Source organism: Telopea speciosissima, chromosome 3 (genome assembly GCF_018873765.1).
Source record: "Telopea speciosissima isolate NSW1024214 ecotype Mountain lineage chromosome 3, Tspe_v1, whole genome shotgun sequence".
Classification (NCBI taxonomy): domain Eukaryota; kingdom Viridiplantae; phylum Streptophyta; class Magnoliopsida; order Proteales; family Proteaceae; genus Telopea; species Telopea speciosissima.
Window position 1 is genome coordinate 5,249,711 of NC_057918.1, and position 121,896 is coordinate 5,371,606.

At 39.6% G+C, this 121,896-nt stretch overlaps 7 protein-coding genes and 1 pseudogene across 9 annotated transcripts; 5 read left to right on the plus strand and 3 right to left on the minus strand.

Annotated features, from left to right (window-relative positions):
* The first annotated feature begins 10,342 nt into the window (after nucleotides 1-10,342).
* Nucleotides 10,343-19,273, plus strand: LOC122656659 (protein-L-isoaspartate O-methyltransferase 1-like). The gene is made up of 4 exons (XM_043851270.1): nucleotides 10,343-10,568; nucleotides 14,397-14,667; nucleotides 18,104-18,268; nucleotides 18,845-19,273. Exons 1-4 carry the CDS (start codon nucleotides 10,380-10,382, stop codon nucleotides 19,093-19,095), a joined length of 876 nt encoding a protein of 291 aa, XP_043707205.1. The 5' UTR covers nucleotides 10,343-10,379; the 3' UTR covers nucleotides 19,096-19,273.
* A 2,693-nt stretch (nucleotides 19,274-21,966) lies between these two features.
* LOC122653459 lies at nucleotides 21,967-36,239 on the plus strand. 2 transcript variants are annotated; one of them, XM_043847283.1, is made up of 7 exons: nucleotides 21,967-22,158; nucleotides 31,551-31,896; nucleotides 32,652-32,837; nucleotides 33,712-33,801; nucleotides 33,977-34,035; nucleotides 35,816-35,966; nucleotides 36,064-36,239. In XM_043847283.1, exons 2-7 carry the CDS (start codon nucleotides 31,564-31,566, stop codon nucleotides 36,133-36,135), a joined length of 891 nt encoding a protein of 296 aa, XP_043703218.1. In that variant the 5' UTR covers nucleotides 21,967-22,158; nucleotides 31,551-31,563; the 3' UTR covers nucleotides 36,136-36,239. The 2 variants fall into 2 exon arrangements, with proteins under 2 accessions (XP_043703218.1, XP_043703216.1); XM_043847281.1 differs by lacking the exon at nucleotides 32,652-32,837 and having other exon boundaries at nucleotides 22,088-22,158.
* A 1,597-nt stretch (nucleotides 36,240-37,836) lies between these two features.
* Nucleotides 37,837-43,713, minus strand: LOC122654670 (28 kDa ribonucleoprotein, chloroplastic-like). Its single transcript, XM_043848875.1, has 4 exons — nucleotides 43,121-43,713; nucleotides 42,934-43,035; nucleotides 38,923-39,204; nucleotides 37,837-38,114 (listed from the first exon to the last, which is right to left on the minus strand). The coding sequence occupies exons 1-4, from the start codon at nucleotides 43,643-43,645 to the stop codon at nucleotides 38,049-38,051; spliced, it is 975 nt and encodes a 324-aa protein (XP_043704810.1). The 5' UTR covers nucleotides 43,646-43,713; the 3' UTR covers nucleotides 37,837-38,048.
* An 898-nt stretch (nucleotides 43,714-44,611) lies between these two features.
* On the minus strand, nucleotides 44,612-48,681 carry LOC122654669 (probable galactinol--sucrose galactosyltransferase 2). 2 transcript variants are annotated; one of them, XM_043848873.1, is made up of 14 exons: nucleotides 48,479-48,681; nucleotides 48,023-48,285; nucleotides 47,822-47,912; nucleotides 47,662-47,710; nucleotides 47,448-47,539; nucleotides 47,254-47,361; nucleotides 47,046-47,165; nucleotides 46,551-46,961; nucleotides 46,322-46,463; nucleotides 45,932-45,999; nucleotides 45,672-45,806; nucleotides 45,355-45,575; nucleotides 45,180-45,274; nucleotides 44,612-45,101 (listed from the first exon to the last, which is right to left on the minus strand). In XM_043848873.1, the coding sequence occupies exons 1-14, from the start codon at nucleotides 48,655-48,657 to the stop codon at nucleotides 44,808-44,810; spliced, it is 2,268 nt and encodes a 755-aa protein (XP_043704808.1). In that variant the 5' UTR covers nucleotides 48,658-48,681; the 3' UTR covers nucleotides 44,612-44,807. The 2 variants fall into 2 exon arrangements, with proteins under 2 accessions (XP_043704808.1, XP_043704809.1); XM_043848874.1 differs by lacking the exon at nucleotides 47,046-47,165.
* Nucleotides 48,682-60,012: 11,331 nt separating this feature from the next.
* LOC122654025 (cytochrome P450 724B1-like) lies at nucleotides 60,013-74,580 on the plus strand. Its single transcript, XM_043847997.1, has 9 exons — nucleotides 60,013-60,251; nucleotides 60,422-60,746; nucleotides 60,848-61,000; nucleotides 61,085-61,327; nucleotides 61,425-61,511; nucleotides 61,651-61,729; nucleotides 61,840-61,946; nucleotides 62,728-62,846; nucleotides 74,492-74,580. Exons 1-9 carry the CDS (start codon nucleotides 60,013-60,015, stop codon nucleotides 74,577-74,579), a joined length of 1,440 nt encoding a protein of 479 aa, XP_043703932.1. The 3' UTR covers nucleotide 74,580.
* An 18,110-nt stretch (nucleotides 74,581-92,690) lies between these two features.
* LOC122654026 lies at nucleotides 92,691-97,077 on the plus strand (annotated as a pseudogene).
* Nucleotides 97,078-98,441: 1,364 nt separating this feature from the next.
* On the minus strand, nucleotides 98,442-99,540 carry LOC122654027 (WAT1-related protein At1g68170-like). The gene is made up of 4 exons (XM_043847999.1): nucleotides 99,361-99,540; nucleotides 99,080-99,241; nucleotides 98,767-98,918; nucleotides 98,442-98,679 (listed from the first exon to the last, which is right to left on the minus strand). Exons 1-4 carry the CDS (start codon nucleotides 99,538-99,540, stop codon nucleotides 98,442-98,444), a joined length of 732 nt encoding a protein of 243 aa, XP_043703934.1.
* A 16,561-nt stretch (nucleotides 99,541-116,101) lies between these two features.
* Nucleotides 116,102-119,383, plus strand: LOC122654029 (glycosyl hydrolase 5 family protein-like). The gene is made up of 5 exons (XM_043848001.1): nucleotides 116,102-116,527; nucleotides 117,585-117,832; nucleotides 118,141-118,661; nucleotides 118,881-119,252; nucleotides 119,292-119,383. Exons 1-5 carry the CDS (start codon nucleotides 116,102-116,104, stop codon nucleotides 119,381-119,383), a joined length of 1,659 nt encoding a protein of 552 aa, XP_043703936.1.
* Nucleotides 119,384-121,896: the final 2,513 nt, after the last annotated feature.

The following is a 121,896-nucleotide window of genomic DNA, read 5'->3' on the forward strand; positions in this document are numbered from 1 at the left end:
AGCCATAACCCGACCGGTGCGAGGGCTTCGGTCCCATAAGCGAGGCGAAATGGACTCTCCCGGTTGGAGTTCTTACAGTTGTCCGATATGCCCATAGGACGCGGGGAGTTCTTCCACCCATCTCCCCTTAGCCTCATCCAACCTCCTTTTAATGCCGGCAAGTAATGTTCGGTTGGACACTTCTACTTGTCCGTTTGATTGTGGGTGAGCTACCGAGATGGGTCGGAAGTCAATGTGGAAGTGCTCGCAGAATTCTCGGAAGGCCGGGTTGTTGAATTGCGCGCCATTATCGATGATGAGAACTTTCGGTAGCCCGAACCGGTAGATGACCTTATCTCGGAAAAATTTTTCCATGTTCTTCTCAGTGATGGTGGCAAGGGGCTCGGCCTCGACCCACTTGGTGAAGTAATCGATCGCCACTACTACGTATTTTCCGTTTCCCGATCTTGGGGTGAAATCTCCGAGAATGTCCATTCCCCACATAGCGAATGGGATTGGGCTAAGCATTGAGGTTAATTTTGTTGCTGGTCGGCTTGGGATTGGCGCGAGCAGTTGGCACTTCTCACACGTCTTCACGTATTTCATGGCCTCTTCCCGCATTCTTGGCCAATAGAATCCTTGCCAAGTATCTTGTATGCAAGAGCTCGGCCGCCCATGTGACTCCCGCATATTCCCTCATGCACCTAGGCTAATGCATACTCGGCCCCCTTCGGTCCCAGACATCGGAGAAGAGGGGCCGAGATTGCCCTTTGTAGAGTACTCGTCGATCATCGAGTACTTGGAAGATCGGATCTTGACCTTCCTTGCTTCGTCTCGATTCCCGGGAGCGGTCATTTTCCAAGTAGTTGACAATGGGGTCCAACCAGTCGGCCCATCCTCTTCAATGTGCTTTATGCTTTCGTCTTGTAAGGATGGCTTCTCCAATATTTCTATGTATCTTGTGGCTCGGATATTGGAGGTCGGCCTCGCCAACCTAGATAAGGAGTCCGCCGCGGCATTCTCTTCTCTCGATATTCGAGTCATCTCGAAGTGTTCGAGCTCGGAGATCGAGATCTCGGGCTCGACCCAAGTATGCTATCATCCTTTCGTCTTTTGCCTCGTAGTCTCCGTTGACCTGGTTGACCACGAGTTGGGAGTCTCCTCGCACCTTCAACCGCTTTATGCCCATAGCTTTGCCGACTCGAAGTCCCGCTAGAAGGGCTTCATATTCAGCCTCATTGTTTGAGGCGGGAAACTTGAACCTTAGGGCATATTGGACCAGAAAGCCTTGGGGCTCACAAGAATTAGGCCGGCCCCGCTTCTTCCGGAATTGCTTGAGCCGTCAACATTCATTGTCCAAATCGGGTCGGCGCGCCCGACCTCTTGGATCGATTTTTCTTCTCCCACCTCATGTTCGGGCCCGTGCATTCGCAATGAAGTCGGCCAGGGCTTGTCCTTTTATCGCCGTCCTCGGTCGATAGCTTATATCATATTCACTTAGCTCAACCGCCAGAAATCACCGTCCCAAACGCGTCGGGTTTGTGTAATATCTTTTGAGTGGTGGTCGGTCAGTACCACGATCGGATGAGCTTGAAAGTACGGCCTTAGCTTCCTTGCGCCGTGATTAGGCGAATGCTACTTTCTCGAACCCGGAATACCTTGTCTCGGCATCAACAAGAACGTGGCGACATAGTATATCGGCCTTTGAGTTTGACTCTCTTCCTCGATCAACACCGCACCGACCGCTACGGGAGTGACGGCTAAGTAGACTTGAAGTTCCTCTTTTGGTTCGTCGGTGAGAAGAGGTGGGTTCTCCAAATATTTCTTGACTCTTCAAAAGCTTCTTGGCATTCGGATGACCGAGATAAAATCTTTTGGGTTCGGATATTCTTTAGGGCCTTAAAAAATGGTAGGCACTTGTCGCCCGATCTCGACATGAATCGGGCCAACGCCGCCACACGTCCGTTTAGCCTTTGTACTTCTCGGATCGTCCTTGGAGGACTCATCTCTTGGATTGCTCGATTTTTGCGGATTGGCTTGATGCCTCCGACGAGACCATGAAGCCGAGGAACTTTCCCGAGGTTACTCCGAATGCACACTTGGCGGGATTCACTTCATCCTGGTTCTTCCTCAATACGCCGAAGGCTTCTTCCGAGTCGGCCAAGTGGTACTGGCCTTCAAACTTTTCACCAACATGTCGTCAACGTAGACTTCCATGTTCTTTCCGATCTGCTCGCGGAATATATAGTTCACGAGGCGCGGTATGTCGCTCGGCGTTCTTCAATCCGAACGGCATGACCTTGTAGCAGAAATTCTCTTGGTCGATTCGGAAGGCCGTGTACGACTCGCCCTCCTCATGCATCATGATTTGGTTGTAGCCGAGTACGCATCCATGAAACTCGGCAACTCGTGACTGCCGTGGCGTCGATCAAGAGGTCGATCCGAGGTAGTGGGTACTCATCTTTTGGGCAGGCCTTGTTGAGGTCGGTGTAGTCGACACACATTCTCCACTTCCCGTTCGGTTTAGGGACCATGACGACGTTAGCCAACCAGGTCGGGAATTTCTCTTCTTGGATGAATCCCGATCGGCGAAGCTTCTCCACCTCTTCTTTGATTGCCGTTTGCCGATCAAGTGCGTAGTTCCTTCTCTTCGCTTGATTGGTTTCCGACCGGGTCCACATGGAGTCGGTGCTCGCCTATATGTCCGGTATGCCCGACATGTCAACGGCCGACAGGCGAAGACATCGGGCGTTCGCTTTTAAGAAAACTCCAGCTGCCTCCTTTGATCTTTATTTAGTAGTGATCCGGATGGACCACCTTGGCTGGGTCATCTTCGCTGAGATGAAGTGGGGTCGGTCTTCTACGGTCGCCCTCTCCTCTCGATAAGCTCATCCCGCTGATCTTCGGGGAGATGTTCGACGACATGGCCATTCCTTGAACATTACCCTTGTTTTGCTTGCGAAGGTAGCGTAGCACTCTCGTGCCTTCTTTTGGTCGCCTCGGACCTCGCCGACACCATTCTCGGTGGGGAACTTCATCTTCAAGTGAGTCGGGAGATGATGGCTTGGAGGGCGGTCAATGACGGACGGCCGAGTATGGCGTTGAAAGCCACTACGACCGTACCACCATGAATTTGGGATCGTTGCCGGCGGGGAGCTTGCCCAATTGTGACAAGTAGATCGATCGAGCCCTTGATAGTCGCGGCCGCTCCCGAGAACCCGTGAAGCGAGGTTCCTTCAGGCTTAAGCGCTTCGTCGCCGAAGCCAAATTGTCATGACGCTTCCAATGACATAAGGTCCACGGATGCGCCGGTATCGACCAATACACGTGTACGGGTCTGTTCGCAATTTCTACCGCACCACTAAAGCATCGTCATGAGGTAAACTTATACCTTCGAGGTTGGCTTCCGTGAAGGAGATCGTCACCGCCGGCTTGAGTTTCTTGGCGGGCATCTCGGCTACTCCGACGAAGCGGCGTTTGCCTTAGCCTTTCGAGTACTCTCTTGCCGGGCCCCGAGGATAGTGTATATGGGGGCTCCCTTATCATTGCTCGGCCCGGATCCGTCCTCCTTCTTCTCGGCTCGGACCTTGTCATCGTCTCTTTCAACTCGCCTGGTTTCGGCCTTAGGCTCGGCTCTTCTACGATCTCGGTCATCCGACCGCCGACCTCCACGATCTTCTCGGCCTCCTTTGACATATCTCTTCAAGTGGCCCGCTTTTATCGACTCTTTGATTTCTCTTTTCATGATAACAATCTTGTGTCGTGACCGATGTCCTTATGGAATTGGCAATATTTGTTGGGATTCCGAGATGACCCCGCTTGCATCGGTCGGGGTCGGCGGATGTACCCCCATCTTGTATTTGCATCAGGATCTCCTTGCGGGATGCATTCAATGGCGTGTAGTCGGGGCTCGAGCTCGATCCGACCCGTCGCTCGGCGATCCGTCCTTGGCCTTTTGTCTTCTCTTCGTCGTCGTCTTTGTCGGCCTTTTCTTATCAGACGACCTTCGTTGCCCTTTCGGGCTTGGAGGACCTCGGCCATATTCTGGTCGTTGCACCTCTCCAAGAGCTCGGCCAGGTTCCTTGTCGGCTTGGGCCAAGTCCTTGATAAGGTCCATGTCGGCCAATCCGTTGCTCATAGCCGTATGGGCCGTGGCCTCATCCAAATCCTTGATATCTAAGGATTCCTTGTTGAAGCGGAGACGAATGCTCGGATCGACTCGTCGGGCCTTTGCTTCACGCTAAGGAGGTTGACCGTGGTCTTCTTATGTTTCATACTACTCTAGAAGCGCGTGACAAAGGCTCGACGAGTTGAGCGAAGCTTTATGGAATTCGGCGGCAACCGGGAAAACCATGAGGTCGCCGCGCCCTTGAGGGATGCGAGGGAAGGCTCGGCAAGAAAGCGATCTCGGTTCCCCGTACATGGTCATCATCGCATTAAAGTAGTTGATGTGATACGTCGGGTCGATCGTCCCGTCATACCTGTCGAACGGGAGGGGTTTGAAATCGTGTGGTAGCGGCGCGGTCATGATCTCGGGAGGATAAGGGTGACGCCCGACCAAAGAGTAGGCGTCCGGGGTCGCTGTTTCTTCAACCCCTCCACCGCTCGGCCAAGTCTCGTAGCCGCTTCTCCAGCTCGGTTTGGCAGCGCTTGGCCAACCGGCTCCTCGGCCCGGGGTTGATAGGATCGGTCATCCCGCGTAGTCGGCCACTCGGTCGGCTCGGTCCTCACCGTCCTTCCTTGTTCTTTTTCTTCTTGGAAGTTGGACCCTGGGGACTCCCCTGTTGTTCTTCTCGGGAAGGTGAGCTCGGACGCGGGAGTATGACGCGATCCTTCTCCGTGTCTCGGTGCGCGCCTTTCAACCGGGTCTTTCCTTTGTTCTCGGAATATCCTCGGCGGTTCGTCCTCTCCGATCCGTCGAGAAAATACCGACCTCCTTGCTCTGAGCGGTGGTTCAATTTCATGCCTTGTTCGCGGGCTTTGGCGATGTTCTTGTTCACCCCGTCGAGCGCCTCTCTTGGGCGCGGAGGTGGAGTCTTCGACGAGACGGATGCGAGGACGCAGCCCGACTCGGCTCGGCCCTACACCGGCCACCATTTTGCTTGCAAGTTTCCTTCGGCGCGTCTTCGAGCCGGAGGGAGCACTACGGCGTTGTCCCATCGCCCGCCTCGGCCATCTGGTTCATGAAGGCGCGACATCTCGTTGGTGTGGAGCATCTCTGCACTGCAAATCCATAACTGTCGATTATTTGCGGGCTTCGGGTCCAAACTCTCCGGCAATGGTGGCGGTGCGGTAGGACATTCCCGTCCAAACTTGGCTCGGCCTGTACCACGCTAGCCGCGGCCGTGGTTAGTGCACCTCCCCATTCCCGCTTTACGGAGGTGGAATGGTGCCCATGATGGGCTGCGCACCACCGCCCTAGGGGGTCTTCTTTATCCCCTGCCGAGAGGCTTCGGGGCGGTGACCGTCTCGTCGGCACAACGGGTTGCGGCTCCTCCGTGCGGGAAGTAGAGCCATCTTGCCCGACCTCGTATGCACCATTATTATTGTTCTAGGAATTGGCGAAAGCAGCGAGGCTTGGCGATGTCGTTCCCACGACGCGCCAAATGCATTGCGTGTGAAAACCTCCGGTAGTGGTTCGCCGTGGATGAAACTGCAAAAACCAAGCGATGAGCGCAAGAGGGCGTGTGGCTCGGCCTAGGACTCTCCGATGCTTAAGTCGGGTCTTCAAGCGCGACAAGATAAGCTGCGTATTAAAAAGCAAGATGTGGAATAGAGCTCCATACCAGGTATTTATAGAGTAAGGAGGAGATGAGACGGTTGGGAGAGTCCTAGTATGGTAGGAGTCCTTCTTTCGGAAGGTTCTCTCGCGTAGAGCGGAGTGGAGAGTTATTTTCGGGTCGGACTCTTATTAAGGTAAGAGTCCATGTAGAGTGTGATTACGTGTTGTCTTTGGGATCGTGGCTCGGTCCTTATCCCGTGATTCTCGGGATGTGCTGACGTGGCCCGGAGATCCCCGGTGGGGTGCTATGGGAGCCTCAATGGAGGAGGGCTCGGCCTACGAGGTCGGCCCGAGAGGAGGTTGGTCTCGGCCATGAGGTCGGCTAGGAGTCCCTGGCTGACCCGTATAATCTCGACCGCAGTCACCGGCCAGCTCGCTCAAACCAGGCTTTGTCAGGTGACTTATCGGATATGGGGTCGGCCCAATTTCCTGCTCGGCCCAACTCGGTTCTCGGATTGAGGTCGGGTCGGCCACGTGGCAGCCTCTGATAGGTGGGGTGTTTTATGCCTCATCAATGACGAGGCCTAAGGAAGCTGAAGGTCCTAAGTTCGACTCTGCCTCCCCCCTTGAGGCCACCCGCTTGAGAGGAAACTCCTTGGTGAATATGGGGACCCCAATATCTCCTGATTCGTGTGTATTGCAGGGTCGTGCATGAGATCTCCAAAAAAAAAAATCTCTCCTTTATGGTTTGGGTTTTGATTTCGGTTTGATTGAGTATATGCAAAAAATCATTCAAAATGACTGAAACTAGATCGAATCAACCATTTGCCACTGTTATACTGTCATCTAATTTACAGCAGGTTAGGGGCATGGAGTACAGTTAAGTGTCCATCCAAAATGACAAAGATCCCTCACCCCTTATAAAGACAGGCTCAATTGTAGAATCTCCCATGCAAGTGTTATTCTTTTGGGAAAAGTATGCGTACGTCTGCTGTACTTTGTCTAAAGTAATAGTAAACCCAAAGCTGTAAAAAAACGCACTTGTACACTCTTCTCTATTTTTCAAAAAATAAAAAATTAACAGTCCATTAGGAACTGGCTCTTAAGTAATGACGTGGGATATAACTTAGATTTAAAATGACTCTTATACCCTCATCTTCTTCAAACCTATTCTCTGTTAACCCAAACCCAGATGTGCTACGATACAAACCTTCACGCCTCATCTGTATAACACAGGCGAGTTGTAGTTAGGGATCTCCATTTCTTGCACACAAGGCGAGCAGTCATGACTCATGAGGGTGCTCAATGAAAGCCTCACCAAGCACATTTCTAGAAGTTCATCTGGAAGCATAACATTAATTCCACCATTTAATGGTGACTCTTCATCTGCTATTGACTTCCTTCTACAAATCCCATCCCCAAATTCCTCACATGTATGGCACCCACTTTGCAACCACCACCCCTTCCATAATAAGCCAATGCATCTTGAAGAAATTCTCTTTTGATAACTTTCTTCCTCATCATTTCCTCTATGATTCTTTTTCCCCAATTTCTGGTTAACACTTCATACAAGGCTTTTTGACACAGTGAGAGCCTCGAAATTAATCCTCTTGGACAGATGCTTCCCCAACGGACCGAACCAGAATCATTGCAGAGGATAGCATTCTTACCATGAGTACATGATCCCTTGCAATGATCAGTGCCCGCCACCTCCATAGTGAGATCTGCTTAGTTGCTCGACTAATTCCGATATTTATCAAATTAACCTTATCTTGATTCAATCCATTTAGTATTATTCGTATTCAAATTAACCTTACAGTGGTTTTCTCCACCATAATGTTCTTCCATTAGTGTTTAAGGGCATCTCACTCTTCGTCTTTGAATTTTTCCAAATAGTAGAGGCTTTAGAAGGCCAAGGTCTATTGTACCAGGCGAAGGACACTGTAGATAATGACGAAACAGAAACTCTGAGGGCATTCGATGGCGAGAATCAAAAGGGCAAGTAGAAAAATAATGGTCGAGAATAGTGGGCTTGCCAGAATAAAGAATAACAGAAACTGATTTGAGATTGGTCTGGGTGAGATCATTAATGAAGTTTCTGATGATTGAAATAGCGGTTTGAAGATCAGGATTCAAAGGAGAGACAGAGATTGTATCAGAGGTTGAGGTTTCGGGGAGAAGAGTTTGAGGGGGTTGAGGAAGAGCTTAAGAGAAATCTGGGTTTGGGTTAGAAATAGGGTTAGGGTAGATCAAATTAAGAATACGGAAGTGCACCAATTAGGTGAAACAAAATGACACTGTACATAGGAGGGCAGCAAAATTATTTCATATAAGGTGGAGAGACCAACACAAAGGGTGATGATGGCATCCCTTACTCCAACGGCTTAAAGAACTTTTTCTCATATTTTTAACTGACCGAAGAGAAACCATGCGCAATCAACGTTAAAACATTCCCGTGAGTTTCCAATACTATTAGCAAAAACGAGTTTAACATTCCGTTTTCATTTTCTGACATTTTAAATGTGTTTTGTCGTTTGTTTGCTAACAATATGAAGAAAAAACAGCAAAGAGATAACAATGGCGTTTTAATCACACATATGGTTTTTATAAGGGTTAAAAAAAAGAGTTTTTTATAATTACCACTCCAAAATGTTTCATATTTACTATTATCCCTCCCAAAATCTTTGAAACAATTGTTACCCTCTTTTGTTGCATACTAATAACTAACTGGCCTCCAGTAGTGAAAGTGTGCCGTTGTCACAAATTTTCTAAGACCAAAATGCCCTTTTGGGATGATAATTGTAAAAAACTCCCACCCCATCACCGTCCCTTCTCCTTCTCCTTCTTCTTCTCCTTCTTCTTCATCCTCTCTTTCCATCTTTAGTTCTCTTCTCCAAAGTACCCCAAAGTTTTCAAGATCAGAGTACTGCTGAGTCCTGAATACTTTTCATTGGAAATACCTCTCTTTCCATCTTTAGTTCTCTTCTCCAAAAGGGAAAAACCAGGAAAAAAGAGAAAGAATTCTCATTTCTGTAGGACTTAGAAGAAAAAGGGATCACCCACACAGAGATGGCAAGAGTTTCTCAGGCGTGGATGGAAGAAGTTGCACCAGCCCTCTACACCTCTCCCTGTCAGAGATCATCTAATTCTCTGGGGGCTAGAGACGATCACCGAAGAGGACATACCAAATGGGTTCAAAGCTCCTCCAAGAAGATTAACGATCGCCTTTTCATCTTTTCTGTTTATTTCTCTCCTCCTCTGTTTTCATATACAGAGAACCAGTTTTGGAGCCTAAAATTTCCGTTGAGATTTGAGGGCTGCTAGACTCAGATGACAAAGCATCCTGTAAGAGATCCAAAGTGGATTTTGTAAATTAAAGTTTTAACAGTAATGGGAAACGCCAGATTCTTTCCTCCCTAAATCTCTTTTTCTTTTCTATTGGCATCATTTACAGAATTAGAACAACTAATAATAAGCTTTAGGAAGTATCTCTTACTTCCAAAGGGCACCACTGGAGTGTATTAGTTTGCATTCCACCATTAATGTGCAATTCCTTTGTTTTGGTGGCCATTTCGATTAGTTAATTAAAAAATTTTTTTACAAGCAGAGAGACGCTGCAAGAGATTCGGATTTCTGTGAAACCCATCGAATGAGATAGTTTCCAATTTCTCGAATTTGGCTGCCATTACCAGGCTCTGCTTCTTTGCAGAGGATGAATAAGAAGAAGGAGAAGGAGAGGAGAAGGGAAGGTGATGGGGTGGGAGTTTTTTACAATTATCATCCTAAAAGGGCATTTTGGTCCCAAAAAATCCATGACAACGGCACATTTTCACAACTAATCCCCTCCTTTACATGTCTGTAACGGAAGGGGCCAGTTAGTTATTAGTATGCAATAGGGGAGGGTAACAGTTGTTTCAAAGTTTTTGGAAGGGTAATAGTAAATACGAAAGATTTTGGGATGGTAATTGTAAAAAACCCTAAAAAAAAAGATTATTCCCCATCCTCAATATCGTGAATCCCGTTATGTTTTCACTTGACAAAGTCTTAGGTTTTAAATTTAAAGGAGACAATGTTCTCTATTTGGGAACACATGGGGGTGTAGGCGGTGCACGGGGGCATAGGCTCCACCCAGACACTTGGGGCGGCCATTTTGGTCATTCAAGGGGTGGGGTGGTCATTTCGCTCACCCTATGTATTTGACCGCATCTTACGCTGTAGTGCAGAGAACAGTTTCCCAATTTGATAGTTTTTTTTTTCTTTCAAAATCATATTGTTCAGGATTTTATACTATTTAAAACCCGAAAAATTATTCTCTCCAATTCCTTAAAGCTAGGTAGGGTGACAGTGTTAGGTAGAGATGCCAACACGTGGCAGTTCATACATCCAATGGTCCGAACTCATTTACTATGTTGAGCTCGGAATATCTTAACTGTCACGTATTGGTATCTCCACCTAGCACTGCCGCAGTGCCATGTGTTGAGCATTCGGAGTTTTGCACTTTAAAACCCATGATATCCGTTTCCCTCTCAGGAATCAGGACTCGGGCCTCTTTCGAGTGAGAAACGCGAATATGCGATTTGCGCTGCGACACGTGTGGATTGTTAGTGTGGCTACCTCGTGTTAGTGCCGCATGAAGTGAATCGTGAGAAATGAAAGGGAGAATCTAGGAGAATTAAGAATGCCGTCCTTAGTAGCGTATGGTTGCCGCAATTTTACGCCTCTAAAACAGCTGGTGAGCTTCAGCCTCCCTCATCGTCGCCCTCCTACTTCGCTCTTTGGCACCCTCTCCGCTCGTCTGAGTCTCTCGCCGTCTTCGACTCCGAACCCTAGATTCTGCACGGGGAACTTTCTCTTATTGCCGATGGAGGTATCTCTCTCCTCTCTTTCTTCCGTACTTATTTTTTTATTGTCTGAAGAATAGCAAATAAACTTTCTATTGACCGGTGGAGGCGTAATTCTTCATGAACTTTAATCACCTAATTAGTATTAGGGATCTGTGATGGAAGATCAGTGATTGGGGATAAAGAAGAGTGTTAATGTATCAGGATTTTCAATTCTTGTGAGATGAAAGTCATATTCTTTAGTGATTTTTCATTTCTTTCATGGGTTTTATTGATAATGTTTTTCACTCAGGCGAATCAGTACTTTAAATTAGTTGGCATGAGTTTATCTTTCTCCCTTTAATTAGCTTGTTCTTTTGGAGAAACAATTTGGCACTTTTGTTCATCTTAAAAAAAAAAGTGTATCTATAAGCTATATTTTTTGGATTTCTTCAGTGAGCCTTCTTTGTTTTGCTTCAACCTTAATTCTGTTTACCAGGGTATAAAGGAGTACAAGTCCCTATTACAAGATTTACATCAACAACGACCCAGCCTCATCCCAACTAAACGGGGCATGGCTACATGGATCCATGCTCTCCAATCAGCTCTATTTGAGGTCATACTTGATACAAGGCCTAGGCTATGCATGTCTTTCCTCACCATTTTTTTTAAAGTCATTTTAGGTCTACCCCTGGTTCTTTTAGTTCCTTCAATTTGAATCAAACCACTCTATATGGGAGCATCCAAAGGCCTCTGTTGAACATGGCCATGCCACTTCAAACAACTTTCTTATAGCTTATCATGTATTGGAGCTACTCCCAAACTAGCTCTAATATGGCCATTCTTTACTTTATCCTTCCTAATTTTGCCACTCATCCATCTCACCATCCTCATCTCCGCTACATTGGATGAAGATACATAATATTGAATAATTATTTAAGAAATATTTAAAGACTTAAAGCTTATACTACAAACTACAATAAACAATAATACATAAGTCATAGACACCCTAGTCTTCCACGTCCCAAGTTTCCCAAGTCCCAACTCCCAACTCCCATCAAGTGACTGCCTACTGATATGAACTATGACGTGCTGGATCGAGTCCACTCATGGTCCGATGGAGACAAAGTGCGTTGTCCTTTGTCTGCATGACATATGAATGCCACATCATAGTGTTCGAGAAGAAATGAGAGTAGTCCTCCAAAACCGCACTGTAAATGGTCTCATCTTCATAGTGATGTGGCAACCCCTAGTAGTGTATCCCAGTAGTATTGGCTGATGATATGGCCAAAAAATCAAAAAACAAGGTTTCCCCCTTCTCTAGCCAAAAAACACCTTTTCTGTTGAGTTGTTTCGAAATTCGAATTCTAGTTGAGACTTGGCCTTTTTATTAGAGGGTTTGTAGCATTTCGGCAAGATGGTACAAACAATACCGAAATCTCGTCAAAATCTCGGTCGAGTTATTTAAGACCCTGCATGTTTGACATTTTGGATATGGTTTCATCTCGACAAGCTCAAGATCCTTGAGATTTTCAAAATCTCGGTGAGATCTCGCTGAGATTTTGAACTATGTTTACATGACACCCTTCTCTCTTCTCTAGAATATTCCAGATTAGCTCGCTAGGGACTCTGTCGTAGGCTTTTTCTGGATCTATAAAGACCATATGAAGATCTTTTTTGCCCTCTCTATATCTTTCCATTAGTCTCCTTAGTATGAAATTGCCTCCGTGTAGGATCTTCTTGGCATAAATCCGAATTGGTATTCCGAAATAGTAGTCTCCTTTCTTAGGTGAGTTTCAATAACCCTCTATTAGTGCTTTATCATCTTCATTTTTAATACATGTAACACGGTCGAGATCCCTATCCTATAGTTCGAGAACTCACGAGATCTCACCAAGTTTCTCAGTTTTTGGAAAAGTCGAGACGAGATTGCCTACGAGTCTCAAAAGTGCAATATCTTGGCGAGATCTCGGATCTCGGTTGGATCTCGGTTTCGACCCATTATTTTAACCCACCTACCACTTAAATACCTTACCTAATTGGACAAAACTCGACATATCTCGGCGAGATATCGGTGAGATCTCAGATCTCGGGTTGACCCAAAGTTGGGGCTTCGACTTGAAAAAAAATAAAATGCACCAACTCGGCGAGATCTCGACTCGTCTCGGTTTTTCCAAGAGTCGAGTTGGTACCGACACCCGAGTTTTAGTACATTGCCCTATCCTTGCTTTCCTTCATTTAGGCTATCTTATAGATAGCTTTTTCCCCTTTCTTTGACCTCAGATTGTTATAAAGATCTTCATATTTCTTTGCCCTTGCTTTTCCCACAATTTTCTTAGCTTCATTTCTAATAAATTTATACCTTTATAGATCCTCTGCATCCTTAGTCCTTTGTCATATCTTAAAACTAGCTTTCTTAGTCTTAATGGCTGCTTGAACCTCATCATATCACCACCAAGTCTCCCTAGAGGAATGATGTTTTCCTTTCGATTCGGCTGGAACATCTTTAGCAACCTTCTTAATACAAGTTGTCATCTCATTCTATATTTTATTAGTGTCTCCGTCAAAGTCCCACTTTCATTGTTTTATCACTTTATCAGTAAATGCTTTCAAAGTAACTCATTTTAAGCTCCACCACCTTATCTTAGGGCAAATAAACTCACCTTTCTTACGATTCTGTGTAGTAAGGCATATATCCATGACCACTAATCTATGTTCTGTGGTTTGGCTCTCCCCAGGTATTTTGTTTTCAAAAATGAAAAGTGGCTAAAGAGCCTCGTTCCACCTCTTCCCCCTCCCTCTCAAGGGGAGAGAGGGGGGGGGGGGGGAACATTTTTTCCCCTAAGATCAGCCCCTTGCTAATCTAAGATTACAGGAGATTTGTTTGAGATCACGATAGTCAAGATAGACTTGACTTATCTAGAAATAAACATCTAATAAATGAACTGCCTTAATATGTCACTGTGCAGTCTGTAACTTTTAAGATAGACTTGACCATGTGGTAAAGTTGATTTCCCTGTAAAAATTAAAGCTGTTTTACAATATGGTAGCATCTTTGAAGGTTTGACCTTGGCATGTTCTGCCAAGCATCTGTGAAGATCAACTAGTAAACATGAGAGTAACACACTCAAATTGTTGCATGTCCCCCTCGGGTTGTAATGCAAAATTGAGTTACAGAATTTGATGGAAACTATTTTTCTCCTAGACTAAGTTCTAGCTACTGCTTAGACCGGGTTTAAAATGGGAACAATACAATGATGGAGCAAGATTATCGTATCTTTATCCTAATAAAGTTGTTGGATCTATAAGCTCATTGCATGAAGTTGAACAGAGTTATAGTTTATGGTCCACATAGCCCATATTTGATTTTCTGATCAGGACTCTACTGAAGTTTTGGTTTGATTGACACCAATAAATAATAAGAAAAGACAAATATTCTTGCACTTGGATAAACATATGCATCACTGTTTGCTGGATTGAGAAAGTAGTTGTACAGGTTCGTGTGGCATCAATTAAATTTTAAGATCAACTCGTTTCTCTCTAGTCTCACTTATTTACATCAGAGAGTGTATCCTTTTCAATGAATCTTGATGTGGAGAGATGTGCTTCTTCTGTGAAAGGTGTATCCTTTTTCTTTTCACTCCCCCCCCCCCCCCTCTTATATTTTTGCCCCTAAAGCAGAGTTCTTCAACTTTGCAGCTTTCTAGATACAAATTCTGTTTAATATGATATTTTCCTTTGTGAACTTCTACATGATTGTATATTCTTCTAACCAGTTCAAAAAACAAGAGCTGGATAGTAACATTTTGTTTCAGAAATTTAGGTCCAACAATAAGTCGGAGATTGTTCTGAAGTTTCTGATGATAATTTTGCAGCAATTATGGACTAGAGGCGGTACTGATAAGAATAAAGGTCTAGTTGAGCATTTGCAGCAGAATGGGGTGATCAGGTCCAATAAGGTGGCAGAAGTGATTGAGACTATTGATAGGGGATTGTTCGTTCCTGATGGGATCCCAGCTTATGTTGACACCCCTATGCAGATTGGGTATAATGCCACTATATCGGCACCTCATATGCATGCCATGTGCCTTGAATTGTTGGAGAATAATTTGCAGCCAGGCATGCATGCATTAGATGTTGGTTCAGGTATTATTGCTTTCATTTGTTTTTTTCTACCATATTTCTCATACTCAGGCATACTATGTTCGTATATTCAATAAAAGACAATAGGATTGGATTTAACCTTATGCTTTACTGATCATTAACAGATATTCCCCAACACCACCACCCCCCCCTAAAAAAAGAGAGTGGAAAATGCATGCTTGTCATTGGTTTTGTTATGTAATTCTCAGACATGCTTAATTATTTGGTTACTAGTGCAGCTGAAGTGAATTCATAAATCATAAGCCCTATGTTCTCAAATCTTGGACCAGAGCCCCTTTTGGGCTTGTACTTTAAGAGCCTAATGCATGCACAATAAAAAAAGTATTAAGAATATCTCATCTTAGTTGGCACCTGGAAATAGGTATAAATGTAGCCTCTGTTTTCCTCCACTAATATGGAAAACTTCAGTCCAAAGATGAATAGCCATTGTGCCATGACTCAAGAAACGTCTGTGTGTGTGCTTGCATGCACGTGCAGGTGCAGTGTGTGTGTGTGTGTGTGTGTATGCACGTGCAGTTGCAATGGTTTTGTATTTGACCTAGAAGGCCAATTCATTGATAGCTGCGAATACAAAGAGAAAAAGGTTGATACATAGGCACAAAAGTGATAACGTGTTGCAAATCCAGAGAGTCCTCTTTCAATCCATTTGGCTGGAATGGCCACATCAACCTTCTATTTGGCTTGAATAGGTGGACCATATCATCGAAAAGCTAATCAGGTTGCTTAGAAAATCTTTTGTTATTAACATTTTCGTGGCCCATGGATTATGTAACCTTCAACTGCCATGTCACAAACATGGGTGTAAACATGATGGAAGACCTGTACTCATCTCACCAGTTAAGCTGGAGAGATAGATGTTCATACTATAGATAGAATGGCTGATGCAGATAAGTCACCTAGAGGGCTTATTTTAGTGGAAATAAGCCTTGGGTTGGGTTATGTATGCATTGGGCCTTTGATTCCATGTGTTTTCTTTGTAATGTGCCACTTTAATGGGCTTAAAATGTGGGTTCAAGGTAGGCATACGGGATTAGGCTTAGTAGTAGCTTATTTTCATTCCTAGTTCAAGTAGGAATAGTTTTTAGTAATTTTTTTTAAATTTTTTTATTTTAGCGAAGTTGTAATAGCTCTGTAGTACTCCTATTCATAGTAGGAGTTTGCTTTTAGTTTTCCTAGTTAGAACGAGTTTTGATTTCAGTCTATTTAAACAATGTAAAGCTGCTGATCCATTCATGATTGAATTAATTCAAGTTATTGAGTGCTGTTTAGCTTTCAGAATCTGAGAGACAGAGTGGGTGAGATACCCTAGATGTTAAATAAGTTTTCTTCTTCTTCTTTCTCTGTTCTACCGTCAACTACCTGCTGTTTCGGGTTGCTGTTCGACATCAAGTATTTATCGGGAAGATCTGGTACCTGATTTCAGCAAGGAACATTGTCCTTCAACTACCCAAACAATCCCCGATAACAGGTAATTAGTATTCTGAGTTTAATATCAGTTTTATACCTCCATTGTATGCTCTGTTTTTGGTTCAATTTCAGTCACCATTGTGTGTCCCATAAATCCCCAACCTAGGTCAGTTTCAACCAAAACTATAGGGCATTAAAGGCCACCCCAATACCTCCCTCCACTCAACCCTTGTTTCGTAGGGTTCAGGCTGATGATTTGTGTGCTACATAATTTTCACTCCAAACCTTTTTCAAAATTACTTTTAATCCAGCCTTTGTTTTGCATTGGAACCTTGGGGCTTTTGTTTAAATTATTGAACTTGAGGTCTGTCCTGAATTTCAGACAAATCAGTTGGGTGGATTGAATATAACTTGAGTTTTACTGTTTCTGAGATCTCTGTCCGTGAGATCATTGTTTCTCAAATTATTCCCAAACCGCTCATCGGATCACCAGATTGAAAGTACAAATGTGGCATGGCATATTTTGTAATATTTGTGGTTTTGGATCTATCTAGGCCAAAACTTGACCAGTGGGTTGAGTATGGATTCCTCTGTTACCTGGTCCTGCTTATGTCTGCCACTTCCATTTGGTATTTGGAGAAGTTTATGAAATTTACTAGCGTTGGTAAGGAGTTCTATTTCCATATATATATATATATATATATATCTTGTGTTCAGTGTACCACGTGTCCTTCGTCATTTCATGACCCAAGTTCCTTCTGGGCTTCCTCCTGTCCTTTAAGAGTCTATAAAACATGCACAATAGCAAAATAATCCCTCAGTCATGCAATGACTTTCCCAATTGGAAAAATCCCAAAGTTTAAGAGGGGGGGTAGTTCTGGATTCATAACAGTCTTTCCTATTTTTCCATCCCCCCTCAACTTAGTGTTGTGGTAATCAATGCAAGGGTGAAATGGTAAAACCAATTAAAAAAAACCATTGCCCAAAATTACAAAGATGGACAAAGAATCTGGGACAGCCAAAAATGGGGAGGACTGACGTTGCGGGTTGGAGGGAGTATTAAGAAGATATTCTCAGCTTGGTTGGCACCTGGAAATAAGTATAAATGTAGCCTATGTCACCGTGTCTGTGCTCAGGCGGAGAACTTCAGCCAAAGCTGTACAAAGGCATTATGTCATGGCTCAAGAAAAGTGTGTGTGTGTGTTGCACAAAAAAGGTCAATACATTGAGAGCTGAAAATACAAAGAGAAAAAGTTGATACATTGCCACAACAATTTTAACAGGAAAATCCGGGGCTCCCTATCTGTCTTTTTGGCTGGTTGGTTTTAATAGGTGGGAGAAATTGTCAGAAAAGCTAATCAGGCTGCATAGAAATTCTTTCTTGTTATCATTTATCCAGGCTAGTGGATTTGGTAACCTTCAATTGCCATGTGTGTCAATGTGATGGTTGGCAGTGCTAGACAAGAATGCTCTACTGGCTTAAGATCAAAGTCCAATGTTATAATAATGCTACTAGATCCAAAATACAAAAGTGGCATCTCAGGTAATTTTTGTGGCTTTGGATCCATATCAGATGCTTGTCAGGGCTTAAACTTGACCGGGAGGGGATGTGTGGAGTCCTCTGTTTCATGGTCCTACCCATGCTTGCCACTGCCTGCTGTTGTGGGGGAAGGTTTCCAGATTTACTAGCCTTGTTGAAGGTCAACTCTCATAGATACATGCATTTGTGTTCTTTGCACTGTGTGTAAAACCAGACCAGGAAGGCACAATTCCTATTTTTATGTTATAGCATGTCCATAGTGGCTGAAGCAGCCCATATATCTAAGATGGTGCTTAGCTGAAATGGTAATCTCTGCCTTTTGCAATCCGTCAGATGGAATTTTGATATGCTATTGATTTGCGTAATATTGGGCCACTAATTTGTCACAGTGGTCTTACATAATCATAGGATGTATCATCCAGTTGATATCTTTCAAAATATTTGTTACCTTATTCTTTCAATTTTATGTAGGGACTGGGTACTTAACTGCATGCTTTGCAATGATGATCGGACCACAAGGTCGTGCAGTGGGTGTAGAACATATTCCTGAGCTTGTTGCCACGTCCATAAAAAATATCCAAAAGAGCCAAGCGGCATCATTACTGAAAGGAGGTTCCCTTTCCATACATGTTGGTGGTATGTTCTACTTGTCTGTCCAATCTAATAGAGGGGAAATACAATATAACTCTAGACCACAAATATGGCATGCTAGCTGCATTTAAAAAATTTGGTACACATACTGAGTGAAGGACCTTGGACTTGGAGATCTCATATGGCAATATCTGACTCTGTCAATTTCTTTCTTTTCGAGGATGAGAAGACAATGTGGGCAATTTGAATAAAAAGTATCTCCCTGACCTAGTCCTTCATCTTGAATTTGTACCATGGATGCAGTCTCTTAATCCTCTAGTCACTGGTTTTTTATATCGAAACTTGGTTGGAAACCTTTACACCATCAAACTGTCGATGCCCCAACATCACACTTGCCTTCCGAAAAACAAGTAAATAGTTAGTGGAAAGAAGACCATTGGTTTTTAGGTGTTTGTGATGTAAGGCAAGTTGTATGTATACCAACATTTGATGGGCACACATTAGTTAACTGTAGGAAAATATTCTGTGATCAATTTGTGAACCCAAATGATGCTGTATACTGCAACCATATTTTTCTTTCATGGTAATAACATTTTGTGCTTAACACTTCCATGGTCACAGATGGCAGGCTAGGTTGGCCAGAGTTTGCACCTTATGATGCTATTCATGTGGGAGCAGCCGCTGCAGACATCCCACAACCACTTATCGATCAGTTAAAGCCTGGTGGCAGAATGGTGATTCCAGTTGGGAACATTTTCCAGGATTTGAAGGTAGTAGACAAGAAGCTTGATGGCTCAGTCAGTGTCCGAACTGAAACTTCTGTCCGATATGTTCCGCTGACAAGTCGAGAAGCTCAACTGCGTGGTTATTGAGATGGACTTTGGGAAAGTTTATTGACCCCACAGTATCTGGCTGTGTGTTATCAAATGTTTGTCTTCCTTAGTATCCAATTAAAGCCTGTAAGTTCTGTAAGTTTGTACATATATATTAGGATGGTATATCTACTTCCCACCAACTTCTCAGTTGTGGGTAGTTAAGATCTGGTCCCTTCGTAAGCGCATGTTTGCTTGCTACTATTAACTTTCAGTGCAATAGAATGCTCTTAAGCCATCTGCATCTGGTGGACTGAAGTTCAGATTTTTTTTTTTTGGGGGGGGGGGGGGGGGGTTGGTTTTGGTTGGTTACAGCTTCTGAAATAGGCTGGGTGGGAGTCCAGGGGATGGTGTTTGATATGTTTGCCTAACTAATCCCTCTGCAAGGAAGGAAATGACGATGGTGTTGGATGCCATCAAATGTTGATAGGTTTTTGGCAAACACTTTTTTGCTGCTCGATGATGGAAATTCATTGTTTGTAGTAGTTGCCTCAATTTCTGATACAAGTCGTTAATGTTGAAGGCACCGCCCTTGTTGGGAACCCAAATCCTTTGCAAAAGAAGCTATCTTGTGGGATAAATGCAAACTGTGTAAATAAATAGAAGGGAAGAGGAACGTCACCCGGTTGTTGATCGTTTAATTAAACAGTTTAATTGAAATTAGACAAACCCTTAGAGTACATTACAGCCTCTCATAGTAATTATAGATCACCCTGATTTCAATGGAAATCAGATCACACACCTTGGTTTTGAAAATCTCAAATGTCCTCCTCTACGTAATGGTGTTAGTCCGTTGTTGTTTTGAAATGACTATTTTACCTTGTACTAAAACATTAATTAAATTTACAATACTACCCTTCTTTCATCTTCAACATTGGTCAAAGGTAGTTTGGATTTAAATTTATTTAATGTGACATTATCCTTAAATAAAACTAACGTTAGGACTAATTTATCATTTGGAATCTAAATTAAGGGTGATTTGAGTTTTTCAAAACCAGGGTGATCGAGTATAAAACCAGGATCTATAATTTACACTTTTTTGAAATCATTACAACACCCTTTAGAGTACGAAACATTAATAAGTTAGGCATTTCCACCTTCAAGGGACTCGCCTTCTCTCAAGGCATAGTCCCCTCTACCCGAAACCATTTCTCCCAAAAATTAGCCCTCTCCCGAGACGGAAAACTACTTCCCTAAGACAAAAATCATTAAGTATCTCCTCAAATTCTTTTTTTTTTTTGAATTTCTTCTCTTCTTGAAGTCCAAACATAACCTTAATTCATAATTAGAAGATGCGATGACATCAAAGTGGACTTGAAATTCACACGGTGGATTCTCATTCGTCCAGGACCGAACTGAATCAGCTGCTGTTGCTGGAGATAAACAGTCTTACCTTTGTGGAGGATTTGGACCCTGAAGCATGGTTCGTAATCTCGGATTGGATCAGATGATATCGGCCGAATTGGATGGTGTCGATCATGACCGATCCTATCCAAGTTTCATGGAATGGTGGTTGGATTAGGTAACTTGCTGGGATCATGCAATCTGATCCGATACACATGACTAATACTGTTAGTTCTTCGTCCAGAGTCTTTCAAACCACAATTCACAGGTTTGGGAGCTTTAAATCCACGGGAAATAAGGATGATCTTTCTGGGAAACATTGATTTGATCCCAAATTTGGATATTTCATTGAATAAGGTAGTTAGGATTTTTAAACCCGAATTTGCGATTTGGAGATTCCACGAGATAAAGGGGGGACATTATTGTTTTTTATTGGGGAATCGATTAAATGAGGATTTAATTCCATAAAAATTTAAATTAAATAGGGATAAGGTGGCGAAAATGGTGGTAGTGGATGAGGTTGATGAAGCATGTAAAGATTAGCTAAACACATAATATAAATAGGGATTAGCGAATAAGTTGGCAATAATGATGCTAATGGGTAAGATTAATCCTCGTCAATCCTGTGATTACTGTTTTTTAAAATTTTTAATATTCTATTGATCGATACTAATCGATTTCAAAACCTATCCAACAAAACTGACATTTTTTCCCTTTTAAAACCGATCCAGAACAATTTTGATCAATTCAAATCAACATCAGATCAGTTTCGGAGTTGACCGATCCTGAAACCGATCCCGGAATTAAGAACCTTGCCCTGAATACTCTCGTTGCTTCTATCGCATGCGTGGTTGCGCAGCCCAAGATTTATATAGAGGGTAGCGCGTCGGCATCACGAGCTGTCGTAGTTGATTTTATTCTTTCGCTCTTCTCGAGATATATTTTCGATCTCATCTTCCACGTGTCATCTCCTGGATTTCCGCAAGATTTCGACGGTGATGAGATATTTTAGGGTTATACACTTATACAGTTATACCCCCATCACCAAGGATTAGCGGGAGGATAGCGCATCGACAGCTGTCGTGGTTGATTTTTTCTTCAGTACCTTTTGAACTTTATTTTCAGTCTTATCTCCCACGTATCATCTCTGGATTGTCACGAGATTTTAGATGAAGAAGAATTATTTTACAATTATAACCCCACCAAGAAGCACCCCTTTCAGGGTAAAAGCATTCACTATCTTCTTCCGTCCACCGTTTCTCCCGCTTCTGGAATTCGGATGGCGGCGATAGGAATTGCTCTCCAACTTCCACAGGGGTTTCTCCGATTTCGAACGCTGCATCAATGGATCTTCCAAAATCGCATCAGAATCCAATCCCTATTCTTCCCTTTTCTCCCGTTTCATTTTTTCTTAACATGCGCTATGTTTCTATTACTTTTCTTTTTGACTTAAAATAATATAAAATATATTAGGGCATTTATGCCATTTCATCTTATATTCTATCTATAAATATGCTCTTTTATCACAAACCCTAGATCAAATGGAGAGGGAAGGGCAAGGGGAGAGGGAAGAAGGAAAAGGAGGGAAGGGAAAGAAGGGGATGGTGATTGTGTAGCTATCCTTGTCATTTGCAAAAGGGAAGAAGAGGACAATGGATGTAAATGGCTGCTAGTCAAGATTAATCCAGAATTTGTGATTCTTAGTATCAAGAAACAAAGGTAAGCAACCATGATAATAAGGTTCCTGTATATCCTTGAAAGAAAGAATAGCTCTTAACTTTTGACTTGTTTTTAGGAAGTTGTAATGGGGTTTAGTTTATTAGAGTTGATTTGTTTTTTGTTTTTTTTTGTTTTTGTTTTTGTGTTGTTTTAGGTTAAATAACCATAGGATAAGTGATGAGGAAAGACATGTATGACTTTGAGTAGAGCTGATTGGAGAGTAAGGATCCATGTTGTTGACCCCATTTAGTTGTGATAAGGCTATGTTGTTCTCTTATATGTCTTCGAGTAAAGCTTTTTATTTTGCTAACTCATACATGTTAGAGATACTTTTAATCAATGGATATAATCAAGTTTAGATGAAATCATTTCAAAGCTTTGTATGGGTTTTTCATTGTATCGCGCTACTTTAATGGACCTAAAATATGGATATGAAAAGAGGTAGGCATACAATATTTAATTTATTAGTTTATTTTATTAAGTAATTGTTATTTCTTTAGTTGTTAAAAATTGGACAGTCTTGTGTGAATAAAATTCCTATTCCTACATTTGATAGAGTTTTTATTATGTGGTACTCTTATTATATCGAATTTGTTAAGGAGAAAAGGAAGTGCACGACATCTGTGTGCAGATTCTTACGCATGCAGTCTCACATCTCACTCATCGACCCCACACTCTCTCATTAAACGCTCGCCTCTATTGGACGATTCACAACCTCCCCCTACATTGGTGCAGTATTGCACCCTAGTGTCGTAGCAATCCCTTCCCCTTAGTTAAGATAGAGTTTTGTTATTATGGGACACTAAATGTTTAAAGGCTACTTTTCTTTCTTATTGTAAGTACACTTTTTAGTTTCCATTTAAAGGTTGCAAGGCCATAGAGTCCCAATGCTTTTATTAATTGAGGAAAGCTTTGTTTCCTCAAGTTTTGTGGTGAATTAGAATTCTATTGTGGTGATTCCACAAGCTTTGCTGCAAAGTTGTCAAGGCGTCTAGGTGGCTTTGTCTGGATTGGTGTCTTGCTGGTGTCACTTTAATTTTTGCCCCCTTCGTACGCCTTGGTTGCCTAGGCACTATGACAACTATGCCTCCTCTTTCTTTAACATCTTTTTTCTTTATATGTTGTTTACATACAAGTTAGTGTTCCCACCATTAGTTCTATTTTTTCTAATTTTGAACCCCCTTTAGTTTCTACTATTGTTCATTCCTATCTTTACTAGAATTCTTCATTAATTGATGATCCAACCATTGGATAGGCTTGATATTTTGATACAATGTTTTCTTAAATATTATAAGCCTTCAATTTTAGTTTTGATCTTTTGTTGTTGAGTTGTTTAAATACTCATTCTGGTTCTATAATTCTGTTATGAGATTCCTAGTTTGAGTGGAATTTTGTCAGATTTCAGAATCAGACCATCTGATCTTGTTGAAACTTTGGTATGTTCTCCCATTCTGGAGTAGTATTTTACCAAAATTTCAATCACATGTGATGCTTTGGTTTTGTGTTATTTTCTTTGAATTAAGGTTATGTCTTTTCCTAATAGACAACTAAATGACCCAATTGATGCCCTTAACAAAATCGTACTTGGGATTTGGTTGATCTACCCTCTGACAAAATTGCAGTTGGATGTAAGTAGGGGTTTAAGATCAAGACTTGATTTGATAACAATTGATCGGTACAAGGCCTGTCTAGTTGCAAAAAGGATACAATTAGGAATATGGCATTGACTATGAAGAAACTTTTGCCTCTGATTGTCCTGTGTACGAACTCTTATTTTTGTGTTAGCTGCCCATTACTGGCCTCTTTTTTAGATGGATGTGAAAAATGCTTTCTTGAATGGTGATATTCAAAAAGAGGTGTACATGAAACCACCTCTGGGATATCCTCATCGCGCTCATCAAGTTTGTCGTTTGTGATGTGCCTTATATGGCCTTAAACGAGCTCCTCGTGTTTGGCTTGCCAAGTTCAATTCCTCAATCTCGAAGTGTAAATTCTCATCAGGCCCGCATGATATTGCTCTATTTATTCAGTGTACTACTTCCGGGATTGTACCTTTTGTACTTTATGTGGATGACATGCTTTTTATAAGGGATGACACTTGGGCATACAATCCTTAAAACTCTTTCTCCATCGACAGTTTGAGATAAAGGATTTGCAACCATTACGATATTTTTCTTTTCTTGGAATATCCTTTCCTACTGATCGATATTTCTTGTCTCAGACCAAGTATGCGTCTGGTTTATTGTCTTGTGGAAGAATTATAGATAACAAAACTATTTACATTCCCCGAATCCAATACTAAGCTCTGAGTAATTGATGGAGAACCTCTAGTTGTTGCTACTCTCTATCGTCAGCTTATTTGTAATCTAGTGCACTTGTCAATCACTCATTCTGACATTGCTTATGTTGTCCATCTTGTCACCAGTTAATGACTGCCTTCGATCCACTAATTTTGTTGCTGTTCTTTAGATTCTTTGTTACATCAAGAGGCACTCTTCTCCAAGGTTCGCTATACTTCTTTAACTCCACTCTTGAGTTGAGGGCTTATTTGTTTGTCGGAACCAAAATTGAAAATTTTGGTGGATAGGGATCCCGCAAAAACTTCTTTCGAGGAATGGGCTAGACCGAATCTTGTATAATTTTCTTCAAGCTCTTTTTGTTGCTTTGGTAGAATTGATTCAAAATCTCCTAGTCCCAATGGTTCTTTTTTTATTTTTCCTAGAGATTTTTTATTAGATAATATAAAAAATCTCTTTTTTTTTTTTTTTTTTTTTAATGTTGATTGGGCAGGTGATGCTATTTATTGGTGTTCCACAATGGGCTATTGTTTTTTTGTTGATGATTCTTGTCTTTTGGCTTAGTTTGAAACAAAGTATTGTTGCTCGTTCTCGTACCGAAGCCGAGTATTGCACTTTTACATATGCAACTTCTGGACTTATTTGTCTTTGTTGGATTCAACAAGATATGGGTGTCACTTTCTTATCTTCGACTCCTATATATTGTAACAACAATAGTGCTTCTCAAATTGTTCACAATGATGTGTTTCATGAAGGTACCAAGTATATTGAGATTGATAATTATTTTCTTCGTCATCGTTTGCTTCGGGGAACTGATGCAGATTCATCACCCAAATGAGCTTATTTTATTAGGAATAAGTCTAAGGTTGGGTTATATACATGTTGGGCCTTTGATTTCATGGGTTTTCTATGTAATAGGCCACCTTAATGGGCCTAAAATATGGGCACATAGGTTGCATACGGAATTAGCCCTATACTTAGTTTTATATTCATGTTTTTAATGTTTTAAGTTGAACCGATAGTTGGTTTGAACCAGTGGTTCAATTTAAGTGATTGTATTAGTTTTTCTTTTAGTTGTTTAGTTGGGCTAGCTTAGGACTCTATTTTGAGTCTATTTCAATTTCCTAGTAAGTTTAAATTAGCTAATAGGTTAAGGATTGGGTTAGGCCCTTCCTTTTTTGTATAGGAGTCTAATTTTGAGTCTTTTATATAAGGTTGTAAGGGGGCCAAGTATGAAATACGAATTTGATTAATGAAAAAGTTTTTGCTTGCTGCTATAGCTACTGCTCTGCTTTGTTGAGTGAACCTTGTGAGTAATATCAAGGCTACCTTGTGAGTTATCAAGGTCAAGGGTTGGTGGATTCCAGTTACTCCTTGCATCTGTTCATGATCGGGAGGTTCTTTTTCAAGCTTCTTCAAGTTGTTGTGCTGCTGCAGATCTTCAAGTCTAGTAAGTGATGCAGATCCTAGCCTCCTCGAATTGAAGCCACCCTAAACCTAGGGTTTTAGTAGGACCCTTAGCTTAGTTTAGTTTATTTCCATAGTTTTTATTTTGTGTTTTTAATGGAACCGGGTTAAATTGGTTGCATCCAATTGGTTCAATTGGTCTAATTTAAGTGAAGTGATCCTATTGGCTAAGAGGTTCTTATATCCTATTGGCTAGTAGGGAATAATCTTAGGTAGGAGAAGTCCCACTAGGAACCAAGGTAATAGGATCACCTAACAAGGCTGGCCGATTGGGACAGATTAGGCTAATTAGGGCAGAAATTAGGGTTAGGGTTGAATAATGGTAATGGGGCTTATAGGGTTTTAATATGTAGGTTTAGGGGATCCTAATGATGTAAAGAAGTTAGGGTTTGGATAGGTTTTCAAATTCTGCTGTAGGGGGCAGAATTGAGTTGCAGGTTTAGGGTTTAATGGAGTGGGGGGAATGGAGGGGTTAGAGTGAATACTAAAGGCTAGGGTTAAGGTCGAGTGTGGGAAGTGATGTAGGAAATGAGGGCTGGAAGTAGGGTTTGAGGGTGAAGGTTAAATCTGGAACTATAAGGGAGTCCTAGTTGAGGACGGAGTTGCAGGTTTAACGGAGATAAGGGTTTGATGGAAGGAGGGGGGTGTGGATTAGGTTAGAGGAAGAAGGGAATAACTAAATTAACAAATAACTCACCGGATCTGCAAATCTGTAGTAGCAACAAGTTGAGGAAACTTGATTGAAGAAGAAGAAGGACCTCTCGATCTACAAGATGCAAGGAGTCGATTGAAGATCCACCAATTCCTTCACCTTGATATTACTCACAAGGCAACCTTGATATTACTCACAAGGCACACTCACGATGGAGCAAAGGCAGCAACAAAGGTAGCAAGCATAAAGCTGAGTTTTTATTAATTAAAATTCGTGTCCAATACTTGGCCCCCCTAGAACCGTATATAAAAGACTCAAAATTAGACTTAGACACTAAAAAAGAATGGCCTAACCCAATCCTTAACCTATTAGCTAACTTAAACTGACTAGGAAACTGAAATAGATTCAAAATAGAGTCCTAATGACTTGAAAACAACTTAAATTACTTAAAATAAAAGAAGATTCCCTATTAGCCAATAGGATATAAGAACCTCTTAGCCAATAGGATCACTTCACTTAAATTAGACCAATTGAACTAATTGGATGCAACCAATTTAACCCGGTTCAATTAAAAACACAAAATAAAAACAAAGTATGGAAATAAACTAAACTAAGCTAAGGCTCATACTAAAACCCTAGGTTTAGGGTGGCTTCTTCAATTCGAGGAGGCTAGGATCTACATCAGTAAGTTTATTTAAATTCCTGCAATTCCCTTCTTCCTCTAATCCTCCAACCTAGCCCTAACCCATCTCATCGATTCCCCCTAACCCTAACTTCACTTAAACACTGTTTAGCCTATTCCCTCCATCAATCATCATTAAACTTCATCCACAGCCTTCATACTTTACTCTACAACAACCTTAATTTCAATTCTCCATTGCAGCCTTATAATCCCTTAAACCCTAATTAAGCCCTACAACCCTAACTTCAACCTAGACCTAACCACCAATCAAAATCTGATCTTTTTATTTTCATCTCACACCCCATACTGCCATTAACACTCGACCAGTTCACTTTCCCTAGGTTCTATCTCTAAACCCTAGATTTTAAAAGGGAAAATTACACTGCCACCCCCTGAGGTTTGTATTAAATATAGAGTGACCCCCTGTGTTTCTAAATTATACAGTCACACCCCCTGAGTGGACGGTGTTAAATAATACATTTTAAATACCAACTTTGCCATCTTCTAATATCCTGTTAATACTCAATGGGAAATTCTAACTTCACCCTTTTACCCTTATGTAGAAAACCCTAATGAGGTGTGACTGTGTGAGCTTACCATTTTGCCCTTAGGGAAGCCCAAACTTCACATCCCTTCCCTTCCCTTCCCTTCCCTTCCCCTGCTACTCTAACTTACCCGCATTGCTACAAGGCTTCTTCTAAAACCCTTCTTCTAGGGTTTTTGAAGAAATAATTGCTGTCTTGAGAAGAGCTATCAATCTCATGAACATATTCAATAATCGCCTCTTAGGCAACGGCATTTCTGAAATCTCTCCTCAAAAAAAAAATAAAAAAAAATAAAGAGAAAAATAAAAACTTCGTAGAGAGAAAATCTCTCAATCTCGCACAGCTCCTAACTCTCACAGTTACTGTATCAAGTTAAAACCCCTTTGAAGAGATATATAAAACGCTTTATATGAAAAGCCCCAAACATTTGATTCCAGAATGATTCTTGCAAAACATAGGATCTCTGGATTTTTACTTGGATTATCACGGAGGTTAAGGTTTCTACTTCCCCCTCCCCCCTGTATTCTCTTTTTGTGCTTTTGTGTCTGGGATCTCTGGATTTTTACTTGGGTTTCTCGCATTTTCGTCTCCTCTTGATTCTTCTTCTTCTTTTTTGCTTTTGTTAATTGAAAGTACGGTTTTGTCTTTTCTATGCATTTTGCCCCTTTTTACAGTTTCAGCTTTTCCTGCTTTTTTCTTCCTTCTGTTTCGTATCACTACATCTTTTTGCAGGGCTTCTTTAGTTTTCTGGTTTCTGTGTTAGCTTAGCATTTAATAAGATATTTTTACCTCACTAAACCAGAAGAGACAACAAACTTTTTCAATTTTCCCTTTCCTTTTTAGGGCAAATCTTCTTGACCAAATAAAATTTGTGATATCATAGAGTACATCAAACCAGCAGACCCTCTACGTCTCCGCTGAATTTCTTATATATCTGAATTATTTATAATAACCATTTGATTGAATTTTGAAATCTGTGTTTATCTTGTCTACAAAGTTAGTGGAGTTAGGTGGCAAGTGCTGCCCATCGTAGATGAGGAAAGAATACTTGTTAGGTTTGAGATTCTTTCTTCTTGGCCTTAGGTGATGCAGATAACTCAGGACAGTGGGCTTATTTAGTGGAAATAAGCTTTGAGTTGGGTTACATATGTGTAGGTCCTTGTTTGGCTTTTTCTCGAAGGGTTTTTTGTTATAATAGGCCGCTTCAATGGGCCTTAAACATGGGTAGGAGGTAGCAATGCAGGATTTATTAGCTATGGGGTCTCTAGGTGTTTCTTTTCCTTTCTTTATTGTAAAATTTATTTTGAAAAACCAATTTGGTTTTATGCCAGGAAGATCCACGATGGAAGCTATTTTCCTACTTAGGAGACTCATGGAAGGATATAGAGAGGGCAGGAAGGATCTCCATATGGTCTTTATTAACTTAGTAAAAGCGTATGACAGAGTTCCTAGAGAGTTAATCTGGTAAATACAAATGAAGAGAAGGGTGTCATGTAAATATATGGACATTATTAAAGATATGTATGATGGTGTAGTGATTAGCGTGAGAACTGTGGGGGGGGGGTGTCAAGGTAGTGAATTCCCAATTACAATTGGGTTACACCAAGGCAAAGGGTCAGCCTTAAGCCCTTATCTGTTCGCGTTTATCATGAACGAATTAACTAGAGACATACAAGATGAAGTCCTATGGTGTATACTTTTTGCTAAAAATATTGTTTTGGTGGATGAGACAAAAGTAGGGGATTAATGCCAAGTTGGAGTTGTGGATATTTACCTTGGAATAAAAAAGCCTTAAGATAAGTAGAACAAAGACAAAGTATATGGTGTATAACTTTAAGCCACATTGAGACGGTTATGGTGTATAACTTTAGCCACACTGAGACGGTTAATGAGGTGGTGAATATTGTTGAAAAGAAGATCCCACAAAGTGACTATTTTAGATATTTGGGCTCAATCGTAAATAAAGAAGGCGATATAGAGGATGATGTTGCCCAGAGGATTAAAATAGGATGGATGAAGGGAGAGATGCGTTGGAGTATTGTGTGATCAACTTATTTCTTTAAAGCTTACAGAAAATTTTTATAAAACTGTCATACGACAAGCTATGATGTATGTGCAGAATGTTGGGCAGTTTAGAAGAGCCTTATGGATAAACTTCAATGTTGCTGAGATTAGGATTGAGTATTGTGTGATCAACTTATTCCTTTAAAGCTTAAAGAAAAATTTTATAAGACTGTTATACGACAAACTATGATGTATGTGCAGAATGTTGGGCAGTTTAGAAGAGCCTTATGGATAAACTTCAGTGTTGCTGAGATTAGGATGTTGAGATGGATGTGTGGCAAAACTAAGAAGGATAGAGTAAGGAATGATCGTTATTAGGACTGAGTTGCGAGTGGCAATGATTAATGATAAGCTTCAAGAGAGTCGTTTGAGGTGGCATGGCCATGTCCAACGGAGGCCTTGGGATGTACCAGTTTGGAAGAGTAATTTGATTTAGATTGAAAGGAATAAAAGAGCCAGAGATGGGCCTCAAATGACTAGAGGAGAAGTGGAGAGGAAAAACATGCATAGTTTAGGACTTGTCTCAAGTATGACCTCAAATAGAGTTGATTGGAGAGCAAGGATCTATGTAGCCGACCCCATATAGGTGGGATATTGCTGACTTGTCAAAAGTGCTGTGTTCCTCTCTTGTTTATTTTTTTTATTTTTTATTATCCATACTTTGTCTTTCCATGGATCCATGTAGCCAACCCCATTTAGTTGGGATAAGGCTTAGTTGTTGTTGTTGTTGATCTTGGATTAAGAGTATTTTGTTCTAGTTCGAGTTGGCTATATTTTCTTATTGGTTGTGAAGTCTGTAGGTTGTTTAGAGCTTTTCTATTGGCAGGATGATGTAATAGGTCAGATTGGAGCTTTCCTATTGGCTGAATGATGGAGGGTCTTATTTTCTATTGGTTGGATGATGGAGGGTCTTATTTCCTATTGGTTGGATGATGTAACATTTTATTCTCTTTTGGTTGGATGATTTTTGTTAATTCTCTCTTAAGCCAATCACAGGCTTTTGGAGTAGCTATAAATAAATGTATTGGATGCAGGCCCTCACAACAATTTGAAGAATAAAACTTTTCAGTTTCTGAAATCTGGTTGTGGATTCAAGGAAAAGGGGTGAGCCCTGAAAGCATTTTATTGAATCAACACAAGTTCAGGGATATGTGCTTTACCCTGATCACCCGATGGCTCCCCTGTGAAAATAAAAAAGTCGAATTGTTTTTCTTAAATCAAATAAAAAAATTTCAAATTAGTTTTGTGTAGCAGTCCTTAACTTTGGGGGGAATCTTCAGAATTAGGTCTGAGAGTAGTATTCTGGTAAGTGTGGGGACCCAGAAAAGCATTTCATGTTTTGGCTCCTTAGAGGTACAATCTGTGGGTGAAAATGAGATCCTACTGACTCAACCTCCCCATCCCAATGCCCAAAAAAGAGGGGGAGGGGGGGAAGCCAAGCTGTAACCTTGTTCTTTCTTTACATTTGTCATTGGGTTCATGGTATGATTTGTTTGAGTCAACTGTTTCTGTGCACACTATTCATTAGTCTCTCTTGGAAGCTGTTTTTGACTAACCCATGTGATGAACTTCCAAAATTTCCCCCACTTAGTTTCTTGTGTTTCTTTGAACTCTACTCTTCCCCCAACCCCCCATCCCCCAAAAGGAAAATGTAAACTGATAAAAAAACAATTTGTTTTATGCAGTTTTAGCAGTCTTATGATGTCAGATGCTTCAGTTCCTCATAGTGAACACAAGGATCTAGGACCTAATTACTTTGGTTACCATATACGGGAAATGGTTGAATTGTTATCTCAAGATGAGGAATTCCTTTCGCCTTTCTCCTCTCAAACTCATGAATCATCTGCAACATGTGCAAAGGTCCAAGCTAAGATCATTCATGATGAATGTGGTAGAGAATCTAAAACTTTTGCTGCTTCCAGTTCTTTATTTTGTGATGGCATAGGAGATGGACTACCGGACTTTAAGAGAGAAAGATTAAAGGCATCTCTCAAGGAAAGTGTGCTGTCCCTGAATCAAGAAGTTGATGAGGTATATTTGAATGCCTTATTCCTTTCTTGCATATGTGTATGCAAAGTCTAATTCAATTGTTGAAAAGAAGGTATTAGAAACAGGCTATTCGTTTAAAAGAAATGATGTTAGAAATGGGACAGACCTCTGTGGAAAGTTTCGTGTCATAGATTTGACATGGTTTATGATACCTGCCGGCATATTCTCGGTGATGAAGGGTAACCTCTTGCGTGGGGCATATTGCAGAAATGCAAGACTGAAACAAGTGAACTTTAAGAGGTAGAAGAAGCCAGTATGTTAATTTTGGTGACGGTTTATGACGTTACCCTACAGATGCTGGGGTTTGGGGGATGTAGCTCCTGTCAAGGTGGATCCAGGGGGGCAATATGTATGATATATTGAGTACAATAATATGTTTTATGGAATTCTACTATTATTTGTATATACATATGTGTGTCTATCTATGCTAAGTGGGTACCAAGAATATTTCTTGGATTTGCTTGTGGCCTTCAAGGACTCAGCATTTAAATGAGTGCTGGTTTTTGATTCATCACTGTTCACAATTGTAATGATTCAACCTGAAATGACATGTCGGTTTTCATATTCATTGATTTAATTTTCCTAAAAATGTTGTTTTTATAGCAGAATATTGTATAGTGTGGATGTTATCTTGATCTCATGTGTCATTTACTTCTAGCAAACATGCCATGCCAGCTCATGAATTTTCTCTCAATGTTCAAGAGTTCTATGCCATTGATATAACACCATGAATGCAGATGGTAGGTCCTGTTATGGCTATGTGCAAAATAAAAGCATATCTAAGGGAAAAAGAGGGTTTACCAAGCAGTTCGAGTGCATCAAGCACAGATTTGAGCCAACCTTCATGTAAGAAGCAGAAGAAATCCTCTTCCCCTCCATTGATTGGTAGCAAGATGCCTGCGGAAACGGGAGGTTTTGGAGGGGTATGTATTATATGCAGCTGCTCCTTGTATTAATTTCAACAACTTCTTCCCTTCAGTTATTTTTAATTACTGGTATTAATTTTATTTCAAGCGTATAACTGAAAAGTGCAACAGTTGGCACACATTATTGATATAGTGAGGAAAGTAAAATTTTATTTGAAAAAACATTATGATGATATGCTAGAACACCATTATGAGAGGTGAAAAGGCCTCCTGCCACTTGCCTGAGTAAGTTGACGTGCACTGCTTATCGAATAAAATTATATAATTTATATTGGAGCATTTGGCTCCTACGCATTCTTTCTTTAAAAAAAAGGAATACAAGCATGGATTTTGTCTCTTCAAAACAGGTTGTTAATAGCCTTTGGGATGGCCAGAGAGAGAGAGAGAGGGAGAGAGGACCCCTCAATGTAGAGTTGGAGTTGGTCCAGATGGGCAGAAGGTTGAGAGAACCAAACTTTTTCCCTTCTCCATCTCTTCTGATTTCATCAACCAAATTTATCTCTCTCACACAGTTTTGTTGCACAGATTTTTTAAGAGAAGTGGAGGAAGTTGGGAGAGGAAGGACATCTCTCTCTCTCTTTCTCTCTCACACACACACACACACACACACACATGCATGCATGCATGCAGAGTAAGACACTCGGTGTGCTTAGCTAACCTGGAATCATAAAATTCTTATTTCTTAGAGCGGAGGTCCGGCTCAACTCATTCAGTTCGAAATCAATTTGCCTGTGGATTGGTTTCAAAAGCATGAATTTTTTTTATTGGTGTTCAACACCTTAGAGGGTCTTCTACTTTTTCCCAAAAAAATAAAATAAACTAATGAAGGGGGCTTGACTCTCCTCCCTCCCCCTTTTTCCTTATCTTGCAGGTGGATGATGATCTGCGGATTATTTTAGAAAATGGTGGATTGGAGGTTGAGGAAACTGTGAAGAAATATTCTGATGAATTATTTGCAAAGGTAATCTTGTAAGTTCTTTTGAAGTTGAAAATTCAAATGTACAAGCAGAAATCTGTATTATCATTGAGGATTATTAAGGGCTATTTTGAGGCATTCGCGTGATGGGCATGTGCTATATCAGGAATCTTCAAGGTGACTATGTTTGCGACACTAAAGTCAAGTCTTCTATTTTCAGCTAGGGCATATGGAGCAGCAGCTTGAAGAACTTCTAGATATCGTGATGTCAAAGAGCAGGTATAATGCTTTTTTCATTCTGCTGTGAGAGATCGAATACCCAAAAGCAGGGAAAAGAAAAATGAATACACAGTGATTCTTTTCAATTTCCAATTGCACATTTCCTAGTCCACATGTGAATCCAGAATCTCTAATCCTTTGGCAATTACCTTTTAGAGTTGTTTTATAGAGGGAGACCGCTCTCTTTAACTCGTTGCAGAGGGGAGCAAGGGAGATGCAGTTAATTGTTTAGGTTTCTGGGTGAGTAGGAAATGAAAAGAGGTGTAAATTAGGAGTTAAGGTATGCGTGGAAAAAGCGGATATTTTAAAACAGATGGGCATGGATAACAAAATTATTTGTGTGGGTGACACATGAAAATTATAAATTAGTATTACTCTAATATTATATATGGAACATATTTAAAGTACCAGTAAATATTTCATTTTGGTTTTACTCCAAAATCCTCTATGTACCACATTTACTATTTATTACTCCCTTTTTTAATGTCCCTTTTTTGTAAACCCTAATGAAGATGAACCATTTATTTACTTGATTTTAGTTAATGTCTTCATTTTAACTTTGATCTTTATTTTCGTTGTTTGCATTACTTGAGAAGTATTTCTTGTTTTATTGAAATGTATGGTTTATATACTTTATAAAATTAATGATTTATTGTTGTTGTCAATGAAGTAGTTCTTTGTTGACAGGAAAACGGGAGAGGTCAATAATGACTTCGTTGTTAGTGACAAAATATGTGTCTTATGATTGTATAGCAGATATGGTCCCAGAAGCCAGGTAGAGTAGAATGGGGTGGGGGGGGGGGGGATAGGATTCGTGTGGTTGATGTACTGCTTAGTTGAGTGAGTTCAGTTATGGGGCTAAGATGTACAATAATCCTTACCCCAAGAAAAACACATTCTTGTTTGGTATTGTATAATTTTTAGCTTGTTTCGTGAAAGCTAACCTGATGCTGCTAGGAAAAATCTAGGCACTTCTTCAAACAGCAGGTGTAATGTTTAGATGAAATATTACTAAATTTGTAATAGATGGGCACAAATGAGAGTCGTTACCATGGATAATACGTGAGGGTAAATGAAATAGAATTTGTTTCTGGGAAGATATCATGGAAATGGGGTGGGAAATATAAACAAGACAACTGAATTGCATAGCTTGGTTTTGATTTACAAGGTATGCTAGTTTGTGGTTTAAACATGTTTTATTGAGGATTTACCTGTGATACATTGAGCTTGCAAAGCTAACTTCTAGTTTCTAGCCTGGGGGGCTAAATGGACTGTGCTTCTGAACTGAAGTTTGCTTGCTTGCTTTATCTGCATTCTTCTTTCTTTTTTTGTTTTAATTTATGTTATGTGATAAAGAGTTTGGAAGTGAATGATGATTTTGAGGATGGGATGATTTTATGTGATTTTGGCCGTATGTGTGCACATGGTATTATCTATGGGTGGCCCACCTAGTGCCATGGGGAAGGGTGATATGGCAATTTTGACCATAGGATTTCTAGGATAATCCAAGCATTGGTATGCTCTCTTTTTTTTTTTAGACGGATGGAATGCATCCTCTTGGTAGTCTAGCACATGGAACAACTAAGTGAGCTATGCATGGATATCCTATGGATGTGTCTGTCCATAAAACCTCTTCCCTTTTTTTTTTTTCTCGACAACTTGATCACCATGAGAACTAATTTTGCATTTTTTAGAGTCGGTTAGTTCATCATTTATTGAAGTTCTTTAAATCTTTTCATGACCTTTACTTTGAATTTTAAAGGTTCCCCCCTGATTCCAGGTCAATGACCATTACTGAGAAGCAAAAGCTTCGCAAGCTTATTCAGGAGCTTCCGCCAAAAAATCTAGACCGTATTGTAGAAATTGTCCTAGGTAAGAGGCCACAAGATTGTCGACCTTGCGATGAGGTCTATATTGATTTGGAGAATGAGGTAATTGTATAGGGCGCTATGTCATTAACTGAGTCGTATTTATTTTTCACTTGACAATTGTATCCTAATTTTGCAGTCTGTATATGGTTTATTGTAGGATAACGTGACACTTTGGAGGTTGTATTACTATGTTGAGGCGGTTGCAAGTGCGAAAAAGCTAGCATCGTAGGTGGAGATTAGCTTTCTTTATGAGGATTCACCAATGGCCGCCAGTGTCTTAAGAGTTTTTGGCATACTCTGGCAATCTGTGCTTCTTGAATTTTAGGTGGTTTTGTGAGATGCAAGGGATCACTGTGCCAATTCTGAAGGTTCCCTAACTCTTAACCACAACAGATAAAGTTTTGATGTAGATCCTGTTTGTTAATGTTTGAGTATCATAAGATCCATGTAAATGCCGCCCTTTACACAAAAGGATAGATAGAATATGGGAATGTTGTATATTGAGCTGAGGAGGTTATTCTGTTCTTGAATTTGGCCCCAAGAAACAATGAATGGAGCATGTCTGTTTTCCGTTCTCCGTTTTCTTCTTCTCCCCTTTCTCCTTGGTGGGTTCTAAAAGAAACTGTGCTTCATGTCGAATGAAGACCTTGGAAACGTTCTTTTGGATGATGTTTATGGTGGTGCCATTTCATAATGTGAAATTGCCACCACATTGGACAAACTTGTTAGATGTCATGGAATGTGTGTAATTTTGGATAATGACCTACCCTCTATTAGGTATTCTTATAAGGCTGTGTCTCTCATTGGCGAGTGTTATGTGACTTGACTTTTTTATTTTTGGTAAGCGCGACTTCCTCAATGAATTTGTACTCCCGTGTTAATCAATGAAGTTTGAATTACCAAAAAAAAAAAAAAAAAAAACGTTTCCAAGGCTTAATGAATTATATGGATCCATTTGCTCTCATTGAAATCCGTTACATGGCCAAGGCTTAATGAATTGACAAAATCGCATTAACCTTCATTAAAGTACACTCGTCTTTAAGACAAAGGTCAAATTTAGGAGTCCATCTCCATTTCCAATGCCTGTACAATTTTTTTGGGGCAAGAGATTCTATCTAGGCGTGTCGAGTCTGTATCAGAAGCGAATCAATTGGGATGAGATTTTTTAGTTCATTGAGTTCTACCAAAAACAAATAGTTCACTGGGGCTGAAGCTGAATGGTAAAAACAGTCTTTTGTCTGGGTGCGAAAACCAGAGACCGGTTAGCATTTTTTTTTTCACGCATCCAACTAACTGGTGGGGTGATCATTTTACCCTCCTTGGGTTTATAGGCAGAACAAGCAACATGACACCCTTAGCGATGCCTGCGCCTACGCTCTACTGGCAGGATACCAACAAACTGTGCTAATGGTTATCTAATTAGAAATTCATGTAACATGTCCACTAAGCATGAGAGCATATTAAGCGGCTATTCATCTTTGGATTGATTCAACTTTTACTTGAACCCTTAGACCTCTACGAATCAAGAATGAAATATTTTTTGAGTCTTCGTGAGGAAATTATGTCATCAAATTGTGATGCAGTTTTTAATGAGCACTGATTATTGGGGCTAATATATTAAATTATTAACCACTACCTCCCCTTTGCTTAATTTAGCCTTCATTAGGTCTCTCTCTCTCTCATTCAACAGCATCCATATTTGGATTAGCATAGAGCCGTATCGAGATCAGAAGAGAGGAGGTGTAAGCATGCAGTAAATAGGGTTGTTGATGTAGTAAGATCCATTGACCCACTCCAACTGAGTAGTTGGAACCAAAGAAGGGCCAACTTGCAGCTTCCAATACAAATCCATCAAACAAGAAGAGCTGTAATTGCTTTGAATGGATGAAAGATGATTATAGTTATAAATATCATTCCAACTCAACAAATTGGAGAAACCAAAAGAAACACAGATAATGAAAGCAAGTGAAAGAGCTTGTTAAGAAAGGATTCCAAATTCCTAAAAACAAAAAATATTTCCCTACTACTATCTATCTATATAATGACGCAAAACAAATAGGTCACCAAAACAGCCCCCCCTTGAAAAACTTACCACATTTCATGAGATACTCAAAAAGGCCCTTGGGAATACATCTCTCTACATCAGAAGTCGCCACGCCTTGGCCTTTCCTCTGCAACATTCACTCTGATGGCCCTCCCATCCAAACTCTGCACCAAAACCATCACAAAATCAAATTGCTTGTTTCAGTAAGGGTATAAGAACTTAACTTGCACTCTGGTATAACCGACTAACAAATGTTCATAACTGATGGATGAAATCTAAAGTTTAATTCAATGCGAGAAAAATTTAAGCTTAAAATTGAAACTACATCGGGCCCGACCTAGCTCCACCTAACCTAATTGGAGAGAAACTACTACATATAGAAAGTGTCTATGGGAAGCAGAAAAGATTGGCGCTGAATGGATTCACTCAGTAAATTTTTTTAATAGGACTTGACTTCATAGGTTTCAAGTAATATACAAGCCCTTTATAGACATATTAACCATTCAACATAACAAAAGACTGACGAACATAAGGTTAATTTGAATATCTAATCAATCAAACTTTGACTCTTAAGAGGTCAGATTGAATGCCAAGCCCCTGATGTATGCAATTTTAAAAGGAGTAATGAAATAGCATCATGCTCAAAGGGGAAACAGAAATTAAGGGTCTTAACAAATATGCATTCATACCATTTCCCATTACAGAACCCCCAAAAACCACATATCTCTGGATTCGATTCATTATTCTGGACTGAAATAAATAATCAGGTTGGGTTCAGATGACTAGTATGCAAAATCCATGTTAACCAGGCATGCTAAACAGACGACATTCTGAAGCGTCCAATATTAAATGTAGAAAAAAGCGGATGCATCCGACAAAACAAAGCATCCAATTTGAAGTATCACAGTAAGACAGCCTCTAAAAGAAGTACTAGTATATTCTATCGATGTGAATTGAAGGCATGGATCTTACCTGTCCATCAAGAGCAGCAATGGCATCATCGAGCTCGGATTGTGAGGACATTGTTACAAAGCCAAATCCACGTGAGCGTCCAGTTTCCCGGTCATATACAACCCTGGCATCCACAACCTTGCCATGTTCACTAAAAACCTGCTCTAGACGAGCATTATCCACTTGCCACGGCAGGTTTCCTACATACATCCTGAATGAAGTTTCAAACACTCGAGGGGGACGCTCTGGCTGGGACCCCCTTGGAGCAGCCTTGTTCACGGTCAAAAGCCTGCCACTTGCATCCTGTTTAAAAGCAAGGAGGAATTTTTTTTGCAATCATTCTAACAAAGCCATAAAAATCGAACAAGCTCCACCGATGGTATAGGAAAACTTGGATACACCCCCAAATATATAAGTCAGAAATTAATACATTCAGACACAAACACAATGGAGAAAGCTAGAAATTTTCCTGTGACCTGTCCCTACTACCGTCGAATATAATTCTTTATGATGCCATAGAATCATGGATTGAAATAAGAAATAAACCAATTATGCAGAGGAAGCTTTGCAGTGTATTATCAACTATCATTCGCATGTTGATCATGAGCATTCAACAAGGCACACTGAGATGGTTGAGGTTTATGGGCATTAGTGGTGAAAGTTGTATAATGGTGCCACATGGAGACACTTACGGGGATTAATTGTCTAGACACAGACTACCAACAGAACCTTGGTGTAGGCTATTGTGCATCTTATTAAACCACATTGCGGTCCTATTATCTCAGTAAACCACAATGTGGCCCTATTATCTCCGTAAACCACAGTGATTATCCCCCAGCCAAAAAGATTGCAATCACAGAATGCAAGTATTCAATTTTTGGTGGTTCATCTTCCAACAGCCAAAGCCCTTTTTAACAGAGTAAAGAGGGAGATCAATGTTTTGTAAAAAAAATCTTTAACATATATTATAACCCTCCTCAGACCCCGCAATGGTGGGATCCTCGTGCACTGGGTACGCCCCTTTTTTTAATCTTTTCATGAACACTTGTAATCAATCCAGGACCAATCCAAAAACTTTGGCCCTTGGAAAAAGGTAAGAGGAAGTTTAAGGAAGCAGAAAGAGAAAGAAGGCAACAAGTAATTTGATATTGAAGCTCTCTACCAAACATATAAGTTGGGTGGTTTGCCAATCATAATGATCATAACACTAAAATTGGTTGTACCTGATAAGGACATTGGTCATGGGAATGAAAAGTGTGGTCCTTCGAGTTGGCAATGACTAGTGGTTTCCAAAAAAAACCTTGGTTCTGAAGTTGATTATTGCCCTTCAGATTTGGCATCTTTGACAAAAATACAGAAATGGAACTGTAAAAATAATGAAAAAAGATCCCTGTCATACAAGAAATCAGCTTGATCCGGAATTAATTTCGTTTTTGGCACAGAAACCATACAAACAAGAATAAAATTCTAGTGATATCATGCATTTTCGAAAGAGTTGCCTCTAACAAAACCACATGTTCACTGATCAGTCTTGTTGTCTTCTAGGGCAAAAATATCAGAGAATTATCATTGAGCCCTTATAGTGCAAATTCTAGTGATATCATGCATTTCCAAGGAGGCACAATCGTTGTCCCTGTCTCATTCTGCCTTGTAGCATCCCCTAGAAAGAAACTTTATGAGGTGGCAACATAATTTTTACCGAGCAAGCTTCTTAACATATCTTTTCATTGCTATTTTAAAGGCTTATGATGCACAACATTTTTGCACCAGAAAACCAGACACCCCATCAAACATTTGTATTTAAAACATCTATGCCGTAAATGTACGACAATAACAACAACAACAAATGGGAGGCCTGAGCTAAGCATGTCTTTTCTTACCACTTCTCCTATGGTTAATTTAGGCCTGCCCCCGGCTCTTTTGGTTGCCTCAATCTGTATCAAATCACTCCTCCGTACTGGGGCATTCCAAGGCCTCCGTTAAACATGGCCATGCCACCTCAAACGACTCTCTCTAAGCTTATCATGAATCTGAGCTACTCCCAACATAGTTCTAATATGGCCATTCCTAACTTTATCCTTCATAGTTTTCCCACACATCCATCTCCACATCCTCATCTCTACTACACACAATTTATTTATATAACACTTCTTTACTTCCCAACATTCCGCACCATACATCATAGCCGGTTGAATGACCATCTTGTAAAATTTTCCTTTAAGCTTTAAAGGAATACATTGATCACACAACACTCTAGACGCACCTCTCTAGAGAGTAATCTAAAAAAATCACTTTATGTAATGTTCTTCTCCTAATATTCACCATCTATGCCATAAATGTAAACCATGGAACCAAAAAATGAATAGGGGTGTCAAAAAAACCCGGCCAGCCCACCCTAAGCCCAGACAAGGCCAGGCCTGGGTTGAGGCCTTGACTCTGGCAGGGCCAGCCCAAACCTGTATTATAGGGGTGTCAACGGGACGGGCTTGCATTAAACCCTAGTCCAACTCTAAGAGCCTTAACCTAAACCCAAGCCCGACCCGACCCTGGCAGGGTTTTCCCAAGCCCGGCCCGTCCCTGAATATCTTGGCCCATTGAGTTGTGGAAGTAACAAAGCCTAGGCTATAAAAAAAAGGTGTTTTTTTGCAGAGAGGCTGTTTCCAAACTTGAACCCATGACCACTTAGTCACAATGGAGCAACCTTGACCGTTGCACCAAGGCCCACTCTCTCTATATATTGTATAAATAAATAATATATAATACAGGGTCAGGCTGGCCCTGCCAGAGCTAGGAAAGCACCAAACCCAGCCCGACCCTTTATTAAACACAAGCCCGGCCTGGCCCTGTTCGGGTTCAGGCTGGACGGTTTTTTTTGACACCTCTAGTATTTATATATATTCATACAATAAATATATGATGGGCCTTTGGTGCAATGGTAAAGGTTCCTCCATTATGACCATGTGGTAACAGGTTCGAGTCTAGAAATAGCTTTTTTGTAAAAAAACACCATTTTTTTTTATATTTATACAATATATGTTGCTTAACTAAGTTGGCTGTCATTAGGCTTTGTTAATTCCACAGCTCAATGGGCCAAAATATTCAGGGTCAATCAGGGCCGAGCAGGGCTTGGGAAACCCTGCTAGGGTCAGGTAGGGTTGAGGGTATGCTTGGCACTGGCAGGGCTAGGCTGGGCTTGGGTTTGGTTAAGGCTCCTAGGTTGGGCTAGGGTTTAGGGCAAGTCCAGCCCAACCCAGCCCGTTGACACCCCTAAAAATGAACACCCAACCAAAAAGACAGTCCTGGGTCCTCGCATGCTGGCAATAGAGAATGTAACAGCTACACCCTAACTGCAAGAGGGGAGCATGGCAGGGAATTGACACAAAGCAAGAGGAACGAATGCCAAAATAGAGTTTTCGTGTTGAATCCATAGTTGTAGCAGGTGGGTGAGGGTGATTCTATGCTTCATCCTCAAAACGAAATAAGTGAGGGCTAAGTTGAGTTTTTGTTTTCTCCAAGGCTTTCTTTGAGTTGGAATTGAACCAAAAGGACGAGGAAATAGATATTCACTAATTTAAGACCAGCCATTTATCAAAATAAATCTACAGAATTGCCTATGCCCAAATCAACAGACATGCTTCTAGTAAGAACTTAAATAAAATACAATAAATCCTTAGAAGTTGGAAAATTTTCGAAGGCACATACTAATTATTGGTTCAACAAAGCAAATAAAAAGAGCAGCACATAAGCCCAAGAGCCTTGAAAGCATAATTTTAAGCAAGCAGTCACAAGTCATGAATAGACAAATGAATCATATACAATCTGTAAAAGCATGAGAAATATCATCATTAAATATTGAACTTGAAAACACTACAATGTTAATGATGTGGTTATCTACCAGAAACTGACAACTCCATCAATACAGTACAAGATTATGCAAATGAACATCTACATTTCTCACAGAAGTCAAATAATTTTCCTTTATCCTTTTTTTGGGGGTGGGGGGAGGGGGTGGAGGGGTAAGGAGATGCTTACGTAGCGGTGGAACATTTCCACGGCTTTCTCCGCTTCTTCCACGGTACTCATTGTGACGAATCCAAAGCCACGACTTTGATCTGTTTGCCGGTTGTAAATTACCTAGAAAACAAAATAAATAGCACCCCACAACTTCAGAACTGTATAGAGAAACAGGAACTCAAGCATCAGTAGCACAGGCTATTACCTCGGCAACCTCGACAATTCCAGCCTGGTCAAAGAGCTGAGCTAACTTCTCGCTATCCATATCATAAGGTAAATTTCCCACAAAGAGCTTGGCCTCTTCAGGTGGCTCTTGAAAAGCCTCTTCCCCCTTTTCGAAAAACCCATCTCCAGCGCTGACTTCACTATCTTCGACCTCGCCCCCTTCTGAGACCTCTTCCGCGCCCTCAACCTCCCAATTCGAGACACGGGCTTCAGTCCCCTCTTCGAAAAACCCCTCCTCAACTTTGCCTTTTTCCTCCTGTTGAGCCCAGTCAGAGGTCTGGGCCACAAGAGCGATCAAAGTAGATGGAGATATTCTCTTCTTCAGAGATACCAAAGAAGGAAATGGCGAAGCAGATGGGCAAGTGAGGTGAAGGTGTTTTATGGGTTTTGCAGGGAGAGAGATACAGGGGTATGCGGTTTTAGTGGCGAAGACGGTTGAAGGAGAGGATAGACAGCCGTCCGCCATTGATAGCGGCTTGAATAGATGGGTGGAAGCAGAAGCCATGGCAGGGCGATAGAGAGAGATAAGGTGTGAGGGAGGTTTAGACTTTAGAGAGCAGTGAGAGATGGGTCTTGCGCAGCAGCACCGCTCGCAACGGCCAGGGCCAGAGGAATATAAAGATTATCGAAATCTCTGATATTTTTATCTTTGGGATAACCTTTTGAAGGGTTCTACGAAGCCCTAGGTGCTGGGCCCCATTGGATTTGGTTCGTCAATCAGGTGGACATCCTTCGAAACTAATCGCCTTTGATTGATTGTTTTATGACCTTCAGATCAATTGCAACTGTACCATCAAAACATTTCTTCGGACCAGAGAAGAGGTCGATAAAGAAGAAAATTTTCTACGGCCAAGATTGCATGTGAAATCACGAACGGTAAGATTCCATTTCATTGCTATCGACTACTGAGTCTCAGAACGATTAATCCTAATCTCCCGCTCTCGGTTTCAGTTCCAAACGAACAGAACGACTGATAGCGAGCGAGAATGGCTGAAGAAATTGCAGAACTCCTACTCTGTAAGTGGTCAAAGCTCGCACTAGAAATTCTCTTTGTTTTGATAGCTTACGCCTTCTCATTAATTATTGTATGTCCTTTTTCTTAAACAATACTGTGATCAGTAGGGTTCCGTTCCGTTACCATTAGAAGAATTTCCATACACTCCAAAGTCCAATCAGTTACTTGGATCATAGGCCACTGCTCGCAGAGGTAAGAAATGCCTTCCCCTATTGATCCAGATGGTGAGATAATAATTGATTTACAAGTATTAACTCCATCATATTTCTTCATCATTCTTTTGATCCTTTTCTTTCTTGAAGGGGAAAGAGAGGTTTGGGGTAATGGAGAGCTAAAAAATCATTCAAATCGATGTTTAGTATTGTAGTAGGAGGAGGGGGAGGAGAGGAAAACGGCTAGATAGAATTTCTTTTAGGGGATTGCCTTACTATTAAAATTTGTCAACTCTTATGCTCATAATGTTTGAATGGTGTTGTAAGATCTATTGCATTTAATGTGATGTTTATAAAATGTCTGAACATATTTAGATGTTACAAGCCATGCATTTAGCATAATTTAGATCATGATTTAGTTAATACACATTTCCCCTGAGTACAAAACCAGCCAAGATCAGATTTGCACTTATAGTTACCATAAACAATCCTCAATACTTTCAATAGACAAATTCAATTTCTCTGAAATTGCTAGCATCTTGACTGCACAGTGGAAGTTTCAATGTCAAGAGCTGATCGTCAGCATTATAGTCAAATTCCTCCTTGTTTGCGTCCACCAAACAATATTTGGGTTTTGTGCTTGAATACGCTCCAAAACGACCGCAACCTTTCCCTTTAATTTTTATTGTGCATCCTGAAGGGTCATTCACACAGTTCAGAGCTTCAACTGCTCCTCCAGAGTTATACATGTTAATCAAGCCAATTGGAGCAAAGTGGACATTTTGATTGTATTCCTGGTGTAATAACCATGTCAGTATTAGGTGCACTTGAAAGATAAAAAAGATGGGAATCAGAGATTCTAGAAGACTGACCCTTATTGGAGATATTGTGTAGATTTCGCATTGTAGAACTCCCAAACTAACTTCAGCGATTCCTTTCCTCGGTAATTGAGAAAGCGATCCTGAATATGACATTGAGATTGTTGGTTGAGGATATATAGTTTGAGAAACAACAATTTTTATGAAGCGATTAGTAAATTACCTATATTGAAGGCATATACTGCACAATCTCCTGTCCAGTTTTCACCTGCAACATCTTCAAGAAATTCAACATTGTCGGGACTAACATGACCTGAAAGGTATGAAGGCTTAGATGATAATGTAGGATAATCATGAGCTGACTCTTTCAATGGCCAGTGTCCTACTCCTTGGCAGTTAAAAACACCTATAACTCCAGATAACTTGTTCAAATTCCAAATCTTCAGCAAGCTGCATAGTTATTCAGGTAAGAATTAACGTGATAAGACTTGAAAAAATCATTGAACTCTTGACAGTTGAAAAAAAGGATCTTGAAGTACAACTGACCTTTTGCCATCCATGACCGGATCCTCAAATAAACAATCTCGGGTAGGCCGACCAGCATGTCTAGCTCTTAGAATAGATCCATCAGGTAGTACTAGTTTTTTGAGTACTTTAAAATCATGGTTGCCTGGCTTGTCACTGTAAAAAAGAAAAGTGAACTAGTGAAGGACATTCTTCCTCACAACTTGGGGGGGGGGGGGGGGGGAGGCCGAAAGAAAGGATTTTCCACAATTATTTAGAGGAATTTTGTTGTCATGACTTACCTTACATACACCCCACATCCGCCCAATGCTCTTGCAGCACCATGGAACTCAGCTGTGACATGTTTGCTCTGGGAGAAACAAAAGGAGAGTAATTAATAGCTGCAGATCTCATGATTAAAGACTTGGTCTCAGAGTATCCACATCAGAATTCAGTTATCTCATATGACCCACTGCCTTTTGACCCAAAATTAATATATCCTATGACTACTTTACAGTTATAACCCTAGAAATAGCACATACATTCAAGTAATATATGTTGTATATCTATTAGTTTGGTATTAGGAGAAGTTACCACTTGAATCACTCAAATGGAAGAGGTTTTAAACCTCACAGCTTTGAGTTTTGGGATGAATGAGAATGAACAAATCGGATTAATGGAACACATCTTACATGGAACATATCCCAGTCTGGTACCACAATCTCCCCTAGAAGGAGACTGTTGAAAGCGACAGAAGCAATATGTAAGGTCTGTAAGTTCGGCTCCCTTGGCATGAAATCCTCTGATGCTCTGGCAACTGCACTCTTCCTCGAACTGAAAGTAACCAACCCAATCATTCAGAACCTAGCCAATAAGATGTAAATATTTTCTTGAGACATTACTAAAAGCAAGGTTATCTACCTGTAAATGTAGTCAGAATTGTGATTCATGCAGCAAATTAAGTTATTGTCCTCGAAGTTCCTTGCTACTGATGCTTCCAGAGCCTGCTGGCACTGCCTGGTCAATGAGACCCGCCCTCCATAGCCAGAACCTAGTGTTTCTATCACGTTCTGTACATCCACCTTTACTCCATCGACACCACTACTGGCAAGGTAACTGTGGAGATCGTCATAGAATTCAAGAATTTTTGTGGGGTCAATCATTCCAACTCCATATTTCTCCAAGCTATCCATGGCAACATCTCTGATATTCCCTATGTTACCGGGAGACTGAACTGGATATACAATCCTGGGATTGTATTTCTTCATTGCTTTGGATGTTGGAAGGAGCCCTCCCCAATATCCAAGCAAAGCATGCCACACGTAGACATACCTGTGACAAAACAAACATCCAATATCTGTAAATACTGTAAGTTCTTACAAGAAGTGACCAAATTGAGTGGAATCAAGTGCTTACTTCAGCCCATATTTATCTTTAATGGTTTTGATGAACTGATGGAGATTTTCGCAAGAACTATTAGAGCCTATGCCCGTGAACTTATTGTTCTCCTTGATATCAACTAGTCTGGTTGCAAACCTACTGATTCCGACATGGAAAGAGTGAGTAAATTGATGCAAAAAAAAAAAAAAAGATTATCATAAACCAAGAGGGATGGGAAACTTACTGTGTCCCTTCAAGGAATGGTTCACCTTCTTTACTGAACTCATTTATGGTGTCTTGCCAGCCATCATCAATGATCAGGAACCTTGGAGGACAGCCTCCTTCTGCCAAACTACAGAAAGAAAATAGAGAACCCATCACAGTTAAAGATTAGGGTACCTGTGCTTTCAGATTACTGGATGCAGACTTCAGCCATACCTCTCAAGACCTTCCTTGATTCCTTGTGGATCAACTTCAGTATAGAAAGCATCCCAAGTGCACCATCCAAACCAATCTAAGTTGTGCGGGATCTATTGGTTAAATCATGGAAAAATAAAATGTAGATCAGAACATTATCTTGGTTGATCATCCTTCCAAGGTCCAAAGGAAAACAATTACACAAATGCAAACAATAATATGGGTTTTTGCTTACCTTCTTGTTCTTAATTAAACTGAACGTGTCCTTGTGCTTCTCCAATATCCTACACCAATTCACAAGTTATATATAAGATGTCCATTCTGGAAGTTTAGAAAAAGGTAAAAACAGCACAAGACAAGCTATTAGGTATTCTTGATCTTCAAGCAAAACCCACATGAAAGACTCATTCATGAGCTTGTAAGGGTTGTCCCCTGAATTGATGAAAACAGCTTCCAGAGATTGGGAACATTGAACATCCGGATCCCCTGAAACAAATAATCATTGAACAAATACGATTCAAACCATATCAGAACCCAACAAAGACAAAATCACATTCCTTGACATGAAAGATACTAAAACTAACAGAGCAACTGACCACTTTCAACACAGAACTGAAGCTCATTGGTTGGAGTCCCTTGCAAACTCGTTCGGAATTGGCCATCCAACACAGGCAGCATCAGTATGTAGAAGGTGTTTTCTGTGGTTGGCTGCTCAACATCCTCATCATGGAGTGCAGAATCTTCCCGTGCCTCCAGCAGAAGCATCTGTGTTTCGATCGGTATATCACCACCTGCTTTCCCCATGCGAGGTATCATCCACCATATTTTGAATCGGAAGAGACACAAAAGCCTGTATCCCCTGCTATGCCCACACATATTGAAGTCAAATGATAACCTTAAACAGAGCATTAAAGGAGAAATCTTATTTGGTGGCATCAAATTGTTATAATTCCCATTTAATGGATAAATGAATGTCTCCGACACATGCCCAGGATCCGCCATTGTATGCAGAGAGAAACAAATGATTTGGAAAGAACAGAACAGAAACTTACTCAAGCACTCCAAGGGTGAATACATGGAGGCTGGTTTCTGTAGTCGAAGTTGCTCCAATGAAAGCTGACCCAGAACTCGCCGGAGAAACAACGACGTTGTCTGGAACTCCATCAAGAACCACCTTACCACGCACAGTCAGTCGTCCGTCAGTTATGGTCGGTATGGCTGTGATAGTCATCTCTCTCTCTTTCTCTCTCTCTCTCTCTCATCAGTACCAAACCCCAAAAATAGATTTCGAAGATCTATAACGAACCAGATAAAAGACGAGACAACCTCTGCCTCGATGAAGCTAGTTATTTATATGGTCAAACTGCCAAGTGCCAAACCGACAGTGTTAAATTATTTTCTAATCTCTACACTAGAAGAAGCTTTACATAGCTACATAAAGAACAAGTGAAATGACAATACTACCCCAAGTTTAGGAGTAAAGTCATGTACAACTTTGAGGGTAAAGGCGGGAATTAGCTGGGATCAGAGACACTTTCCCGTTTGGTATTGGATAGGATATTAGGATGACGGGGCAGCAGGGTTGGATGCTCCGCCGCTTTGTTAAATATAAATAAAGGGCCCCGCTTCTACTTTTCTAGTGATTGAAAAGAAAAGACAAGTAAAATTAGGCAATCTGGAAAGCTCGGAAGAGGAGGTGGTGATTTAGCCTTCTCTTGACTAGATGCTGACTATGCTATGTCGGTCATACTTTGACTTTAAAATGTTGCTATTTTGGTTTTTGTTTTATTTTTTTCTTAATGATGGAAACCATGTTTGATGTATGTATAACCTCATGGAGTTGATGAAGTGATAAAATAGTGAATAAAAAATGGAGTATCTGAATGACACTTCTATAGGTGTATTTAAAATTTGATACTTTCTTTTAATTAGGTTGTCTTATTTTTAAAAAACCTTAAGATAGAGGTATAAAAAGATTTTCAAAACATAAGTTGATAGTGATCTATCATTATGTCATTATCAAAAGGTATAATTGTTGTTCTCATTTTTCAAGTACATATATGTAGGGGTGTCAATTTTGGATCGGAACCGGTAGTCGAACCAAAACCGTCCCACTAGAAACCGGAACCTACTCACCCAATAGCTTATTGGTCCGGAACTAGTCTTAGTGATAGGTTATTGGTCCGGATCTGGTCTGGTCCTCGGAACCGTTGGAATCGAAAGAAATGCATACACTTGAACTTATCTTGCATCATTTTTTATGTTTTAAAATGTTAAAGATGATCTTTGCTATTTTAACATACAGTTAAAGTGACTTTTATTATATAGTTATTGTCCAGTTGCTATTAGAACATGACCCAAGACTAAGCAAGACACTTACCCCTCTCATATCTGTTGCACATAGAGGGCACACACCAGTAGTTAATGAATTGCTTTTGAAATATTCTAGCTTGCTTGAGATTTCTAGTTTCAATGGAAAGAATGCTTTACATTTGGCTACTCAACAAGGGCATGTTTGGACCCGATTAGGAACCGGAACTGGACCACCCATTAGTTAATGGTCCTGGATCTCAGATTTGGAACCGGTGAGCTTATTGGTCCGGATTTGTTCTTGACACCCTATAGTCGGAACTGCTAGAGAACCGGACTGATAGCCCAGAACCGGACCAATTGACACCCCTACATATATGAAATAAAACTATTAATTTCATTAGAAAATATTATTTACATTATATTGAAAGGAAAAAAAAACCATATTATTTGATACCTTGAAAGATATCAATAAGAAAACCCTATTAAAAAAAATTAATAATTGAAAAAGAAATAGAGATAGAGGCAGAGGAGTAGGTTGTCGGTTCCATTGGAGAAGTGTGGCTGTCCTCTTAATATTCTTCTGGACCTATCCAATGATTGGAGAGGAGGAATGCCCCATGATTGAAGGATATAGCTAGGAAAGCTGGGGTAATGTTAATACATTGAGGTCGAATTTTTTTCGATCGGCACATCCAAACATCTTTTGGACAGGCAAGATTAGGTGCCGGCCTAGAGCACTGATGGGTGTGATAAACTAGGTCTAAGTACGAAGGATTAGTGCGTAGCCCTCTCTCATTTTGCCATGTAGAAAGATGATGTGATTATTTCAACCATTGGATAATGAGAATATAATTTAGATTAGTAGGGAGAAAGTATTCCTCCACCCATAAAGGACAGTTCACTCACCATCTTAGGATTCATAAACCCCTATAGGGTTTTATTATTGTTTCCAAATGCCTTCTCGATGCTCTTTCCTATCCTTTCTTGGTGAATAAGACCCAATCACCGTAGGTGGAGGAAAACTCGATCTTTTTAATAGTTATAATAAATGTTTGGTTAAGTATTTGTCGCTTTTGCTTCTTGAAGCCTAGTGCATTGATGGGTATGCCCCTATAAACTAGGTCTAAGTAAGAAGGATTAGTTCATAGCCCTCTTTCATTTTGCCACATAGAAAAATGATGTGACTACTTCAACCATTGGATAATGAGAATATAATTTAGACTTTTTTTTTCAGTAATAGAATATAATTTAGATTAGTAGGGAAAAAGTTTGTCTCCACCCATAAAAGATGGTTCACTCACCATCCTAGGATTCACAAACCCCTATAGGGTTTTAGTATTGTTCCCAAAATACCCTCTTGATGCTCTTTCCTGTCCTCCCTCGCCCCACGGGACCCAATCACCATAGGTGGAGGAAAACTCGATCTTTTTAATAGTTATAGTAAAAATGTTTGGGTAAGTTTTTGTGGCTTTTGCTTCCAGAAGCCTAGAGCTAGTTTCTTAGCTTTAAAAAAATATGGATCCATTGAAATTAAAACGTCTTGATATTTTTTCCGCAAGAAGCCCAAAAGTAGAGGACCGCTTCGGGATCTAAGCATGGTTTTAGTTATTGGAATCGTATCAACTGATATTAATCAGTATTGGCCATGGTACTAATACTAGATCGATATGAAATGAACTTTAGATTTTAGGTAACAAAATGAACTTTTGGGTTATGTTTGGAAGCCAGAAAAGAAAAGAAGTTTTTTTTTAAAAAGAAATTGAATTGAAGGAGAGAAATAGATCTACATAAATCAATCATTGTGTCATCACATTTTTTTTATTATGTTTTTTTTCCTTGACTTCTTAACATATCCTTGGTCGCTTGTCAAATCGATAGCGATGATACTTGTGGTAATGGTATTGGCAGTAACTAATAACCGAATCAGGTTCCACATCTTACCGAGAAGCAGTAGCGATGAGGGCAACAATTCCACTTCTGCTCGTCCTTTTCTTATTTGTGAATACCCCTTTTGCAAATATTTAAGGTTTAGGCTTGGTTGCGTAAGATATGTCCGCTCTCCAACCATGTGTTGTAGCATGTTTTGCTTAATAAAGTTCTTCATACCCAAAAACAAAAAAGACTTGGGTGCCGGATTGGCCAATATTGATATTGGCATGATCCTGTGTTAAACATGGTTTGAGGAATTAGCTTCAAATCAGTCAGATTAGTCGATTCTTATCCGTTGACCGATCTTGATCGATCCATATCGATAGATTGGTATGGAACAAGTGTAAAAAATATAAAAAAGAAAAACTAATTTTAATACGGGTAAGTCTGTGGAAAATTATTGCCCCCAGTACTGGGGGCGGTCAAGTGCGCATCATGTTGTTGGGGCACCGCCCATGTGTGCACAGTGGGCCCCACCGTGCACACATGGGTGGTGCCCAGCCGCACGATGGCACTTGACCGCCCCCAGTACTGGGGGCGATAAAGATCCCGATCAAGATAGATACGGACCGACACCAACTACTAAAACCCTGGTGTTAACTAATCTTAGATTCCTTCCTTTATCGCAATCACAACTTTTCATGTGCCTTAAAGGCTTAAATGCTTAAATATGGGGTATCCACTGGTATTGGGCCTGTAATGAATTTGGGCTGGCCCAATTTTCTTCATTATAACATCCATGGGCTGACATTAGCTAGACATGAAGGTCAGGTCCATACCCGTGATATACACGGGAGTTTGTGTGTCTGCTGAGAGAGAGAGAGTGGGGTTTTCTTAACGGGAGAGTTTTGGAAAATAAAATTTCTATGAAGAGAGTTTTGGAAATATAATACCTTAATGGACTGAAAAGCCAACTTGTTATAGGGGGGGGGGGGTATTACTAGGACGGGTTACGGTTACGAAGCGTTAAATAGGGAGATTTGATTATTTCAACGGTTCAATCCATTATTATCTTATCCTACGGTGGGTGTTTGGCCATGCATGATGCACGTTTATGCACATAACCTTTTATTAAAAATAAAAAAAGAGGAAGAGAAAGTATATTACTTCCACCCTCTGATTCCTCCTTTCCATCCCTACCTTGCAATGACTTTATAAATGCCGGGAGGATGTGTATTACTAGCTAATTTTTTTTTTTTTTGGTAAAAGTATTACTAGCTAATAGAGTCATAACATGTAAGGTAACCTATGATTAAAATATTAGAACTAAAATTACCTAATAGTAAGTAATATAGCTTTTAAGACATTTTTGTATTTTAAAAATCAAGAGAGACAAGAAAAATTGAGGGGATAGCAATTTGTAGACACTGGATTAATAAATGATGCAAGTAAGAGGCAGCGTTTTAAAATTCGGAATCGGCCAGAAATGGTACTGCAGCTGTTGGAATTGGCCGAGAATGTAACAATAATAAATCGATAAAAAGGCCGTTAAAAGAAACTGAACAGATCGATAGCTATTTAATTTCAATTTGCAAACATCTTATTAGTCCAATTTCAATATGCAATTTCGATTTCCTTATCTTCTACAGTTCTACTAGTAACTTGGATCTTACATCAGATGGAATCATAGTGAGAGCGACCATTAAAAAGAGGAACGACAATATTATTGAGGGAGAAGAGTATTTTAAGTCTCTTAACCCTCGTGTGTGGTGTGTGTGTGTGGTGTGGCACTCGTGGTGTCTCGAGAGAAGTGAGGCTTTTTTAGGTGCCCCATTCACTTACTCCACCACACATCCCCCCCCCCCCCACCTCACATGATTTTTTTTGGTAGAACACCTCACATGATTCATGAACGACTCAAAGTGTCCTCTTCCGATTGTTTCAGATAAGCCGACCCCATTTATCGGCTTTTACTTTTTTTTTTTCTTTTAAATTTTTAAGCCAACACCAATTCTCTCTCTCTCTTTCTCAAGTTGTTGTTCGATTTTGGAACTCAACTTTGATGAAGAAACCAAAGAGCACAAACTAGCAATCAGGGACAGGGACTATTTACATAGTAAAAGACATTTTTATTTTTCCATATATAGAATCTAAAAGGAAGTTTCCAGTAATTCCTCTTTCCACCTCTTCCACTTTTTCATCCCCCAACCCCACCCTCTCTTTCCTCATCTGGAAGGCATTAGAGGGATTACAGTGAAAACATCATGGTTTCCAGCCAATCCCCAGTTCTACTCATTCATCAGTTTCCCTCCAATTTAAGTCTTTCTTCATCTTACTCTCAACTCAGCTAAAAGAAGAAAAAAAATAGAAAGCTTAAGTTTTTTTTTATTACCCAATCATCTACAGTGATTTGAAGTCTCATCATTAACTCCTATTTCCTTACTAGCAAAGGTCCGAAATATCCTTCATGAGTTGGGATAACTACTTAAACTGCATCAGGCCAACTCTAAAATTTCTAGGGCTTGGCCTAGCCCAGCCCGGCTCACTCAAACTTTTCTTATCAAAGAGTGATTTATATACCATTCCCAATAACAACAACAAATTCAGCCTTATCCCAATTTAATGAGATCAATTATTTATATATTTCATTTTCAAATAACAAATAATATCTTTTTTTTTCTTTTGATAATCAAGCAACGAGTAATATCACTGACAAAAAATAAATGAAAACCTCAGGTAAGTTGCGGAAGAAATAAGGCTAAATAGAATTAAGAAACCAGTCTCTATCATTATTATTGTAACCTAAACTAAAGTTGTGATAGGCTTTAATCTACAGGCCACCCTTGGATTGAATCACCGGGGTCCATCTTGCCTACTTGGAAGAGACAAAGTAAAAACATGTACCAAAGCCTCACTCTATCAAAGGTGAAATTAAGATGTTTGTTGGAAGTTACTATAGAAGTCATGGCAGCATAATTGGCTGCACAAAAATGAATATTAGTAGTGTTCTCATTTTGTTTAGTCTCTTATATAGGATTATATTGAGTAATGTCGATACATGGAGAATGCCAATAAAAAAACTTTCCTTAGCTGTGATCACAGCCAAGCAGTGGGATCCTTGCCAATATGGAAACACTATTTAGAATCTTCCCCTATATGACAGTCATAGAGAGGAGACTCACAGGTATATGAGGGGATGGATGGTCTCAGGCTGTTTAGAATCTTGGCCTATATGACAGTGACACAGTCGTAATATCTACTCACTTGAACTCCCTTTCATCAAGTTCAAGTGACATGATCAGGGGATGGAAGGTCCCAGGGATAACCGATGTGAGACTATTCTATACCATATTAAATAAAGTGGGAATGTCCATAAAATAGTATTCGGCTGTCCTCCAGCCGTGGGCCTGTGGCTGGAGCTGGAGGATCCAACCCAGCAAAAACAAAGGTGTTTGGGTCATTTCACAGGCGAGCCTCCCTATGAAATGACCAAAACCCCCCTGTTTTTGCTGGGCTGGAGGACAGCCAGGTCCCCATAAAACACCACTTGAGGATCCATAAAACAACACTTGCCCAAAGGATATGTTAAAATACATCCAAAATCTCCGATAACTGATGTGGGATTATACCTCTATAACTCCCAACATCTCAATAATTTCCTTTCAACCAAAATGTGAACAGAACACACTATTGTACGTGGGAATTAGATCCATAAACCTGTGTTCGGTAACATTACCCTTACTCTTTCGAACCATCTACAAAGAAAGCAAAAGAAGGAAAAAAAAAAAAAATCTCAACTCTCAAAACAAGAGGAGATCTGATTGTGATGATGGGCTTCTTGTAGTATGGTCCATGCAAACATTGTTAGTACCTATCTACAAACTGTTTGGAGAAAATCCATTTTGCGCACTTACCCTTAAAAAGGGTCCGTACAGAACAGTAGGATCTAATACCCCACCCGTGCAACCATTCTTAGAACCAACTGGTCATCAAGATTCATGTAAAGGCCCATAAAAAATTTGAAAGAGAAAGAATGTCTGGTGCTGGTAATGCAAAACTAGAAAAGCAATAAGATAAAGAGGCAATAATAATCAAAGCTTATGATGGTTTGAAGGAAGCAAAGAAACATATTCCATCAGCTAACCATTTGAAACCCATCTACATCAAACCTACGTAAAGAGAACTCCATGATTCTCCTTTTTTTTCTTTTCTTTTCTTGTTCCGAGTGGAAAATCTTGATGGGCATGTGTCGCTCCCATAGCTCCCCTTTAGGGAACAGACCAGCAAAGTTTTAGGAAAGGTTATTAAGCCTTTACTGCTTAAATTGTATATGAAGGGCATGTAAGATGGATAGAGACAATTGGAATTAGGAACAAAGAAAGGCCAAGTCAAAAAAGACTCAGCTTTATATATATATAGGATATGTGGGTAGGTGGATAGGTGCTTGCCTCTGAAATAAGCTTTAGCTGTTCTCCCATTTTTAGTCTTTTGACTTCAATGTTAGGGGAGAAGCTTTGCTTACAACTTATAAGGAATGTATCAGACGGCACGGTTGGGGGATCTTTATCCCCGTCCATTTTCTCAAATTCCTCCCGTAAGGTATGGAAATGATCATCCTACTCCCTGCTCAAACACACCGTTCGGGTGGCGTTCACCACCTATTAGAGGGACTTGAGGAAATGGACCGGACAGAGAATTGCAGGAGATAATTTTTCGCGAGTTGGGGTTAAGAATTGATATGATTCATTGCCTATTGAATTACTTGAGTACATCTTATGCGTGGAGAGAGAGAGATGTGAATCATTGGAATACTTATTATGTTTGTTGAGATGTTGGAAGTTATAGAGTTATAATTTTACATTAATTTGTCCAGTTCTTTAGTGCCTTCATATACTTGAGGAGTTCTCTTCACCTGATGTTTTAATGTTTAGGGTTGGACACTCCACCATAGCATTAAAGCCTAAATCTTTTTGTTGTCATTCTTAAGTTGTTTGTACCCAAATGTAAAGTCAGGTACGTTTGGAGTTAGTTATAGCCCCACATCAATTTGTTTGGGTCCTTAGTGCCTTTATATATATTTTTGGAGTTGTCTCCACAAAATGCCTTTAAGGTTTTGGGTTGACCACCTACCAACATTAATTCTGGTAGTTGATATGGGGAATCTCCTTAGGGATTCTATTGTTTTTAAATTTTTTTTTTTTTTTTTTTAAGGGTAAGAGAATACTAACTAGTCATGTAGCCCTTGCACCAGTGCAATAGCCAATGAAAGAGCGCACACAGACATTGGTTTTAATTAGATTACCCTATAAAGACCTACCAAACAATCCTCATGTTTATATTGTAGACTGTGTTTTAAAAATCAGAATCGGGACATAATCCGTCAGAGCCAATTCCATCCCGATAGGAATCGGCTCAGGAATCAATCCGATCCAAGTTAAAATATGAAGAAAATAACTAAGAATTGACCGATCGGGATTGGATTAACTGATCCGATTTCTGATTAAAACACTAACGATTAGGATTGGCAGAAATCGGGATCAGTGTCAGCCTATATATCCAAATCCATCGATTTCACGATCTTATTCCTGATTCTTGAAACCATGATTATAGAGGTTTTTTTTTTTTTTTTTTTTTTTTTTTTTTTTTTTGGGGTAAAAGGATTTATTAAAACAAAAATACAACTAGCTACATAGAGAGTTTTTTGTCTGATCATACCATCGAAAACGCACACTGGTAAAGTTATCAATGGCTTCGGGTAGGTCAATATACTAGCTTAAAAGGTTCCAAGGTATACTAAGTAAGTTAGACGGGCTAAGAAAAGCAGAAAGTTCTCTATTGCAACACCACATTTCCTTGAGAGGAATATTCTTGAAACCATGATTGTAGAATTACAGTATAAAGAAAAAATGAGTCCAGAGTTCCTGAACTGCCTGATGAGAAACAAAGATCTAATTAATAAACTAATTAAGAAGAAAATCAATCACAAACAGTATCCGATATGTATAGTTAGCCTAAATAGCTTTTCAGTTCACCTTACCAATTAATTAAGGCTTTGTTTTAGCATTTAGCACATGATAACTGCAAGCAATACATCAAATCTCACTATTTAGGTAATTTTGCTGGTCACACTCCCAATAAATCAGCTAATCAGATTCCTTAAAGAAATCACTCTAGTGAGGCCTAGCTGTACTCTGCAATTGTCCTGGCTTCCAGTTTTGGAAGAAAATCTCCTTAGATTATTCAAATCTAATCAAATAAAGGTCAAAGAATCTCACTTAGCTACCACACTCCATTGGATATCATATCATACTATTTATATAAGTCCATGGACTCATGTTTCTTGGTTACTTTTTCATTTGACTATTTTATCCCTTCTTACTTATTTAAATACCATATTTTATTAACTAATATATTTTTCTTTTATTTTACACTTTTATAAATTATTGGTACCTTTTTATTTCTTTTAATTTTTATATTCAAATATTTTCTCTCAACTTCTCATACCCTCGAGTCTTCGAAAAGCCCTAACCCCTTTCTCTTCCTCGCGGCCTTTCTCTCTTCCCATTCCTTTCAGGCCCCCTCCTCTTCCATGCTCAAGAACGTTCAACCCTTCGTCGTTGGTTATCGTTTCGGCTCTGTTGGAGTTGCCCACAATGGAAATTTGGTGATTTATCGCTCTGTTAGAGCGGGCCTTGAAAAAAATGGCTCCATGCATCTTCAATACTACCTCTGATACAGAGGTTGTTTTCCACTTGATTGCAACATCAAAAACTCGTGTATATATATATTGGACTTTCTCCGATGGAGTTTCCTATTGAAACTCAATCTCCTCTATACAAGGCAACTCAATCACATACAAGGCAAACGCACCAACCATTCTCTTGACAGGTGTTTCTACTGCCATTTACCTCCAAACCCATACCCCTCCCAACCATACTCCCATTCCTTCACTTCCACTTACTATCGTCCCTCCACTCCATATTATGGCTCTCCATCACCTTCTCCTAATCCCCCCTCTTTCTTAACCCGCCCTATCCTCCATCCACTACCCTAACCTGGTACCCAAACACGGGTGCTATTTACCATGTTGCCCCCAATATCCAAGCTTTCTCTTCCTTTGATGGTCACACTGATTCGGACTAACTCCATGTTGGCAACGGTAAGGGTCTTCCCATTTTACATATTGGTCAATCCTCATTACCCTCTCATTCCCCATCTAGTTCTTTATCTCTTCAAAATATTTTGCATGTTCCTTCCATTACTAAATCATTACCGTCTGTTCAAAAATTTTGCATTGATAATCATGTTTATTTTGAATTTCACTACTCTCATTTTTTTGTCAAGGATCAGGTGTCCAAGAAAATTCTTCTCTCTAGACCGAGTAAAGATGGGCTATATATTTTGCAATCCCATCCGTCCTCTCCTTCACCTGCTGTTTCTGCTACTGAACGCACTTTCATTGATGGTTGACATCACTACCTTGGTCACCCTCAAGAAAGTCTTCCTTGATTTATGCTTAAAGAAAATAATATATGCCGTCAGTTATATTGGACTTTCTCCGATTGAGTTTCCTATTGAGGCAACTCATTCACATAATATATTGAATCCCACTCGATCAATCTCTACTTGTATAGCAATGTAATTGCCTAAGGATCTCATGGTTCCCTTGTAACCTCTTGTATATATAATGTCTCATTGAGACTATATTTTATGAAAGAATAAAAGCACCCCCTGGTTTTTGAAAAAACTCAAATGTCCCCCTCTACAGTAACGGTGTTAGTCTACTGTTAGTTATTGGTGTGAAAGGACTATTTTACCCTTGTACTTAAATATTAGAATTAAATTTACAATACTACCCCTTCATCTTCAACATTGGTCAAGGGTAGTTTAGGGATTTAAATTTATTAGCTGACATCATCACTTAACAGCATAAAACTAACATTAGGGACTAATTTATCATTTTGGGGCCTAAACTAGGGGGTGATTTGAGTTTTTTCAAAAACCAGGGGATGATCTGTAATTTACTCTAATATATATAGTTCCTATATCAGAACCCATTAGATTAGATTAGATTAGATTAGATTAAGGGCTCACAGTATCCAGAGTCCAATCAGATTTCCCATCTCCTAAGATCATTTTCTGTTTAGAAAACATGGGGGAAATCCTTGGATGATGGGTTATAAGGAAACCAACCATATGACTTGGAATGTTTCAAAACTGTCATAGGGAGGGGGGTAGCATACATAAAAAAAGCAGCCTAAGCCAATGGAGAGAGACTGAGACATCCTCCATAAAGCAGTGTCAGGTGGCTTATCTTATCTTCTCATTAAGGGTCGAGTAGTGTTTTATATGTTAGCAAGGCCAGAGAAGGTAGCAGCAGCAAGTGATTCTTCAAAAAGCGAATATGGTTGGACTAGTACTTCTCTCCTCACTTTGTTGTTTAGGCCTGTGGTTACGACTAGCTTTGGGTCTTGTCTTCCTATATTTCTTGTTTGTAAAACGTCAGCAGCCTAATACCAAGGACGACAACAGCTTATTACCTCATGGGAACATGGGTTGGCCTTTCTTGGGAGAAACTCTTGCCTTCCTCAAGCCACACAAGTCCAACACTGTGGGCAAATTCTTACAGGAAAGATGCTCTAGGTAGCTGATTCTAGCTCTCTATTGATTTTTTTCGTCTTAACTCACAAAAATCATACCAATTTTGCAAAATTCTTGATTGTATTGAAATGGGCTATCTTCAATTGCTTTCCTTTTTTTGATTTACTGATGAAATGGGTTTTCGATCTCCTATTTTATTATTCTCTGGCCAGGTATGGGAGAGTATTCAAGTCCCATCTATTTGGGTGTCCAACCATTGTCTCCTGTGATCAGGAGCTAAATATGTTCATCCTCCAGAATGAAGAGAAGTTATTCCAGTGCAGCTACCCAAAGGCCATCCATGGAATACTTGGAGACAAGTCTTTGCTTGTTGTGGTTGGTGATGTTCATAAGAAGCTAAGGAGCTTCATGCTTAGCTTTACCAATATCTGTAAGTCAAGATTAGAGTATCTCGATGACATAGATAACCTGGTTACCTCAATTATGGATTCATGGAAGGAGATAAACCAAGTCATGTTTATGAAAGAAGCCAACAAGGCAAGAACCCAGTATCATATCTATCTTTTGAAACATTTAATATATATTTATCATCTTTGATTCCATCTCTTAACTATGCTTCTATGGTATTTATATGACAGTTCACTTTCAATCTTATGGTGAAGCAAATACTTAGCTTGGAACCAGAAGACCCACGAACCTCAATGATACTAGAAGAATTCCTTACCTTCATGAAGGGTTTGGTGTCTCTCCCATTATATGTTCCAGGAACCTCATATGCCAAAGCTGTAAAGGTAACAACTATTGATTTTATATGTAATTAAAGCCTCTTCTTCTTCTTCTTCTTAATGGAATGGGTAATGAATGGGGTTGTGCAGGCAAGAGCAAGGATTTCGTCCACTGTAAGAGCCATTATGGAAGAGCGCAGAAAGGAGGGGGGTGTGGGGCTTGGAAAAGGAGACTTTTTGGATTTGCTTTTGACAAGTACAAACTTAATTGATAAAGAGAAAGTGAGTATTGTAGCAGACCTTCTTCTTGCAGGTTATGAAACCACCTCCACTCTCCTGGCCATGACCGTCTACTTTCTTGGACACTCACCAAATGCTCTTAATCAATTAAAGGTACCAATTCAATCTCTCTCTCTCTCTGGAAATTTTACAAGAATAAAAGATACTAAAAGGGTCTATTGACTTGACTATTATTGATATAAAAATACAGGAGGAACACAATGGAATAAGGAAAGAGAAGCAGAAGAGGGAACCCTTGAACTGGGAAGATTACAAGAAAATGGAGTTCACACAAAATGTAGTAAAGTGGAAGCACTAACAAAAACGCTTCAATATCGATCACTTGCTTCTTGGCTTTGTAGAAATAGGGTCTTTCACTCAAGATGTTACTAACAAAGAATGAGTTTAATTGGTTCTTGGAAACCCATTTCTTGCAGGTTATAAACGAAGCTCTAAGGTGTGGAAACATAGTCAAGTTTGTCCATAGGAAGGCAATCAAAGATGTCAACTTCAAAGGTTAATTTCCACTTGAAATCTCATAAATTAATTTTCTTTTATTTGTTAAAAATGATTTTAAAAAACAAAAGATTGATGAGCAATAATAGAGTTAGTTTGTTTGCATGCAGGGTATTTCATTCCTTCTGGATGGAAGGTTCTTCCCATCTTCACCGCGGTACATCTCAATCCATCCCTCCATGAAAATGCCTCTGAATTCAATCCTTGGAGATGGGCAGTATGTACTTGTCTCTATGTTTTTTCAATACCGTATTTTTTTCTTCCATAAAATAAAAAAGAAAAAATAGGATTTATTCACAGTGAAGAAAGAACCTCAATCCTTGGGGATATTTCAAAAGTTAATTATAATGACTACATTCACTATTTCAGGAGTCCAATCATACAATAAAATAGCCTTCGACCTCGAGGAGATTCTTTCTTCATATAGATAATGGATCTTATGTATCAAAGGCAATGTTTTAAAACCTGATGGACCAAACTGGTTGGACCATTGCGGATCACAATTTAGTTGGTTCAATACTTGAAACTTGAAGGAACCACATCGAACTGTTTTGAACGATTTTGAACCATTCAAACCAGACATTTTGAACCATTTGGTCTAGTTCAATGGCTTGATTTGGAATCTCATCTTACACTTAAAAAGGAAATCTATCAGTATGTTTGGATCTCTTGGCCCAATCTGATCTCACACAAAGGCTCACATATAGCAACCAAGCCCAGCACAATAGTACACCACATTCCAGAGTTGATGCCCAAGGGTTTATGTTGGTTGCGGGGTCTTATATAGTTATATGGATCTGGGTTTTACCTGATTTACCCATAAAAATATGGGTGGGCCGAGTTCCTCATTACCAAAAGAAAAAAAAAACCTTCTATCATGGGATAATTTTGGGCTCAACTCTTCTCTCTCTCTCTACTCTCAAAAGAAAACTAGCTTATAGACATGCATGTGGATGTTGAGATATTTTGATGGCTCTATCTGCTTTGATGCTCAACAGGGTCAAGGGACGAGCAAAAATGTGCAGGCTTTTGGCGGAGGAGTGCGTCTATGTCCAGGTGCCGAGATCGGTAAATTAGAAACTGCATTCTTTCTTCACCATCTTGTGCTTAATTACAGGTAAAAGTTTTACTTGACATATTTTTCTTTAAAGTAAAAAAAAAAATTAGCATAATTGAGTCTAATTCCACCATGATTCATGATACTTTATGTAATTAAGCCTCATAATACAAGCCTAATATTTGCCACATGGCATATTATGAGGGCCCTAACAATTGGGTGGACAAGTAGGTCCTAAGGTATCGACTTGTGGTACACAATTTTGAAATCTATCAGAAAAAAGCCATCTAAAAAAAGTTTGAAAAATGCATTAAATTTACTTTTTGTGTAGAAATATAAAAAAAAATTATAAATGTCAATTTTATGAGAAATGATTGTGAGTAGACGAATGGTGAAAAATATAAAGAAAAACATGAATAAATGGATGGGAGAGTTACTAAAATTAAAAAAAAAAAGAAAAAAAGAAAAAAAAGAAGGTGTACCCAATGCACGAGGCTCCTACCACTGCAGGGTCTAGGAAGGGTCATAATGTACGCAGTCTTACCTTTGCTTTCGCAAAAAAATTGTGAGTAAAAATGCGTACCTAGTAACTAGATTATGTTTGATTAACATGTGGCCTGTCTCTATATATGGTCACAATGGCCAAACAATTACTTCACATGAACACAACTGAGTAGGTGGTCTTTTTTTTTTTTTTTTTTTTTGGGTAGAAACTGATTGGGTGGCCTAGGATCTTTGATGAAAAGTTCAAATATTTATGGTATGCAGATGTGTCACCTTCCATACTCGAAGTGTTGATGGCGTGTTATTTAGAACTCAAATAAAAGACTAGTCAACTTTGAAAACAATTTAATGTGGAAGAGTGCTGTGTCTAACACTTGTGTGTGGTTCTTTTATGGTGTTGCTTTCAGATGGAGAATCGAAGGTGAAGACTATCCTGTTGCCTACCCTTATGTGGAATTCAAAAGGGGTCTGCCTTTGGAGATAGAACCAATTTAAACAAAACTAGTTCAATTAGCTAATATATGTTTACCATAATAAAGGGGAAAAAAAAAAAGAGGATAAGCAATGTTGTTCAATTACTTCTCCGATATTTATCTGTTTCGCCTGATTGTAGTCTGTGTATCATTTTCCTTTATTTTCATGCATCCAAATTTCAAGGATACTATCTAACAAAGGATGGGTTATGAGAAGAGGAAAGCGGAAACAACCATTGTTCTAGGTGTAGAATAACGATGAATTTACAACTAGAAAAAAAGAATGCTACCAGGCTGTGTTTCCCTGGGCCGCCATGTAGCCTGGGAGCCATCTCCTCCCAAATTACTAACATTTGACAACACTTGGGCTAGCAGCCAACTTTGGATCATGTTCATCTTCACCAATGGTGAATAGAGTATCTCTTTATCCATTATTTTGGGGGTTGAATGAAATTCTTGGAATAATGGAAAGAGCATTATGAATATTCGTTTAGCTGGCCGGAGGGAGAGTAATAATGATATCCAAGTGGTGGGATTATCTCACTCAGGGTGAGAGCAACTCTCTCCTAAATTTATTGCACAAGAAAGAAAAGTATGTTGAGGGTTGATGTTTTGTACTCTTGGGTTGTTGGCTACCTCCAAAAGACCGTTAAAAGCTCGTAGGATTAGTATTGCAAGTTTATCTTTTTTGTTTTTGGTTGGTAAAGATGACTGTAGAGTTATTAGAAGGAAAAACTGAAGACACAGTTCCTGAGCTGTACTTCCTTACAATTAATCCCACCTTACCAAGACTTTGTTTTAGCATTTAACACATGAAACGGTGCAAGCCATCATCAAATCTCACCGGTGCTGTGTTTAGGTGTGTACTTGCACCATACACAGTCCAATGCTGCACCTAAAAAGGGCGGAAAGGATCAGGGGCAGCATCGGTCTTTTTGTGATGGATTGTGTCTAGGTGTAGGTACATGTTCAGGCACAACACTGGTTAACGTTACTTTTTCCAATAAATTGGCTGTTTTAGATTTCATAACTAATTAATAATATTTTCCTATTACTGAAATAAAAAATAAAAAATAAAAAATATTTGCCATATTTATTCCTACATTAAAGGTAGGCCCTCTGGAAAATTAAAATTATCGCCCCTAGTACAGGGGGCGGTCAAGGTCGCATCATGTGGCTGGGGCACCGCCCATGTGTGCATAGTGGGCCCCATCGTGCACACATGGGTGGTGCCCAACCGCACGATGTCACTTGACCGTCCCCAATACTGGGGGTGATAAAAAGTGGGCCCTCTACAATGAATTACTGTGTTGAGGCCTATACTCTGTAATTGTCCGGGCTTCCGGTTTTGGAAAGAGAATCTAAAGTCTTAAAGTCGTCTAAACGTTAACAAAAACCAAAAAAAAAAAATGAAAGTCGTCCAAACGGACTTAGGATTATACCAATCTAACCAAACAAAGGTCCGAAGAAAAAAAAAAAAAAAATCCTCACATTATTTTTTAGATTCTTCCATTTGAGTAGATAATCAAATATATTAAAAAAAACTAAGAAATACAAGTGATAATGCACAAACACCTGCCACCTTAGCATCAATTATCAAGTCTTCTTGACACAGCTTAAACTGAAATATCTTATCATCTCACGGTTGTAACAGTATCTATCCACTTGTAACAAACAAATCGTAACAACCTAGGACTCTCTGTATACTGAATATTATAAATACAAACCACTACCCACCCACAATGGGTAACAAGATTGATACGTCAATGGTTAGAGCTAGAGGAAGAAGACGAGAGAAGAAGAAGAAGAAGACGGAGAGAGAAAGCAGATTGACAGAGAAAAAGAGAAATAGAGTTAATTCTTCATTGCCCTTCACAATCTCTTGCTTTACATTATATAATCATATTCTACCAAATTACCCATCTACCCTTAATAGACTAACACAACACAAATTACCCATCTACCCCTAATAGACCAAACCCAACACAATGACCCAACTACCTATGATCGTATCATTGTCTTCCCCTTCAGAACCTTGTCCTCAAGGTTCAAACAATATCACAAACAGGTGATGATCGATGCCAGATGTAGCTTATTTTGTGTGACTATTTATTGCTTAAACCTATGAAAGCATGTAGCTTCTTTGCAATCCGTTCCCCAACTTCAATGTTGGTATGAACTCGACAACCTCCCAAGAGTGCACCCCATACAGCTCCATCGCTCGTTGTGCATAAAGCAACGGAATGCTGGCGATAGGGTCTAGCTGCACAAAAATCCATCCTTCTGATGTAGCAAACAGCACGCATTCCAGCCCATATACCAAACCAATTGCAAAGTAAATATCTAGTATCATACTATCCGATCAGCACTCATTAAATTTTGGTAACATGTGTTGAATTGTGAGCTCCATTACTTCAAACCCAATAATCAACTCCCACAAAAGGGGCTGATTGCGGATCATTATGGCCTTACCCCATCATCCAAGAATATGAGCTAACCATGAATGCAAATGCTTGCAAGAAGGAGTGGAGTGCAGGATTGTAATGCTCACAATGTTGGGAAGCTGGGTCCAGAACGGAGTCGCAACCGAAACCTGGTGAAGACCATGAAACCGAGTCTATAAGCCCCATTTTATCAAACACCAAATGGGCAACTTCAAAATCATCGCATTTCATACGCATATCGACATACCCAATCGATGACCACTTGCATTGGCTACAGGAGAAGGTGATGGAGCTCGTAAGTCCGACGGTAAAATGAGACCTGAAGGCTTCAAAGCTGAACGGGACCTCGTGCCATTTTGACTAGTGGTGGGCGGAAAACCTCTGCAGTAGGATTCTTCACTCCCCAACCATCTCGTCTCCTTGCTTCAGATTCCACCACATCGGGGTAGTAGGCAACTTCAGTACACCACGAAGCTGCGACACTGCTAAACTCCTCGTCCTCATAACCAAAACTTCGACGAAATCCCTTCCCAGTTAACGGAATTCTGCCGGTGGCGATCTCGCCAAGCAGATCGAGTGGGCAATACCCATTCATCTTCCATTTCTTTGGAACCCCTGGATTCTCGTCATCGTCAAAACCAGGCTCTCCTACTTTGCATCGCTTGAGAGTAGGCATTTTGAATACAACAAACAAAACACCACGAGATACGCACAGGGCACAGAATGCATTTGAAGAAATGGGAAGAAAGAGAAATTGGAATCCATGGCGTCCATATAGTCCGGACCTTCGCTGGTCCAACAGCTGAGACGCCGACAGCTGGATACACGCAGAGGTGGTGGAGGTTCCGGTGGTGGCCTACTGATCCAGTCCGCTGCTCTCCCTATCCCTGTCGTATCCACGAACATCTTCAAGGCATTCGTAGCATGCACATCAGCGGCAGACTTGCCGAACACAATCAGAGGCCGCTCAGAGCTTCGAAGCAAGATCCTTGATAGACCAGCGAGACCATGAACACAACCAGAACCTGAAGCGGTGAGAAGAAAATCAGCAAAGGGAACAGGGGAGGGAGTGAGATGAACGGATTTGGAAGCGATGGTTGCTGGCTCTTCAAATGGTCTCTGATCCAATGCAACCGGATTCTGGCCAATGATGGTACGAATCAAAGCCCCATCAATTTCAGCCAACAAAGCACCAGAATCAACTTCTTGCGCCAGAGATTCAAGATCTGCCATGGCCTTGGAATTTTCTTTGTCGATTAATTCGCGTACCAGACGTTGAAGTTCCTTTGATTGCTCATTGATTGCCACAGAACTAAGCCGCAGATCTGATACGTTGTTTAGTATCTTACAGCAGTTCTTCTTGCAATCATGCAACAAGGCACGAATATCCTTCAATTCCTGAGCAAGGGTGAACCATGGGCTAAGGTGGAGTCCATCAGCCATGATTAGTTGCCGATTTCTCTCAATGAGCAATGATACGTCAATGGTTAGAGACAGAGGAAGAAGACGAGAGAAGAAGAAGAAGAAGACGGAGAGAGAAAGCAAATTGACAGAGACAAAGAGAGAAGTAGAGTTAATTCTTCATTGCCCTTCACAATCTCTTGCTTTACATTATATAACCATATTCTACCAAATTACCCATCTACCCTTAATAGACTAACACAACACAAATTACCCATATACCCCTAATAGATTAAACCCAACACAATGAACCAACTACCTATGATCGTATCAAAGATCATCATCACTTTAACAAGGAACCTCCAAGAGAAGAAGAAACAAAAGAAAAAAAAAGAAAAACCATACAAAGCTTCTTCCATCCTCAAGGGTGTAAAACCTAACACGATGTAGAGAAGAATGGAAATCGCAAACAAAATCACACAATGCGCATAAGGATTTAAGTGATTCGGTAAGGTTGCCTACGTCCACAGTGAGATGAGATCTGTTTCATTATCAATGGAGAATAGGGTTACAATCGTTTGCTCCTCATGCCCCTCTCAGATTTTCATTACAGAGAATAGAACTCTTGCTACAGATTTATAGTAAAATCCTATATAAGAAATTTACCGAAATACTCATATAGCGGTCCAATCATCAAAAGTTAAGACACTAATCCTCAACAAGAGGGACATATCATTTTCTATCATTGTAGAACTATTCTGTTGGTTCTATGTGAAAATAAACTAATACTTTATTAGAGTAAGAAGAGCAAGTGGATTGGAGGACTACAAGAAACTATATATCTATCTTTTTTTTTTTGAGTAAAAACTATATACCTATCTTTTTTTTTCCGTACATCTGCTTTAAAGGGCAAAATATTGTAAAATAGAAGTATGCCCATATATTTGGATTTACTGACGCCTCACCACTACTTCTCTTATCTTTTCATGTTCTTCATAAATTTCTTCTTCTTCTGCTACTGAGGCAATATCATCTGAGAATTCAACATCAAGGTTATTGTTGCGGGAGGAAGGGAGGATGGAAGTGACCACCACGATGGGACTTGGCTCCTGTCTAGCACTCTGCCCGGGCTGCACATGCAGTGCCGGACAGAGTGAGGCGTGAAAAGACCGTCTCACCTCTGCCTGAGCGCCTTGCCCCAGCAAGGGTGAGGCGATCTTTCCACGCCTCACTCTGTCCGGCGCTGCGCATGCAACCCGGGCAGGATGCTGGATAGGATCTTTTTGGACCTCGATGTGCTCCAAGTCTCTAGAAGTGTGCCTAGACACATCCATCTCTTTCCCCTTACCCCACAGAGCCACATATAATCCCACCACTATCAATGCTGCCCCTATCAAACTATAAAAATTTTGTAAGAATAATTGGAATCATATCACCACAGTTAGTGGAATGGCATTTTTAAGGAAAATAGTTTTTACCTTCCAACATGTAGCTTTTCATTGAGGAGAAAGATGCCCATGACTGACACCGCCACGAGTTCCAATGGATTGAAAACTGCTACAAACATTGCACCCCTTGCCCTTACACCCCACACTGTCATTGTAAAAATCAGGGCCGTTGCCAGTATTCCCTACACCACCAACACCAAAACCATATATAACACACCATTCATCAAACTAATTAAGCTTCAAATCTTCAATCATCAAGAGGTAATAAAACAAGAAAACAATTAATTAAGTTTAATTGCATTTGTTTTCCATCCGAAATCAAATTAATATATACGTACCGCATATGCTACGCTCCAAAGCCTAATGTTCCACCCAAGCTTCCATTCATTCCAGTTATTACTCCCCATGCATAGAGCATATATGATGCTCTGTACTGATCCCATAAAGCACATTAGAGCCGTGCTTGATAAGTCGCATGGATACCTCTCGCTCATCATCGCCTGAAAAGCCCAAAAAAAACATCAACCCCAAAATGGGGAAATTCCAAGGTTAGTTAATAAAGGGTACTTTGGATATTCCACTTGGAATGTCATTGTAAAAGCATATATATAATATACCTGAACAATCAGCCAGAGTGCATAACATAAACAACAACCAAGGGACAGTAACGAGGCCAACACACGATTATGTGAATCTGATGTGGAGGCTTGTTTCCCAGCTCTATGATGAGTAAGGTCAACTTTTGTTGAGGAAATGTTGACCACTGCTCCTTTATAGAAGGTTAGCACCATCGCACCTCCTATTCCTATGGCAGTCCCCACCAACTTTGCTCTCCCTGCTAGGGTTCTAATCCCCAACCTTTCTTGCCTTCAATGGTAACAACATACAATTAATCACTATCTTATATTAGTAAACGTATGAACTCAAAAAGGATTGAAGTAAGAAAACTAAAAAACACAAAAAACTTACCGCAAAATCACCGCGATAATGTAAGTTGTGGCTGGAACAAGATTTGTCATGGCTGTTGCAAATGTTGTTGATGTTAACGTCAAGCTTGACACGTAGAGATTCTGAGTTAGCGTTGCCCTGCTCAACACAGGAGCCACACGACTAAGGCTCTCTCTTTGGTATAATTTTTATTTTTGTTTATGACATATTTTAAAAAAATCACAATGAAAATCATCGTTTGTGTGTCTATTTTAGTCACTCCTTTGTTGCATGTGGTTTACAGTTTGCTTTCTCTTTCTACTAATTAAGTGGTAATAAAAATGAAATTTAGGTTTTAACAAACCTAGGTTTTGGGGTCTATATGATTGGGTAATTAAGGACGGGTGTGGGTGAATATTGAAGACGTACAATAGGCCGGAATAGGTTAAGGTTCAGGGATCATTCCAAGGGTCTGAAATTGGTTTCTTCTAGCTAGCAGCTGGTAAATTAAAAAAATATTGTAAAAACTAGGATTTCAGCTTGGGTAAGGGAAAGGGTTTTCATTTGGGTTAATGAATGGAGGTTAGGATTTAAGTGCAAGGAAGACTGAGACTTGAAGAGTAGTAACAAGAAGCATACAATTAACTCTATTTAGAATTATATCGGCACCTGATTTATGATATAGAATGGGCACAATTAAATCTAAATACTAAAACATAAATGAAGAGAACCAGCTCAAACTAGGGGTGCAAGTTTGACCCTAACAACCTGACCCTGCCCTGGCCCGCCCTAAGCCCGAACAAGGCTTGGGTTGAGATACCTTGACCCTGAGGGCGGGTCAGGGTCAGGAATTTCTGGCCTTGAGTCAGGGTCGTGCCGGGTCAGGGTTGAGGCCTCGGGAGAAGCCCGTCCCAGCCCAACCCGACCCTGTCCTCTATTTTTTGTTTTTGTTCTTGTTCTTTCTTCTTCTTTCTTTTCTTCTTCTTCTCAACCTAGCAAGTCCATGCATCTTCCTTTCCCAGCCTAACCAGCCCATTCATCTCCCTTTCCCAGTTTGGCCAGCCCATACATCTCCATTCCCCTCCATGGTTAGCGCCAATATGGGTCAGCCTGGCCCGACCCTAAGGCCGGGTCAGGGTTGGATTTTTCTGGCCCTGAGTCAGGGCCGAGTTAGGCCTGGGCCCAGCTAAATGGACTCAGGGTTGGGCTGGGCTTTTAAAAGGCCCGACCCAACCCGACCCTATTGCAGCCCTAGCTCAAACTGGACCAGAAATAACCAAAATTACAAAAATACCTTTAAAAACCAAAATGGGAAAGGGTACATGGACCCAAGGGTGATCCCATATATGCCCCTCTAAAAAATCAATCCCATAATTCATGTGTCTCTCTATTTATTTATTTTTTGGTTAAGGTAAGTCTATTGATATTCTCGTGTGGAGCACTTAGCTGGAGGATTACAAAGTTCCCTCAGCCACAGAGTGGAGAGTGGCCAAAGCGTCGTACATGAAACGTGGCCTTCCTGGATAGAGCGTCCGCAACTAAGTTGCTCCCCAAAATCTTGAATCTTGAGATGGAAACAAGGGCAGCTGGATTTTGAGGATGGCTTCACGGGTTGAGGGGCTAAAAAGGGAGTTTAGAGCATGCAGGTTCCAGCGCCTGGACTCTTGGTCTATTAAGATCAGAAACCCAATATTAATACCCACTTCCTCTTGCGTCTTCTTCTAGGATAACAAAATCCACAAAAGGGATGGATGGAATCCATTAGTCACCCCATATCCGGATCAGAGTACCAACTCCCACCTTCCATATAAGAGACCTTTAAGAAGCACTTTTTTCCCTTCCATCAAACTTCTCCAAGCCCAAGAAGAAGAAGGGCTGCTGCCCATCTTTGCCTGAAGAAAGGAGCATCTCGGGAAGTAAATAGATTTCATAAATACACCATCATTTAACTTCAACCTTCTTCCCATTTCCATACGGAACAGTTCACATGCATGAAAACCATCTCACTTGAATACACATCAACGTTATGAGTCAACTAGAATTTAGTGTGTAATCTAATTTGTGTGCACAATATTAGTTTTCTGCACTTGATGTCCCCATCCTTATTATCAAATCAGATGCTACCCTCAATTGTTGAAATTTGTTTGAATCATATCACAAGTATGATAGTCATCTTTGTTCTATAGTTGGAAAATCAGATTTTGACTCCGGCGAGTCATTCGAGTCGAGTCAAAATTTTAAAAAACCTGATCATGAGTCATGTAAATTCGATCAGGGTAAAAAATGACCAGACTCGATCTTAACACTCCCGAGTCAAATAAGACTATCTTTTTACCTGAGTCACCACGAACTCGGCAAGTCTAATTATTTTTTTAACAATAAATAGTTGACTACTTCATTGATTAGTAAATAAATTAATAAATATAATAATTACTAGTATAATTGAAAAATAAATTCTTTCTTGTAATTCACAAACTTTATATTAATTCCAATAATCCAATTAACTATCTGCATTCATTTAAAATCTGTGTCGCTATATATAGTTGATGAATTAGTAGTTATCTTTTAAAACTCTCTCTCTCTCTCTCTCTCTCTCTCTCTCTCTCATATGTAATAAGTTTCATCTGTTGTACAACTCTTTAAATACTGTGCTTCATTCGGTACTGTAAAATTCTATAGTGATTAACGAAATGTGAGTGGTTAATTAACATCATTCATTAAAGTGAATAGGTTATATCATGCCATATGAGTGCTGTTTGTTTTCTCATACGTTATTAATTAATACTTTAAACCTTTAAAGTATTAATTAATAAAAGTATAGTATTTTAATAGTGTATTAAAAAAAATCATGACTCGATTTGACTAAGTTTGATCAGGTTGAGTCATCAGGTTTTTTGAAAGGCGAGTCGAGTCAGAAAAATCTGATTTTCCAACTATGCTCTGTTCTGAAAATTTTAAACCATTTTACGCAGATGATATTAAATATCAATTCTGAATAAATCTTTTTAACCCTTTATTTCATTAATTTCAGAATTTCCATGTTTTGCCCGCCAGACACCCTTAACTAAATAATTACTATGTGTGTAGTAGTCTATCTGTCATTAATGTTTTTTAAAGGATCCGCTTTTCGTGTTAATCAGCTAATAAAGTGGAAGATAATGTAAAAAATATAGTGAAGACCCATCCTGATCGATCCTCCATGGCCGGGCAGCCGAGCGCGGCCATTGTGGGTAAGGCCTCACACAGGCAGGGGCAAAATGACTGCCTTAATTACCCATTGGCCCAATTAAACACCCTACCCGGGTGGGATCCACGCCCTATCTATCTGAGGCCGCACAATGGCCGTTAGGCTGCCCGGGCGTAGGGGATCCAAAAATTGGGTCATCCTGATGATGGAATGATTTTCCTGGTGTTGAGGCCCTCTTTATTGTTGCCATGCAAGCGCAGAGACTTTTGTATCCTAGGTCATCTTTCAAGTACCCAAACAATCGAGATGGACAACTTGATCATGGTGTCTAGAATAGAGGTTGGAGAGTTAAACTTACCCAAGTAAACCGCACAAAAAAGCTTGAAAAATCACCATCCACGTCAATCTTGGTCTGGTATTTCTGCATGTAAGAGCAAAGAGATTAATGATCATTCATATAAAGCTAGTAAAAATCTCCAAGGACGCAAGGAAAAAAAAATGGTGACTTCAATTAAGTTTAAAAGTAAAGGAATAAGTAGTTAACCTTTCAACGACTAAAGCAATCGGCGCTAAGAAAATTGTTGCTGTTAGGCATCTATATGCCACCAGAATGCTCATGTTCATGCCGTCATTTTCTGCCATTTTTATGAAAATATTTAGACCAGCAAATATCAGTTGCACTAGAACCATTACTGTTATGGCTTTCAAACCAGCGATAACGGTGCTGGGATTACGAGCCATTAGTAACAGAGTGAAGAAAAAATAATAAAAACAAAAACGAAGGAAGTTGGAGGGTAAGTAGGAGGAAAGGAGATAAAGGAAGCCGGAGGGTAATAGGAAGAAAGGAGAAAAAAGAAGTCAGTATCCTGCGGGGCTTGGGAAGGATCATAATGTATGCAGCCTTACCTCTGCTTTCGCTTAAGAAATTGTAAGTAAAAACGCGTACCAAGTAACTAAATTATGTTTGATGAACATGTGGCCTGTCTAGGTAGCGTCCTTTATATTCTATGTATGGTCACAATGGCCAAACAACTACTTCACATGAACACAACTGAGTGGGTGGTCTATTTTTTTATTTCGGTAAAAACCGATTGGGTGGTCTAGGATTTTGATGAAAAGTTCAAATATTTATGGTACGCAGATGTGTCACCTTCCATACTCGAATTGTTTTTTTTTTTTTTTGATGGAAATTCCATACTCGAATTGTTGATGGCTTGTATTTGATGAGAACTCAAATAAAAGACTCAACCTTGAAAACAATTTAATGTGGAAGGGTAATGTATTAACACCCTGTATGGTTGTTTTATGGTTTTGCTTTCAGATGGAGAATCAAAGGTGAAGACTATCCTGTTGCCTACCCTTATGTGGAATTCAAAAGGGGTCTGCCTTTGGAGATTGAACCAATTTAAACAAAACTAATTCAATTAGCTAATACATGTTTACCATAATAAAGGGAAAAAAAAAAAAAAAGAGGATAAACAATGTTGTTCAATTATTTCCCCGATGTTAATCTGTTTCACCTGATTATTGTCTATGTGTCATTTTCCATTATTTTCATGTATTCAAATTTCAAGGATACTATCTAACAAAAGGTGGGTTAGGAGAAGAGGAAAGGGGAAACAAACGTTGTTCGGGCCTGCTTAAGAATAAATAATGAGGTGTCGGTTTTGGATCCTTCAAACCCCAAAGTAAGTAGATAGGCACTCAATCTTTGAAACCAAGCCCTTGGCGCTTGCTTCAAACCATACAACGCCTTATGTAACCGGCATAGATACTGTGGTTTAGTGGGATCAATAAATCCTTGAGGCTGTTTCATATAAACTTCCTCCTTGAGTGTTCCATGTAAGAAAGCATTACTTACATCCAATTGGCGCATCTCCCAGTTGTTTGCTGTCGCCAAGGATAACACAGTCTGAACTGTAGTAGGCTTTACCACAGGACTAAATGTCTTTGTGTAATCGATACCTTCCTGCTGGTTGTAGCCTTTGGCCACTAATCGGGCCTTGTAGCGCTCAATCGTACCATCTGCTTTTCTTTTTATTCGAAACACCCACTTAGAGCCAATTACATTCTGATGGGACTGTGGTGGAACTAAACTCCAAGTTCCATTTTTTAACAGTGCATTGAACTCCATTTCCATAGCTGTCCGCCACTTATCATGTTTGTTAGCCTCTGTGAAACAAGTAGGTTCAACCTCAATGGGCCCTTCTGTTAAGTGGGCAGATGGCAAAGGATAACGTGTTGATGGCCTTGGATTGGATCTTAGTTGCATCGGGTGAGTCCTTGTGAGAGGCGCTGCAAGTAAATGACTCTGGGCTTGTGAAGATATTGAATTAGGAGGCAAGGAAGGTTGTGGATCTGCAATAACCCCTGCAACATTATTCATAGCATTTGATCCTCGTTCGTTAGTAGATGGGGTAGGGATCACATCAGCATTGGCAATAAGTGGTGAATAATTGTAGGTAGGCGGGGAGAGTGGAGATGATGAAGGTGTAGTATGTGAAGTCATACCAGATGAAGTGCCTGCTGTTTCTTGGACCTGTAACGGACGTGTATCAAAGGTGGATATTGATAACCATGGTTGAGGTGGGAGTGAATGTGGTTGTGTGCTTTGGATATGAGTGGCAAAAGGAAAGTGATCCTCAATAAACTAAGCATGGCGAGCAATGTACATGCGGTTTGTTTTTAGATCCAAACATCTGTAGCCATGATGCAGAGGACTATATCCCATAAAAACACACAAAGTAGAGCGGAGAGAGAACTTATGAGAATTATAGGGGCGCAAGAGAGGATAGGCAGCACAACCAAAAATTTTGAAGAAAGAATAGTTGGGTGTAAGATTATACAAGACTTGTATAGGAGATTTATTTTTGTGAAGAACAGTGGGTAAACGATTTATGAGATAAATTGCAGTTTCAAAAGCAAACGACCAATATTTTAGTGGGATGGAAGCATGAGCAAGAAGTGTTAAACCTGTGTCTACCACATGTCTAATTTTACGCTCCGCAGCCCCATTTTGCTCATGCGTGTGAGGACATGCAACTCTATGAATAATACCACATTTGTTAAGAAAGGTATTCAATTTTTGAAATTCCCCACCCCAATCTGATTGGAATTGTTTTATTGGTCTTGAAAATTGTTTCTCCACCATTCGTTTAAATTGTTGAAAAATAGAAGGAACAAGAGAACGATTTTGAAGTGGATAATACCAAGTAAATTTGGAGAAATCATCAATGAAAAGAACAAAATATTGAAAACCATTGACCGAGGAACGGAGCTGGACCCCATACATCGCTAAAAATTAAATCAAGTGGTGCGAACTAATGCTACCGGTGATGTAATGATGCTTTATGGGATTTGCCAAGAAAACAAGATGCACATTTATTTATTTTATTGGAAGAACAAGGTAAGACTTGAGAATGAATCAATGCATGTACTGTGCGTGGTTGAGGATGTCCCAACCTAGCATGCCACACATTGGCAGAATTTTGAACATCAGAGTGGGCGGTGTTGGCTGAAGGTGATGGAGGCTTGAAGCTCGGCAATTGATACAACCCGTCCTTAAGAGATCCTTGAAGCAGAGGCGTTTTTGTCACCTGGTCCTTCACAATGAAATGAAAAGGGTGAAATTCAAAGAAACAGTTATTATCCTTTGTGAAATGATGAACAGAAAGTAAGTTTTTGGTGATTTTAGGGACATGGAGTATGTTGGTGAAATGAAATAAATTATTAGATGGAGAACGGATATGAGAAGAGCCAATATTGCTAATGTTTAATCCAACCCCATTACCTACGCGCAAGGAATCATTACCATTATATGGTGCAGAGATTTGCGGTTATGATATCCTGTGTGACATGATGGGTTCGCTGTGTCGGGAACCAATCGCTCATGGACGGAGGAGTAGGTAATATGCCACCATATTAGCAGATGGTGATGGATTTGTTGGAGGTGGATTGGTGTAGCGGAAATAACATTTGCTAGCAATATGGTTGAACTTGCTGCAGATCTGGCAGCGATCTCTTCTATTTCTTTGCCGCTGTCCTTGTGCTCGGTTGGAATAATTAGTAATGCTAGAGTTTGTAGGGGAAGCATTTGAAGTGAGTGCCGATGTTGTGGCAGAGTGGGTGGTGGTACATGAGTAAGATTTGCTTCAATGGGTACCGAGCACTCTTCAACCGTAGTTCATGACTCAAGAGTAATCGATGAAGATCATGAAAAGTGAGAGGTTCGATCTTTGTAGAAAGAGCAGCGACAATATCGCTAAAATCAGGTCCAATGTTTTTGAAGACAATAGCATTTAATTCCTCATTGGAGAGAGGACGATTGGCTGCAGCAAGTTGATCGGATATATATTTGACTTCGCGAAGATAAGCGAAGCGGACTTATCACCTTTGGTGAGGTTTTGCACTGCATATGGAGTTGGAGAACACTGGTATGTGAGAGAGATCCGATCGCAGATTGGAGAGCACTCCGGATTCTGCGAGATGTGTCGAGCCCGACGACATATGGCAATACTCGGTGAGAGTGATGAAATTATCGTGAGTACGTGATCTTTCCGAATCCAATCGAGTAAGCGGGATTTGGAATTTCTTGAGAGATTCAGCAGTAGTATGATGCATGGGTGGGCATTTAATTGTGCCATCGATGTAACCCATGAAGTCTTGGCATCGAAGAAGAGGAAACAATTGTGTTTTCCACATAAGAAAATTATCACAGGTAAGTTTCAAGGTTAAATGATGCTGAAACGCAGGTGTTGAGGAAGAAGAAGACATTGTTGAGGAAGAACGATTCTTTGCGTAGATGAATGCTAAGATAGAGTCGTTGAAGAAGGCAACAGATTACCAGGAATCGATAAGGTCGATCGATACCATGTGAGAGATAGAGAGTTTGAATTGGAATGAATCTCACCTTGCCCACTTTGTTGGGTAGTGATGATATTTATAAACTTGAATTCAAAGTGTTGTTACATTCGTATCTGTTACAATGGGATAAACCCAATTAGTTACAACAGCTAGTTTTAGATAAGTGTTGTGACTAATTCAAATAAAATTGAATATTTGAAATACCAACGGATCCTTATCCTTAACACTAGGTGTAGCACAACGATGAATTTACAACTAGGAAAAAAGAATGCTACCAGGCTGTGTTTCCCAGGGCTGCCACGTAGCCTGGGAGCGATCCCCTCCCAAATAACTAACATTTGACAACACTTGGGCTAATAGCCAACTTTGGATCATGTTTATCTTCACCCATGGTGAAAAGAGTATCTCTTCATCCATTATTTTGGTGGTTGAATGAAATTCTTGGAATAATGGAAAGAGCATTATGAATATTCGTTCAGCTGGCAGGAGGAAGAGTAATAATGATATTCAAGTGGTGGGATTATCTCACTCAGGTGAAAGAAACTCTCTCCTAAATTTATTGCATCAGAAAGAAAAGTATGTTGAGGTTTGATGTTTTGTACTCTTAGGTTGTCGGCTACCTCCAAAAGACCGTTAAAAGCCCATAGAATCAGTATTGAAAATTTCTCTCTTTTTGTTTTTTTGTGGTAAAGATGATTGTAGAGTTATTAGAAGGAAAAACTGAAGACAGAGTTCCTGAACTGTACTGCCTTACAATTAATCCCACCTTACCAAGACTTTGTTGTAGCATTTAACACATGATAAGGTGCAAGTCATCATCAAATCTCATCGGTGCTTAGGTGTGTACTTGCGCCATACATAGTCTAGCGTTGCCCCCCTAAAAAGGCGGAAAGGACCAGGTGTAGCATTGGTCTTTTTGTAATGAATTGTGTCTTGGTGCAGATACACGCCTAGGCACAACACTGGTTACCGTTACTTTTTCCAATAAATTAGCTGGTTTTGATTCATAACTAATTAATAATATTTTCCTATTATCAAAATAAAAAATTAAAAATATTGGATAAATTACACGTCACCCCTAGTTTTCAAATGAAACTCAAATCACCCCCTGGTTTTTTGAAAATACTCATCCGTCCCTCTCTACAATAACAGTGTTAGTCTGCTATTAGTTATTGATGTGAAAGGATTATCTTACCTTTGTACTAAAACATTAGAATTAAATTTACAATACTACCCTTTAAAATCTATGTTTGGATGTCAAGAGTAGTTAAAGAATTTAAATTTATTTAACTGGCTAACATCATCACTTAACATCATAAAACAAATGGTAGGTACTAATTTGTCATATTGAGATCTAATACAGGGAGTGATTTGAGTATTTTAAAAAATCAGGAGGTGATTTAAATTTCATTTGAAAACTAGGAGGTGATGTGTAATTTACCCAAAAATATTTGCCACATTTATTCCTACATTAAAGGTAGGCCCTCTACAATGAATCACGGTGTTGAGGCCTATACTCTGTAATTGTCCGGGCTTTCGGTTCTGGAAGAGAATCTAAAGTGTTAAAGTCGTCTACATGTGAACCCAAAAAAAACAAACAAAAGAAAAAAAGGAAAAAAGAAAAGAAAAAAAAAGCAGAAGAAAATCGTCTAAACAGACCTTAGGATTATACCAATCTAATCAAACAAAGGTCCAAAAAAAAAAAAAAAAAAAAACATTGACACTTGCATTATTTATTTATGTCCTCACATTACTTTTTTAGATTCTTCCATTTTTCATAGAGACGAATTGCCAAATTTTCTATACATAACATCAGGAGCAATCGTGCCAAATCCTAGCATGTTCAACAAGGTCAATATATACATGAATTGACTTGGGATAATATACGAGTACAATAGACCACACCAAGTTCAAGAGCATGTTGTGATATAGGAGACAACTAGACTAGATGAGCTAATGGTTATTAGTGTTTTTGTTAATCTTAATTTATTATATTTTTTAATTGATATCATGTATGATTCAAAATAGCGACACAAGTTAATCAATACATTTGATTTGTTCGAAACATTTTTTCTCTGTCATAGAATAAATGGCCACACATGCATTTGCACGTACAAGTTTACTCATGTGTATATATATGCGTGTGGGGGGAGTGCAATTTATGCCCAAACACATGGGGAGGGAGTGACGGGCACACCATTTTGGTCATTCAAGGGAGCGGGTCGATCATTTCGCCCACCCCTATGTGTTTTGGTGCATCCTGCACCATCAGTACAAAGAACATTTCCCATATTACACATAAGTATTTGAAGACCATAACTACTGTTTGAGGAGAAGACATGAGAGGATGGGAAATGTGTAAAAATAGCAAGTTTTTGTCAGTTCCAATAAAAAATACCGAGTCACTTGTGACTTGTGAGTAGGGAAGAATCAGACTGAGTCTCATTACCTTTAAATATTCTGCGAGTTTTCAAAACTCTTGATCAGTTATTTGACTTATTTTTTTTTAACTTAACTGGCCACTTTTTTTCGAGTAGATAATCAAATATATTAAAAAAAAAACTAAAAAAATACAAGTGATAATGCACAAAGACTGCCACCTCAGCATCAATTATCAAGTCGTCTTGACACATCTCACGGTTGTAACAGTATCAATCCACTTGTAACAAACAAATTGTAACAACCTAGGACTCTCCGTATACTGAATATTATAAATACAAACCACTACCCAGCCACAATGGGTAACGTGATTTGCATTGACTCAAAGATCATCATCACTTTAACAAGGGAACCTCCAAGAGAAGAAGAAACAAAAGAAAAGAAAAGGAAAATCGTACAAAGCTTCTCCCATCTTTAAGGGTGTAAAACCTAACTAACACGATATAGAGAAGAATGGTAATCGCAAACATAATCATATAATGCACATAAGGATTTACGAGATTCAGTAAGTAAGGTTGTCTACGCCCATGGTGAGATGAGATCTGTTTCACTATCAATGGAGAATAGGGTTACAATCGCTTGTTTCTCACGTCTCTCTCAGATTTTTATTATAGAGAAAGAACTCTCGCTACATGTTTATAACGAAACCCTAGACAAAAAATTTATCGAAATACTCATATAACAGTCCAATCATCAGAAGTCAAAACACTAATCCTCAACAAGGGGGACATATCATTCTCTATCATTGTAGAACTATTCTGTTAGTTCTATGTGAAAATAAGTTTTATTGATCGGGGGAATGGTGACTCAGAATCTCTATGTGTCAAGCTTAACGTTAACATCAACGACATTTTCAGCAGCAATGGCAAACCTTGTTCCAGACACACAACTTACATCGTGGCATTGATTTTGCGGTAAACTTTGTGCTTTTTGGTTTTCTTACTTCAACCTATCCAAACAAGACCTTTGTGAGTTCATAAGTTTATTAGTCCGAGTATACCCCTTATGTTTATCAAAAAGTGATGGATCGACATTGCCATTGATGGGGTTGACAAATCAAAGGCAAGAGAGGTTAGGGATTCGAACTCTAAGAAGGGAAAGCAAAGTTGGTGGGGAATGCCATGGAAATAGGCGGAGCGATGGTTTTGATGTTCTACAAAGGATTGGAGGTCAACGTTTGATCGTCAAAGGTTGACTTTATTCATGGGGTTGGGAATCAAGCCCCCTCCCTACCCCCCCCCCCCTCCTCTTTTTATTGTCCCCACCTCTTTAGGATAACTTAGAAGGAAGTAGTGCTATATTTGTCTAAAAATAACGTTGTTTCTCCATTTTATTGATCAGGGGAACAATGGCTCAGAATCTATATGTGTCAAGCTTAACGTTAACATCAACAACATTTGCTTGTTTAATTGTTTTATTAGGTTTTGTAGCATGGCTTACATGGTATATATAGGATTTCAGATGGAAGAATACACTGAAGTTTAATTGTTTGCTTGTTTTATTATCAATTTATGGTTAAAGACTTGAATAATTTAAGTTTGATGAATGGTGTGTATGGTTTTGGCGGTGGTAGTAGTGGTGATGGTGTAGGGAATAATGGCAACGACACTAAGTTTTACGATGATAGCGTGGGGTTGTAAGGGCAAAGGGTGTACTGTTCGTATCAATTTTCGACCCACTGGAACTAGTGACGCTATCAATCATGGGCATCTTACTCCTTGACCAGAAGTTACGTGTTGGAAGGTAAAAAATATTTTCCTTTTTGTATTCCAAAAATGCCTTTGCAATACTAACTATGGGGCAGCATTGGTAGTGGTGGGGTTGTATGTGGCTCTAGGGGGCTTGGGGAAAGGGGAAAGAGATGAAGATGCCTCAAATTTCTAGAGAATTGGAGCACATCGAGGTGGTCACTTCCATCGCATCCCGCCTTCCTCCATCAACACTAACGTTGACATTGAGGTTTTAAATGATACTCATAATTTGGCCATGGTTTCCTCATGTAAGTATCGCGGTCCTCATGAGGGGGTTTTCCTTGGCTTTACGGCGATAGGATTTGCCTTTTATGGATTGTCGCGTATCACTTCCCTTCCCACCCATAATGAGTAACATTATTTGCATAGACTCAAAGATCATCATCACTTTAACAAGGGAACCTCTAAGAGAAGAAGAAACAAAAGAAAAGAAAAGGAAAACCATACAAAGCTTCTTCCATCCTTAAGGATCTAAAACCTAACACGATGTAGAGAAGATTGGAAATCGCAAACACAATCACACAATTAATGCGCATAAGGATTTACGTGATTTGATAAGGTTGCCTACGTCCACGGTGAGATGAGATCTGTTTCACTATCAATGGAGAATAGGGTTACAGTCGCTTGTTCCCCACGTCTCTCTTAGATTTTCATTACAAAGAAAGAACTCTCGCTACATGTTTATAACGAAACCCTACGCATGAAATTTACCGAAATACTCATATAGCAGTCCAATCAGTCAAGACACTAATCCTCAACAAGGAGGACATATCATTCTCTATCATTGTAGACCTATTTTATTAGTTCTATGTGGAAATAAACTACTTTTACACTTTGTTAGAGTACGAACAGCAAGTGGATTGGATTGGAGGATTACAAGAAACTATATACTTTTTTTTTTGGGGTAAAAACTATATACTTATCTTATTTTTTCCGTACGTCTGCTTTAGAGGGGAAAATATTGTAAAATAGAAGTGTCCCATATATTTGGATTTACCGACGCCTCACCACTACTTCTCTAATCCTTTCATGTTCTTCACAAATTTCTTCATATCATCTGAGAACTCAACATCAAGGTTATTGTTGCGGGAGGAAGGCGGGATGGAAGTGACCACCTCGATGTGCTCCAAGTCTCTGGAAGTGTGCTTAGTAGGCACACCCACCTCTTTCCCCTGACCCCACAAAGCCACATATAACCCCACCACTATCAATGCTGCCCCTATCAAGCTGTAAAAATCACCAGAGTTACTGCAAGGGCATTTTTGAATTACAATAAGAAAATATTTTTACCTTCCAACATATAGCTTTTCGTCGAGGAGAAAGATGCCCATGACTGACACCGCCACCAGTTCCAATGGATCGAAAACTGCTACAAACATTGCACCCCTTGCCCTTACCCCCCACGCTATCATCGTAAAAATCAGGGCCGTTGCCAGTATTCCCTACACCACCAACACCAAAACCATAACACACCAATCATCAAACTAATTAAGCTTCAAATCTTCAATTATCAAGAGGAAATAAAACAAGAAAACAATTAATTAAGTTTAATTGCATTTGTTTTCCATCCGAAATCAAATTAATATATACGTACCGCATATGCTACGCTCCAAAGCCTAATGTTCCACCCAAGCTTCCATTCATTCCAGTTATTACTCCCCATGCATAGAGCATATATGATGCTCTGTACTGATCCCATAAAGCACATTAGAGCCGTGCTTGATAAGTCGCATGGATACCTCTCGCTCATCATAGCCTGAAAAGCCCAAAAAAATCATCAACCCCAAAATGGGGAAATTCCAAGGTTAGTTAATAAAGGGTACTTTGGATATTCCACTTGGAATGTCATTGTAAAAACATATATATAATATACCTGAACAATCAGCCAGAGTGCATAACATACACAGCAACCAAGGGACAGTAACAAGGCCAACATACGATTATGTGAATCTGATGTGGAGGCTTGGTTCCCAACTCCATGATGTGTATAGTCAACTTTTGTTGAGAAAATGTTGACCACTCCTCCTTTGTAGAAGGTCAGCACCATCGCACCTCCTATTCCCATGGCAGTCCCCACTAACTTTGCTCTCCCTGTCAGGGTTCTAATCCCCAACCTTTCTTGCCTTGAATGGTAAGAACATATATACAATCACTTTCTTATTGGTAAACATAAGGGGGGTATAGTACTAGCTCCACTACTCAAACTAATGAACGTATGAACTCAGAAAAGATTGAAGTAAGAAAACTAATAAATACAAAACTTACCGCAAAATCACCGCGATAATGTAGGTTGTGGCTGGAACAAGATTTGTCATGGCTGCTGCAAATGTTGTTGATGTTAAAGTCAAGCTTGACACGTACAGATTCTGAGTTAGCGTTGCCCTGCTCAATAAGATGGAGAAAGTTATTATGTTTAGGCAAACATCAAACAGATGGGGGAGATTGCTATATATATATATACACATGCGGATGGGATTTTTGATTTTAGGAGGGGTAGGGCAGTAATGTAGTGTTCTCCTGTGTCAACACAGGAGCCACACGACTAAGGCTCTCTTTGGTATAATTTTTATTTTTCTTTGACCCAACGTGATCCCATATATGCCCCTCTATAAAATAATCCCATAATTCATGTGCCTATTTTTTTTTTGGGTAAAGGTAAGTCTATTGATATTCTCGTAGTTGGAGGATTACAAAGCTCCCTCAGCCATGGAATGGAGAGTGGTCAAAGCATCGTACACAAAATAAACATGGCCTTCCTGGTTAGAGCGTCTGCAACTAAGTTGCTCCCCAGATTCTTGAATCTTCGGATGGAAACAAGGGTGGCTGGATTTTGAGGATGGCTTCACGGGTTGAGGGGCTAAAAAGGGAGTTTAGAGCATGTAGGTTCCAGCGCCTGGACTCTTGGTCTATTAAGATCAGAAACCCAATATTAATACCCACTTCCTCTTGCGTCTTCTTCTAGGATAACAAAATCCACAAAAGGGATGGATGGAATCCATTAGTCACCCCATATCCGGATCAGAGTACCAACTCCCACCTTCCATATAAGAGACCTTTAAGAAGCACTTTTTTCCCTTCCATCAAACTTCTCCAAGCCCAAGAAGAAGAAGGGCTGCTGCCCATCTTTGCCTGAAGAAAGGAGCATCTCGGGAAGTAAATAGATTTCATAAATACACCATCATTTAACTTCAACCTTCTTCCCATTTCCATTTGGAACAGTACACATGCATGAAAACCATCTCAGTTGAATACACATCAAATTTATGAGTCAACTAGAATTTAGTGATTAACGAGATGTGAGTGGTTAATTAACGTCATTCATTAAAGTGAAAAGGTTATATCATGCCATCATGCCATCATGCCGTATGAGTGCTGCTTTCCATTACCAAAAGAAAATATGAGTGCTGCTTTCGCATTCGTTATTAAATTTGGTGGTTCTACTTTAGTCTTATTCATTTTTTCATTACATATTAAAATTTTAAAGTATTAATTAATAAAAATATAGTATTTTAATATTATATTAAAAAAAAATGCCTCTTCTTTTTTTTTTTTTTTTTTTAGTAGAAAAAGTGCTTCATTCAATATTGTAAAATTCTATAGTGATTAACGAAATGTGAGTGGTTAATTAAAGTCATTCATTAAAGTGAATGGATTATATCATGCCATATGAGTGCTGCTTTCCATTACTAAAAAAAAAAATATGAATGCTACTTTAGTTTGAATGATTAAAGTAAAACCATCGAAAAACGAGTCGAGTCCAAAAAACCTGATTTTCCAACTGTACTGTGTTCTAGAAATTTTAAACCATTTTACGCGGATGATATAAAATATCAATTCTGAATAAATCTATTTAACCCTTTATTTCATTAATTTCAGAATTTCCATGTTTTGCCCGCCAAACATTCTTAACTAAATAATTACTCTATTTCTTTTCACTTTATTTCAAGGGATGTAAAGGCTGTTGTCGATTCCCTTGCAAGGAGGGCTCTATCCATAATGGATAGGATAGTTTGGCCCAATTCTGATCCCTGTCTCTCTGAGAACTCTGTTTCAGAAGCCATGCGTGTAATCAATAGACTTTATTTCCACAAAAAAAAACTAAATAATTACGCTTTGTGTAGTAGTTTATCTGTCATTAATATTTTAATGGATCCGCTTTTTGTATTAATCAGCTAATAAAGTGGACGATAATGTAAAAAATATTGTGAAGACCTATCCTGATCCTCTACAGCCGGGCAGTCGAGCGCGGCCATTGTGGGTGGGGCCTCACACAGGCAGGGGCGAAATGATCGCTTTAATTACCCGCTGCCCAATTAAGCTCCCTACTCTGCTGGGGTCCATGCCCTGTCTGTTTGAGGCCGCACAATGGCCGTTAGGCTGCCCGGGCATAGAGGATCCAAAAATTGGGTCATCCTGATGGGGAATGACCGCCTTAACCCTGCCTGAGCAGGGGTAAGGCGGACATTCACTGCCTCACTGTGTCTCGACAGTACCGTCCTACGGGGCAGCTCGGCAGTAGAGGATCCAAATTGATGATGGAATGATTTTCCTGGTGTTAAGGTCCTCTTTATTGTTGCCATGCAAGGGCAGAGACTTTTGTATCCTAGGTCATCTTTCATGTACCCAAACAATCGAGATGGACAACTTGATCATGGTGTCTAGAATAGAGGTTGGAGAGTTAAACTTACCCAAGTAAACCGCACAAAAAAGCTTGAAAAATCACCATCCACGTCACTCTTGGTCTGGTATTTCTGCATGCAAGAGCAAAGAGATTAATGATCATTCATATAAAGCTAGTAAAAATCTCCAAGGACGCAAGGAAAAAAAAATGGTGGACTTCAATTAAGTTTAAAAGTAAAGGAATAAGTAGTTAACCTTTCAACGACTAAAGCAATCGGCGCTAAGAAAATTGTTGCTGTTAGACATCTATATGCCACCAGAATCCTCATGTTCATGCCGTCATTTTCTGCCATTTTTATGAAAATATTTAGACCAGCAAATATCAGTTGCACCAGAACCATTACTGTTATGGCTTTCAAACCAGCGATAACGGTGCTGGGATTACGAGCCATTAGTAACAGAGCGAAAAAAAACGAGAGAGAGGAGGTTGGAGGGTAGACCGATAAGTGGAAGATGGAAATAGAGGAAAGGAGAAAAAGGAAGCTGGAGGGTACGTAGGAGGAAAGGACACAAAAGAAGCTGGAGGGTAGAGAGTCTGAATTGACCACATCCCTACTGATATCGCAAGACCACCTCTGGTTTATTAGGGGAAGTGGAAAAAACAAATTGAAATTACTCTTCTTTACTTCTTCTTCTGAGGAGGGTGATATCGCACCCATGTACCCAACATCAGAGTGGGCCCACATGTTCTTCTTCTTCTGAGGAGGAGGGTGATATCGCACCATGTTCTTGTCTATATTTTTTACAATACAATATTTTTTTTCCATAAAATATATATAAAAAAAAAGGGGCAATGTTGTCTGCAACACAGATTCTCTACGGCGCAGTTGTCCATAGTGGTTTGTGAGACATAGACTGGGCCGCATGTGCAATGACCGCCTTACCTCCTTTCGGGCAAGGCGTTTGGGCAAGGGTAAAGTGGTCTTTGCACACGAGGCTCAGTCTACGCTACTCAGACCGCTACAGGCAACACACCATAGAGGATCAGGATCCTGTTCTCTGTGCCTTAGTGTAGGCTGTGCCCATCACATGGGAGTGGGCCCAATGACCACCCTGCCCCCCCTCCTCCTGAGTGGCAAGCCCATGTGCCTAGACGCAGCCTGTGTTGCGGCACAGAGAACATTCTCTGTAGAAAAAAATATGATTTATCCACACTGAAGAGGAGAGGACCTCTTAATCCACGGGGATATTTCAAAAGTTAATCATGATGAAAATAGATCTTATGTTTGAAAGGCAATGGTTTAAAACTTGCTAGACCAAACTGGTTGGAACAAAATAAGTTGGTTCAATACTTGAAACTGGGAGGAAACACATCGAACTGTTTTGAACCATTCAAACCAGACATTTTCATAAAGATGGCAGAAAATGACGTCATGAATCGATTTGGTCTAGTTCAATCGATTAAAAGTTGGTGTGGTTTATACCTTTACCTACACATGTCTCCCATTAGTCTCCAAAGCTGATGAATCGATTTTGCAACACAATTCTATTATCTTCTTCGCCTCTTTCTTTTTCCAACAGTTAAATCCATTGAAAGATGATAATTGAGAAAGAAAAAACAAAAAAACAAAAAAACAAAAAAAAAAACAAAAGATAAAGGGTACGTCCATTTTGAGATCCTGGCTTTTTTACTAATTGTGATTTGAATTGAAGGTGCAATGTCCGCACTAATTGCGACCACTACGTGTAAAGAAGTCAGGATCTCAAAAAGTACTCTTCATCTTTTTGTATTTTCTGTTTTTTTTCTCAACTATCATCCTTCAATGGATTTAACTGTTGGAAAAAGAAAGAGGCGAAGAAGATAATAGAATTGTGTTGGAGAATCGATTCATCAGCTTTGGAGACTAATGGGAGAGATGTGTAGGTAAAGATATAAACCACACCAGTTTTGAACCATTTGGTTTAGTTCAATGGCTTGATTTGGAATTTGATCTTACATCTAAAACGGAACTTTAGTTTTTACTTCTTCATTAGTGAGCTATTACCTAAAGATCATACCAGGCTGACACTCCTTTGAGAAGCGTCCCTAAGTTTGTTTTGAGCACGTACCTATCAATATGTTTGGGTTTCTTGGCCCAATCCGATCTCACACAAAGGCTCACATATCGCAACCAACCGACCAAGCCCAGCACAGTAGTACACCACATACCAGTGTTGATGCTCAAGGGTTTATGTGGGTTGTGGGGTCTATAATGGATCTGGGTTTTACCTGATTTACCCTTAAAAATAAGGGGAGGCCAGAAACTTCATCACCCCAAAAAAAAAAATTAAAAAATAACATCATGAACTTATCATATAATTTTGGGAAAATTTTTTGCTACTACACTCCTGTTACAAGCTACAAGGCTGGCAGTCAAGGAAATAAAATAATTCACTTCCTCCTTTGGGTTCATAAATACCTTCATAGGTTTTCATATTTTCTAAAATACCCTTTAAGATCCCAACATTATGCATGAACATTCCTGCTACAAGTGTAGCAACAAAATTTCGTCCATAATTTTTGGTTCAGTTCTTCTCTTCTTCTCCTTCTTCTTCTTCAATTAAATTCATATATTTGCAAAATAGAAAAATCATGAACCTCACAGATATATCTTTCTCTAGAAAACCAGCATATAGACATGGATGTGGATGTTGAGATTATTGATGCCTCTATTTGCTTTGATGCTCAACAAGGTCCAGGGACGGGCAAAAATGTGCAGGCCTTTGGCGGGGGAGTGCATCTATGTCTAGGTGCCGAGATCGGTAAATTAGAAACTGCGCGCATTCTTTCTTCACCATCTTGTGCTCAATTACAGGTAAAACTTTTACTTGACTTATATTTTTTAAAATAGTTAAGATAAAATAGCACAATGAGTCTAATACCATCATGATTCATGATTATTTATGTAATTAAGCCTGTTAATACAACAAGCCTAATATTTGCCACATGGCATATCATGAGGGCCCTAAAATTTTGGTGGACAAGTAGGTCCTAAGGTATATTTTCTATGTAGAAATATAAAAATTTATAAATGTCAAATTTATGAGAAATGATTGTATGAGTAAATGAATGGTAAAAAATAACACGAATAAATGGGCGGGTGAGTAACTAAATTATGTTTGATAATTTACATGTGGTCTGTCTTGTCTAGTTTGGGTAAAAACTGATTGGGTGGTCTAGGATCTTTGATGAAAAATTCAAGAATTTATGGTATGCAAATGTATCACCTTCCATACTCGAATTGTTGATGGCTATAAGGGAGAATCTTTCTCCAACGGTTCTCTCTACCAACCACCAGCTGGAAGATAAGAGTCTTGCTCTAACGGCCATCTCAGCCAACCTAAAAGATAAGAATCCAATCAAAGAAACCCAATATAGTAGGTGGATCACTCAATATCCCATTACCATGTATAGAGGGGTTCTTACCTCAATCACTCCATCTATTCCCTCAATCTCTCCACCTCTTAATTAAGAATCCTTAATATATAAGGACTGTAATCTCATTGAATAAAACACACAAAGTATTCTCAATGTGGACGTAGGTTGTTCTAACCGAACCACATTAAATCTGGTCTCTCTCTCTCTCTTTTCTCTTCTCCTTTCAATCTTTACAGTCCTAATTTATCAATGGCTTGTATTTAGAACTCAAATAAAAGACTAGTCAACTTTGAAAACAATTTAATGTGGAAGAGTGCTGTGTCTAACACTTGTGTGTGGTTCTTTTATGGTTTTGCTTTCAGATGGATCTTTTATGGTTTTGCTTTCAGATGGAGAATCAAAGGTGAAGACTATCCTGTTGCCTACCCTTATGTGGAACTCAAAAGGGGTCTGCCTTTGGAGATAGAACCAATTTGAACAAAACTAGAAGAGCTCTGGTAGGAATAGAATAGAGTCCGATCCTCCCCCCTCCCCCCAAATCAAATTAGTGGTGGGTTTTTTTTTTGGGTGAGAATTCCATTAGCTAATAAATGTTTACCCTAATAAAGGGAGAAAAAAAATAAGAGGATAAACAATGTTGTTCAATTAGTTCCCCGATATTTATCTGTTTCACTTGATTATAGTCTGTGTCATTTTCCTTTATTTTCATGCATTCAAATTTCAAGGATACTATCTAGGAAAGGGTGGGAGAAGGAGCAGGGGGAAGGGGAAACAACTGTTGTTCTAATAAGTGTAGCACAATGAGGAATTTACAACTACGAAAAAAGAACGTTACCAGGCCATCCCCCTCTTGGATGTCTGTACGCATGCTGCCATTAGCCGCCACATACATAACCTGACAGTGATTAATTCCCTCCCAAATAGCTAACTTTTGACATCAGTTGGGCTACCATCCAACCTTGGGTCATGTTTATCTTCACCCATGGTGAAGAGAGTATCTCTTCATCTATCATTTTGATGGTTGGATTAAACTCTTGGAATAATGGAAAGAGCATTATAAATATTCGTTTAGTTGGCCGGAGGGAGATTGGGAGAGTAATAATGAGATCGCAGTGGTGGGATTATCTCACTCTCGGTGAGAGAAACTCTCCCCTAAATATTAGGGCACAAGAAAGAAAAGTATGTTGAGGGTTGATGTTTTGAACCCTGCAGTTTGGGTTGTCGGCTACCTCAAAGGACCGTTAAAAGCCCGTAGGGTTAGAATTGAAATTTTATCTTTCTTTTTTTCTTATTTTTTTGGGTTAAAGATGATTAACTGAGGACAGAGTTCCTGAACTGTACTGCCTTACAATTAATCCCACCTTACCAAGACTTTGTTTTAGCATTTACTACATGATAAGGTGCAAGCCATCATCAAATTTCATCGGTGTTGTGTTTAGGTGTGTCCCTGTGCCATATACAGTCCAACACAAAAAGACCAGCGCTGCCCCCTAAAAAGGCCGGAAAGAACCAAAAACAGCACTAGCCTTTTCATGATGAGCTGTGTCTGGACACAAGTACACATCCAGGTAGAGCACCGGTTAGCGTTACCCTTCCCCCAATAAATTAGCTGGTTTTGATTTCATTACTCATTAATAATTAATAATAGTTGGCTATTACCGAAATAAAGAATTAAAAATTAATATTTGCCACATTTATTGTCAGATTCTTTAAATATATAATATTGTGCATAATCCGATCTTATATTGTTCGTGGATCCCACTACTTTAATATTTTCTATATTAAGGTGGGCCCTCTACAATGAATCACTGTGGTGAGGCCTTTACTCTGTAATTGTCCGGGCTTCCGGTGACCAAGAACTGACTTCGCCTTCGCCGTCGCCGGAGGTTGCTTTGAGAGGGAATCTTTATAGTAGTTTCAAAATCAACCGTTAGATAATGAATATCCAGGTGTCGACCATAGTGAGAGGGAACCATAGGAACCGTTGGGTGTCAGAACCGTTTTTGGAAAAAAAATCCGCTTGTTTCCTCTCCCAATTATTTTTGGGTGAAACTTACCACACCTTAAAATCAGAACCCATTAGATTGAAAGTATACAGAGTCCGTACCTATTGTATGGGAGTCGTGAGCACTTCACACAATGAAATTTCCCATCTGCTAAGAAAATTTTCGGTTTAGAAGAGATGGGGAAATCCGGGGATGATGAGTTAAAAAAGGAAACCAACTTAGTGATCCATTCTCTGCTGGCGTCTCTGTTGAGTTTTGGTTTTCTAATTTGATAGAAAAAGGATTGACGGATAACCTCTCAAAAAGGAAGGGACAGAGGGGCACACTACTTTCCTCAAAACGGTGAAACATAAGGGAAGGAAAATAAAAGCCAATGAAGAAAGACTGAGAAGGTAGAAGCAAGTGATTCTTCAAAAGCAGAGTATGGTTGGACTTCTGTCATCACTTTGTTTAAGCCTGTGGTTAGGACTAGCTCTGTGCTTTATCTTCCTATATTACTCGTTTGTAAAACGTCAGCCTAAAACCAAGGACAACAACAGCTTATTACCTCATGGGACCATGGGTTGGCCTTTGCTGGGAGAAACTCTTGCCTTCCTCAAGCCCCACAACTCCAACACTATGGGTAACTTCTTACAGGAACGTTGCTCTAGGTAGGTCATTCTCTCTATTGATTTTTTTTTACCTTTCTTTTTCCTCTTGAATACCCAATTCTTCATCTAATTCATCATTGGTTTTTCTATCAGTAGTTCACAAAACTATACAAATGTTGCAAAATTCTTAATTGTATTAAAATGGGTTTATTTTCATCCAACACAAATATTCTACGGCACGCTACCCTGTCCTGTTTGTGCTGCGCAGACACAGATCAAGATCATCTCCAGGGAGCAGGGAACGCCCAGGGCGCTACAAGCCATAGGGCTGTGCCGCACACATCCCTAGGTGTGTGCAGCACGGATCTAGATCCTCTATGGTGTGCTGCCCGTAGCGGCCTGAGTGACGTAGACTGAGCTGCGTGCGCAAAGTCCACCTTACCCCTGCCTAAACGCCTTGCCCGAGCGGGGTTAAGGTGGTCATTGCGTGCGCAGCCCAGTCTACACCGCACAGGTCGCTACGGGCAGCTACGCCGTAGAGGATCTGTGTTGGTGCGGCACAACTCAACCATTGGATGCCCCCTGGCAGCACCCTGGGCACACGCCTCCTTGGAGACGAGCTAAATTCGCACAAACACAGGGCCACGTGCAATGACCGCCTTACCCCCACTCGGGCAAGGCGCTAGAGCAGGGGTAAGGCGGTCAATGGGCGCCGCCTTGTGTCTACGCAAAACGGCAGAACGGGCAGCCCATGCCGTAGAAGATCTGAATCCATTTTTATCTTCTCCAATGTTTAGAAAATTTTGATTTACTGAAACAATGGATAAATTTTTCTCCTATTTTATTCCCCCGGCAGGTATGGGAGAATTTTCAAGTCCCATCTATTTGGGTGTCCGACCATTGTCTCCTGTGATCAGGAGCTAAATATGTTCATCCTCCAGAATGAAGAGAAGTTATTCCAGTGCAGCTACCCAAAGACCATCCATGGAATACTTGGAGACAAGTCTTTGCTTGTTGTGGTAGGTGATGTTCATAAGAGGCTAAGGAGCTTCATGCTTAGCTTTACCAATATCTGTAAGTCAAGATTAGAGTATCTTGATGACATAGATAAGCTGGTCACCTCAATTATGGATTCTTGGAAGGAGAGAAACGAATTCAAGTTCATTAAAGAAGCCAACAAGGCAAGATGATCACAGTATCTTTTGAGACATTTAATAATATTTATTATCTTCCTTTGATATTCTATCTCTAACGATGCTTAATTCAATCTATGGTATATGACAGTTTTCTTTCAATCTTATGGTGAAGCAAATACTTAGCCTGGAACCAGACGACCCACGAAGCTCTATATTACTAGAAGATTTCCTTACCTTCATGAAGGGGTTAGTGTCTCTCCCATTATATGTACCAGGAACCTCATATGCCAAAGCCGTTAAGGTAACAACTATTGAATTAAGCTAGAACTGATGAGAGACAAATTAAAGCCTGATTCTTCTTGCATTGATGGGATTAATTAATGGGCAATGAATGGGGTTGTGCAGGCAAGAGCAAGGATTTCGTCCACTGTAAGAGCCATTATGGAAGAACGCAGAAAAGAGGAGTGTGTGGGGCTTGTAAAAGGAGACTTTTTGGATTTGCTTTTGACAAGTACAAACTTAATTGATAAAGAGAGGGTGAGTATTGTAGCGGACCTTCTGCTTGCAGGCTATGAAACCACCTCTACTCTCCTGGCCATGACAGTCTACTTTCTTGGACACTCATCAAATGCTCTTTATCAATTAAAGGTACCACCAATCTCTCTCTGGAAATTTTATGAGAAAAAAAAAATACTAAAAGGGTCTATTAAGTTGATTCTTGTTATTCATCCAAAAAAAAAAAACTTGATTCTTGTTGATACATACAGGAGGAACACCATGGAATAAGGAAAGAAAAGCAGAACAAGGAGCCCTTGAATTGGGAAGATTACAAGAAAATGGAGTTCACACAAAATGTAATAAAGCAGAAACACTAACAATAACTCTTCAATATCAATTAAATTTTTTTTTTTTTTGGTAGAATATCAATTGCTTCTTGGCTTTGTAGAAATAGGGTCTTTCACTCATGATGTGACTAACAAATAATAAGTTTAATTGGTTCTTGAAACCCCATTTCTTGCAGGTTATAAACGAAGCTCTAAGGTGTGGAAACGTAGTCAAGTTTGTCCATAGGAAGGCAATCAAAGATGTCAACTTCAAAGGTTAATTTCCAATATGAAAATATTTGGTTGTTTATAGATGAGTTTAATTCGCTCTGGTTGAACGTTTTAATCTATCCCTTAAATTAATTTTCTTTTATTTGTTAAAAATGATTAAAAAAAATTTTGATGAGCAACGGTGTTTTTTGCATGCAGGGTATCTCATTCCTTCTGGATGGAAGGTCCTTCCCATCTTCACCGCCGTACATCTCAATCCATCCCTCCATGAAAATGCCTCTGAGTTCAATCCTTGGAGATGGGCAGTATGTACTTGTCTCTTAATCCAAGCGGATATTTATTTTTTTAGATAGAAAAAAAATCTATTAAGATAGAATGCATTTGTTACATAAGGTTTCAAAAACATAAAGGTTTAAAAATCAAAGAGTAGAATATGGCCCCGTCTTAATTACATGTCATTGACAAAACCTTCAGGGATAGGAAATGGATAAAACCATTAATATTCCTAGAAAAACGAAGCTGGAAGTCCAGCTACAAAACAATAAAATATATTAGACTTATCCCTCACACTTGGTAGAGTCCGTGCGGGCTTTACAATCTGGTATTTTTGTTACTTTTCTTTTCTTCCCATGATAGATAAGAACTTAAATCACCGAAGACTAACCAATCGAAATAACGGATTGTACTTAAAGAGATCAAACGATCCCATAAAGAAAGAATGCTTGAAGTAGTGGTAAAACAGAGACCCCTTGTTTGATAGTAACCGTTGTCCACTTGATGCTCTTTAAGTGACATAATCGGTTTAGCTTTACTCGCATGCAAAATTACATAGTGTGAAAAATTATAACTGTTGGTCATTATTAGAGATAAATGAATATGGAAAGATTGTAGAGCTTCAGTGCCATATAGAGTCATAATATGAGAATGATTGTAACCGTTGACCACAATTGGTGATCGATAAACGTTAAATATAAACGTTTGAGGAGCATTAAGTGTAGACCTGAAACCAACGAGAGATAAGGAGGTCTAGGTGCATGAAATTGAATGCTGTCATTTCCGTATTGAGTTGCATCATTTGAGGAGACATGGAACTGTTTTGAACTATTTTGAGCCATTCGAACTAGACAGTTGAACCACTTGGTCTAGTTCAATGGCTTGATATGATTTGGAACCTCGTCTTACATTTAAAAAGGAAATCTACCTTTTACTTCTGTTTAGTGAGCTATTACAACCCAGTAGCACACCATTCAATTTAAAGGCTCACATATCGCAACCAAGTAGCACACCACACGCCAAGAGTTAATGCTCAAGGGTCCATGCGGGTTGCGGGGTCTTATATGGATCTGGGTTTTACCTGATGTACCCATAAAAATAAGAGTGGGCCGGGTTCCTCAGTACCAAAAGAAAAAAAAAAACCTTACATCATGGGCCTACCATATAATTTTGGGCTTAACTCTTCTCTCTCTCTCTCTCTCTCTCTAAAAGAAAACCAGACTATGGACTTGGATGCTGAGATATTGATGCCTCTATCTGCTTTGATGCTCAACAGAGTCAAGGGACTGGCAAAAATGTGCAGCCCTTCGGCGGGGGAGTGCGTCTATGTCCTGGTGCCGAGATTGGTAAATTAGAAACTGCATTCTTTCTTCACCATCTTGTGCTCAATTACAGGTAAAAATTTTACTTAATAAATAAATATATATATATTTTTTAAGTTTGTATAAATAGTCATTATTTTAGAGTTATAAATTGCATAACTGAGTCTAATTCCACCATGATCATGCATGATAATTTATGTAATTAAGCCTGTTAATACGACCCTAATATATGCAACTAGGTCTTAAGTTATCGATTTCGTACTATGTCTAACACTTGTGTGTGGTTGTTTTATGGTTTTGCTTTTAGGTGGAGAATCGAAGGTGAAGACTATCCTGTTGCCTACCCTTATGTGGAATTCAAAAGGGGTCTGCCTTTGGAGATTGAACCAATTTAAACAAAACTTGTTCAATTAGCTAATACATGTTTACCATAATAAAGGGAGAAAAAACAAAAAGAGGATAAGCAATGTTGTTTAATTACTTCCCCGATATTTATCTGCTTCGCCTGATTATAGTATATGTGCCATTTGTTCTTTATTTTCATGCATTCAAATTTCAAGGATACTATCTAACAAAGGGTGGGAGAAGGAGAAGGAAAAGGGGAAAGGGGAAACAACCGTTGTTCTAGGTGTAGCATAACGAGGAATTTATAACTAGGGAAAAAGAACGCTGCCAAGGCTGTATTAATCCCCTATGCCTAGACATAGGGGGGGGGGCGGGCGAAATGACCAACCCATCCCCCGTTGGATGCCTGTGTATACGCTGCCATTGGACCCAGCACTTGTGCAGGGGCCATGCAGCCTGACAACGATCCCTCTCCCAACTAACTAACATTTGACATCACTTTGAGACAAATTTTTTAGTATTTGACAGAAGTTCTTTGACTAGACTTACCAATTTGGGTATTGGCATATGAATGGCTTGGAGAAGCAGGTTTTAGTAGCCATTGAAGGGCCTTTTCCATTTCAAAAATTGATTTTTTAATTGTATTTATTTTCTTATTATTTTACACAACTTCTACTCGATCATGTTCTTGAATTGAATATCCTCTATTTCATACTTTATTGAACCAAATGATGTGTCATTTAGGAATATATATCTTCTTGTTTCAAGTTAGTTCTTGAATTGAATATCCTCTATTTCATGCTTTATTGAACCAAATGATGTGTCATTAGGAATATCTTCTTGTTTCAAGTTTGCTAGTGCGTGTGGGGGGGGGGGGTGGTTGGGGGAGCAGCAATTTATGCCCAGACACATGGGACGGGACAGGCACATCATTTCGGTTATATAGGGGAGCGGGTCAGTCATTTCGCCCACCACCATGTGTCTGGGTGCATCCTACACCCTCAATACAAAGAACATTTCTCATATTACATATAAGTCCTTATTTGAAGACCATAATTACTGTCTAAGGAGAAGAAATGAGAGGATGGGAAATGTGTAAAAACAGCAAGTTTTTGTCAGTTCCAATAAAAAAATACCGATCGAGTCACTTGTGAGTTGGGAAGAATCAGACTGAGTCTCATTACCTTTGAAAATTATGTGAGTTTTCAAAACTCTTGATCAGTTTTATGTTTTTTATTTTAGAAGAAGAAACAAAAGAAAAGAAAAGAAAAGAAGAGGAAAACCATACAAAGCTTCTCCCATATCCATAGGGGGACATCTCGATTCTGGTAATTCTATGTGGAAATAAACTATATATCACTTTGTTAAGATTACTAAGAAGAGCAATAAGGGGATTGGAGGAAATATTGTCAAATAGAAGAAGTCTGCCCATATATTTTCGGACGCCTCACCACTACTTCAATTCTCTTATCTCTTCATGTTGTTCATATAAATTTCTTCGTTCTTTTGCTACCGAGGCAATATCATCTGAGAACTTAACATCAAGGGTATTGTTGCGGGTGGAAGGCGGGATGGAAGTGGCCACCTCGATTTGCTCCAAGTCTCTGGAAGTGTGAGGCATTTCCGTCTCTTTAGCCTTACCCCACAGAGCCACATATAACCCAATTACGATCAATGCTGACCCAATCAAGCTGTAAAAATTTATCACCACGTACAGTAATTAGTGCGCAAAGACATTTTTTGAAATATAATAAGGCTGGTCGGAAAATTATTTTTACCTTCCAACGTGTAGCTTTTCGTCTAGGAGAAAGATGCCCATGACTGACACCGCCACCAGTTCCAGTGGGTCGAAAACTGCTACAAACATTGCACCCCTTGCCCTTACCCCCCACGCTATCATCGTAAAAATCAGCGCCGTTGCGAGTATTCCCTACACCACCAACACCAAAACCATAACATACCATTCATCAAACTAATTAAGCTACAAATCTTCAATCATCAAGAGAAAATTAAATTTAAAAAATTAAAAAACAATTAATTAAGTTTAATTGCATTTGTTTTCCATCCGAAATCAAATTAATATATACGTACCGCATATGCTACGCTCCAAAGCCTAATGTTCCACCCAAGCTTCCATTCATCCCAGTTATTACTCCCCATGCATAGAGCATATATGACGCTCAGTACTGATCCCATAAAGCACATTAGAGCCGTGCTTGATAAGTCGCATGGATACCTCTCGCTCATCATAGCCTGAAAAGCCCAAAAACAAAACACACCAACCCCAAAATGGGGAAATTCCAAGGTTAGTTAATAAAGGGTACTTTGGATATTCCACTTGGAATGTCATTGTGAAAGCATATATAATATACCTGAACAATCAGCCACAGTCCATAACATAAACAGCATCCAAGGGACAGTAACGAGGCCAACATACGATCATGGGCTGAATCTGATGTGGAGGCCTGGCTTCCAACTCCATGATGAGTCGTAAGGTCAACTTTTGTTGAGAAAATGTTGACCACTGCTCCTTTATAGAAGGTCAGCACCATCGCACCTCCTACTCCCATGGCAGTCCCCACCAACTTGCCTCTCCCTGCCAGAGTTTTAATCCCTAACCTCTCTTGCCTTCAATGGGTAAAAGATCAAACAATCATTATCTTATTAGTGACACTAGCACATGCAACCTCATTGTCTCTTCATTATTCTTATTTTGTTTGTTTTATTTGCTGATTTGCTGAAAATGATGTTCACAAAAAACAATATTGCACCATCCATTGGCCACAAATCCCCACAAGCTCAATTGAGTTTAATTTTAAATGACCTTTAACCCTTTTCCAACACCTCCCTAAACCCTATGCAATGGTAATTTGTAAAATTCAAAAGATTTAAGCCCTAATAGGGGATTACCCAATACCTATTTTCTTTTGCACCTTTTTCGCTAACTTAGTACCACCCCTCTCATCTATTGAAAGTATGTAAATTAGTCCATCAAAACTAATTGTCGTTTCCGTTTTTAAACGTCAATACTCACCCAACTAAAAGAAAAGTTTGAAGATGAAAATACCCTTTTAAGTTTTAATCCACAATCAGCAAAATAGACAAACGCTCAAGTAAACTGAAACTACACAATGGAGACCAGAAAGATGGAACTGATCCTCATTTCAAGATTTTCAATATAAAAAAAAAAAAAAAAAAAAAAAAAGGCGTGGGAACCCAGATACAGAAAAGATGCAAATCAATCAGCAAGTCACAAAGTCATTTTGAAACCAAGTAGAATGTAAAATAAGTGCATCATCTCACCGCCTGACGCATGAATAAATTACAAGCAGGGCCTTTCAGGCCAGATCAGACCAGGCAGCTAAAGCACATAATATTTTAGTAAATTTATGTTTTCTGTTAGTTAAGTATCGGTGAGTTAAGTCGGTGGACTGTCTCAGAAGGTTTTGAAGATGAGAGGGTGTACATGATAATGGGCCATAGTTGAGGGGTATCCCTATATTTTCCCCAAAATTATATTATCAATCTGGTATTATATAGCATTAAAGTGGGAAAAGTAACCCCAATAAACTGGCCCCTTCTTCAAAACTTTGTCACCCATTTGGAAAACCAGTGTAATTAGATCGCTAAAAACATTCTACATACATAGATTTTTAACCTTTTTTATTTCATAAATTAGGATTCTGTTTACTCACAAGAAATGGGAGAAATTTTGAAATAGTTGGTTTAGGTACAATTTGAGCAGAATGCTTTCCGAAAGCAATTATGTAAACCAAAGGAAAAGGTTTAAATTTCAAAACCTAAACATAGGTTGATAAATATAATGGGGTAGAATAGTGAGGATTATACCCAAAATAATAAAACAAGGAAACAATCAGAATTAAGACCCCTCCCCCCCCCAAATAAAAAATAGTTTTATATTCATAAGGGAAAACTTTTTTTTTTTTTTAAATATAAAAATAAATTGAGAGTTCAACTTAAGAAAAACTGACAAATAGCTGCCGTTTAAAAAATTCCATGTAAGCAGCAAAATTTAAATTTCACCATCAAGAAAGTTAAATTTACTCGGTGTCAAGGGCAAGAGGCTTTTTTCTGGGGTAGTTTAATTAAAGAAATACCATTTGCACGTTTTCTCATCACATTTTACCTATAAAGAGAACCTATATGTACAATAGGTTGTACGACAAGTACTGAGCACCTAATATGCAGCAATCAAAAAACACAAAACGTACCTCACAAAAGGGATGTAAGCGGATTGGATTTGACTCGGATAGTGCTATATCCGCATCCGTATTCGATTAATTTTTTAACAGTTTCAGATAGTGCTAAACGGATATGGATCGGATATTTTTTCGTTTATATATAAATATAGCTTTTTGGATAGCTGTAGCATATCCGTATCCGCATCCGTTTAGTTTTCGGACGGATTTGGATAGTGCTAAACGGATACAGAAACGGATTTTGACTATTCATTTACATCCCTACCTCAAAATTAATGCGATAATATAAGTTGTGGCTGGAACGAGATTTGTCATGGCTACGGCAAATGTTGTGGATGTTAAAGTCAAGCTTGACACATAAAGATTCTGAGTCAACGTTGCCCTGCTCAATAAAATGGAGAAAGTTATTTTCAGACAAACATCAAACAGATGGGGGATATATCTATCTATATATATATATACATATGGATGTGATTTTTTATTTTAGGAGAGGTAGGGCAGTAATTCAGTGCTCTCCTATGTCAACACAGGAGCCACATGACTAAGGCTCTTTTTGATATCATTTTTATTTTTGCTTATGACCTATTTAAGAAAAAAATTATTAATGAAAATCATTTTCGATCAAAAAATGAAAACCGTTTGGTAACAACTACACACGATGTATAATAAAATGAGAAATAAATTTGTTTTGTCAATGCAGTATGCACTAATAGCTTTTATAATATTTTTTAAAGAGACATGGGCCATGGAAAATTAACATATTTTTAAGAAATGGGCCCAAAGCCCATATATAAGTATAAGATATGGATGCCCTCTTCACCCATATCCTTTCCAATTCCTTTCGTTTTTTAACTTATCTGTTAATCAAACTGTAACACTATATCAAAGAAAACTGATAATTTTTTTTTTTTTTTTTTTTTTATTTTTTTTAAATTCGCAAGTGTGACCTGCAATTGGTGAGACCGTCGGCCTCCAGCAGGCTGGTGCTGGATGCTGTCGGCCTTGTCCTCTTGCAACAAATGGCAATTCAGGTTCGTGCCTTATCGATGGACCCACAACGAGGTGGAACAACCTCGAATCAGCCAGGATCACAACCTCTTTCCAAGAACGAAGTATCTGTTTGAGAAATCAGAGTTCCTAGGCTTTGAAAATGGTCATGGCCCAACCAACTTCATTTGTCATTCACTGACAAGGATGAGTTGCTTAAAAAAAAACCTGATAAGGATGACAAGATGAGGCTACGTTTGATTGGAAGGGGAATTAAAGGAAAGGGAAGGAAAGGAAAGTGAAATTTTCTTACTTAAAAAAAAAAATTTGTAATCATACCCCATGATTATCCCATGTGATTATATCACTAATATCAAATCAAATCATATTTGATTATTAAATTTCACTTTACATTGCATTCATTTTCCTTTGGTTAAAAATGTAAAATAAAAATTATATAGTAAAATATATCATTACTAAATATGGTAACAAAAATTAATCAATCACATGGCATAATGATTACAAAAATTTCTAATTTTTAAGTATGAAAATTTTCCTTTCCTTTACTTTAATTCCTCTTGCAACCAAACAAAGTCAGGGTTATGTATAAAACGATTGATGGGAAGGAGAATCTTGTGAAGTATGGGGAAAGGGAAGATGAAGCAGTGTAGGCGCTGGTGGTGGCAAGGGGTGGATGTGGTGGTGATTGTGCAACGATGGGTTGAGCAGGGACAGGGGTTGGCTTGCAAGGAGGGTCCTAGAGTTGCAGAGAGGGGAGGTGGGTAGCAGCAGTAGAGAGTGCTGGAGTTGTGGAGAAGGGAGGTGGGCAGCGGTAGCGGAGGGTGTTGGAATTGCGGAGTAGGGCAGTAGAGGGTACTGGAGTTGCAACGGGGTTGTAGGTCAGGTATGATGCACACATGGGCTGGGGTCGATGTAAGGGGTTTGGGTGGGAGATAGGAAAGGGTGCGGGATGGGCGATGAAGTGGTGGAGCGATGGGGTGATGGAAGGGTACGGTCTAGTTGGTGGCGCAGAAACTCCGATGGAGTATGAAGAACATGTCTTGCGAGGAATTTTTATCCTCTCAATTACACTGCTCGCACTTGACGTTAAGTACATCTAATAGAGGGAGGTGGACCCCATCTCGGGCAATGTGTTTGGGCAGAGGGTAGGATAGTCATTTCTACCTCCTCTGTTAGATGTACTTGACGTCAAGTACGGGCAGTGTAATTGAGAGGATAAAGATCCATCTTGCGAGTGCGACTCTGTCGGAGAAGAAATAAGTTCCCAAGCCCGAATTGAGTTGTTAAACGAGGGGTTCATGAAAGTGTAATGAAATTACCTCCTTACCCCTTGTTTTCGTCAATTAGAACACATATTAATATAAGGTCCATAAATGCGTTCTTTTTTCAAGGTCCGAGTGAACTCGGCCGAGGTTCCAAGTGTAAATTTGAAAGTCACAAAAAGTTATTTCAGATTAACTCTATCTCATCCCAAATATGGTCGAAAATATCACTAAAAAAATCCTAAAACTAAAAATGACCTAGCACTGCTTCCTAAGAGCAGGGTGTCTACCAATTTCACCATGATGGCTTGTTCGAAATCATATTAGCCCATTCATATTCAATCGTCGAGATTTAAGGAGTCAATTCAATTGACATTTTTTAGGAAAGATTTAAATCGATGAAAAAAGACTCATTTAAATTGTTATCTGAATGTTCAATAAATCTTAGCTTAGTATCTAATATCTTGGTATGCTGTCAGTTTTAATAATGGATTTTTGCATAGTTTAAGCTACCTTGAAATGGAAGAGTTGGAACTATTTAGTTCTATCCTAAATTTAGAGAGAGAGAGAAAGAAGATGATGTTTTTTTAGAGAATTAAAATAGGATAGATGAAATAGAGAAGTGCATCCGGAGTATTGTGTGATCGGCGTTTTTCTTTAAAACTTGGAAGAAAAATTTTATAGGACAGTCATACGGCCAGCTATGATACATGGTGCGAAATGTTGGGCAGTTAAAAAGCATTATATAGATAAACTCAGTGTAGTGGAGATGAGGATGTTGAGATAGATAAGTGGCAAAACTAAGAAGGATAAAGTAAGAAATGATCATATTAGAGATAATTTGGGAGTATCCCCAATACATGATAAGCTACGAGAGAGTCATTTAAGGTGGCATGACCATGTTCAACGGAGGCTTTTGGATGCTCCAGTACGGAGGAGTGATTTGATTTAGATTGAAAGAACTAATAGAACCAGGGGCAGACCTAAAATGACCTTAGGAGAAGTGGTGAGCAAAGACATGCATAGCTTAAACCTTGTATCAAGTATGATCTTGAATAGAACTGATTGGAGGGCAAGGATCCATGTAACCCATCCCATTTAGTTAGGATAAGGCTGAATTGTTGTATCTAGCTAAGGCGAGGGCTGGTAGGGCCTTCTTCTTCTTTGTTGTACTGGTCGTTTGTGTTTGTCTCTTTCAGTCATGGGATTTAAGGGACCAATACTTGATCCCTGGTCTCCAAAAGAGAACATCTAGATTTTGACCATTGAGACAACCCAGGGTACTGGTGTGTCCATTTCAGTCACTCCTATGTTTCATGTGGTTTACAGTTTGCTTTCTTTGTCTACTAATTAAGTGGTAGTAAAAATGGAATTTAGGTTTTAGCAAACCTAGGTTTGGGGTCTATGATTGGGTAAGGAAGGGTGTGGGTGAATATTGAAGACAATAGGAATAGGTTAAGGTTCAGGGATCATTCCAATTAAGGGTCTGAAATTGGTTTCTTCCGGCAGCCGGTAAATTAAAAAAGGGGCGCCGTATGCGGCCACGCTGCATGCACCAGCCAATGAGAATGCATGCGATGGCACATTGGGCGGCAGAATTTCCGCTCCCTGCTGTGCGTGGGTATAGCCCCTACGTCCGGCATAGGGAACTTTTCTCCATTAAAAAATATACTAATTAAAAACTAGGATTTCAGCTTAGGTAAGGGTAAGGGTTTTCATTAGGGTTAATGGATGGAGGCCGGTTAGGATTTAAGTATAAGGAAGACTGAGACTTGAAGAGTAGTAACAAGAAGCAAAAAACTAACTCCACTTAGAACTATATCGGCACCTGATTTATGATATAGATTAATGGACACAATTAAATCTAAAATATACAAACAAAAATGAAGAGAACCAGCTCAAACTGGACCAGAAATACCCAAAATTACAAAAATACCTTTAAGAACCAAAATGGAAAAACTAAAATAAACAAAACCATTATACTTGACTGACAAATCTGATGCAACGAGCCCATAAAACCGCATGCACTTTGGCTTTATTATGTGGGTACATGGACCCAAGTGGAACAGTACGTACACGTGAAAACCATCTCGATCAGTTGAAGAGTCAACTAGAATTTAGTGTGTAATCTTTGTATGCATGCATGCATGCAAGCACATTACTTTTCTGCACTTGATGTATCCTTTATCAAATCACATGCTACTCTCAATTATTGAAATTTGTTTGAATCACAAGTATGATAGCTAGCCATCTCTGTTCTGGAAACTTTAAACCATTTTACACAGATGATGTAAAATATCAATTCTAAATCTGTTTAACCCCTTATTTCATTAATTTCAGAATTTCCATGTTTTGCCAAAGTCTAAGGGTGTCAACCGGTATGGTTTCGGTACGATCCAGAAAATAGGTATCAAATATCGATACCATACCATACCACATAATATGCATATTTCTAATATCGATACCATACCGAATCTATACCGATTCGATACGGTATGGATTCTATACAAAATCGGTTTCAAATTCAGTATTGAAATCTGACTTGTAAAACGGTATTTATTCGATATAAAATCTATAGGTGGGTGAATCGATGGTGATTAAGCATTTGGGTTTTCCACTTTTTGTGTAGCGTAGGAGAAGTGACCGAAATAATTAAACCACCAATATTGGGATTTATGGAAAACCATTCTCGCATCTTCTTATCTACCAGCAATCCCTGCCTCGACTTCTTCTTCCATTTCATCCCTAATTCACCACCGAAAAGTATGAAAGAACGATTAGATTTACCATGGAATTACAAAGCTTCAGCCACTCTCAAGTTTATATGCAACTTGAGAGGTGTGAGAGGAACTGGTATGTCAGACAAGGAGGGATTCTATACTTCTGCATTGTGGCTCCACAAATATCACCCAAAAACCAACCCTCGCCTGCAACGAGAGCGAGAGTGAAGCTTCAAGAACCATCAATAATGTCAAAACTTAAAATAAGATGTTGTTTGTTCTTTCCCAGGGAGGCCGAGAGTGAGGGAGAAAGATATTGAGTTATCAAAAGAAAAAAGAGAGATATTGCAATGGCTGAGTGGGTGTCACCATCAGCTTGTCATTCAAGTTTCTCAAAAAAAAAAAAAAAAAAAAGCCGCCTGAGAGGATAAAAATTCGTCTTTCACTCAGTTTTCCTTTCTTTTTTTGTTTTTTTTGTTGATAAACTTCACTCACTCTTACGGTATGTGTAAAACGGTACATATCAACGGTTTCAACATAGAAACCGATACGATACCTTACCGAGGGTAATGCCATTTTTTTGGTATTGTACCGTATCAAATTTGTAATGGAATGATTTGATATGATCTTATGTGATTGATTTTGATTTCAGTTTCGATAGACGATTTCGATTTCAAATTGACACCCTCACGCTATACATCCTTAATTTACTAGATAATTACTATGTGTAGTAGTTTATCTGTCATTAATGTTTTAATGGATGCGCTTTTTGTCTTGATCAGCTAATAAAGCGGAAGATAATGTAAAAAAGAATATTGTATTGTGAAGACCCTATGGACCGTTGCATGCATGAATTAAGTAGTACAGAAGTAAAGCTTTGTTCTGGTCGTATATATCATCCTGATCCTCTATGGCCGGGCGGGCAGCCGAGCAAGCGGCCATTGTGGGGCTTCTTCATACAGGCGGCAGGGGGCAAAATGATCGCCTTACCCGTCACTGCACAAGCATCCCGCCCGGGTGAGATCCACGCTCTGACTGTATGAAGCTGCACAATAGCCGCTAGCTAGCTAGGCTGCCCGGGCGTAGCGGTTCCAAACAAATCATGGTCCTAGCTAGAGCACATGATGATGATCCTGATGATGATGATGATGATGATGATGATGGAATTAATGATTTTCCTGGTGCTGAGGTTCTCTTATTGTGTTGTTGCCATGCAAGGGCAGAGAGAGTTTTTGTATCCTAGGTTATCTTTCAAGTACCCGGCCAAAAAATATCCCCCCAGATATGATGGACAACTTGATCTTGGTGTTGTGTGTGAGTTCTAAGCTTGCTTAACGGGAGTCGGGAGGACAGATTTTTGGAGGAGGTTGTGTAGAAGAAGTTGGAGATGGAGTTATACTTACCCAAGTAAACCACACAAAAATGCTTGAAAAATCACCATCCACGTCAATTTTGGTCTGGTATTTCTGCGCACAAGAGCAAAGAGATTAATGATCATTCATATAAAGCAGCAATTAAGTAAAAGTTTATAAGAAGAATTAATACTTAAAAGGAATGATCCAAGTAAAGGAAAAAAAGCTAGTAGCGAATTGAACGAACCTTTCAACGACTAAAGCAATCGGGCCTAAGACAATCGTTGCAGTTAGGCATCTATATGCCACCAGTATGCTCATATTCATGCCGTCATTTTCAGCCATCTTTATGAAAATATTTAGACCAGCAAATATCAGTTGCACCACAACCATTACTGTTATGGCTTTCAAACCAGCGATAATATTTTTTGTGCTTAGATTACGAGCCATTAGTAACAGAGCGAACCCAAAAAACAAAAAAAAAAAAAAGAGAGCTAGAAAGGAGGTTGGAGGGTAGAACGACAACTGGAAGACGGAAATAGAGGACAGGAGAGAAATATAGCCGAAGGCCGGGTACGAGGAAAGGATAGAAATGTAGCCGGAGGGTAGAAGGTAAGGAGACAAAAGAAGCTGGAGGGTAGAGGGTAGGAGAGCGCACTACTTCTACTTATATCGCAAGTTCACCTCTGGTTTATTAGGGGAAATGGAAAAACAAAATAAAAGCAAAAGATGGGATGGATGAGAGGAGAGAGAGGAATTTTTATCCCCTCCTGTTACAGCACGGCTGTAACGCACCGTGCGGCGCTGCAGAGGCCATGTGGCACAGCGAACCCCACGTGGTGCACATGACCTCTGTAGCCGCCACACGATGCGTTACAACACCGTACTGTAACAGGAGAGGATAACGATTCGGAGAGAGAGATAGACTTTTACGATGCCGGTCCACCTTGTACTTGACAACGATAGCAATACCCGTCCTTGTATGTTGGCTATTTGACGCGTGGCATTGGCTTTACCAGCAACCGTTAGGTTCTCCTCTCAGGTTCTCTGCCTAGTTAGGTTTGTAGGTTCTTCTCATAGGGAGGGTGGAAATGACAACCTCACCCCACCCGGGCAGTGTGTTTGGGCAAGGGGTGAGGTCGTCATTTTTGGTTCCCTATGAGAGGAACCTACAAACCTGACCGAGTAGGTTCTTTCTTTTTTTTTCTCTAGTTTGAATTATATTATTCTTAGATTTTTATCCTCTCAATTTGGAAAGTTTATGTAGAAATAGACGGTGAATTTTCTTGACCAGTTTTACCCATTTGGTACCTCCAGAGTGATGAGTGAGTGACCGAAGAGTGTGTTTTCAAGTTTCAACTTGACTTTGGGTTGCCTCACATTGAAATATTAAGATTGGCATAATTTCTTGGGGCACCCACCTTAGGCTCACTAGGGTCTAGAAGCTCACAGTTTGTGCGTGGCACAGGGGTCATGTACGAACCTATGGGGGATTTAATCGGCCTACAGTCGGATACCCCTCCTATCTCACTAAAAGAAAAAAATATTAAGATTGGGGTTCCTTGTTAGGGTTTTTTATCCTCTCAATTTGGAGAGACAATGGTGAGTGGTGGGTTGCCATCTTTGGTGGAGAATGAAGCTTGAAAGGCACCCCAAACATCGTCTCTCCAAATTGAGAGGATAAAAAACCCTAACAAGTAACCCCAATCTTAATATTTCAACGTGAGGCAACACACTCTTACAACTCAGTTTCGAACATAAACTGATGAATTCCACGGTCACTGCCACTCACTCTGGAGCTATCAAATGGGTAAAGCTGGTCAAGAAAATTGAGAGGATAAAAATCTAAGGATAATATAATTCAAACTCGAGAAAATAAAGAAAGAAACTCAGACGGAAAAAAATGAAAACAGAAAACTGTTTTCATGTTAAATTTCCTTTCTCATTCTTTTGATCTACTTGAACAAGAATGCTGCCACAAGGGGAAGAAAATGAGTCCAACATAACTAATGCACCAAGCTAATTAAACCAGACTCTATGTTGCTGACACTAAGAGATCGAGATAGAATGTTAAAGTTCCACATGGGTGACTAGAGAAACAAAACACGTGGTATTGTTTTTCTAATACGGCGGCCATTGCCTTAGGTTTTTAGTCTTTGGTAGGTATAGACCTGAATCCGGACTAGGTGGATCAGCTCTTATCAAAAGGAAAAGCCAACTTAGAATTGATTACTGAATAAGTCTATGATCAATACGTGGTGTTGAATGAATGTCTTCTTTTTTGTTTTTTTGTTTATGTATAAGTCTATAAAAAGACATGTAATGTGGTTATTGATATAAGTGAACTAAATAGAAATACAAGTTACAGTTCAATCTCTCTCATTTCTCTTCCTCTCTCTCTCTCTCTCCGACTCATTTTCTTCTTTTGATCTTATTTTCTCTAGGGAACATTGAGTGGTTCCAAGTTTCCCATTTCAATCATTAATGGATATGATCAACGATTTGCCATCAGTTAACAATATTCTTCTGTTCTTAAGTGAAGAAATTATGAGACCTTGACTGGCCACCCTTGAAGTCGGGATTCTGCAGTGAGAGCCAGCCTAGCCCAGCTTGACGCGATCCCCTCATAGTATATGACTTTCCTGATTCCCAGTTTTCCACTTCAACAAATCCGCAAATCACCCTATTTTGAGACAAACTTTTTAGCAGCTCGATCCACCACCATCACCGGCGAAGACATACCTTACACCCTCCTGAATGACCGAAGAGCTCGCAAGATTTTCATACTCTCTCTCTCTCTCTCCTCCTCTGGAAACTCCCCCCCTCTGAAGCCCCCTTTCGCCCCATTTCAGCCGCTGCTGCAACCCTCCTTCCAAGTGCCCCAAAATGAAGTCCGGCATAGCCTTCGAAGAAGAAGAAGAACATGTGGGCCCCATTCTTTTTTTTTTCTAGTAAAAAAAAAAAACAATTGCAATTTCGGAGGAGAAGGTTGCCCGTCGTGTCAACAGCACACGTCAAATAAGGAAATATGCACCTTTTCGTCTGACACTAGTTCAGGAGGACCCTCTGATCAAGAATGATTTAATTTTTTTTTTTTTTTTTTTGGATAAAAACAAGGATGATTTAATTGGGGATCCTTTGATTGGTCCTGCACTCCACCTCACCCTTCTGACTCTTAACCCTATTCCTAAAAGTCGTGATCCTCTCCAATTCATAAAAGTGATAGGATTATTTACGGATTTTACTCCTCCCCAAATCTCAATCTATTATTTCTTGTAATTTTTTCCCTAAAAATGTGACACGTGGCATAACCAAATCTAACGGTCTGTATTTAAAATTCAACTTTTAAATCCTAACTAATCCTGGTTACACCAACTCCTAGACTAACCTAAGTTGGTGTAACCAAACAAACCCCTAAACCATGGTTAACGTTTAGATTCAAAGTCACAACCCTACCTCGTTTGCCCCCATCTTGCTCTCTCCTATTTGCGCAAAACCTCTCAATCCTCTAGGTCGCCCCCATCTCGCTGAAGACATCGAGGGTAAGCGAAACTCGGTCACCCCATCTCGTTATAGAAGGTGTTGCTCCCTTTCTCTGTGGAGCACTTCTACGCCAGCGCAAGAGCACGCGACGGAGCACCGTCACGCAGCCTCTGGATTTTCAGGCGACAGCTCTTCGCCTCTGTAACTTCAGGCAACATATTCCTCACTCCACCGGAGCAACCTCAACTACTGCGAAGAAGCCGGAGAAAAATCCTTAGGTGGTGAGTGCAAATCTGAATCCTTTCCCCTGTTTTTTTTCTCCTTTTCTTTTTTTGCTTGTCATCTCTGACGTCGACTTGGATTTTTCTCCTCTCCTATACTTTACTGTAGACATCTATACCCATTGTATTCTAGGGTTTCCAGTCTTCCTTATTAATCCCATCTCATCTTTTTGGTCAAAAGTTTTGATCGTCATTCTTTCTCTCAAATTCCTTTATCCCTTTGTCATTCCTTCATCCTGGAGCCATGGCATCGAAAGCTAAGAAAAGACTACCTAAAGCTGCATCCTCTTCCTGGAGAGGAGTAAAATCTAATTGTACTTATGCTATATACGGAGCTTTTCATTTTTTCATTTCTGGGTATCTGAATTTCAGTTTTAAAAATAGTATTTTTTATGTCACAATTTAGGGCTTGAAGATGCTTTGATGGGCTATATTTTTGGCAAGAAAAAGGCAACTAAGGTTGCTCACTCGTGGGTACTTTAACTTAAATCACCGACTTTTTGAATTACCTATAGAGCGAGCGGTAGCAGTGCTTGAGCACTGCCATTCTAAAGTAATGGTAGCAGTGCTCCATCAATCTGAACCGTTGAATTACCATCATCTAATCTGGAACATTCATTGTTCGAGAGCACATTACCTGCTCTTTACCCACATAGCCGGTGAATTATTCACCTCTTGCAAACACGATCCCTCAAATCTGAGCAGTCTTCTCCTACAAACACGGTCCCTTAAATCTGAACCGCATTCATTTTCTTCTGCAGACAACCTCTTCGTCTTTTTCACTGATCTAAAACTATAATGGCATTTCATTCCAACCTTCCAAAGGTGGAATCCTAACTTAATATTGAAGATAGAAAGAGAGGCAGCAAATACCCATCGCTATTCAAAGGAAAACCATCGGCGGCGGCCCAATCCACTCTCTCAGGCTTGGTTTATACAGATATGGCTCAGTGATTCTCCTTTTATTACTTATTCCTTCTCTACTTCATCGATTCATTATTTGGAACTTTTCAGCTTAAGTTCAAAGTTCTGTGATTTTATGGTTTCTTTACAAAAAAGAAACCTGAGAAAATTTTGATTTTATGGTTTCTTTCAATTGGTAGAAATGATGGTTGGATTCTTTCCCCTTCTTCTCCGATTGATATCCATTTATGATACATACGTCAGTGAAAGGCTTAATTTGATTGAAAAACAAGTGTTTGGAAATGGGGTTTCTATAGAATTATTGAAAGAAGAACAAATGACTCCTTTGGCATTTGAGTATGCATGTGACGGATTGCCTGGAAAGAGTTCCCCAAATGGTTGGGTTTCCATTTCATGTTTGGAAGGCAAAACCTCTCATTCTATCTTCAATATTAGGGTTCTATTTCACTTTCGAAGGCTAGAGTGAAATTCCATTAGGGTTTTCAGATTGGTAAAGAAGAATAAGGGTAAGGGATTTAGGGGATCGTGTGTGGAAAGAAGGATCTAATTTCCGGCTATGTGGGCAAAAAGAAGGTTATCATTTTGTTTGTCCTTTAAAAAATTCAACGGCTCAGATTTTATGTCAGAAAATCAATGACTAAGATTGATGGAGCACTACCATCAATGTTTTATTATGGCAGTGCTTGAGCGTTGCGACCGTTTAGCCTTACCTATATGCAGTAAACATGTGGAATGTTCTCCTTCCACCCCCCCCCCCCCACCCCTACCGCTACCCCTACCCCTACCCCTTTCTCATGAAGTGCATATGATGAATGGTAAAGTTACAGAAGAGTTTCTTTGTGATTTGATTTAACAGACGCAAAATCCCATCCAACAAATAGGTGATCAAATAAAATATTGTGCCTATTTAACACCATAGAATTAGAGAAGCCCTCATGCATCAAAGCATCTTCAAGCCCTAAATTGAGAAATCAAAAATACTATTTTTAAAACTGAAATTCAGATACCCAGAAATGAAAAAACAAAAACTCCATATATAGCATAAGTTCAATGGGATTTTACTCCTCTCTAGCAAGAGGATGCAGCTTTAGGTAGTCTTTTCTTAGCTTTTGGTGCCATGGCTCCAGGATGAAGGAATGACAAAGGGATAAAGGAATTTGAGAGAAAGAATGACGATCAAAACTTTTGATAAAAAAGATGAGATGGGATTAATAAGGAAGACTGGAAACCCTAGAATACAATGGGTATATGTCTACAGTAAAGTAAAGGAGAGGAGAAAAATCCAAGGAGAGTAGAAAAATCCAAGTCGACGTTAGAGATGACAAGCAAAAAAAGAAAAGGAGAAAAAAAACAAGGGAAAGGATTCAGATTTGCACTCACCACCTAAGGATTTCTCTCCGGCTTCTTCGCAGTAGTTGAGGTTGCTCTGGCGGAGTGAGGAATATGTTGCCTGAAGTTGCAGAGGCAAAGAGCCGTCGCCTGAAAATCCAGAGGCTGCGTGAGGGTGCTCCGTCGCGTGCTCTTGCTCTGGCGTAAAAGTGCTCCACAAAGAAAGGGAGCAGCACCTTCTATAACGAGATGGGGTGACCGAGTTCCGCGTCTCCAGCGAGATAGGGGCGACCTAGAGGGTTGAGAGGTTTTGAGCAAATAGGAGAGAGAAAGATGGGGGCAAACGAGGTAGGGTTGTGACTTTGAATCCAAAAGTTAACCATGGTTTAGGGGTTGGTTTGGTTATACCAACTCGGGTTAGTCTAGGAGTTGGTGTAACTAGGGTTAGTTAGGATTTAAAAGTTGGACTTTAAATATAGACCGTTAGATTTGGTTATGCCACGTGTCACATTTTCAGGGGGAAATTACAAGAAATAATAGATTGAGAAATGGAGGGGAGTAAATTCCATTATTTACCTATCATCTCTCCTTCCGTCATCTATTTTATATAAACTTGGGGAAACATCATCCCCCTCCCCTTTAAGTTTTCTTAATATCAATTCTATCCCCAAATTTTGAAAAATGATAATGCCCTCCCTTACTTTTTAAAGATTCTATCAACCGTACCCTAAGTGACTAACTTTGTTAAAATAGTATATGAAAAGACGATATTACCCTCATCTCTAACCTCAATTCTTTTAATTGGAGTTGCAATAAGGGAATCGAGAGATTTAAAATTTTAAAAAAAAAAACCCACACCTACCAGTTCCAGTAGAGGTAGGTTTTGACCACCTCTGCAAACCACCACTACCCCACCCCTTCCACTATACTCTCATACCCACGCGCCACCTTGCCGCTGCACACCCATGCCCAACCGTCTCTTTACCGCTACACCCCATGCCCACCCGCTCCTGTCCCTGTAACCACACCCCACTCCCCTACCTATGCTATACCGCCTCTACAACCACCACCTCCCCACCCCTTCCCCTGCACCCCCATGTCCTCCCGCTCAGCCATCATCCGTTTGATCTCTTCTAGTGAAGTCTCAGGGCCAAGGGCATTGAGAACATTGCCGAGTTCAATGGAAGAGATCTTGCCGTCACCATTAGCATCAAATCGCTTGAAAACCTTCCCAAGAACCCCCCATGGATTGGCTCAATGCAGTCCAGTAGGGTATGAACTCCGACGACCCTGGGGACAATTACTGGCACCGCTCCATAACTAATAATGAGATCAAGATGATATTCACGACTCAAGATTTCTAAGGATCGAAATCAAAAGAAGAAAATGGTGAAGATTTATTAAGAATTGGAACGAATCCCCAAAATCAACGAACTTGTCCTTGCTATTGTGGCCAATTAAAAGATCTAATTGCATTATTGCTAGAACACTGATGACTAGGAGGGCTCGTGGGGCATTCAGGTGCCGGTCTCTTGCTTCTAAAAATTGGACGATCACTGAATCTCTTCCATTTCCAACCAAATGTCAATGGCCATGGCACTTGTTTCCTACACTACTTATGATTTCAGATCTAACTCAGAATGTATATTTCAAGTTTAGCAATCACAACTTTAGTGCAATTGTTGCCAAAAACTTGGCACGGAATGTTTGTACTGACCACCACGTTTCTCCTTAAGTTTGTTATATAATTCTTTGTTTTCCATCAAAATAAAAATAAAAAACTGTCCTCATTTTAAAAATCCTCTTTTACTTTTGACCTAATAAACTTTTGTTTTGTCAATAAAACAATAGGCACTGAGAACATGTTATCAAATTTTAAATACGTCTTAGTCACCTACCGAGGTGTCATGTAAATAGAGTCTGGGTTCCATTTGTCAAATAGGTGAAGCATGCCTAAGTTTTCGTAACTTTATAACGAATGATGACGCATGGGGGTGTAGCACTAGCATAAGCTAACATAAGCATTTACTTATCTTGGTTTCAAATTGTTATTTAAAATGCTAAAGTTTCTGGAAGCATTCACAGAAAATTCATTGAATTAATTATTTTTAGGTGGGAGCAGTCTGAATTGACGTTACCCACTTAACCTGGTCAAGTTTTGGCACAATAATATCCCACCATTCTCTATCTATATAATATTTAAATCCAATTTGAGATTTGTACAAGAGGGAAAAACAAATAAAAAATATGATTAAAAAGTTTTAAAAAAAATATAATAGTTAAACATTATAGATTGTCAAAAGCCACAAATCAGTTTTTTTGGACAATCCATCGAACTGGATGGATAGAGAGAAAGAGTCTCTGCAACAATTAAAAAACGTGTCTGCAACGACAAAATAAAAGCGTGTTTGGAACAACAAAAAAAGTTATAGATGGAACGTGTCTTGACTGTCTTCTAACTTTTGCTTCTTAAATGCAAATCGATCTTTAAATCTTCCAAGTATAACAACAAAAAAAGTTAAAAGTATTTCGGCATGAATAAACCAACTTCCTTACTAGTATTCTTCGCGTTTCTGATAGTCTCTCCTAATGTTCTTCTCCCTATACTGCAACCGCCTGTGACGGCGGCTGCTCTGCCTCTCTATACCAATTCACGTTGGATTGTCGATGAAACAGGGCGAAGAGTGAAACTGGCATGTGTGAATTGGGTTTCACACCTTAAACCGATGGTGGCCGAAGGTCTCAGTAAGCAACCTTTGGATGTCATCTCAAAGCAGATCGTATCGATGGGATTCAATTGTGTTCGTCTTACTTGGGCAGTGTTCATGGTCACCAACCACTCCTTAGCCTCCATGACCGTCCGCCACTCATTTCAAAGCCTTGGCCTCCTCGATTCCCTTGCCGGGTTCCAGCTAAACAACCCATCTCTGCTTGATCTTCCCCTCATCAAAGTTTTCCAGGTAATCAGAATCCCATCTTTTGTCAATTCTTAATTGGTTAGTAATGCTGCGCGGGCTTACATGGGCTTCTTCTTTAGGTCTTTGGTGCTTTTATATACTTGAGGAGTAATTATTATACTTAAAGGACCAAGTTTTCGCCTCCAACCATTGTAAATGGGATCCTAGGGTGGAAGAAGGCTTCAGAAAGGTATTTTGGGAACATACTAAAATTCTATAGGGGTTTGTGAACCCTTGGTTGATGGGTGAACCGTCATCTATGGGTGGAAGAAAACTCTCTTCTATATATGCTTAATGTTTTAAATAAGGGTGCAAGTTTTGCCCTGTTGGCCCAAACCCGTCTTGGCCTGCCCTGAGCCCGAACAGGGGCCTGAGTTGATATACCTTGGTCCTGAGGGCGGGTTAGGGCTGAAATTTATGATCCTGAGTCAAGGTCAGACCGGTCAAGCGTTGAGGCCACGAGTTAAGCCTGGCCCGACCCTGACCCTGTTTTAAGTTATACTATAAAATATATATTGATATAATATATATAAAAGATGTATGTTATAAACTTTAAACATCACACACATTAATTTTGTTAATATATTATATATGAAAAAAAATAATTGATATAATATATTTTATTATAATATTATTTTATGCAAAATTGATTATTTTCTCCTAGCCCAGCCCAGCCCAACCCATGCATCTATCCTTTGATCCTCTCCTCATAATCATGGTCAAATAGGGTCAGCCTGGCCCAACCCTAAGGGCAGGTCAGGATCGGGCTGGACTTGGGCCCAACTATGGGGACTCAGGGTAGGGTTGGGCTTCGGTTTTAAAATTTTGGGTTAGACCTTCTAACATACTATGAGAGGCAGGCAGATCCCTCTATTAATGTCCGGTCCTTAGTGCCTTCGATCATTTACTAGAGGAGCTATCCATGCACACTTATTATTGCCCCCTCAAAATTGTGTGTTAGGGGAAACAAAAATACCCTCCAAGTACCAATGCAAAGAAAACTAACTTGGGGTTGTCTCTATCCAATATATGTAATTTAATTTTTGGAATGCAATCTCAGGTGGTGGTATCTAACCTTGCGAACAACAATGTGATGGTGATTCTCGACAACCACGTTAGCAAGGCCGGTTGGTGTTGCAGTAAATGCGACGGCAATGGCTTCTTTGGTGATCGTTACTTCAACCCAGACCTATGGCTTCAAGGGTTAACTGCAATGGCGACCATGTTCAACGGCACTACCAATGTGGTTGGCATGAGTCTAAGAAATGAACTTCGGGGATTCAACCAAAACACAAGAGATTGGTACAGGTAACACACATATATATTGTTGGGTGTATTTTTTACCCTAAAATATGTTCTAATATAAGTCTACATGAATAAGGAATTAGACTGTGGTGGATCCCACTTAGATAGAGCCCATCTAACTTAAAACACAAATCTTTTCTATAAATACTAACTGGATGCAGTAACCTGTTTATTCCAAACTTGATATGTAGAGTGTATTGCTAAGCAACCTTGTGCTTAAACCCGAAATATAACAAAAATTATTTGATTCTTCATCTCTTGCTAGTAAAGGATAAAGATTGATTTTTCTTCATTTTCATCTCTTTATTAAGGTACATGCAAAAAGGAGCAGAAACAGTTCACGCAGCAAATCCAGATGTTCTTGTTATACTCTCTGGGTTAAGTTTCGACAACGATTTGTCGTTCCTCCGTAAGCAACGGGTGAAACTAACATTTAATGGAAAGCTAGTATTCGAGGTTCATTGGTACGCATTCACGAACGGAAATGTTTGGGAGAGTGGAAACCCTAATCAGGTATGTGGAGGAATAGTGAATAATGTGATGAAGAAGGCTGGGTTTCTACTAGAACAAGGATGGCCGTTATTTGTGAGTGAGTTTGGGGTGGATCAAAGGGGTACGAACGTGAATGACAATAGGTTCTTGAATTGCTTCTTTGGTGTTGCAGCTGAATTGGATTGGGACTGGGCTTTGTGGTCACTAGTTGGGAGTTACTACATGAAATCAGGGGTGTTTGGGGTGGAAGAGGTTTATGGCATGTTGGATTATGATTGGTCTCATACTAGGAATTCAAGCTTCTTACAAAGACTTTCTACTCTTCAAACTCCTTTTCAAGGTATGCCCAAACTCCATGCCACCTCTCTTAAACTGTTCTGTTTCCGTCTGTTGATTTCAAAGGCCTTGGGGTTCACTATAAATTTGTAGCGAGGGTTCTTTTTTCTCTCATCTCACCGTGGACATAGGCAATCTAATTTGTCGAACCACATAAATCCTTATGTGCACTGTGTGATTATTTATGATTTCCAACTTTTTTATCTCCATTGTTAAAATGCAGGACCAGGGGTTTCTGATGTAAGGCCATATAAAGTACTTTTCCATCCATCAACCGGACTTTGTGTTCAGAGAGAGGTATTAAAAGAAGAGACAGTAATAAGTTTAGGGTCTTGCTCGGAGTCTGAAGCAGCTTGGAGCTACACAACTCAAAAGACTTTGGAGCTGAAAGAGACATATTTCTGCTTACAAGCTGATGATGGCAGCTTGGGTAAACCAGCAAAACTTGGAGTCTTCTGTTCAGATGATACCTCAAAATGGGAGATGATATCGGACTCCAAAATGCACTTGTCATCTAAGCTCATCAATGGAAGCAGAGTGTGTTTGGATATTGACTCTAACAATGCCGTGGTCACTAATCCTTGCAAATGCTTGAGTAGCAGAGACCATACTTTTTTTTCTTTTTTTATGAAAAGTAGAGACCATACTTGTGATCCTGGGAGCCAATGGTTCAAGATCATTGATAGCACAAGGGCCACAGGGAACAAACACAAGAAAAGTAGTTGACAGAATATATATATATGTTCTTAGGCATGCAGTGAATTCTGTTCCAAAAGATTAAATATCCGGATTCCCAAATGGGTCTGTAAACGGATCGGATATGGATCAGTATTTCATTGATCATTGAGGTATGGATCTGTATCCAAATTTGTTTAATCTGACTATTGTATATTTAATTCATTTTTTTTTGGAGGGGCGGGGGTTTGCATATTGTATATTCCATTACAACTAAAGGGAAAAAAAAATTCAACACAAAATCTTGCTTATATCATGATAGCTGGCTAAAGTTGAAGTTGTATTTAGAATATGTAACATTCTTTTGATTATCCTTATTTTATTTCTAAATTTTTTTTAAGTAAATATCGAATTAAAAGGTTTTTGAAAATTTTTTTAAGTGATTTATTATTATGTAATTCTCAAGATCTATCATAGTCTCAAATGCTTGGTCTCATATACTTTTGGAGTACGCATGTGAAAAGATAAAATTTTACCCTAAGTGTGTTATTTACTAAAGAGGAAGGAAAATTATGATTACAAAATATTTTAATTTTACCAGGTCATGGGTCATGGGTCGACCTAGCTATTGAGGATGGGCTGGTATGGAAAGAAGAGAAATTGATGGTGTCAGACTGGAAATGTTGTCCACTGTCTTAGCCCATTTATGTTCTGTGCAGGAGCAAGCCTCAAAGTTAGAGTAGAGACTTGAGTTCATCTTCACCTATATGTGTGGTCAGATGTCAACACTTGTCCCACTTATTATCATTTTTCAAAGAATGAAAATGAATATTTATGAAAGCAAAAGCCAAAAAGGACATATTGCTTGCTCTTGGAATTTTCTCCTTCGGGTGACCTGAGTGGGTGAGATGCCCCGATGAAGATGGGACAAGGGTTTTTATTTTGTTAACACATGAATCGAAAAATACTGAAACCCCTCTGTTCACTAGGAAGTTTTCTCTCAGACGAGTGACCCCAAGGGGGAAGGCAAAGTCAAACTTAAGACTTTCAGCTTCCTTAGGCTTCATCCTTGCCAACTGCACTGCCCCTTGAGGATGATTGAACAAACTTTTATTTTATTTTATTTATTTTTCTTTATCTCATTGAGGTTCCTTTGTATTCTTGAGGTTTGTTGAATATATTTGATTATTAAAAATAAAAATTGGGCAAGACTAATTTTGAAAACTCAGCTAAAGTTAAAAGGTAACAGTATCACCGTGATACGACTCGTCTGATTGTTCCCGTGACTCTGATATTTTTATGGCAATTGACCAAAGCTTGTTGAGCTTAGGAATATCCCATTCTCTAATTTCTTCTCCTAATTCTACCCAAAAAAACAAAAAATTCTTTTCCTAAGACCCTAGTTATGGTCTGTTGCCTACGCATACATAAACACGTAATATATATAAGTCTCGTCTTCCCCCATCGGCTTCGCAACCTAAATTCATTTTGGGTAAATTACATATCACTTTTTGATTTTCAAACGAAACTCAAATCATCTCCTCATTTTTGAAAAAATTTAAATCACCCACTTTGTAATAACGGTGTTAGTCTGCTATTAGTTATTAGTGTGAAAGGACTAATTTACCCTGACACTAAAACATTAGAATTAAGTTTACAATACTACCCTACCTTCATCCTCAACATTGGTCAAAGGTAGTTTAGGGATTTAAATTTATTTAACTGACTGACGTCATCACTTGACAACATAAAACTAACGGTAGGGACTAATTTGTCATATTGGGGCCTAAATCAGAGAGTGATTTGAGTTTTTTCAAAAATTAGGGGGTGATCTGAGTTTTATTTAAAAACCAGGAGGTGACGTGTAATTTATCCTTTTATTTTTAATAATTTGCATGTATTTGGTATAATTTAAAAAAAAAAAATGACTCCAATTTATTAGATTCAATCGTGTAACCTTTGTACCAGTGTTATAGTCAATGAAAATGCAAACAGAGAGGCATTGATTTTAATGCAATTTTTTATTTTACCAGGGACTAAATGATCGTTTTACATACAGAGCCTGATTTGTATCTAGACACAGAAACCACGCAACCGGTTATCATTTTTTCTCTAATTTTAAAATATATATCTCAAAGATTCAAACTGATATTTTTCCCCCAAATGTCAATATTACTACGGTACCAGTGAAGATCAGCAACACTGAAGGGTAAAAATGAAAACAAAACAAAACAATCACATCAGGAAAAAAAAAAAATAAAAAAAACAAAAGTCATCAATGGTCAAAGAATTACTCAAACTACATACATTACCTTGCCTTATAGGGTACTGTATAATCTCTATTCGCTTAAAGTTTTCTTCTTCTTCTTCTTCATTTTTGTTTTTTGGATGCATGTTCGCTTAAAGTCTTCGTTACGTCTAAAAATCGTAAGACTGACTCAGATAGGGTTTCGATATTTTCACGTACTTCAACCTTCTTTTGTCGATTTAACCGGGTAACTTTTGCCTACCTCCTTCCCCTTTTATTTATTTATTTATTTTTTTCATTTTTCTTCTTAATGCTC

Coding starts and splice junctions, on each gene's coding strand:
- LOC122656659 (XM_043851270.1), top strand. CDS start 10,380: ATGCCGTCCTTAGTAGCGTATGGTTGCCGCAATTTTACGCCTCTAAAA. Junction 14,668..18,103: donor TGCATTAGATGTTGGTTCAG/GTATTATTGCTT, acceptor AATTTTATGTAG/GGACTGGGTACTTAACTGCA. Junction 18,269..18,844: donor CCTTTCCATACATGTTGGTG/GTATGTTCTACT, acceptor CCATGGTCACAG/ATGGCAGGCTAGGTTGGCCA.
- LOC122654027 (XM_043847999.1), bottom strand. CDS start 99,540: ATGGTGCTGACCTTCTATAAAGGAGCAGTGGTCAACATTTTCTCAACA. Junction 98,919..99,079: donor TTTGGAGCGTAGCATATGCG/GTACGTATATAT, acceptor TTGGTGGTGTAG/GGAATACTCGCAACGGCGCT. Junction 98,680..98,766: donor GAAAAGCTACACGTTGGAAG/GTAAAAATAATT, acceptor AAATTTTTACAG/CTTGATTGGGTCAGCATTGA.
- LOC122654670 (XM_043848875.1), bottom strand. CDS start 43,645: ATGGCTTCTGCTTCCACCCATCTATTCAAGCCGCTATCAATGGCGGAC. Junction 43,036..43,120: donor GAATTGTCGAGGTTGCCGAG/GTAATAGCCTGT, acceptor TTTGTTTTCTAG/GTAATTTACAACCGGCAAAC. Junction 38,115..38,922: donor TTGCTGCTCTTGATGGACAG/GTAAGATCCATG, acceptor GTTTTGGTGCAG/AGTTTGGATGGGAGGGCCAT.
- LOC122653459 (XM_043847283.1), top strand. CDS start 31,564: ATGATGTCAGATGCTTCAGTTCCTCATAGTGAACACAAGGATCTAGGA. Junction 31,897..32,651: donor TGAATCAAGAAGTTGATGAG/GTATATTTGAAT, acceptor CCATGAATGCAG/ATGGTAGGTCCTGTTATGGC. Junction 35,967..36,063: donor ATATTGATTTGGAGAATGAG/GTAATTGTATAG, acceptor GGTTTATTGTAG/GATAACGTGACACTTTGGAG.
- LOC122654029 (XM_043848001.1), top strand. CDS start 116,102: ATGAATAAACCAACTTCCTTACTAGTATTCTTCGCGTTTCTGATAGTC. Junction 117,833..118,140: donor AACACAAGAGATTGGTACAG/GTAACACACATA, acceptor CTCTTTATTAAG/GTACATGCAAAAAGGAGCAG. Junction 118,662..118,880: donor TCTTCAAACTCCTTTTCAAG/GTATGCCCAAAC, acceptor GTTAAAATGCAG/GACCAGGGGTTTCTGATGTA.
- LOC122654025 (XM_043847997.1), top strand. CDS start 60,013: ATGGTTGGACTAGTACTTCTCTCCTCACTTTGTTGTTTAGGCCTGTGG. Junction 60,747..60,847: donor TTATGAAAGAAGCCAACAAG/GCAAGAACCCAG, acceptor TTTATATGACAG/TTCACTTTCAATCTTATGGT. Junction 61,512..61,650: donor AAATGGAGTTCACACAAAAT/GTAGTAAAGTGG, acceptor CATTTCTTGCAG/GTTATAAACGAAGCTCTAAG.
- LOC122654669 (XM_043848873.1), bottom strand. CDS start 48,657: ATGACTATCACAGCCATACCGACCATAACTGACGGACGACTGACTGTG. Junction 47,711..47,821: donor CTCATGAATGAGTCTTTCAT/GTGGGTTTTGCT, acceptor GAATTGGTGTAG/GATATTGGAGAAGCACAAGG. Junction 45,275..45,354: donor TTGTGCAGTATATGCCTTCA/ATATAGGTAATT, acceptor TCTCAATGTCAT/ATTCAGGATCGCTTTCTCAA.